Source organism: Selaginella moellendorffii, unplaced genomic scaffold, assembly GCF_000143415.4.
Source record: "Selaginella moellendorffii unplaced genomic scaffold, v1.0 SELMOscaffold_146, whole genome shotgun sequence".
In the NCBI taxonomy this organism is placed as follows: Eukaryota; Viridiplantae; Streptophyta; class Lycopodiopsida; order Selaginellales; family Selaginellaceae; genus Selaginella; species Selaginella moellendorffii.
Window position 1 is genome coordinate 39,142 of NW_003314407.1, and position 119,053 is coordinate 158,194.

Genomic DNA, 119,053 nt, shown 5'->3' on the forward strand with positions numbered 1-119,053 from the left:
TCGATTCAATAAAATGCAACATAAATGCCACACTCCACCGATAGAGATTTACAACACCCAACACCACTAACTTTTGTTCACAACACAGACAAGTTCATACCACTCTCTACTGACCAAACTCAATACTAATCCAACACCAAGCTACTTAAGGAGCAATAACAAGGTTCCCTGGAAAAGAATTGAGCATTGCAACCCAAGTCTTCCAATAGCAAGCCTAGACAAAAAATGTATTGCACTTCACCGCTATCCATCCCACAACTCACCATTGTAAGACCACCATCTCCAACATGCATCAAGATAGGGATTCTTGATTGCATGATGTGAACTAACACCTCGTTGTAGATCATTTCTCTAAGGAGAGAAAATGATTTACGTGTTTGATCCTTCGTCCCTGACAACTCTCTTTCTGGTCTCATCTTTGGCTAAACCACAAGCTTGCATTTGCATTGCCTTCAGTCCAATCCAAGAAAAGTTTATGAGAGAGCATGGCAATGACTACTTGAACCAATAGACTCATCCCTACAGTCTTAGTTGATCCACTTGTAATCATGCCTAGGAAGGATCCACTAGTGCCGTGCTAAACAGCTACGGACCAGCCTATTTGCTACTTATAGCAAACCCAAGGAAGGTTTACTTTCACCTATGGTACATGGAACAACTCACAGAACCATTAGAACAACTCATGGAACCACCGATAGATTAACATTAATCCTACCAACTCGGAGTGTAACCTTGAGTTGCTAATGTGCCTCACTTACGAGCCCAAGCACAAATTTGTGCTAAATGGAACAACTCAATCCCATCCTATGAGCCCAAGAGCAAGCTCACATCATAAAGTACAACGAGGTAACCAAATCCATACCTAAGGAACAATTGTGAAGCCTTTGCACCCAAATGTGTACCCACTTGGATCATCGTTTTCATCTCTGTGTATGCAATGAGACAAGTTGCCCAATCTCGTTGGATAGTACTTACCGAGACTTATTCCCTGATACCAAATGTAGTACACGTGGTTTTGACCCTTTATCCTATGGTGTTTTACCATAGGATAACACTGCGAAGCGAAACCTAAACCCTATTTATGCCATGTGACACATGCCACATGTCATATGCCACGTGTCCAAGGAACGTGGTGCCAAACCCGAGATTCAGGGCCTTGGGCCACTGAACGAAGGAATGGTGCCAAAACCCCCAAGCATGAAGCCAAGGAGTGATGGAATCGAACCACGGAGCAACTCTCGAGCATACAGCCCAAGGAGCGAAGGGATAGGAGCCTGGAGCGACTTGGAACAATTCTGGAGCAATCAGCATCTCAATGCTAGGACCAGTATGCAAAACAAAGCCAAACGGAGTCTAGCGCTATTTCGGCATACCGGTGGCTTAATGCAAGGACATGAGTACTCCCCCAGTTAATATGGAATGGAACTTGGGCTTAGACCCAAGCCGGACGCAGAACAAGGACAAGCACGCAAGCGAGAGCTAGACTATGCCTTAAGTTGGTCGGCCATGCCCGACCTACCCACTATCCCTACTATACATTTAGAACCCCCCACAACCCCCCTTCCCCCCCCCCCCCCCCTGAGGAACACACGCTTTGGGCTTTCACCCCAAGCCTCCCTTAGTATTAGGAGTTAGTCTCTAGGACAAGGCTTGAACACAATGGTGTTCGTCCCATGTCCAAATTCACAATCTAGGGACATTCTATATTTAGTAAGTTTCGATCTCTACATTCCGTAGATATACCAAATGAACAAATCTGGACACTTTCCATAAATAGCATTTGGGACCAAAATGAGACTAATACAAAGGGCATGATAGTGAGGGTGTTTGGCAGACACGGTAAGCTATCATATAGCGAATATTGAGGGATCAATCTCAATATCACAGGGGTTTTTGATACTAGCAAGTGCAAGCCAATGACACAAGTTTATCAAACCAGGCTAAGTATGCTCAGCAAGAAACACATAAAGTTCCTACCTTATGTTTATCCAATCTAAGTGCATGGTCATTGACCAGTTTCTCAATTAGCTCGAAGTCACATTTGCGACATCACTTGTCTATCTGTATTTAATTTAGCCTTGGATTCTTCAATAGTTATATCATCATCTAACACGTGGGTATAGCCTTTCTTGGTCACACTAGCCTTTCTTGGCCAAACTGGCTCTACTAGAGTCTTCCCTCTACTATACTTTTGGAGCTCACCTAGGGTTTGGGAGACAAACACTTTGGGCTTTCACCCTCGAACTCGGACTTCGACTTGGACTCAGACTCAAACTTAGACTCAGATTGGGACTTAGACTCGGACTTGAAATTGGTCTCGGTCTTAGACTCGGGCTTGGTCTCAGTCTCAGACTTAGACTCGGTCTCGATTTCGGTCTCCCCCTCATGTCTATCTCAAACTCCATCTCAAGTCCATCTCGAACTCCATCTCAGGTCTATCATTGACTCGAACTCGGACTCAGACTCGGACTCGGACTCAAACTCGGACTCGGTCTTAGTCTCGGTCCTGGTCTCCCCCTAAGGTCCATCTCAAACTCCATGTGTCATGTGTTTAAAGTGGAGCCAAAAGGGTGCCATATGGTAGTGGCCGAAGTAGAACCCCAAACGAGTATAACATGTTTGGATTAAAAGCTCTAACTTAGATAGTCAAGAGTGGGAGTGGAACTCCTAACAAAGTGCTCAAAAAACAAGCACGAAGCAAGCAGTAAATGAGTCTTTAGAAAAGGGACACAAGAGGACCAGGCTGAGGGATTTGTGTCTCACACCTACAACTCCTTTATGATCTCAAAATCTCTATGTTTCCCATTATTATATTTCCCACTCTTATTAGCCTCTTTTTATCCACCACATTGCATACATGTTCATATACAAACTCAAGTGGAGAGTCATGCCTTCTTGACATGCTACTTCTCAAGGATAGACTCAATCTTGGGACCTTCCGATGCTGATATCAAGTGGTGATATATTTAACCACCAATAAGAGTCAGAATAAAGAACAACTCCGATACCAAGTTGTAAACAACTAAATTTTCCATTATACTTTAGCAACTTAACTATATAATTAACCACTTAGAGCAGAGCCTCCATAAGTCCTATTCTCGACTTCAGGGACATGCTAATCCCATGAATAGCATCTATGCCACTCCGCCCTTGCACTTGGTCTAAGTGCTTTATGTTTCCAATCCTATAATAAACACCCAAAGGTACCATTGATATATTAACCTATTATATTAAAGCTATATCCATTCACTTTTGTTCCATAGGTAGTCCAAGACCACCTGTACCATAGTTTAGTCTCCTAAAGACTGGGCCATCTATCCATGAGTGGACATCCCATGATCACACCTTGGCATTCTTAAGATGCCTAGAGACATAAGGAACACCTTTCCCCAACATCCCTTCTTCGGTCCCTACTAAATCTCTTTCGATCTATGGCCATACTTATGAACACCACCATTGGGTCAAGGGTTGAAGGCCTGACCACTAAGCCCTATTGACCTTTAGGACTTTCTTGCCATGTGACCATATCCTTGGTCACTACACAAAAGGATTGCTCTTCTTCTTTTCCACAATTCAAGACTTTAGAATGATTTATCGAAACACCACAACTTAATGCAAGCTTTATAGGTAATCTCCCCACTTTCCACCTCAGGGTGCTTTAGCCATGTGGCTAAAGCGAGGTTCCAAAGAACCATACTAGATATCCAAGTAGGGAGTGCCACCCACACTTGGATTGGGAGCATCCAACCATTTGATCTCTCAGGGGAGTTAAAATTAGCTCTTGAACACTTTACTAAGTTACCCCACTTGTCCATTTGTGTTTATTCTAGCCTTGAACTCTTTAGTAGTTCTATCATCACTCATCACGTGGGTATAGCCTTCCTTGTTCACATTGAACTTTCCTGCCCAAACTTGTTCCACTAGAGTCCTCCCCCCTACTATATGTAAGCGACTAAATTTTCCATTCCACTTTAGTCATTAACCACACCTCCAACTATTTGGAGGAGCTCACTCACAACCTCCATAAGTCTTATTCCGGACTTAGGGCTTGCTAGCGCCGAGAATGACATCCTTACTACTCAACCTTTGCACTTAGTCCAAGTGCTCCACGTGTTCAATCCCATGACTAACACTCAAAAGTACCACTGACATATCAGCCCATTACGCTAAGGCCATGCTCTATCACCTTTGCCGCACTGGTGGTCCAATACCACATGGATCACAGTCCTATCTCTCCAAGACTAGGCCATTCGTTCATGAGTGGTCATCCCAGATCCACTCCTTAGCATCCTTAGGATGTCCACAAATATGGGGAACAACTTTCCTTAATATCCATTTTTCAGTCCCTACCAAGTCCCTTTCTGTCCATGGTTATATTCGTCAACACTGCCACTAGAACAAGGCCCACAAGCCCGACCTCTAAGTCCCACTATCCTTTGGGACTTCCTCACCATGTGACCATATCCTTAGTCACTGCACTAGAGGACTGCTCCTCTTCCTTTTCATAATCTGGGACTTTGGGACAACATTTCAGAACACCGTGGCCTTATGCGAGCCTCATGGGTACTCTCCCCACCTTCCACATTTTGGTGCTATAGCTATGGGCTTAGAGTGAGGTTCCATTGAGCCATGCTAGGTATCCAAGTAGGTAGTGCCACCCACACTTGAACTAGGAGCATCGGCCATTCAATCTCCTGGGGGAACTAAAGCTAGCTCTTGAACACTTCACTAAGCTACCCCGCTTGTCAATTCATATTCACTCTAGCCTTGGACTTCCCAGTGGTTATCCCATCACCCAACATTTGAGCATAGCCTTCCTGGGCCAAACTGGCCTTTCCTGGCGAAACTGGCTCCATAGAGTCCTCCCCCTACTTCAAAATGTTGAAGAAGTGCAACATTTTTTTCAGAGTTTCACTCTTGCTCTCAACTTTTCAAGTCAAAGATTTTAGTCCAAACATGTTATGTTTGTTGAACTTCTTCAACCACTACCATATAGCATTCTTTTGGCTCCATTTTGGGGCTTAGAAATTCATGTCTCACAATCTCGTGATGCTGGCATTTTCTTGTTTTCTCTAGCAAATCCTAAAGAGATTAATTTTTTTTCAAAGATCATTTATTTGAAGTAGCAATTCATGTTGATGTTAATGTTGAGATTTCTTCATCCACTATTTCTTGTAGTGGAGCTTGACTAAGTGGGCCTTAAAAGTCAAAGCCCTTAGCAATTGCCCCACAAAAGCATTTATGTAAGCTTTTAAGATTGAGTTTAGACTTCTTGAGAAGTCACCCAAACTGGAATTGCTAAATGTCAATCAACATATGGTGCGATTCCCCTAGCCAACCAATAGAGTCAAACTTGAGACCCTCTCTAATACCAAATGTAAACTTATAAGTTTGGACTTCCCGAAATGTCACCCAACCCAATACTATTTAAACCCAAGGACACTTAACCCCAAATATTTCAATACCCTTAACTTACTTTTATTCATAAGCCTTTTTCCTTTATATTTAAATCCCATATAAGCAACCAAAAGGAACAATTTGAAAGATAATCTATAGGGTTCAAATATAGAAGAAAAATGCCTATGAATAATAGTACACCCCCTTTTCCAATCGGTTAAAGGTCTTGAGATATTTTGGGTTAAGTGTCCTTCGGTTTAAATAATACTATGTTAGATGACCTTTCAGGAAGTCTAAATTTAGAAGCTTACATTTGGTATTAAAGAGGGTCTCCAATCTGACTTTATTGGTTGGATAAAGGAATTGCACCATATATTGATTGACATCTGGCAGATCCACTTTGCTTCGGCTAAGCTCGACCCTAGGGGTAGGGTGTCAAGAGAACGGGGCTCTTAGAAGAGTTGTGGCTCTCAACTTTTGTTCATGAGGGTGTGAACTTGCAAGAAAGCATAATGGATTATAAGCAACCAAAGGGAACAACTTGAGAGATGATCCATAGGGTTTAAATATAAACAAAAAGGGCCTATGAATAAGAGTGCACTCTTTTTTTCAATCGATTAAAGGTTTTGGGATATTTAGGGTTAAGTGTCCTTAGATTTGAATAATACTGAGTTGGGTGACCTCCTGGGAAATCTAAATTCAAATTGTTGTCCTCAAGTTGTTCTCTTTAATTCTTTACAATTTTTTGTCACTACATTAATTGTGAATGTTTTCCCCTATCCTTCACATTGGCTTGTAAGAAAAGCTCTAGTCCTTCACTATAGTGTCAAGAGTGACATTGGAATGCCTTCTAGATGGACCATTACCTAGCAAATAAGTGCTGGATTAGCTGCTTGCAGCAAATGCCTAGATAAGGCAATTGTTGTGGACTATGGAGCTTGGCTCACCCAAGTGCTAGAGCAATATAGTGCTTAATATTTGTGTATCCACTATCTCTTGCATACTCTACTGAAATCTCTTAACAAGTTGAGGAAGGGCTAGTACATACCCACACTAGTAACAACTGAGAAAGAAGCACTTTAGCTAGCAAGTGCCCTCTCAATGCCTAAATGATGTGCAAAAGCCATAGAATATTTCCTTATGGGCATAGGAAGATGGTGGAGGAATGACATTATAGCTTGGACTTGGCCTACCACTCAATCTAGTGTGTAACATTTGCCCCATCACAATCTTGCCATTGGGAAATCATGAAGATTTTGGTCCAATAGTAGGGGATAAGGATGGCTAAACCCAGGAAAAGAGGGGGCACTTGGCAGTGGTGACACAGCTATTGGCACTAAAGAAGTGGCACAAATGAGAAATGAGATTGGGCCTATTCCAAGGTAGCATGAAGTTATAGGGCTTTTTGTGTATTAATTGCAAACTTGTTCAAGAAATCTAGTGGTAGAAATCTTGCCAAAGACACTAATTTTTTGTATTTTTTTCTTTAATTAAAAGTGTAGAGATTTAAGCATATTCAAAGCTTAAAGATAACTCTATTTATTAAGCTTGATTTTTCACTTATAAAAAGACCAACTCTCACTACACAAGTAATAGAGTGTTAACCATTTCTTCACAAACTCCCAATTCTTTTTTTGAGTTAAACTAAACTTAAAGTTTGGCTAACCAACTAATCCTTAAAGTTTTTAAGGTATAACAAAACTTGTTCTAAATCCTAAATCTTGGGGTGTATATAATAGTTCAAGACCTCAAAGGGAAACACTATAGTTTAAATATTCGATATAAGTACCCTAACTCCCCACTTCCATCCCAAAGGGAAGGCTTAAGCTTTTAGGAAGGGGCAAGGACCAATGAACCTTATAGGACTCAAGTGGGGCACCATTTTATTTAAGATGAAAGTATTGTAGTCAGTTTCTCTTCCAAGAGTGGGTATTGCTCTTCTCTGACACCCCTTAAATATATGCTCACTCACCTAAAGCTATTAACCCCTAGCCCTAACCTTAACATAATTTAAAAGCACCTCTAAAGAGTTCCTTCAAGAGTGGGTCTTTATCTTCATTCTCCTTCTTATACTTTTGGAACCCTTTGCAATTACTAGACACTTATTCATGCCACAATCACTAAAAAAGGTTTGAATCTTGAGCCAATCCACCAAGAAAGTCTTATTTGGAGTGAGCTTTGAGTGCCTTAACATACCCACATGGTAACTGTCATAATATGCATCTCTTTTTGCATTTCTTGCTAATTTGATTGAGGGTTTGCAGCTTATGAACAACATTATAGATAGTCAAAACCTTTATGACTCTATTGGCAATATTATCGGCACCACCATCGATAATAAGATTCTAATGTTCCTCTTGGTCAACCATCACAATTAACTTCTCTAATACTAATATTACAATCTGGTGATAAAAGATAAAAAAAGTATAGCAACTATGCTACACCTTTTCTTGAAATTCCCCTAACCAAGTTCCTATACTTTAATATATGGTCAAAGATGGTGCTTAATAGGCCACAACTTTGGCAAACAAAAGGGCATTAGGGGTAGCTTGAGCTCTCACATGTGGTGTAATGACAATGGAATAAAATGGAGTCAAGATTTTATACTTGACATAAGGCCTCAATAAATGGCCCTAACCACTCACTTGATTGCATCACTATCATCTACTAGTTAGATTTGGAAGGTACTTTTGTCTCAAAAGAGCAGCACTCTGCCCCTTAGATATAAATTAGCAATATACAAAACTGTTTGGTGTCTATGGTTTCCTTGTTAGTCACATCAGTACTTTAGAGGAATTTATATGTATAAACGTTTCAAAGTTCTTTTTTGTAACTACAGGTATGTTTTGGCATTTTCAATACTTTGCAAATATACTTGCTACCATTAGTGTGGCTGATATGCTGCTATGGGTTTGACAAACATTCTTATATGCAATCTCTAGTGTGGTAGCTAGTAGCAGTGCATTTGCAGGCAAGAGGGCTAGGATTTCCATGGATCAGTTGTCTTGCCACTGCCGCCACAGTTGCCCTATCAAGGAATCTCTCCAGCTCATGATGAGGGAGGAGGGATTGGAGCTCTACGAGGACATGATCCTTGGGCAGATGTATTACAAGAGTAAGATGTTTATATTCATCTAATAATGAACAGGAGGCCATGTCCACAACCGCCGATGGCACAAAATCCTTGTCTAGACAATCCACAGATGCTGGAACAACATGCTTGTCAGAATCATGAGAAGAGAGTGAAGAAGGAAGAAGATCTTGAGAAAGGGTATTAACATCAGCCATAGAACTTCCCGGGGGATGAATAACACTAAAATCATATATCTGAAGTGTAACCAACCAAAGGGAACGATTCGAGAGACGATCCATAGGGGTTCAAATATAGAGGGAAAGGGCCCATGAACAAGAGTGCACCCCCTTTTCCAATCGGTTAAGGGTCTTGGGATACTTGGGGTTAAGCGTCCTTGGGTTTGAATAGTACTGGGCTGGGTGACCTCCTGGGAAGTCCAAACTCAGGAGCTTACAATTTGGTATTGGAGCTGTTCCTTAGTCCGACTTTTATTGGTGCTCAAGTATATCACCATTGATGTTGGCATCGGAAGGTCCTAGGAGTGGGCCTATCCTGGAGGAGTAGCATGTCGAGAGGACATGGCTCTCCACTCAAGTTCATGCGTGAACTTGGGCACAATGTGGTGGATAGAAAAGGGCCAATAATGGAACGACTTTGGGATCTTGGGAACAGTATAAGGTCTCCTCAGAGAGCTGAGGATGTTATCCAAATGAGCGTTGGAAACGGGCTAACGTAGTTGTGATAAACAACTATAGTTGGGATCACGGGAAAGATGTAGACTCCAAAACAATAAAGAAGTCACAAGATTATCCTCATATACTTGAGGTTGGTGCTCATGAATGTGAGACCAGAGGTAATGACCGTGGGAGGTCAAATACGGAAGAGGACTCAAGTCCTTGAAATGGTAGCCGGGGCTACCTTTAATAAATGCTGGAACAACCCAAGGAGTTGGGGGGTGTACTTAGAGATGAGTTGGTATTCTCATCACATGGACAAGTAGTCCTAAGGGGCAAAGGTTGCCCCCAGGGAACAAAATCAAGTGTCAGAGTAACACTTGTGAAAATAGTCCTTTTAAGTAGGACAAGAATGCAGGAAGTGTATTCCAGTGAGCTAGTGCCTCACAAGTAGGACCTTATAGGTCTGTGGATTAACCAAGTCCAAAACTGCTGGATGACTCAAGTAGAGTCAAGGGATGGTCCTAAAAGGACTGATGGAAGCATTTGGACTGCGGTGTGTTGTACCCCACGAAGGATGGGGGGGGGATCATAGGATCCAAGGATGAGAACAGAGGGTATCTCATCGATGGCAAAATGTGCCATGCTAAAGTCGTGGGAAAGGTGTTCCCAAAAAGAAAACAACTTTGACACAAAGTTGTGTGTGACCTCTATGGTGCAGTGCTAACGGATGGTTGGCATGAGAAAGAGTGGTATTGGTCTTGGCAAAGACTTAGACACAAAGAAGAAATGTCATAGAGGTAGGCTCGTGGAGCTGATGGTGTGGAGACACCAAATGTGCCAAGGTGTGATACCTTAAGGCTATGTTGGTGGGTTCATGAGAACCCCTTGCCAATAGAAATGGGAATGGCATAGCCTAAGCTGCAGAGCATGCAATTGGAGTGTGGTGACCCAAATAATGATGGAGGTGTGGAAGCACCAGCAATGAGTTGTAGGACTTAACAACTACGAGGCAACTAAGCAAGAGGTGCAAAATAATTGGTTAAATGGGTAGAAAGTAGCTACCCAAGCCTTCTTAATGGCATAGGGAAGTGGATATACTCTTACGGGGGATAAGTTGCTTATGTTGCGATATAGTAAGTCAATGTCATAAAAGGAAATACTCATTGTCAAGGAAGCCGTCATTTGGACACCCGAACACTTTAGAACACCAGGAGGTGGTGTTTGATGTCGCGAGGGCAGTAGATAAGGCCCAAGGGACTAAGTCCCTAGCGAATGATGGATAGAAGGTGCTATCCAAATGTCCAAGGTGGCGGAGACAGGAGAAGACTATCTACTCGAATTGGACAAAGCCAAAAATGGAATTTTGGCAAGGCTAGCGATGGGCATGCAAAGGCCCGTAAGCAACAACGTAATCCCGTTGTGTGGGATTATAGGGTGAGCATACCTGGATTGAGGAACCACTCCCTAGGCTATCGGGTAGGTTCATCCCTAAGAATACTTGCTAAGGCATGATAGAAAGTGCAAAGCTATCTTCCTGGTCTGGAGGAAAATGACCGAAGGAAAGGTGTGAAGCCAAAAGCAAGGAAGTAAGGGGATAGAACCGAACCATAGGAACCGAAGGGCATAACCAATGTTGGTTATGCTAGCTGGGAGTGGAGAATCAAGTGGGGGCTCGAGGGTGTTGCTGCTAGCAACCGTGATGCCATGGAGAGTCTAAAATATGGAATTGTCCATGTTAGACTGTATGGTAATTGAAAAGCTTGCAAAAAGAGAGGCCTTAGCAAGCTAAGGGATAGAGTTCCTTCAAGGTTCCCAAAGAAGATTCTAGGTAGCTTAGTACCTAGAAAGGCCAAGCATAAATGGTTCAAGGAACGCGCGAAATTAGAGTGGCGCAGCAGAAGTGTGGTCTTGAAGCTTGCCATGAGGCAAGGCTATCAAGGTTAGGGAAGTAGTTCTCGAGTGTTCAAAGAGAGGGCTTTGAACGAAAGTCGATGATCAAGGGCTTTCACGCTTGTGCAGGAACCATGTTACAGTGGTCGGAGGACTTGCCAAAGCGAGATTGGCAAATCAAGGGAACAAATACCCTAGTTGAAGGTGATAACTTCAAAAAGGGTGGGCCATGGGGCCAAGCATGGAGGAGTCCATGCATGATCACAAGCTTGTCAAGTGAGAGGACTTGGCAGTGGGGAGGAATTAGGTTCCTAAGCTGTGATCAATAGCACGCTTTGAGTATAAGTTGGTGCACCGGCGTGGGGAGTCACGCCAGGCATCCTGGGTGATGCCGTCCGTAGATGCATATACGGAGGTTGGGTTCGAGTCCCAACCCTCTAGTGCTTGGGTTCGAGTCCCAAACCACTAGGGCGTGGTGATGATTTGGAATATGAGGACACTCATATTTTGGTGGTCATGGACTCTCAGTGTGGAGACTGGTTTGGGCACACCGCCAAGCGAGGGATGCCTCGGAGTCGTGATGCACGGTTAGATTGCTTAGTGTGAAAGCTCGGCATATCTAACTTGAACGCTTTGGTGCAAGTGGCACCAAGGACGTGGTGAGTGAGATGGGGACACCTAATCTCAGTTGCTATGAACCCTTGGCCGTAAGGGCTGGCTTGGGTGCACCGCCAAGTGTGGGGGATGCCCCCGGGGTTATAGTCAACAATTTGAAGGTCTAGAAGACCAAGTACCTCTTGGCAACTCTGTTAAGGTGCCAAGGTGAGATCACTAGGTGATCGTATGGCCAAATAAGAACAAGGTCCTTGGTTGGCTAAGGAATGAAGTTCTTGGTTCAAAAATGTTGAAATTGAACTGTTTAAGGTGGTGTGGCTTGGTCATGATGACCAAGTGGGAAGAGCACCTAAGTGAAATAAACTATGTTCGTGCGATGGCATAGTGAGTCCAAGGAAAGTAGTCTCTATAAGAGACCCATGGGAGGGTCACGAAGTTGGGCCGTGGATAGAGCCCATAGCAGGAGATGCTAAAGAGACGTACTAGGGGCGAACATCCTCCGGACTTGGCAAAGAAGAGTCTTTGCTATGGAACCGAAAGGATACCTCAAAAATGGAGGTAGCGATCCTATGTTGCTGGGTGTAACAATCAAGGATAGGAGCAAAGGACTAGTGGCCAAATTTGGGCCATGGAATTTAATGGAAGGGATCCAAATGGCAAAGTTAGCCAAGGAACACTAATGTGTTTGATGCTAACGGGATGTGGGAAAGGAAGTGGACTTCCAAGGATGGATTCCTAAGTGCTCCAATTTGGCGAAGTAAAAGCTCATGGTGAGGGAGCGGCAAAGTAGCCAAAAAGATAGGGCCATGGACAACCCTAGCACACAATATAATAACTGGAACTCAGTGCCCAAAGGTGGCATGAAATCGAACAGAGGATGATGGTGCCCTCAAGTGGAGAACTTCCTAGGATGAGGAAGTGGAGTTGCACAATATGTACAATGCAAGGTGTCGGAGACACCTAGGAAATTGATTTCGAGAAGTCAGAATTAAAAGTTCCAAAGTGCAAGGATTATAGCGCTGGAAAGTGAGACCACTTGAGAACGTGTAGTGGGATCGCGTTAGAGAAGGTGTCTCTAACAGGTTTAATGAGAACTAAACCAATAAAAGGAGAGAACCACCACAAGTGGTCAAATGAGCCTCTAAGTTGGAGAGGCTATGCTCCTTAGAGGATGGACAAGGCATGGTGAGCCTTTAGTGTCAAACCATAGACCGATATTGGTTGGGTGCCAAGGATGGAAATGGTAACACATGCGGGTGTTACTTTATGAAAGGGTTTACCGTTCGATGAGGACATCGAACTTTGTCTATGGGTGGTGGAGTTGTGAGACACAAAATCCCTAGGCCCCAAAGTAGAGCCGGAGGGGTGCCACGTGGTAGTGGCTGAAGCGAAAGACAAACGAGCGTAACACGTTTGGACTAAAAGCTCCGCCTTGAAAGGTCGAGAGCGGGAGTGGAACCCCTAACAAAGTGCTTGAGGAATGAGCACAAAGCGAGCCATAAGTGAGGCTCCAAAAAGGGACCCAAAAAGGACTAACACATGACACGTGGAAGTGTCCGAGATGGACCCGAGTTGGAGTCCGAAGTGGAGTCCGAGAAGGACCCCGAGATGGAGTCCGAGGTGGAGTCCGAGGTGGACCCGAGATGGATCCAAGATTGAGTCCGAGACGGACCCGAGATGGAGTCCGAGATGGACCTGAAATGGAGTCCGAGATGGACCCGAGATGGACCCGAGATGGAGTCCGAGATGGACCCGAGATAGACCCGAGATGGAGTCCGAGATGGACCCGAGATGGAGTCTGAGATGGAGTCCAAGATGGACTCGAGATGGAGTCTGAGATGGAGTCCGAGATGGACCCGAGATGGAGTCCGAAGTCGAGACCGAGACCGGGACCAAGACCGGGACCGAGACTGAGACCGAGATTGGGACCGAGACCAAGACCGAGGCCGAGGCCGAGACCGAGCCCGAGTCCGAGTCCGAGTCCGAGTCTGAGTCCGAGTCCGAGTCCGAGTCCGAGTCCGAGTCCGAGTCCGAGTCCGAGTCCGAGTCCGAGTCCGAGTCCGAGTCTGAGAGGGTGAAAGCCCAAAGCGTTCGTCTCCGAGACCCTGGGGGGTTTGGTGAGCTCCAAAAGTATAGTAGGGGGAGGACTGCAGTGGAGCCAGTTTGGCCAGGAAAGGCCAGTTTGGCCCAGGAAGGCCGGACCCAGTGTTGGGTGATGAGCTGCCCACTGGGAAGTCCAAGACTAGAGTGAACACGGACCGACAAACGGGGTAGCTTGGTGAAGTGTTCAAGAGCCGGCTCTAGTTCCCCCGGGAGATCGACTGGCCGATGCTCCCAGTCCAAGTGTGGGTGGCACTACCTACTTGGATACCTGTCGTGGCTCAATGGAACCTCGCTCTAAGCCCATGGCTAGAGCACCTAAAAGCGAAAGGCGGGGAGAGTACCCAGGTGGCTCGCGTAAGGCCATGGTGTTTCGAAATGTTGTCCCAAAGGCCCAGACTGTGGAAAGGAAGAGGAGCAATCCTCTGGGGTAGTGACCAAGGACACAGTCGTGTGGTGAGGAAGTCCCAGAGGACCATGGGACTTAGTGGTCGAGCCTGTGGGCCTCGATCCAGTGGCAGTGTCGGCAAACACGGCCAGGGGCAGAAAGGGACTTAGTGGGGACTGACAGAGGGATATTGGGGAAGGGTATTCCCCTTGTCGGTGGGCATCCTAAGGATGCTAAAGAGTGGATCTGAGATGACCACTCACGGATGGGTTACCTAGTCTTGGAGAGCCAAGACTGGGATGCAAGTGGTATTGGACTACCAGTGTGGCAAAGGTGATTGGGCATGGCCTTAGCGTAACAGGCTGCTATGTCGGTGGTACCTTTGAGTGTCGGTCGTGGGATCGGACACGTGGAGCACTTGGACCAAGTGCAAATGTTGAGTGGCATGGATGCCATTCTCGGGGCTAGCAAGTCCCAAGTCCTGAATTGGACTTATGGAGGTTGTGATTGAGACTCCTCCAAGTGGTCGGAGGTGTGGTTAAGTGACTAAAGTAGAATGGAAAATTTAGTCGCTTACAATTTGGTATCAGAGCCCAGTACTATTCAAACCCAAGGACGCTTAACCCCAAATATCCCAAGACTCTTAACCGATTGGAAAAAGGGGTGCACTCTTGTTCATGGGCCCTTTCCCTCTATATTTGAACCCCATGGATCGTCTTTCAAGTCGTTCCCTTTGGTTCCTTACATGAAGCTTCAAGGCCCACTAAACAGTGCGACCAACCAGGTTCTTCCTCTTTAATAATGAAGTAACGGCAGCATGATCACCTTTTAGTAATGTTTTGAGAACCATGTAAATATGCATGAAGTTTTTAAAAACCCTAGATTGCTACTAAACACTCTTTCTTTATCGTGGAGTAGTTCACCTCCGTTGGTTGTAATGTATAGCTTATATATGCAATAGAATGGCACTAACCTGGGCTCTCTTGCATCAACACTCCTCAAAGACCAATATGAGAAGCATTCACACGCAAAATGAAAGGTCAAGTGTGGTCAAGATATGCCAAAATTGGAGGAGTCATTAATAGCTTTTTGAGATCCAAAAATTCCTATTCATAATTCGGAGACCAGATGAAAGATGATATTGATGACTTCAGCAATGTTTGCAACAGTGTAGTGCAATAAAAAATATGATTCACAAAATGACCGAGATATTGCACCTTACCTAGGAAGCGCTGCACATCATTCACACACTTTAGAGTAGAGAACTTTAAAATACCCACAAGTTTGTCAGGATCAACTTGCAAATCCTCACGAGAAATACGGTACCCAAGATAAGTCATGTTCTTGAACCTAAATATGCACTTCAACTGCTTCAAGTAGAGGGACAAAAAAGTACGGAAGTGAGAGGAATCTATGAAATATAAGGAAGTATGAGACAAGGGGGAGAAGCCTCAAAGTCACATTTCGTATAATTGCACTGCAACCAATCCATACTAAGGATGAAGTCAAAAGCTTGACTCGGCACCACCTGCAATGACTGCAACCCAAGCTCAAGATTGCCTACATGCACAATTAAGTCCACCTCATCCCATGCACATGCATGTGTATGGCCATTGCCATAAAGAATGAAAATTGGCTCTGTTGCAAAATGTAAGTGTAAACAGCCACGTATGGTAATAAGTTGAGCAATAGAAGATAAATCAAGGGCCATCTAAGTCAGTGATGCAATTTGGTGTTTGTTTCCAAAGCCTTTTGCTTTGTGTGGAACTAGATATATCAAAGAGGATCAAGCTAGGAATGTTGTAGCCAGCACTTTGTCAAGATCTTGTTAGACTTGTGCATGTACTTACTCTAGCTACTCTTGACAATGCTCTTTGTTTGGCACAATGTTATGACATGTCGCCTCTCGCTGCACGTCCTTCAGCTCCACTTTTTATGGGTGATGGTTTTATTCTAATGGAGATTGATGCTAGTGCTACTCAAGTCCAAGGACAAAGGCGAGGACGTGGTCATGGCGTGATGTTCACTGCTGGGCATATGATGAAGTTGGTCACACTTATCGGCATTGTCAATGTTTTCCAGATTGGCAGCCTCCATTTCCTGGGTGGAGACCTTGGCGTCAATAATGTCCTATTGGTGCTATTGCAGTGAAAGGTTTGGACACCGAGATGCATTCGGGAAACAAGGAGTCACACAAGTAATTGAGGGACCTTGCGCGAATAAGCCAGTGACCCTTCCATTTTTCTTTCGAGAGTATCATAAAAGGGTTCACTCAGCACCAGTTCATCTAATATTTACTTTTTAAGCTTGTTTTTATAACAAGAAGTCTTCTATTATTCTCTCCATATTGGTTGATATAAATTCGAGTGGAGATGATGCAATTGTTGGAAGGCGTCATCACAATTGTCAACATATCCGAATGTGCGTTTGAAAACGTCTAGGAGAACACTCCAATTCCCACGAATGGTTGCACTTAAACCATTGTACCATTGCAGTGCCATCCCTTGGAGACATACAAGAAACTCACGCTAATGTCGAGCATCATCCCAAGAATGATATGTGGTAATCACCGTGAAGTGATCAAACCAATGGTATACATCATTCCTAGGATTCCCACGAAAGAACTCCAGCTAAACGCAAAAATTGGGCAAGAAGAGCTATACCACATGCCATGAATGTAGCCATCAACTAAGTTTGGTTGTGCAATTGCAAGAACATAGCACCAAACAATTGCATAGCATCAAACAATTGCACCAACTATTACTCTAGAGTCAAAGAAGGAGGAGATTATTGCTCTGCCATGAAGATGAATTGAAAGGAAAGAATAAAAGAAGAGAAATAAAGGAAAGTTAGAAGAAAAGGAAGATTTAGACAATGCAAAAGTTAAATTTAAACCAAAATCTTGAAAGGAAAAAACAAAAAAAAGGAAATGGAAAAAATTAGATCTAAACCAAAATCCCAAATTCAAGCACTCTTCAGGGGTAATCAAAGGTGCCCCTCACCTCCACCAATGTAAGTGCATGGAATATAGAAAGGGAATACAAAAAATGTGAATATCAATTAACCCAAAAACCTTAGCTTATATACAAGAGTGAATGGTCTGGATTGAAACTAATCCGATGCCTACTAAAATCCCACTATGCTAATATTAGTATATGGCATCATAGCCTACACACACACGATATATAGGCAAATGCTTTGCTTCTATAGTCTAGAAAAATTCTCAAATTGATTGTGGACAGAACAAACTATGAAGTTTTATTTACTCTTTTTCACACTGAGCTTTGGCTCCAAATACTTGCACATTGCTGTGTTCTTAACCCATCCAAACATTCTGCATGCATACATCTTTTGATCCTCTTCTAGTTTCCTCATGTCTGCAATAGAATCTAGAGACACATTGACTAGGTCTTTCACTTGTCCAAACCTGGAGTACAAAAGATAACATCAAGTGATTGAAAATGAAACAGCACAAATGTACCTTGAATGGCCACAATGTGTAAAATACTGTTCCCATGACTTGAATACCGGGTGTGATCTATCCCCATCATAGCCTTTTGTCCATCCCTGAAGACCTTAGCATTTTGGATGAGTGCCGTGGAGAGACTTTGCCATGGAATGATTAATACTAAAGATCGCAGTTGGACAGAACATAGATGGAATAGTGCCTAAGGAAACTGTTTGAAGGCAGCTAAGAAAAGCTCTTTGCAATGCATTGACTCACTAGAATGAACAAACCAAGCTAGGGGATCCTGGAAGTGCTACCTTGGAAGGATGCCATCGAGAATTTCCCTAATCCCTCCCTTCTCTCTAATCTCATGAGAGGCTAGCTTTGTCGAGCGAAACTGATGCTGTCCAAGTCCGAGTGTGTGGATCTCATCACTTCCGCAACCAATTCCTTGCAGGCAATCGATGCCCATTCCCAGATTGAGATCACCCAAAAGCAAATGCTGCCTGGCAATTGCTGCTACCTCTCCAATCTCGTTATCATTTGGTATGGCAAGCTGGGCAAGATCCAGCACGCGCGAGCAGTGTTTGACTCCATGGAGCAATGCGATTGCCACTTGTGGGTCATTATGTTCTTGGCACACGCCCAAGAAGGGCATTTCGCCACTACCAAGGATCGAGGCAAGGTTACTGCTGCATGGTGGATTGCTTGGGGCGAGCTGGGTGTGTGGAAGAGGCCGAGGAACTTGTGAGGAGCATGCCTTATAAGCCAGTTTTAGTGGATTGGATGTGCTTGCTGGGAGCAAAGTCTAGAAATTGAGGACAAAGATCTCATGGTGTTGTGCTAGAACAAGCTTTAAGTGTAGATTCTAGGAATTCTACTAGCAAATAGTAGCAATTTTGTTTGAAACTAGCGTGGGTGTAGATTCTGTGTCCTCGTGATTAAAGAGGGTATTCTTTGACAGATTATCATGTATGATTAAAGAGAAAATTCTTTGCTCATTTCCAATGGTCTCTTGGTAGCCAGCTTTTGGACTATATAAATTTAGGGTTCTTGGAGGTCAGTGGCACCCATCCATGGAGGAAGAGGTGCGAGCGGGAGGAGCGGTGGATTCTCTCAGTGATGGCACAGGGCTGCGCGGCAATCTCCAGTGCAGGCGGCCATGGCAGGAGCTCAGCAGCTCGCTGGGCGACCTGGGCACATTCATCCTGATCGTCATGGCTCTAGCTCTCATCAATGGCATGGATCTTGGTACATCTCTCATCGCCACAGGCATCTACAACATTCTCACTAGTGTGCTCTTTGGCGTGCCAATGCCTGTCCAGCCCACAAAATCCATCACAGTGGTGGCCTTCACCAAATCCAAGCATCTCTGTGTGGATGAGATCATGGCCGCGGGGATCACTGTGTCTGCGATCGTGTTTGTGCTTGGAGTCACGGGCTTGATCACAGGTCGTGGCTTGGATCGTGCCATTGCCAGTGGTTTGTGGCATCCAGCTTGTGCATGGGCTCCCTTTCGCGGTCAAGGCTGTCAAGTACGTGATGAAGGATCAAAATCTCTCTAGGGACAAGGCAATGGGTGATCGACCACAGCTGGGCTTGGATGGAATTCTCCTCACAGTGATTTGCTTTGCATTCATCATGCTGGTGAATGTATCCAGTGAGGGCTACGAGTACTTCATGACGAACAGTGAAGGTGATCGTCATCACGATGATCATGAAGAGCACCGTGAAGAACATCAAGCAAGATTGTCAAAGCTTGTGAAGTTTTTCCAGAGGATCCTGACTGCCTTGGCAGTGTTCGTGCTCAGGATCATCCTGGCGTTCATGAGGAGGATCATTCTGGGAGCAAGACAGGAGCATTGGGATCAGTCCCATCTTGTTTTGCACGAGGGTGTCATGTATTAGCTTGATCGTCACTGAGTCTCGCAGCGTTGCTCTCGTGATTGAATGCTGGACTGCTGTCCCTTTGTTCCTTTGAAGCTTGATCACACAATGGAGGGGGTTGTGATCTGAGAAGGAGGTGAAAGCGAGCCATGTTTTAAGGCTTCCACCATCGTGCCGTATGCGAGTTGAGGCATAAATCTAGTCCAGTCTCAACTGGGAGGTCATTGTCTGCCACCTCATAAAGGGGTGAGCATGAGGTGCAAACCCCACTGCATGTTGGAGGTGCATGATCCCTCATGTGTCCATGAGCTGACTTCACTGCTCCCGCTTGCGTAGTTGAATTGTTTCCTGCATTCCCCTACGATCGCAAATGTCCTCAACTATATTGAAGTCTCCTAGGACCAGCCATTCATCTGCTTGCCCTTGGGCAGATTGTGACATGCTCAACTAGAATTCTGCACGTCTTCCTTTCTTAGTTGGTGCATAGACATTAATTATCCCCCCTTCCAAAGTGGAGATGAAGGACAAACAGCTGAGCCTTTCCTGGAACCAGGACAATGAGTAGACCATTTGGTTAAGACTATCACTACTGTGCCACCTCTTGATTTGGGCACTGCTTGCGTGGCCAGGTTCCACCAGAGCCATCCCCTCATACCAAAGGTGTAGTCTAGGGCCTCGGTCATTTTGTGCTCTTGGAGATACATGATGCCGATGCCTCCTTCTAAGTTGATCTCATGGATGTGGGACTTGAGCTGCGCCCTTTTGTTGAGTCGATTGCCGGTCCAGCTGAGTCCTCGATAGTTCCAAGTGACGATTGTGAGTGTTGTCATGGAGCCATATACTTCCAAGAAAGTGAGGTGTTCCGGGGTTTTGCCCTCCATTCTGTGGAGATGGTCGACACCACAGTCATCTCCCCCCTATACTTTGTCCAGAAGAAGCCTCAGATAGTGTATTTCACAAAGCCTATTCACTCAGTGATGGCACTCTCTATGTGTGTCTGGTAGTCGCCAATGGTAACGACCTCTGGGAAGGCTGTGCTCCCATGGCACATCAGCCAGTCTCCCGCCTCAGTGGGACTTAATTCCCATTTAGGCGGAATCCACTTGACCGCCATTCCTACTATTAGAGGGAGGACCGGCTGGAAGCCATCCCCTTTGGCATCTGTGATAGGTCCCTCGAATAGTTGGGGCTATGAGAAAGAACCCAAGAGTGGTGGGTGTAAGCAACCAAAGGGAACGACTCGAGAAACGATCAATGGGGTTCAAATATAGAGGGAAAGGGCCCATGAACAAGAGTGCACCCCCTTTTCCAATCGGTTAAGGGTCTTGGGATAGTTGGGGTTAAGCGTCCTTGGGTTTGAATAGTACTGGGTTGGGTGACCTCCCGGGAAGTCCAAACTCAGGAGCTTACATTTGGTATCAGAGAGGTCTCGGGTCCGACTCTGTTGGTTGGCTAGGCGAATCACACCACATGTTGATTGACATCTGGCTGGTCCAGTTTGCTCCCACTGGGCTCGACCCGAGGGGTAGGGTGTCAAGAGAGCGAGGCTCTCGGGAGAGCTGCGGCTCTCAGCTTCCGTTCACGAGGGCGTGAACTTGCAGGGAAGCGTGGTGGATTGTAAGCAACCAAAGAGAACGACTTGAGAGACGATCCATGGGGTTCAAATATAGAGGGAAAGGGCCCATGAACAAGAGTGCACCCCCTTTTCCAATCGGTTAAGGGTCTTGGGATAGTTGGGGTTAAGCGTCCTTGGGTTTGAATAGTACTGGGTTGGGTGACCTCCCGGGAAGTCCAAACTCAGGAGCTTACATTTGGTATCAGAGAGGTCTCGGGTCCGACTCTGTTGGTTGGCTAGGGGAATCACAAGTAGGACCTTATGGGTCTGTGGATTAACCAAGTCCAAAACTGTTGGATGACTCAAGTAGAGTCAACGGATGGTCCTAAAAGGACTAATGGAAGCATTTGGACTGTGGTGTGTTGTACCCCACAAAGGATGGGGGGGGATCATAGGATCCAAGGATAAGAACAGAGGGTATCTCAAAGAACAGAGGGTATCTCATCGATGGCAAAATGTGCCATGCTAAAGTTATGGGAAAGGTGTTCCCAGAAAAAAACAACTTTGACATAAAGTTGTGTGTGACCTCTATGGTGTAGTGCTAACGGATGGTTGGCATGAGAAAGAGCGGTGTTGGTCTTGGCAAAGACTTAGACACGAAGGGGAAATGTCATAGAGGTAGGCTCGTGGAGCCGATGGTGTGGAGACACCAAATGTGCCAAGGTGTGATACCTTGAGGCTATGTTGGTGGGTTCATGAGAACCCCTTGCCAAAGGAATCCCAATGGAAATGGGAATAGCATAGCCTAAGCTGCAGAGCATGCAGTTGGAGTGTGGTGACCCAGATAATGATGGAGGTGTGAAAGCACCAAGCAATGAGTTGTAGGACTTGACAACTATGAAGCAACTAAGCAAAAGGTGCAAAATAACTGGTTAAACGGGTAGAAGGTAGCTACCCAAGACTTCTTAATAGCATAGGGAAGTTGGATATACCCTTACGGGGGATAAGTTGCTTGTGTTGCGATATAGTAAGTCAATGTCATAAAAGGAAATACTCATTGTCAAAAAAGCCATCATTGGGACACCCGAACACTCTAGAACACCAGAAGATGGTGTTTGATGTCGCGAGGGCAATGGATAAAGCCCAAGGGACTAAGTCCCTAGCGAATGATGGATAGAAGGTGCTATCCAAATGTCCAAGGTTACGGAGACAGGAGTCCGAGGTGGACCCAAGATGGACCCGAAATGGAGTCCGAGATGGAGTCCGAGGTGGACCCGAGATGGACCCGAAATGGAGTCCGAGATGGAGTCCGAGATGGACCCGAGATGGAGTCCGAGATGGAGTCCGAGGTGGACCCGAGATGGACCCGAAATGGAGTCCGAGATGGAGTCCGAGATGGAGTCCGAGATGGACCCGAGATGGACCCGAGATGGAGTCCGAGATGGAGTCCGAGATGGAGTCCGAGATGGAGTCCGAAGTCGAGACCGAGACCGGGACCGAGACCGAGACCGAGACCGAGATCGGGACCGAGACCGAGCTCGAGCCCGAGTCCGAGTCCGAATCCGAGTCCGAGTCCGAGTCCGAGTCCGAGTCCGAGTCCGAGTCCGGAGCCTGAGAGGGTGAAAGCCCAAAGCGTTCGTCTCCCAGACCCTGGGGGGTTTGGTGAGCTCCAAAAGTATAGTAGGGGGAGGACTGCAGTGGAGCCAGTTTGGCCAGGAAAGGCCAGTTTGGCCCAGGAAGGCCGGACCCAGTGTTGGGTGATGAGCTGCCCACTGGGAAGTCCAAGACTAGAGTGAACACAGACCGACAAGCAGGGTAGCTTGGTGAAGTGTTCAAGAGCCGGCTCTAGTTCCCCCGGGAGATCGACTGGCCGATGCTCCCAGTCCAAGTGTGGGTGGCACTACCTACTTGGATACCTGGTGTGGCTCAACGGAACCCGCTCTAAGCCCATGGCTAGAGCACCCAAGGGTAGAAGGCGAGGAGAGTACCCAGGTGGCTCGCGTAAGGCCACGGTGTTCCGAAATGTTGTCCCAAAGGCCCAGACTGTGGAAAGGAAGAGGAGCAGTCCTCTGGGGTAGTGACCAAGGACACAGTCGTGTTGTGAGGAAGTCCCAGAGGACCGTGGGACTTAGTGGTCGGGCCTGTGGGTCTCGATCCAGTGGCAGTGTTGGCAAACACGGCCAGGGGCAGAAAGGGACTTAGTGGGGACTGACAGAGGGATATTGGGGAAGGCTATTCCCCTTGTCGGTGGGCATCCTAAGGATGCTAAGGAGTGGATCTGAGATGACCACTCACGGATGGTTTGCCTAGTCTTGGAGAGCCAAGACGGTGATGCAAGTGGTATTGGACTACCAGTGTGGCAAAGGTGATTGGGCATGGCCTTAGCGTAACGGGCTGCTATGTCGGTGGTACCTTTGAGTGTCGGTCATGGGATCGGACACGTGGTGCACTTGGACCAAGTGCAAATGTTGAGTGGCATGGATGCCATTCTCGGGGCTAGCAAGTCCCAAGTCCTGGATTGGACTTATGGAGGTTGTGAATGAGACTCCTCCAACTGGTCAGAGGTGTGGTTAAGTGACTAAAGTAGAATGGAAAATTTAGTCGCTTACAATTTGGTATCGGAGCTGTTCCTTAGTCCGACTTTTATTGGTGCTCAAGTATATCACCACTAGTGTTGGCATCGGAAGGTCCAAGGAGTGGGCCTATCCTTGAGGAGTAGCAAGTCGGGAAGACATAGCTCTCCATTACAGTTCATGTGTGAACTTGTAGACGAGGTGGTGGATAGAAAAGGGCCAATAATGGAACGACTTTGGGATCTTGGGAACAGTATATGGTTTTCCTCAAAGAGTTGAGGATGTGATCCAGATGAGCGTTTGACTTAGCAAACTGGCTAATGTAGTTGTGGTAAACAACTACAGTTGGGATCACGGGAAAGATAAAGACTCCAAAGCAATAAAGGAGTCACAAGATTTTCCTCATATAGTTGAGGTTGGTGCTCATGAATGTGAGACCAGAAGTAATGACCGTGGGAGGTCAAATACGGAAGAGGACTCAAGTCCTTGAAAAGGTAGCCAGGGCTACCTCTAATAAATGCTGGAACAACCCAAGGAGTTGGGGGTGTATTAAGTGGATGAGTTGGTGTTCTCATCACATGGACAAGTAGTCCTAAGGGGCAAAGGTTGCCCCCAAAGAACAAAATCAGGTGTCGGAGTAACACTTGTGAAAATAGTCCTTTTGAGTAGGACAGGAATGCAAGAAGTGTATTCCAGTGAGCTAGTGCCTCACAAGTAGGACCTTATGGGTCTGTGGATTAACCAAGTCCAAAACTGCTGGATGACTCAAGTAGAGTCAACGGATGGTCCTAAAAGGACTAATGGAAGCATTTGGACTGTGGTGTGTTGTACCCCACAAAGGATGGGGGGGGATCATAGGATCCAAGGATGAGAACAGAGGGTATCTCATCGATGGCAAAATGTGCCATGCTAAAGTTATGGGAAAGGTGTTCCCAGAAGAAAACAACTTTGACATAAAGTTGTGTGTGACCTCTATAGTGCAGTGCTAACGGATGGTTGGCATGAGAAAGAGCAGTGTTGGTCTTGGCAAAGACTTAGACACGAAGGGGAAATGTCATAGAGGTAGGCTCGTGGAGCCGATGGTGTGGAGACACCAAATGTGCCAAGGTGTGATACCTTGAGGCTATGTTGGTGGGTTCATGAGAACCCCTTGCCAAAGGAATCCCAATGGAAATGGGAATAGCATAGCCTAAGCTGCAGAGCATGCAGTTGGAGTGTGGTGACCCAGATAATGATGGAGGTGTGAAAGCACCAAGCAATGAGTTGTAGGACTTGACAACTATGAAGCAACTAAGCAAAAGGTGCAAAATAACTGGTTAAACGGGTAGAAGGTAGCTACCCAAGACTTCTTAATAGCATAGGGAAGTTGGATATACCCTTACGGGGGATAAGTTGCTTGTGTTGCGATATAGTAAGTCAATGTCATAAAAGGAAATACTCATTGTCAAAAAAGCCATCATTGGGACACCCGAACACTCTAGAACACCAGAAGATGGTGTTTGATGTCGCGAGGGCAATGGATAAAGCCCAAGGGACTAAGTCCCTAGCGAATGATGGATAGAAGGTGCTATCCAAATGTCCAAGGTTACGGAGACAGGAGTCCGAGGTGGACCCAAGATGGACCCGAAATGGAGTCCGAGATGGAGTCCGAGGTGGACCCGAGATGGACCCGAAATGGAGTCCGAGATGGAGTCCGAGATGGACCCGAGATGGAGTCCGAGATGGAGTCCGAGGTGGACTCGAGATGGACCCGAAATGGAGTCCGAGATGGAGTCCGAGATGGAGTCCGAGATGGACCCGAGATGGACCCGAGATGGAGTCCGAGATGGAGTCCGAGATGGAGTCCGAGATGGAGTCCGAAGTCGAGACCGAGACCGGGACCGAGACCGAGACCGAGACCGAGATCGGGACCGAGACCGAGCTCGAGCCCGAGTCCGAGTCCGAATCCGAGTCCGAGTCCGAGTCCGAGTCCGAGTCCGAGTCCGAGTCCGGAGCCTGAGAGGGTGAAAGCCCAAAGCGTTCGTCTCCCAGACCCTGGGGGGTTTGGTGAGCTCCAAAAGTATAGTAGGGGGAGGACTGCAGTGGAGCCAGTTTGGCCAGGAAAGGCCAGTTTGGCCCAGGAAGGCCGGACCCAGTGTTGGGTGATGAGCTGCCCACTGGGAAGTCCAAGACTAGAGTGAACACAGACCGACAAGCAGGGTAGCTTGGTGAAGTGTTCAAAAGCCGGCTCTAGTTCCCCCGGGAGATCGACTGGCCGATGCTCCCAGTCCAAGTGTGGGTGGCACTACCTACTTGGATACCTGGTGTGGCTCAACGGAACCCGCTCTAAGCCCATGGCTAGAGCACCCAAGGGTAGAAGGCGAGGAGAGTACCCAGGTGGCTCGCGTAAGGCCACGGTGTTCCGAAATGTTGTCCCAAAGGCCCAGACTGTGGAAAGGAAGAGGAGCAGTCCTCTGGGGTAGTGACCAAGGACACAGTCGTGTTGTGAGGAAGTCCCAGAGGACCGTGGGACTTAGTGGTCGAGCCTGTGGGTCTCGATCCAGTGGCAGTGTTGGCAAACACGGCCAGGGGCAGAAAGGGACTTAGTGGGGACTGACAGAGGGATATTGGGGAAGGCTATTCCCCTTGTCGGTGGGCATCCTAAGGATGCTAAGGAGTGGATCTGAGATGACCACTCACGGATGGTTTGCCTAGTCTTGGAGAGCCAAGACGGTGATGCAAGTGGTATTGGACTACCAGTGTGGCAAAGGTGATTGGGCATGGCCTTAGCGTAACGGGCTGCTATGTCGGTGGTACCTTTGAGTGTCGGTCATGGGATCGGACACGTGGTGCACTTGGACCAAGTGCAAATGTTGAGTGGCATGGATGCCATTCTCGGGGCTAGCAAGTCCCAAGTCCTGGATTGGACTTATGGAGGTTGTGAATGAGACTCCTCCAACTGGTCAGAGGTGTGGTTAAGTGACTAAAGTAGAATGGAAAATTTAGTCGCTTACAGTGGGGTGACTGGGAAGCGAATGTGGGGAGCTTGGTCTAGAGGGCATGCCTTCAAGATCTTCTCCTGCTCTTCCAGTAGCTCAAAAGGCTTATGGGAGGCCAGTCTGTTCCACTTGACTAAGCAGGCCTCCTCTTGATATCTAACATACTGACAAAAGTTGCATCTAGATTCTGGGATCCTGATATAATTGCCTAACACTGCAATCTTTGCCAGGATTTTAGCTGAGGCTAACACAAAAACTTTGAGTCGGATGGTGTAGCGCACGTGGTTTTGACCCTTTATCCTATGGTGATTTACTATAGGATAACACCACGAAGCGAAACCTAAACCCTCTTTATGCCATGTGACACATGCCACGTGTTATATGCCACGTGTCCAAAGGACAGTGGTGCGGAACCCAAGGTTCAAGGCCTTGAGCCATTGAATAAAGTAACAGTGCCAAACTCCCAAGCATGGAGCCAAGGAGTGATAGAACCGAACCACAGAGCAACTCCCGAGCATACAGCCCAAGGAGCGAAGGGATAGGAGCCCGGAGCGGCTTGCAACAGCCCTAAAGTAGCCAGCATCCCAATGCTAGGACCAGCACACAAACTAGAGCCAAACGAAGTTTGGCGCTATTTCGGCATACCGGTGGCTTAATGCAAGGACATGGGTACTCCACCAGCTAGCATGGAATGGAACTTGGGCTTAGACCCAAGCCGGACGCAGAACAAGGACAAGCATGCAAGCAGGAGCTAGACTATGCCTTAAGTTGGTCAGCCATGCCCGACCTACCCACTATCCCTACTATACATTTGGAACCCCCCCCCACCCCCCCTCCCTTGAGGAACACACGCTTTGGGCTTTCATCCCAAGCCTCCCTTAGTATCAGGAGTTAGTCTCTGGGACAAGCTCGAAACTTACTAAATATGAAATGGCACTAGAATGCAAATTTTGACATGGGACGAACACCATTGTGCTCAGAACAATCTCTACATTCCGTTGATATGCCAAATAAGCAAATCTAGACACTTTCCATAAATAGCATTTAGGACCGAAATGAGACTAACACAAAGGGCATGATAGCGAGGGTGTTTGGCAAACATGGTAAGTTATCATTTAGCGAATATTGAGGGACCAAGCTTAATATTGCAAGGGTTCCCAACACTAGCAAGTGCAAGTCAATGAATGAGTTTCTCTAACTAGGTCAAGTATGCTTGACTAAATAGACACTTAGGAATTCCTTCTTTATGCTCATTTGGTCAAGTGCACACGCGAAGACTAGTTTCCCAACTAGCTTAGGCGAAGACTAATAACGGGTCCAGCAATACCGACCTCCTGCCGTCATGGCAATAAGGAAAGAGTGTTCGTAAGGACTGGTTGACAGGTAACTTTCGATACCCGAAGTCACATTTGCGACACTCTCCCCCCCTAGGGAAGATCGACTTCCTTGTTGATGCATACTTGAGTCTAGAATACCGTCAAGGAAACAACTCTAGAAAAAGTTCATGGTAATCACACTATGTGAGAAATGCACCAACTTAAATGAGTTAGGTTAACCTCTTTGTCTAACGCGGATGCACTACCAACTCAGACACCGCTATGTTGCTCCTTGTTTTGCATTTAGCTTGAGTCTAAGGCTAAGCTCCATACTACTCTAGTTGGTGGGTACTTATGAAACACAAATCCTTAATCCCCAAAGTGGAGCCAAAAGTGTGCCACATAGTAGTGGTTAAAGTAGAAATCCAAAAAGTATAACATATTTGGACCAAAAGCTCCAACTAAGTCAAAAGTGGGAGTGGAACTCTTAAAGAAGTGCTTGAGGAATGGGCATGAAACAATTGGTCTAAAAAGGGACACAAGAATGAATGATATATCGCAATTGTTATAACATATAAAAGTGTCAGGATGAGTTTAAGATGGAGTCTGAGAAGGAATCCAAGATGGAGTCAAAGACGGAGTCTGAGAAGGAGTCCGAGATAGGGATCGAGACTAGGACCGAGACCAAGATCAAGTCCGAGTCTGAGTCCAAGTCTGAATCTGAATTCGAATCTAAATCCTAGGGTGAAAGCCCAAACTGACCTTGTTGGACCTGCTAGCTAACCGTTAATTGGAATGGTTGGCACTAGCACGAAAATCTGATTCATTGACAAACCATATTGCTAAAACATGGCTGATATAAGCTTTTAAGTTTGGGCTTCCCAAAAAGTCACTTAACTTAGTACTATTCAAACCCAAAAACACTTAACCTTAAATATCTCAAAACCACCATTAACCAATTAGAAAAGAAGATGCATTTTTATTCATGGGCCCTTTTCCTTTATATTTAAACCCCACAGATCATCTCTTAAGTCATTCTTTTTTTGGCATGAGTGACTAATTAAATTGAGGTGGATAACTAGGCTAAACCAATTGGTTGATTGGGCTGGACAAACTAGTTGGCTGCTAGTAAGCTGGTAGCAAGTCTAGTTTACTAGTGCTACTAACCAAGTAGACTGGGGTTGTTGACCAGGTTTGACTGGGCTAGGTTGCAGTGGAGTGGTGGGCAAGTTTGGTTTGTTGGCAAACCAAACTTACCCAGATATGGTTGGCTAGCTTATACAAGTAACCAAGCTAGACGCATAATGTGAAAGGAGAAGGAAGAAGCAAGTAAAGAAAAAAATGGAATGTAGGAGGAAAATTAAGAAAAAAGGATATTAACTTTTGGTGGAATTGTGGTTCACTTAATTATCAATGGTGATGGTGATGGTGCGAGCTAGGGCACAAGTATGGTGTTGCAATGCTACAAGTGTGATGGCACAATAACACTATGGCATATTGGCACAATTGATCCAGCTTCCACACCAATCAAGGCAGCAAATCTTTTATTTATTGCTAACAAATCTATTTATCAATGTGAGAGCTAGTGAATCTATGACAAAAATAATAGAATTAATCTTGGCATGGAATCTTAACAAGGATTTGGCTAGTTTCATATCATTCTTGTACTCATTCAAAGTTGGTGTTGCATAAGGGTGCTATTTCCTTCATCAATACAGAGGCATATGTGCTTTAGCACTTGGAGCTTCACATTTCAAACTCACCAAACCCTCAAAAATACTCCAAACTTCAGTGGTGAAAATAGATGTTTAACTAGTGAGGAGTGGTTCCATGTTTACATTTGGGAGGTTCTGATGGATATGAAGGCATTTTTGAGGCTACACAGAGTTGTGCATGTTCCATTGCTTCACAACAAGCATAAAGTTCCTCGGTGCTAGGCAATAAGTATCCAGGTCTTCCATTATGAGTATGGCTAGACATTGTGAGCAACAGATGCAAAGCTATGACTTCCCAATGTGGCAACTTACTCTTTTAGCATAGAGGTTGAGGACCACTACCATGATGCAAGACAAGCTCTAGTACATAGTAGAGCATTCACCTTTCTTTAGTGAGGCTTAGGTATGACATAGTATATAAAACAAAATTTTGGCAATAGTTTTGCAGTGATTTATGTGCTAATAGTTTTGTATAGTGTATTATTATATCAATTATAACTATGATCTGTACTACATATTGTCACAACCTGTTCAAGACCTACATACTTTTATTTATTATATGGGCAATCCAGGGAATTTAACAATATACTCCAAGTAAACATTTAGAAAGGTTGTCATATGACACTTGTCCACCCTAAGTGTGAGTGCATGATAAAGCAAAATATCCTTTAGTTTAAATTACAGCCTTCCATATTGATTTAGAATGCTTTGTTCCAGAGGTGTAGTAGCTCCTATAAATTTAAGGAAATCTCTTAGAACACAATTGTGTTTCTTTTGTGAGTATAGGGTTTTGGTAAACTTTATGGTTGTTTAGTGTCATGATATCTTTATCAGTAAGGGGTATATTGCAATAGCATGTATAAAATGTTTGGGTAAACATGCTCATCACCTTAACTTGCATTTGTTGGGTTGGAATAATCTTGCCAAACTATATGTAATCCAGTATCCATGTTTGTTTGTGATAGTGTAGACTATATACAAATTCCATGCACTTATATGTTTTTCAAGCCACAAGAAATCAGCATAAAGGACTATGGATATGCCAAGTATCCTTTATATCAATTAAGTGATACCACTCTATAGTTAGTATTATACTTTTGAAATACCAGGCCACTTTGCATTATATCTCTTTTAAAACATGTTCGATGTGGTGCAAAGTTACTATCATTACTACAATAATACACTATAATTTTTTTTACCTAGTTATGAACTAATGAACCATGTATAAACACTCTCTAACAACCCTCTCATACATTTATCAAGTCCATCTGAATTTTATTATACTCCCCCACCCAATCACCCCATATGTGTTTCAATCACCCAAAATATACAATTGAGTATTCATAATTACTTAATCTGCTTTTTTTTGTTGATACAAGCATGATTGTGACATAGTGGGTCTCTATAAAAACAAAAAAATATCAAAGGAATTATTTGTATGCTATTAAAATTTTTTTTTACTGATATCAATAATTCTATATAAATAGATGTCCCAAGGTTCTAACTTGCAATGCTCAGGCATTGGGGTGGCCAATAGCCCCCCATCTAGCCACTATGGTTATTTGTAGTAGAGTTGCTACCAATTAGTTGCAGTGATAAAATAGCCACCAAATTACCGGTTGAGTTTAGAACCTTGCTAATGTAAACTCCTTGAATTTGGACTTCCCGGGAGGTCACTTAGCCCCAAGTATCCCAACACCCTTAACCAATTGAAAAAGGGGTGTTCATAGGCCCTTTCCTTCTATATTTGAACCCCATGTATCATCTCTCGAGTTGTTCCCTTTGGTTGCTTACAATCCACCACGCTTCCCTGTAAGTTCACGCCCTCGTGAACGGAAGCTAAGAGTCGCAGCTCTCTCGCGAGCCTCGCTCTCTTGACACCCTATCCCTCAAGTCGTGGGCCCTTTCCTTCTATATTTGAACCCCATGGATCATCTCTCGAGTTGTTCCCTTTGGTTGCTTACAATCCACCACGCTTCCCTGCAAGTTCACGCCCTCGTGAATGGAAGCTAAGAGCCGCAGCTCTCTCGCGAGCCTCGCTCTCTTAACACCCTATCCCTCAGGTCGAGCCCAGTGGGAGCAAACTAGACCAGCCAAATGTCAATCAACATATGGTGTGATTCCCCTAGCCAACCAACAGAGACGGACTTGAGACTGCTCTGATACCAAATGTAAGCTCCTTGAATTTGGACTTCCTGGGAGATCACCCAACCCAGTACTATTCAAACCGAAAGACGCTTAACCCCAAGTATCCCAAAACCCTTAACCAATTAGAAAAGGGGGTGCACTCTTGTTCATGGGCCTTTTCCCTTTATATTTGAACCACATGGATTGTCTCTTGAGTCATTCCTTTTGTTTGCTTACAATCCATCACGCTTCCCTACAAGTTCATGCTCTCGTGAACAAAAGCTGAGAGCCGTAGCTCTCCCAAGAGCCCCGCTCTCTTGATATCCTACCCCTCGAGTCAAGCCCAGCAGGAGCAAATTGGACCAGCCAAATATCAATTAACATATGATGTGATTCCCCTAGCAAACCAATAGAGTCGGACTTGAAACCCCTCTGATACCAGTTTAGGGTTTAGGGTTTAGGGTTGTAAGGAACCAACTCCCCGAGGTGTCATAGGCTAAAGGATCCCCAAAAGCATGACTGAAATGACAAAGAGTTCATTGGATGGGACCGAGTCTGAGATGGAGTCCAAAACCAACTCTGAGACCAAGTTCCAGATAGAGTCCGGGATCGAGTCTGAGGCCGACTTAAAGACTGAGTTCAAGACCGAGTTCGAGACTAAGTTCGAGACAGAGTCTGAGATCCAAGATTGGGTCCAAGACTGAGTTCGAGGTTGAGTCCGAAGTCGAGTCCGAGATCGGGTCCGAGATCGAGTCTGAGATTGAGTTCGAGACTGAGTCCAAAATCGGGTCTGAGACTGAGTCTAAGTACTAATAGAGGTCAAGGGGTGAAAGTCCAAAGCATGCATCTCCCGGGGGGGGTTGCAGGGGGTTCCAAAAGTATAGTAGGGATAGTGAGGTCCAGGAATCAGTCTTGAAGGAACTTTCCAGTGGTGCTTCCAAATTGACTTGAGGTTGAGACCGGGGCCGAGGGGCCTTGGGTGGGAGTGAGCATAGACTTGGGTGGTGCCGGAGGGGCCACCCAAGGAAGTGCTCAAGAGCAGCTCCCACTCCCGAAAGGGAAACCGACTACAGTGCTCCCGGCTCATATGGAGTGGTGCCCCACTTGAGTACCTTATGGCTCATTGGTCCTCGCCCTTCCTAGGGGCTTGGGCCTTCCCTCCCTTCGGGATAAAAGTAGGGGGGGGGGGGGGGGGGTAGAGGTACCCATACCGGGCCGGGCCGTTAAGCCATGGTGTTTTGCCCCGGTGTCCCGAAGCAATTATTGCACCCAAGGCTTGGGATTTAGAGTGTCCCATGATCAAGTTTTGTTGTACCAAGGGTTGCTAGGAACCTAGAGGCTTGGTGTGCTTAGCTGCTTGTGCCTGTGGGGAGTGTAGCCAAACCTTAAGTCTAATCTAACCCGGGGAGGGGGATTGGGAGAGATTTGGGAATCCGTGGATGGATGTCTAACGCTTCGTTGCTCATGCAGTGAGTAGCTGAAACTAAGTAGAACCAAGTAGGAGCTGGTATAATAGGCGGGAACCTTGGTGAGGGAACTGAGCAAAAGCCAAGGCAATGTTAGTCAGATAGACAAGGTAAGCTAGCAAATTGGAAAGGAAAAATTTGTGGCTTACAATTTGGTATCAGAGCCTTTTCCTTAGTTCTAGCGAAGGATAGAGACGGATTGCTGGGAGATGGCAAATGCAAGAGTAAACGAACCAAGGCAGAGACAGAACCTCCGCCAGAGCTGGAGCTTCCGGTCGAACAAGAGGCTATGGATGAGGAATCCTTGTATGAGGAGGGCTCCAGTGATTAAACTTCCAAACAGGAGTCCGGTGGCGAGGTTCGGTCGTCCAAGGCTCGATTGGAAGTTCTAGAAGGACAATTGGTACAAACCAATACCCTGCTGGAGACTCTCGTACGCAAGCTAAAGTGTGACTAGAAGCGAAAGAAAAAGCGAAAGACTACGAATGCTGGCAATGCAGAAAGTGTGGACCCTTTGGTAGGGACTGAGGCAAGACCAAACAAGGTCGAATAGACCGAAGTGGAATCAGTCCCTCAGGCAGTTCCCAAGTACAAACCAAAGCCCCCACCGATTTTCAAGGGAGTGAGCAACTATAAGGTGGTGGAGGATTGGTTTTACGATATGGAGGACTACTTCCAAGCGTTACAGTTACCGAGCTCGGAGAAGGTCCCATGTGCAAAACCATACTTGGCAGATAATGCGAAGTCTTGGTGGAGAATGACAGAGGCCAACAAAGGACCGGTGGCCACTTGGGAAATGATGAAGGCGAGGATTCGTGCGACATACGTTCTTCAGAATGCTACTTTGCACCTAAGGGATGAGCTGAGTAGACTGAAGCAGATCGGAACCATTCAAGAGTATGTGAATGGATTTATGGCAAAGAGGATACTGGTCACGGATATGGGTGATATGGATGCGTTCCATGCCTTCATATCATGCTTGCAAACCTGCGCTCACTGCGAGGTGATGCATTGGAACCCAACCAATTACAAAGAAGTGTTGGATGCGGCTATCAAGGTGCATTTTAACGATAACCTGCGAAAGGGGAACACGACGGGGTCGGGGTCCATGTTTAGCAAAAGGGCCAAACCAAGGGGAACATATAGCAAAGGGAAATTCAAGAAGAGCTTCTCTAAGAATGAGTCCTCGGGGTTTCGGAAAGGTAGATCCGATGGCTAGCGAGCGAGTACGTGGGGGAGTCAAGCAAAAAGAGACAAACCCATGGATAAAAAGGGCAAGTTGGTTAGCAGCGTGGGAAACAACGTATGCTACAATTGCAGTAAAGTGGGACACTTCTCGAGGGAATGTCCCTACCCAAAGAAGGCCAATATGGCCATTAAGTCGGGAAATCCAAACTGAGGTACGTGATCCAGTCCCTAACTCAAAGTTACTCATTATATAAACAACTTTGGTACAGAGTCATTCGCAACATCTACTAGCCCTCTGAGGGAAGCTCGGAGGTAGCTTTGTTAAGATCCTTATTGACACGGGTGCTTCAAATAATTTTGTGGCTGCAGACATAATTCGGCAAGCTGGACTAACGGTGCAACGGCTGGGTGCATCAAGGATTATAAAGTTTGTTCAAGGCAGCCAAAGTACCAATGAGGTATTTCGACAAGCGAGAATCGAAGTACGGATATGGAAAGTAGACATGGATTTCATAGTGTTGGACATGGCGGGATTTAACGTAATCTTTGGGATGGATTGGTTCAATCGGTTCGTAGTAGCCCTGCATGGACAAGGTAGGAACCTTGTGGTATTAGCGAATGCCCAAGGAAGAAGATCTAGGGTGGAGGCCCAGGATCTAAAGGTAGGGCAATGCAAGGCCAAAGATTCCTGCCTAAACTTGGTGTCCACGAGAGGACAACTCACTAAAGGAACCAAGGTAGCATTTTTGTGCTTACTCTCGGTGAAGAGTGACAAAAAAATGGGAATGGAAGAAGTACCTTTAGTGATTCAGTGGGTGTTGGACCAATTCTAGGATACCATGCTGGAGGAGCTACCGGCGGGGTTGCCCCCTGCACGACCGATAGAACATAAGATTGAGTTAGTCGAGGGTGCTGAGGTGGTGGTTTGTCCCCCCTATCATTTGAACAAAAAGGAACTCGAGGAGCTCAAGTGCCAACTAAAGGAGTTAGTGGACAAAGGGTATGTTAGGTTGAGCAAGTCGCCATATGGAGCGCCGGTGTTATTTGTGAAAAAAAAAGATGGATCTATGCGCATGTGCATATACTACCGGTTGCTCAACAAATATATAAAGAAGAACAAGTACCCTTTGTCAAGGATTGAGACCTATTCAATAAGTTGGGAAAAACAAAATACTTCTCGAGGATTGACCTAAGGTTAAGATATTACCAGATCAGGGGAGCAAAGGAAGATGTCGAGAAGACAACCTGTCGAACAAGGTATGGGAGCTTTAAGTTTCTGGTGATGCCCTTTCGGCTATACAATGCACCGGCAACATTTTCAGCATTGATGAACCACATCTTTGTACCCTATCTGGATCACTTTGTGGTCATCTATATTGATGATATCCTGAACTATAGCGAAATGCTAAAAGAGCATGCCAAACACTTGACGAAGGTGTTTAAAAAACTAAGGGAACACCAATTGTATGCTAAAGAGAGCAAATGTGACTTTGCTCAACAAGAGGTAAAGTTTCTCGGGTATGTGGTGGGCAAGGATGGGCTCAAAGTGGACCCTGAAAAGGTCCAAGCGATCCAAGATTGAGAGTGGCCATCGAATGTACATGAAATAAGGGCATTCTTAGGGTTATGCAACTACTACCGAAAGTTTATCAGACACTATTTAAGAGTAGCCTTGCCCTTAACAAACCAAACGGGAAAAGGGAAGATGGTATGGACAGCAGAATGCGAGGCAACATTTGTTCACCTCAAAGGGAAGTTGAGGAAGGCTCCCGTGTTGGCATTACCAGACTTTGGTAAGGACTTTGAGGTAGAAACGGAGTCTTCGAACTTTGCGTTGGGCACAGTTTTGAAGCAAGACAACCATCCAGTAACGTTCTTCTTGAAGAAGTTGGACAAGGCTCAAAGGAAGTGGCCTACCCACGAGAAGCAATTGCTTGTGGTGGTCAAGGCGCTCAAGGAGTGGCAACACTACCTTGGGAGACACTTCAAGGTTTACACAGACAATGTGGCAACAAAACACTTCTTATCACAGCCCGACCTGAGAGGGAAACAGGGTCGGTGGGCCAATGCTTTGGCCAAGTTTGATTGCGAGATTCTGTACAGGCCTGGGAAGAGCAACATCGTGGCAAATGCGCTAAGTCGAAAAGCGAACTTGAAGTTAGCAATATCCAGCACAATAGCAACCTTTTGGGATGATGTGCGGACAGCATATGAGAACGATGGTTTAGCACAAGAAGTGTTGCTGAGGAATCTGGAGGCATGGGAAGCTTACCAGAGAAGTGAGCTGCCAATGGAAGAGAAAATGGGCTATGCGAAATGCAATGGACTCATCTATTACAAACAAAAGAGGGTGTATGTTCCAGAAGGGGGACTAATAAAGGTAGCCTTAGAAGAGTGTCATGATGGACCTCTTGCGGGACACGGCGGAGTGCCCAAGACGATGGGCTTACTCAAAAGGAAGTATCATTGGCCAGATATGGCTAAGGACGTCCAAGACTATATAAAGACATGTTCAACATGTTAGCAAGTCAAAGCCGTAACTAAGGCTAGTGGGGGCTTGTTACAAAGCATCCCAATTCCAGATCGTTCGTGGAAATGTCTTACGATCACGAAACTCCCCCCAAGCGAGGGGTTCGATGCGATATTCGTGGAAATGTCTTACGATCACGGGACTCCCCCCAAGCGAGGGGTTCAATGCGATATTCGTGGAAATGTCTTACAATCACGAGACTCCCCCCAAGTGAGGGGTTCGATGCGATATTCGTGGTGGTGGACTGATTTTCAAAGATGGCACATTTCATACCCACCACAACGGAAGTGGATGCGAAAGGTGTGGCGAAGCTGTTCTTCGAACAAATGGTTCGAGTGCAAGGAAGGCCAGAAGAGATTATCTCAAATCGAGATAAGATCTTCACCAGTAGGTTCTGGAGAACTCTCCTAGAACAGTATCACATTAAGTTAAAATTCAGCACAGCTTATCATCCACAGACAGGTATTGGGTATTAAGTCAAGTTTGATGGCACTAACACTGCTTGACAGATGGACAAATGGAAAGGGTGAATAGGCAGCTGGAGGATTATTTGCGATGCTATGTCTCGGGAGACTGTAAGCTCCTGAGTTTGGACTTCCTGGGAGGTCACCCAGCCCAGTACTATTCAAACCCAAGGACGCTTAACCCCAAGTATCCCAAGACCCTTAACCGATTGGAAAAGGGGGTGCACTCTTATTTATGGGCCCTTTCCCTCTATATTTGAACCCCATGGATCGTCTCTTGAGCCGTTCCCTTTGGTTGCTTACAGAGACCAAACGGTTTAGGGTTTGCTAATGGTAAGCTAATTAAAATGGGTTAGCTAGGTCGACCAGGCATAGAGAACTACACCCGACTCCCCACAGGGATGTCGAAACCGTAGACGTATTCTATGAAGGTTAGGTTCGAGTCCCAACCCCCTAGTAAAGCAAGGTTGGGTTCAAGTCCCAACCCCATACTAGGGCATGGTGGTATATTGACACCTATATTCCATTGTCATGGGCTTTTGGCCGGGGAGGCTAACTTAGGCACACTGCTAAGTGGGGGGATGCCCTTGGAGACATGGTCAACAAGTCGTATGATAAAAAGAGACTTTCGATATGGGCATCGAACTTCTTCTATGGGTGGTGGAGTTGCCGAAAGCATGGGAACTTAGCAAAAACCAAGGCAGTTGTAGCGCACGTGGTTTTGACCCTTTATCCTATGGTGATTTACCATAGGATAACACCACGAAGCGGAACCTAAACCCTCTTTGTGCCACGTGACGGATGCCACATGTCACATGCCACGTGTCCATGCCACGTGTCCATAAAAACCCGAGGTTCAGGGCCTTGGGCCACTGAACAAAGGAACGGTGCCAAACTCCCAAGCATGGAGCCAAGGAGTGACGGAACCGAACCACGGAGCAACTCCTAAGCATAAAGCCCAAGGAGCGAAGGGACAGGAGCCTGGAGCGACTTGGAACAGTCCTGGAGCAACCAGCATCCCAATGCCAGGACCAGCACACAAAACGGAGCCAAACGGAGTCTGGCGCTATTTCGGCATACCGGTGGCTTAACGTGAGGATATGGGTACTCCACCAAATAGCATGGAATGGAACTTGGGCTTAGACCCGAGCCGGACGCAGAACAAAGACAGGCACGCAAGCGGGAGCTAGACTATGCCTCAGGTTGGTCGGCCATGCCCGACCTACCCACTATCCCTACTATACATTTGGAACCCCCCACAGCCCCCCCCCCCCCTTGAGGAACACACGCTTTGGGCTTTCACCCCAAGCCTCCCTTAGTATCAGGAGTTAGTCTCTGGGACAAGCTCGAAACTTACTAAATATGGAATGTCCCTAGATTGCGAATTTAGACACAGGACGAACACCATTGTGTTCAGGCCAATCTCTACATTCTGTAGATATGTCAAATGAGCAAATCTGGACACTTTCCATAAATAGCATTTGGGACCGAAATGAGACTAACACAAAGGGCATGATAGCGAGGGTGTTTGGCAGGCACGGTAAGCTATCATGTAGCGATATCGAGGGACCAATCTCAATACGCGAGGGTTCTTGTCAAGCCAATGCAAGACAGAGCAAAAGAGAACTAACAAGCCGGGTCAAGTATGCTCAGCTAAATAGACACTTAGGAATTCCTTCCTTATGCTCATCCGGCCAAGTACAGATGCAAAGTCCAGTTTACTAACACTTGAACAAGAGGGGCTGATAAAGGGAACCAGCAATACCGACCTCCTGCCATCGTGGCAGTAAGGTAAGAGTGTCCATAAGGACTAGTCGACAGGTAACTTTCGATACCCGAAGTCACATTCACGACACTCTCCCCCCCTTGGGAAGATCGACGTCCTCGTCGATGCATACTCGAGTCTAGAATACCGCCAAGGAAACAACTCCAGAAAAAGTTCACGGTACTCACACTATGTGAGAAATGCACCAACTTAAATGAGTTAGGGGGCAACCTCTTTGTCTAACGCGGATGCGCTACCAGCTCAGACACCTTCCGGCTGTCGCCGACAAGGAAATGACCAACGGAGTCAACCACCCTTGCTGCTCTGGGAGTCACCCAGCTTACAAAAGTGTGATACGCCCCTGCCCGCAGGGACATAGAGAGAGAAGCCAGAGGCCCCAACCCTCCTGAGCAAAGAAACCAAACCCGTCGGTAAGGTTTAGATAGACTACTGTAAACAGGCAGTTAGAGTTGTTTACACGGTCACGCCCTTTTAACGGAATAAGGAACATCGACAGAAAGGCGGGTTATGTGACCAGTCGACAGTAGCTACCCCATGACTAAAGATTTCACCATGCACACGAAGTGCCGAAGCCAGTCTGCCTATTACTGGCCCAAACTCAAAGATCAATAGATGGACAATATCAAAGTCATAGACAATGATATCTTAGAGACTCAATTATCAGAGAGGATATCTTAGATTAGAACACAAAAGTATTCCAAGTAAGTTATCATCCGATAAACAAGTAGTATAGTACAAGAACCACCAAGATCATCAAAATTGGTAAACATAGGATTCACCATCAAACAAAATTCAATAGCAAGTATATCATCAAGTAAACTTAACGATAAAGTTTAACTATTAAAGATTGCAGATAGAATGCCAAACAACTTACAAAAGATAACTCAAAGAACACAAAGTATCATCAACTGGCAAGCAAAATACTCGCGAATGTATCACCCGGAGGAAATAACATTCCAATCTATCAGAACTAACTCGAGCAATAATCAATAGAACAGAATGAATGCGGTAAGACCAACAAACACCCATTCATGCTAACTATCACAGAAACCAATCTGAATAGATCCCAACCAACAATACCAAGGAACTCAAGTTGCCTAAGCAAGTGTCAGCAACATCCTACTGATGTCTCAAACCCAAAAGACCAATCCAAAACAAACCACAAAAAACATGTGGTATTGCGAAAAGCCAAAAGCTATCAAAAAGAATAACTAACTATCACGAAAGATCATCAATCATCCCATCAATAAAGAGATGCATAATCATCGTCTAAGAAAGAATCCACTACCCCGAAGAATAGTGAATCATTCTATATCAACAACAATCAAGCAAAACCCTTGACAAGGATAATCCACTATCTTAGATGATAATTAATCATCACCAATGATTGCCAGATGCAAATACTAACTTCATCAAAGCTAACAAGCCAAAATGCCTTCCCCAATGACTTCTAACAAATGGAACAACGAGTATAAAACTCAAAGAACCAAAAGCTCGAAGAAGTCTATAGCTAAGTCTTTCCTAACAATGATCACGAGTCTCACATAAACTAACTTCAATGCCAAGAAGAAATCATGGTGCAACCCACAATATTTTCCTTAACACATCCATAAGCTAAAATTCATAATGCAAAGCTAATAAAGAGCATATGTGCATCAATCCAAAAGCTAAGCATAACGAAGCTATGCTGGACAAGTGATCACCAAACGATCCTCCATGAATCCATCCATAGCAAGACGTAACTCACTTCATAACAAGCACAAAAAGAATCATCAATGATCAATATATTTCAACTAAAATCCCATAAGGATTCAAATATTCCAAGATCGATCACTAACTCTCCCATTTGTAGAGTTAGCATAGTCCATGACTAAATCACTTTTCAAGGAAAAGCCAAAGCTCAACCCCTACTAAATAACCTCATCTAGAACACAACTAACTCAAACTTGCCACTCAATTCATTTGAACGTCAATACAGTTGCTAATTAACAAATGCACCAATGCCAATAACACAAAGCCATAGCCAAATCATCAACACTATTTTTATCGAGACTAATAAAACACTCAATATCAATTCTATGGAGAGATATCTCATTTCACTTGAATATCAACTTCAACAATGTCAATGAAAAGGCATCACTTCAATGTCATCAACACTATAACAAAGCTAGAAGAAAGCAAGAGTGAATCACCACTCAAAACTCTCTAGCAACTAAGCTAACCAAGGTCGAAGATACTTTACTTAATATCCGAAACCAATCCTTCAACAATACTCAGTTACAGATAACACTTCCTCAAGGAGTGCATCACCACATCCAAGACTCAATGAAATCCAACACTATGAACTAAATGCAACCAAATGATATCGACAGAGGTAGAGTCGACATGCCAACATGGAAAACCTCCGCATCCTCCGCAACCCCATTCGGTAAGCAAGCCCATCACTGATAAATCTTCATCGAGTGAAGCAAGTGTCAACAGTCCTTGACAAAGTCTACAAGCAATTACTAGTTGCCAAGCAACTAACCATCACTTTTTCAACTTGCTTTCATGAGACCCAAACACTAAACTCACGTCATTTAGTCATATACTTGTCCAACATGAACGTGATACCTTCGCTATGAGATAAAAGTTCATTGACAAGCACAAACTAAATAACCACCCGAATCCAACTCAATTGCAATAAGCTCACTAATGCATTTAGCCACTAGCTCTGAGCATGCCTTGAAGAGGCTAGCTATGCGTAATCAACACTTAGTCGAAACTAAAGTGAAGACCACGAGATGGATCCATATCGGTACACAACCTCCTCATAGACAAAGCTACAGTATGGGTACTAACATCTCAACTACAAACAACTAAGTTGGACATCACCATCCTCAGCCAAGGCGCAAGACCACCAAGACCAAGTCAAGATCAGTGAGAGCTCACTACTCTCATAGAGTCTAACAAAATGCAGGGTGCAACCTGCCACCAAGCATAACACTACAGAAGAAAGGCACAAGGGTCACCTTTCTTAGAAAAGTGCAACGGCCACTTTTCTACATCAACTCCAGACTCTATCCAACTCAATTGCCTTAGCCCCAAAGGTCAGCATCCCTTTCGGGTCGCATCATACAACTACCTACTAAGGTTTAAGCTAACCGAAGTCAACTCCAACCTCTTCACTAGTTTGTATCGGCTTATGAAAACGGAATGGTTTTCGGACAAAGTGATAACAGATCAGCCATTAGAAAAGTCTGAGAAAATTTGTGGAAAATTTCCATCCTAGAAAAAGAATGACTCTCAGTCCAGGAATACAAACTTTCAAGACTTAACCAACTTCCTCCTACCAACAACTTCACATAGGTTCACCTCAACACAAATTCTCGAGACCCATAATATGCTTAAGCATCGAACATCTTTTTGCCCATTCTTTCGACATCCAACTCTGACATCCATAAAATGCAAATGGAACATCCAAGGCTTGATCACGAAGACTACATCTTTGGATATCCACATTGCACTAACACTTTTCTTCAATCACCTTCAAGATCCAATGTGAAGCCAAAATATTAACAAGAAAAATGACATGGAAAATCAAGCTCTAAGGAAACTTCCTCATCACTTAAAATAACAATGCCACTTTCACTAACACAAGTGCTAGTAATGTCAATGCCTCAACTTCACACCTTCTCTATCCAACAATCTACTCCAAGTGTTAACGGATCAACTAATGAGCTATAGCAACTAAATGCTACAACCCTTTTCCAACACCTTAGTGGGCAAACTCAAGGAAACAAGGAACCAACTTAAGCTTAGCATAATGGACCACTATCGAGAATCCCGTCAAAGCTACTATAATGCTACTTCGTGCAAGTAGACTACCTTCTCCATCAACCACTTTGGGGTTGATTATCGTTTAACCAAGCAACTTCGTAAACACATTGCTCACTATCACATGGATATGATATAAGTATCACAATGACTTGATCATCAATTGAGCAACACCACGAACAATGCCAATGTCATTACTTCAAAGGTTTACATGAATATCAAGTGCCAACTCAACTTGACAGAATGCAACATAAATGCCACACTCTACCGATAGAGATTTACAACACCCAACACCACTAACTTTTTGTTCACAACACAGACAAGCTCATGCCACTCGCTATCCAATCAAACTCAAAACTTAACCCAACACCAAGCTACTCAGGGAACAATAGCTAGGTTCCCCGGAAAAGAATTGAGCATTGTAACCCAAGTCTTCCAATAGCGAGCTTAGACAAAATGGTTTAACGCTTCACCGCTATCCATCCCATAACTCACCACTTGTAAGACTATCATAATCAACATGCATCAAGATAGGGACTCTTGATTGCATAATGTGAATACGAACAATGAGTCAACACCTCGTTGCAAATCATCTCTCCAAGAAGAAAAGATGATTTACATGTTTGACCCTTCGTCCCTGACGACTCTCTTTTCGGTTTCATCTTTGACTAAACCTCAAGCTTGCTTTCGCACTGCCTTCAGTCCAATCCAAGAAAATTTATGAGAGAGCACGGCAATGATTACTTGAATCAATAGACTCATCCCTATAGTCTTAGTTGATCCACTTGTAACCATGCCTAGGAAGGATCCACTAGTGCCGTGCTAAACAGCTACGGACTAGCCTATTTGCCACTCATAGCAAACCCAGGGAAGGTTTACTTTCACCCATGGTACATGGAACAACTCATAGAACCACCAATAGGCTAACATTAATCCTGCCAACTCAAAGCATATCCTTGAGTTGCTAATGCGCCTCACTCACGAGTCCAAGCGTAAACTCGTGCTAATGGAGCATCTCAAATCCATCCTATGAGCCCAAGAGCAAGCTCACATTATTAGGTACAAAAGGTAACCAAAACCATACCCAAGGAACAAATGTGAACCCTTTGCACCAAACGTGTACCCACTCGGATCATCGTTTTCATCTCTGCGTATGCAACGAGACTAGTTGCCCAATCTCATTGTATAGTACTCGCTGAGACTCATCCTTTGATACCAAATGTAGCGCACGTGGTTTTGACCCTTTATCCTATGGTGATTTACCATAGGATAACACCACGAAGCAGAACCTAAACCCTCTTTGTGCCACGTGACGGATGCCACGTGTCACATGCCACGTGTCCATGCCACGTGTCCATAAGAACCCGAGGTTCAGGGCCTTGGGCCACTGAACAAAGGAACGGTGCCAAACTCCCAAGCATGGAGCCAAGGAGTGACGGAACCGAACCACGGAGCAACTCCTGAGCATAAAGCCCAAGGAGCGAAGGGACAGGAGCCCGGAGCGACTTGGAACAGTCCTGGAGCAACCAGCATCCCAATGCCAGGACCAGCACACAAAATGGAGCCAAACGGAGTCTGGCGCTATTTCGGCATACCGGTGGCCTAACGTGAGGATATGGGTACTCCACCAACTAGCATGGAATGGAACTTGGGCTTAGACCCGAGCCGGACGCAAAACAGAGACAGGCACGCAAGCGGGAGCTAGACTATGCCTCAGGTTGGTCGGCCATGCCTGACCTACCCACTATCCCTACTATACATTTGGAACCCCCCACAGCCCCCCCCCCCTTGAGGAACACACGCTTTGGGCTTTCACCCCAAGCCTCCCTTAGTATCAGGAGTTAGTCTCTGGGACAAGCTCGAAACTTACTAAATATGGAATGTCCCTAGATTGCGAATTTAGACACAGGACGAACACCAGGCCAATCTCTACATTCCGTAGATATGCCAAATGAGCAAATCTGGACACTTTCCATAAATAGCATTTGGGACCGAAATGAGACTAACACAAAGGGCATGATAGCGAGGGTGTTTGGCAGGCACGGTAAGCTATCATGTAGCGATATCGAGGGACCAATCTCAATACGTGAGGGTTCTTGTCAAGCCAGTGCAAGACAGAGCAAAAGAGAACTAACAAGCCGGGCCAAGTATGCTCAGCTAAATAGACACTTAGGAATTCCTTCCTTATGCTCATCCGGCCAAGTACAGATGCAAAGTCCAGTTTACTAACACTTGAACAAGAGGGGCTGATAAAGGGAACCAGCAATACCGACCTCCTGCCATCGTGGCAGTAAGGTAAGAGTGTCCATAAGGACTAATCGACAGGTAACTTTCGATACCCGAAGTCACATTCGCGACAGCAGTGTTGGTCGGATAGACGAGGTAAGCTAGCAAATTGGAAAGGAAAAATTTGTGGCTTACAGCTAATAGTGGCTGTCTCACAACAGGGGAGGGTGCTAGGACTATGAATTCAATGTGGTGTAGCAAATTTACTATCAATACACCAGAGTTTTATAAGTGACTCCATATTAAAAAGCCTACGGGGAATTAGCTCTAGGCACCTCTGCAAAACACACTTTGGACAAGTATTACCCAATACAGCTCTTATCACATCTATATTGACTACCACTCCAAACTCACACAAACACCAAATATTATCCCAAAAATGATAGATAATAATCACTATAAAGTGATCAAACCCATAGGACATATCATTCTCAATTTGTCCTTAGCATAAAAAACCCCCCATATCATTTTTTTTTTGAATTGTAGAAGAATCTGCAAAAGAAGCACTTCAACCTCGACAAGAGTCTTCATTGAGTACACAACCTATGTTCTTAAGATAAGGTGCAATGTGCAGCAATCCACACCAATAGATTCAGTGAGATCCTTTATTTTGTAACTTCCAATCAATTTAGCATTTACCCACCTTTGCTGACAAACTACCCTTTCATAGAATGGGGGATCAATTTTGCAATGGAAGAGCTTGTTTTATGCACTATTAATTGCCAGCAGCTTGACATAGTCCCATAGAAAGTACGGAAAAGCCACTAGAGTGTAAAATTGTTGCCATGGTTCTCACTTACAATTCTGTGCATGGCTTGTGCTAATTAAAAGTGTTGCTCACACCATAAAAAACACATTGAAAATAAACTCCTGCATAATGGTGACATGTAAAATAGCTCTTGGTATGAAAAGTATGACCATGCCCAAAAAGATAGTTTCAAAGTTTTACAAAAACAATTATTCATTCTCTGCTAAGCCTACCTAAATTTGGGCTAAGCCCACCTTTGGAAAATCCAGGTTCAGCATACCACATCACTTTTTTGTTGCCATATTTTTTAGTATAAAAATTACTTCAAACTCCCTAATTATATTTATTTTTTACCAAATCTAATAAGAAGGATATCTTTTCAAGGGAAGCTGGATTCTCTACTAGTAATATATTCTTTATACAAAATGAAATATTCATTAAAAATAATTACAGTAGAATTAAGAATATCATGTCAAGCTGGAAATCTTCCTTTGTACTGTACCTCCCCACTCCCCAATGTCCCTGTACTGAAGAAAATTGTGCCCTTTTGAGAGCTTGCTCCGATACTCCCTTTTCAAAGACCTCCCTGCAGTGATCATTTCCAGGAGTTGAAGGCACTCTTTCCTTCGTCCACAAGGGCTTGATCTCAGCCAGAGCACATCAGTAGGACCCCCTAAAGCAGGCCTTTTCCCTAGAGTGTGGGCGGCCATCTCGTTGTAGAGCGCGCTGCTGAGGGACACCGTGAAGGGGTTCCACATCTGCTTCATCTCTGCCTCGACTTCCCTGCTCCTCTCCTTCATATCTGCACCGTTAACCATGAGACAAGCCGTGGAGAAAGCTTGGCGGCTACCCTGTCCAGCAGTAGCATCCTCCTGCCAACGTAGCTGTGTGTCTCTTATGTAATCCTTGATGCCAGGACAGTAATACTCCCATGGCGGTGTCAACCCTTTCATGAAAAACTCAAACGGTTCTTCGTCTCCGAGATCGCCAACCACAGCTACACTCGCTCTACCCTGTATCCCATCCATATCTGGAAAGAATCCTTAGAGCTGGCTAACACCACAACTTTTTCTGCTTCGTGATCACACCAACCACTCTTGAAGTGTCGCCAGATTTTCTTGCTCTTCATGACTAACGCTCCACTTGTGAAGCTTGTTCGCCTCATCACTGCATAAACCCAGTGACATACGCTTTGACCGTCCTGAACAAGGCTTCCAGTCGCTCAAGTAGTCTTGTCATATCGTCCGGACTAGCAGACTTGACAGCCTCTTTCAAAGCTTGTCCAGTATCAGGAATCTCAACACCCTCACTGATGTAATGCACGGCCGATTTGGCCTTGAGCTCCTTGCTGAAGCTAGCTGCAGTGTAACTTTCCCCCCTGCATATTGATGAGGATCGGAAATCACTTGCATCGTTTCCTTAAACTCGGACAGCAAGGCCGACTTGCCAGAGTTCAGAGGTCCCGTAAGCACTAGCAACTCACCGATTCTTATTGTTGCACTTGTCTCAAGACGAAGAAGAATGGGTGCCTCCCACAACGGTTTAAACCTTAAAAGTAAAACCTTTAAACCATACTGGTTTGCCCGGCCCAGCAAGCCAGTGCCACCATACCTAGCTCCTAGCTCAATCCCTCGCTTCCCCTGGATCCTGTTGCGAATCCCACCCTGCCACTCTGCATCCTCCCGACGTGCATCAATCTAATTCAAGCATCATTTAGAGCAGAAATATTTAGTGTGTAGCCCACTGGTGCGAGAAGGAACAAGCCCAGACTTCCAACAACAACAGATTTACGGCCTTTCCTCTGCCATGTTTCTGACAGCCATCTCAAACCGAACAAGATCGTCCATTTGCGTTATCAGCTTGTGCACGAAAATCTTCTTGATAGCCCCGGGTGTAAAGGGGCCGGAATATGCTCATTTCCAAGAGACTCAATCTGGTATACTACTTTGATTTGCCGGGTTAGTGAACCGTACATTCTTTTTGTTTTTGTGCCATGTGGCTCAGTGCGCAGACGCGTACGGCGATGGCGTGATGGACCGAGTTTTTTGTGCTTGTTCCGCGGTGTCGGTCGGTGCTTCTTGAAGGTTTGATCTTCCTTGTTGGTGGCTGGCGGGGAAGGGGGAGGGTCAAGGCGGCGGCAGCAGCAGCGGCAGCGACGGCTGATGCTCGAGGGGGGCTGGGCCCCTTTTCACGCGTAAGTCACCAGATCTATCCGTTTTCGTGAGTGCCGCACACGCAACTCAAGCAAGAACAAGTGATCCGGGGTTCCAAGCCTCTGAGTGAGTGAGTGACAGAAGGAGAGATCCCGGAAGCAAGAAGCGATCACAGGGTTTGTAGGGTGTATTCCTAGAATGTATCTCGAGGAGGGCTTGATCCATCCCGAGCAATGCCTGGATGAGCAACGGCGGCAGCAGGAGGGGCAGGAGGAGGAGGAGGAGGAGTTTGATCACTTTGAGCGGCTGCCCGACTCGTTGCTGCTCACCATCTTCAACAAGATAGCCGAGATCAAGGCGCTGGGCAAGTGCTGCGCCGTGTCCAAGCGCTTCAACAGCGTGGCGTCTCAGGTGGACAATGTGGTGGTGCGAGTCGACTGCGTGCTATCGGGCGAGGACACGAACTGCAGCAGCAAGGCCAGCAAGGGGCTTGTGTCCAGCCTCGTCAAGCTCGTCTATGGCAGCCTCCTCAGGCCCTTCCAGGTACTGCAACAGATGCTCTCCTTCAGCGCTGGCGGGAAGAAGAGCTCAGGCTCCCGGCCGGTCTCCGCCACGGAGGTGTCTCACCACTCTCCGGGCGAGGTGCTGCGCAACTTCAAGGAGATCCAGACGCTACGGATTGAGCTCCCGGGTGGGGAGCTGGGGCTGGAGGAGGACATTGTGTTGAAGTGGAAGGCGGAGTTTGGGAGCACGGTGCAGAGCTGCGTCATGCTGGGTGCTTACAGGGAGAAGGTGGCGGACGTGAAACCGCTTGAAAGCAAGGAGGCGGCCGAGGAAGTCAAAGTTGGCGATTGCGATCAACACGAGGGGGAGCGGGAGCAGCAGCAGCAGCAGCAGCAGGACGACAATGGGAGCATTCCGGAGACGTTCTACACGGATGGAAGCCTAAAGTCGAGAGTGGTGTGGACAATCAGCTCGCTCATCGCGGCGTCGGCCCGGCATTTCTTGCTGCAGCAGATCATAGCGGAGCACCCGACGCTGGAGAGGCTGCTGCTGACGGACGCAGATGGGCAGGGAACGCTGTGCATGAGCAAGGAGCAGCTGTGCGAGTTTCGCGACAGTCCGATCGCCGCCGCCTCCGTCTCTTCCAACCGGACTCAGGTCCCCGCCCTCAACATGAAGCTGTGGTATGCTCCCCTGCTGCCGCTGCCCGACGGCACCTTGCTCCGCGGCGCCACCCTCGTCGCCATCCGGCCCAGCGACACGCCGGCGCCCAAGGACCTCCAAAGCCTCGTCGCCGGCGCGTTCCAGGAGCCGTATGCCAGTGCCGCCAGCCTGCTGGTCAAGCGCCGGACTTATCTCCTGGAGATGAACGCGTTCTAGCGCTTTTTCTAGAAAGCAGGGAATGCCATTGGCTAGGTGTTTGATCGAGCATTGAAAGCTCTACAGTCTCTGCGGACCTCGCCCTGGCTGCCGGTCTTGATGCCGGTGTAGCCCAGCTTCACCATGGCTTGCATGAAGGCGAAGAAGAAGTCTTCCTGGCTGGCGGCCAAGCTGGCCACCACGGGCGACGTCCGCTTGTCCAGGGCCAGCGCCTGATCCGACACGAGCAGGCCCCTGTTGTTTTGCAGGTTGCGGTAGTAGGAGTTGTCAAAGGCGAAGGGCGTGGTGGCGTCGAATCCCCGCACCGTGTTGGGGCTCCCGCCAACTTGCGGGCACGAAGCCTTGAGCGACGCAGCTAGCGTCGGATCCAGCGACGGGTCCGTCTTTGCGGCGCTGCTGAAGTTGTAGAGCCTCTTGGAGAACTGGTTGCAATGGGAGAATCCAATTGTGTGTGCTCCTGCGAGGAACTATATCACTATCTAGTGTCGCTACTTGTGTAATACTATGCACACCTGACAGTACAACCAGATCTTCGATGCTCAAGTTGACAGTGGACAGCAGGGTGACAAGTTGCGACACATTGAAACTGGAGGCCGGGAGGCGGCCCTCGACGCGGGCAGCGCGAGAGATGAGGCCGTCCCGCCGACCTTTGGGGACCGCCCACCTGGGGCCGCCACTCTGTCGTATGAAGCGCAAATATTTGGATCGTGAGAGAGAGCATCAATCGTCACTTACAAACACAACCACGTCCCTGGCGGCCATTGCGAGGATGTCGGCGCACGAGACAACCGCGGGGCATGCAGCCTCCACTGCCTTCTTGGCCTCCACAATTGCGTCGAATCCATTCTGCGGGAAGCTCAAATTGTCGGGCGCGTCTCGCTCCGCGACGTTGGTGGGCGTGGAGGAGATGAGAATGGATGCATCACAGCCCTGCCAGTGCCAACCAAGATCATACAATGTCAAGCTAAGCTACACTGCCAGTGGATGGATCGAATTCATCCATAATGCGCAAGACGGCCTCACGTACTCACCTCCACCAGGCAATCGTGGAAGTAGAGGCGCAACACCGCGGGTGCAACCACATTGTCCCTTTTGGAGAGGGCGAGAGTGACGTTAGCGACGATGGCATCCACATTCGGACAAGAGGTCTTGTAGAAGTCGAAGGTAAGCTGGCCAGTTGCTCCATGTAGTAGACAAGACAATGAGACAATGACGATCCAAGAGACAACGTTAGCATGGATGGGATGAACCATCGCTCGATCGTAAACCGTAGAATCACAATGCAACGCGGGGAAATCGTCGTCTCGTTGTCGCCAGTCGTCGTCGTCGTCGTCGTCGTCGTCCTCGATGGGTGATAGATGAGAGTGGCCGATTCGTGATCGATATCAACCAATCTTCTCCGGCTCTTGGACAACAATCATTCCTGGCGACAAGGTTGTAAAATTCATGGAGGCTTCGTTCGTTCGTAAGACTCATCTCTTTTGAGCCAGCCACTGTCCCGTCTCGTGACTGTACAAGACCACATGTGACTTCGCTGACATCGTAGGGCAACCAGGCGTTCGATTCCAGCGAGGGGCTGCAACAAGGTTTAGGGTTTATAGGCCATGTCGAAGGCGCTGCTGCCGCTGCTGGCATGGGTCGCGATCCTGGTGCTGGCTGCAGCAGCGGCGCATCGACTCCAGAAGAATGTGATCGTGGAGCTCCACGCCAAATGGAGTGGGACGTCGCTGCTCTTGGAAATGGGGTAAGTTGCCTGAGCGCCATACGCTAGAAATTCCACTCTCCCGTGTGTGCTTGCAGTGAGCTTGTGGCCAAGGAGAGGGATGACAATTTCTGGAAATTCATTGACTCGTGGATCGAGCGGGAGGAGAAGGAGAGCCAGTCCTCCTCCAACAGCACCAGCAATTGCCTAGAGCAGATATTATCGCAAGGCTCCGCTTTGTTGGACGGTCACCTCGCGTCCCTCTTAGATTTGTCCCTCTCGCTGCGCAGCGCGTCACCAAAGCTTGTTGTCTACGCACAGCTCGCGCTGGAATCACTGTCAGCCTTCAACCTTCATTCCGAAGGCAGTGATCGGCCACGACCTCCACGGCAAAAGTGCTGCTGGGTGGACGTGGGATCCAGTCTTCTGCTAGAAGAGTCCGAGCTCCTCCACTGGCTGAAATCCTTGTCGGGCGAGTGAGTTACCGTCTCGTTTTTTTTTTTTCTCCTCGCTTCTCACAATGTTTTGAAACAGGCCTTTGCTGGATAAAACTTTGGACTTGTTTGAGTTTGATCACGTCTATCCACAATCCGCATCTTTTGCCTACACTGCCATCCTATACGGCGCACTTGGTACGCCCTGCTTCAAAAGGTTCCACTCAATCCTCAGCGACTCCTCAAAAACTCAGGTACGCGAGGCATACTGCGGAGTGCTTTTAACTGCTGTTTCTTTCAGGACCTTGTGCGGTATGTGGCACGGCCATTCCTTCCAGATGGTTGCGAAGAGTCGTGCTCAGCTTGTAGTAAAGCAGGGGTCGGCGAGCCACTCAACCTTGCGGGCTACGGTGTTGAGCTTGCGCTGAAAAACATGGAGTACAAAGCTATTGACGACAGCGAAGTCAAAGCTGGTACCATGTGTCCGTGTTGTCTTCCCTTACCAAGTTTCCTTTATATGCCTCACCAGGTGGATCATCTGAAGATACCTCTACTGAGGATCCCCTGGCTCAAGAAGTCAGAGGGTTTATCTTCTCGAGGCTTCTTGTACGGACATTGCATTTTCCTTTGTTGTCCTGTTCTTATTGCATGCTCTCAGGAACGTAAGCCTCATCTTGAAGGGGAGCTCATGACGTTCAGAGACCAGTTACTGTCGTCCGAGATATCGGACAGCATGAATGTCTGGGAAGTAAAAGGTAAAGGGGAAAATCATTTACTCTTCTAGGTACTTACTCACGTTTCTAATAGATCTTGGATACCAAGCAGCTCAGAGAATCGTAGGAGCATCTGAACCATTACGGCTGATGCAGGAGTTGAACCAAAACTTTCCAAATCTCGTGTCGTCATTGTCTCGCATGAAGGTAACTATCTTCGTACATTCCTCGTCAGACTGGGCTTGATACACCTTTCTTTTCATTTATTTACCTAGATCAATGAGACCATCAAGCAGGAAATAGTTTCCAATCAGCAAATGATTTCACCAGGAAGAAATCTTCTTGCTATCAATGGGGCTTTAGTCAATCCTGAGAGCCTTGATCTTTTCACGTTAGCCTACTACTCTATGTAGATAACGGTCTGCTACACTGACCTTCTGTTTTTGCAGGTTGATTCATATGGTGCATCAAGAGCTGTCCTTTGCTGATAAGATACTGAAAATGAAGGTCAGTATGACGCTCTGGAGGATAAAAACGTAACTATTTATCTCTACAGGTTCCCTCTAGTTCTGTGTCGAAGCTTTTGAGGCTACCTGAGCCGGTTGAATCAGTTGCAGTGAGAGTGGATTTTCGCTCCAAGGATTTTGTGCACTATCTGAATGATCTTGAAGAAGATAATAAATACAAAAGGTGGAGGACAAATCTGAACGAGGTGCTATCGGGTTCTTCTTTTTCTTTTCCATTGATATCTTGCCTAAATTCTCTGTATACTTTGATGCAGCTATTAATGCCAGCTTTCCCAGGACAGCTTCGCTACATCCGAAAGAACTTATACCATGCAGTCTACGTACTAGACCCGGTTTCCGTGAGAGGACTCAGAGTAAGCCGCTTGTGAGACTCTGAACCTTGCCCACCAATATTGATGTTCGCAGACGGTGGAGATGATTCTGCACTATTATCATAACAACTTGCCAATGCGTTTTGGTCTCATCCTGCTCTCGCCGGCGGATTTGCATTCATTAGACGAAGAAAATGGAGCTGGTGAGAAGGACGATTTATCCAGCTTGGTGAGCCGTTTTATTTTTCTTTCGGTTTCACCTGTTTCAATTTGAAATTCCAGATGATACGTCTTTTTCTTTACGTTAAGAATACGGGAGGAGTTTATAACGCTTTTGAGTTTCTAAAAAACGTGAGAGTTTCGTGGAATTTCCAGTATGATGAGATTTCTTTGCGTTGTAGGTTTTGGACTCTTATTCCGAAGATTCTGAAGAAAACTATACCGAGGCTAGTCATATTGAGGAAGGATTTGTTAAATCACTCGGGTAAGCTTTTCTTTGTTGCTGTCAATTTGAACTTTGATGCTAATGCTTGCAAAATTCATAGGACTATGACGAAAACCAGTGCTATGGAGGTCTTTTCCAAATTGAAGAATGGTGAAGATTATAGAAAGGAAGCATTTGAAAGCAGCCAGTTTGTATACAGGCTTGGTTTATCCGAAGTATATCCATGCCTCCTCATGAACGGTCTCGTTTATGGAGAAAGTCAGGTATACTGTCATTTATCAAATCTTAGGGACATTCCTAACGTGTCACTTGAACTTAGCCACAATTTTCAGTGATGGCGGCCATGAATGAAGAACTCCCTAAAATACAAGAAATGGTCTACTTCGGTCAAATACATTCACGGACAGATGTTTTAGACAAGTTTTTAGCAGAGGAAGGCCTTAAAAGATATAACCCAAAGGTACTAAGTGTGCTCTTGAGCTTTACAATTAACTTGTGCTGCATGCAGATAGCTGGCACTGGGAAAGATTCGAAGTATGTGTCAGTTGCACCGGTGGTTTCTGAGAGCCATCCAGTTGTATGTAGTCTCCAGTATCTGCACACACCTGGAAGTACGTATCCACTATTCACGTGATGTGCTGAAGCGATTGCATGCTTGCAGCCGAAGATGACGTAAAACCTGTAACTCACTGGCTAGTTGTTGACTTGACGAAGGAATCCGGTATACGTCTGTTGACGCAAGGTGTCCGCTACATTGTAAGTTGTACTTGATGAAGCGAAGAGTGTATTATTACCTTTTCTTCAATTTCAGATGGAAGGTACAGACAGAGGGCGTCTTGCTATTCTACATAACATGAAGGATGCGGACAATACTCCAGAATCATCAAAAGAGTTACTGCTTCCCCGACTTGTTAGTCACGTTATGCAGGCATCAAGGTACTAAACACTAAGGTTTTGTTATCACTTTTCTCTTACGGTTTTCTTTTCTTCAGTCGCCGAGCAAAATACCTGCGGTTGTTACATTCTTTTTTAACGCATTACAAGTCAGGCACTTTTGAGGAGGTTCTGCATTTGTATTTGAGTACTGCTAAAGAGATGGGTCTGGACATTGCGAAGGAGGCAATCTTGGAGTCCTCTACATTATCTACTCAGCTTTTACAGTTCCATAAAGTAATGGATTTTGTTTCTATATCGATGCTGACCAATAGTCTACAGGAAAAGAAGTTTGTAGCGGAATTGTTTGGCATCAGGCCAGGTATTAACGCCGTAGCTACAAATGGGAGGGTAAGTTTTTATTTTTCTCGAAACTCATGAGTTACCACCGTCTGTTTAGATTTCTAGTCAAGACTCAAAACCTTTTATTGCGGAAGACCTCATGCTTTTAGAATCACTAATGTATCGGCGAAGGATAAAGGACGTACAGGAAATTATTGAAGATGTGAAGTGGGAAGGTTTAGAACCTGATGACATTACAAGGTATGTCGACCTAATTAATGTGGCTTTCCTCTCTTACTTTGTTGTGCTTAGTGCGTACCTAAGCACCGTCATCATGGCAGTCTCATCCACAATGGCGTCGCGCACTCGGAGCTCCGAGACGGCACAGTTTGAGCTCCTCAAGGCTGATCACAGGTATGTACTTATTTCACCTGCGTTTTCTATTCACGTGTTCTTTCGGTGGAAAGTGCTATTGTCCGGCATGTCGATGGCTCGCCGATTCAAATCGATGCGGTCATCAACCCGCTGAGTGCTCTTGCTCAAAGACTGACTCCTCTTCTGCTGATGCTTGAAGAATGGCTCCATCCAAGTATACGTATAGTCTTGAATCCGATGGTACGCTCGCCTGTGTCAGTTTTTCTTGCTTTTGACGTAAATTTTACAGAGCTCACTTGGGGACGTTCCCCTAAAGAATTTCTACAGATACGTTCTACCGTCAAAAGTAAAACATCTGATTGTGTTGCAGCTGATGCCTGAGAGTTACATGTTGCCAGGAAGAGTTTTTATCAGGTGGTATTGGGCCGCATGCGAGGTTCTCCAACATGCCCCCATCGAAGACGCTAACGCTTAATCTAGATGTACCCGAGCCATGGCTTGTAGAGCCTGTCGTGGCTATGTAAGTTGACGTTTATTCTACTATCCTGTACTGACGTGTATTGACTTGCAGTCATGACCTGGATAATATTGTTTTGGAAAAGCTCGACGATGAAAGAACTTTGCATGCCGTTTTTGAGCTTGAAGCTCTTATGATAACAGGTATTCACAGTTCTATATCGCTCTATCGCATTTCTTGATTCTTTTATTTGCAAGGACACTGTTATGAGCACAATGAGCCGCCTCGTGGACTTCAACTTATCTTAGGAACTAAGCAGCACGCTCATGTGGTCGACACCATTGTCATGGCCAATCTTGGCTATTTTCAACTCAAGGCTGCTCCCGGGGTATGGACTCTTGGTCTAGCCAGAGGCAGATCGAGCGAGCTATACACTTTACAAGGACATAAACAAGGAACGGATGAGGGTCCGATTAGCAAGCAAATCTTAGTTGCTGACATGAGAGGAGAACTAGTACATCTTGAGGTGGTAAAACGAAGAGGGATGGAAGATGAGAAGCTGTTGGTAGTGGATGACGACAACGGGAAGAAAACATCTCTAAGCGTATGTTCCCCATCTTATCACATTGTCACGTTGGCCTTATGCTATATATGCAGGACAAGACGAAAGGTTTCTTTGAATGGGCTGCGAATATTATGGGCACAGGAGAAAAGAAAACTTCAAAACAGAATACCTCGGTGAGGTTCTACTTTACAAGTTTTAGACTCACAGTGAACAGTTTCATTACAGGCTTCAGCGAGGCATGGTGAAACCATCAACATTTTCTCGGTTGCGTCGGGGCATCTGTAAGTCTTAGATGTTTGAATGATCCGACTTTCTCACAGAAGGTTTGCAGATACGAGCGTTTTCTAAAGATTATGATGCTCAGCGTTTTGAAGAATACTAGACGGCCAGTGAAATTTTGGTTTATCAAGAATTATCTTTCTCCACAATTTAAGGTTGGCGGACTTGTAAATCGCGTCTGGCTGACAGGATTTCGTGCAGAATTTGATACCTCATGTGGCTGTCGAGTATGGCTTCGAATACGAGCTTGTAACGTACAAGTGGCCTACCTGGCTTCATAAGCAGACTGAAAAGCAACGAATCATATGGGCCTATAAGATTTTGTTCCTTGACGTGATTTTCCCTCTCTCTCTCAAAAAGGTATGTGCTTAATTGCCTTAATGGCAATCCTCACTCCTTGAAGCAGGTTATCTTCGTGGACGCTGATCAAATAGTGCGTGCTGACATGGGGGAACTATATGACATGGATATAAAGGGCAGACCCCTCGCTTACACGCCTTTCTGCGATAACAACAAAGATATGGATGGTTATCGCTTTTGGAGTCAGGTATTCCTTTTTACTGCCATTGCTTGTTTTGTGTAACTATTATATGTCAGGGATTCTGGAAGGAACATCTGCAAGGAAAGCCTTATCACATCAGGTAAAAATCTTTGGATCAGCTGTTCTTTTTGTTTACTTGCACTGTTGAGTTGCAGTGCGCTCTACGTTGTGGATCTTGATAAATTCCGCCAAACAGCAGCCGGTGACAACCTGCGTGTATTTTATGAAAATCTAAGCAAAGATCCAAACAGCCTTTCCAATCTCGACCAGGTGAGGTTTGAAGTTGAGTTGTTTTTAATTTTTTTTCTCACAATTTGAAGCAGGATCTTCCAAATTATGCTCAACATACGGTACCGATATATTCCCTCCCTCAAGAATGGCTGTGGTGTGAGTCTTGGTGTGGAAATGCCACCAAGGGCCGAGCAAAGACAATCGATTTGTGTAACAATCCCATGACCAAGGAGCCCAAACTACAGGTAAAACCGCAAACTTTCTTGTGTTCTCTGGTAAATTCTCATTGTTCTCCACCGCAGGGCGCCAGAAGAATTGTCCAAGAATGGCCGGCCCTTGACGAAGAAGCGCAACTTTTTACCAAAAGGATCCTCGGCAAAGGCAGGGACGAGGAGAACACAATGCAAGTGCCTAAGGAACCTTCTTCCACAAACGATGCTGACGTGAAAGACGAGTTGTGAGCTCTCAGCAGCATACGAACGAACGGTAAACGAGTCAGAGTTTGATTTATTTTATTGTATTCAAAACGCGTCTGGGACGTGGTTCCATGAATGATTGGTTTAAGCGCTTCTCAGAACGGTGTTGGCGTCAATGGCTCCATTCTCGCGAGATAGTCGGACCGAAGCCCAGAGAAATCTGCCGCATCAGTTTGGAATCTCAACATGGCTGTCGGTACCAGATCCGCTTGGTCTAGACTGAAGTCAGAATCGAAGGCAATCGGCTTTGCCACAGCAACTGGATCCACAAGCTTGAACTCAACTTGGTTCTTGAGGGAGGCCTTGACGAACTGCACACGACAAATCTATAAGCCAAAGCGGAGATGCAAGAGTAGAGACAACCTCGTGGATTGCGGACGTTGGCTCCTTGGGAAGAAACAGGCCCTGCAGCACCACATTGTCGGGGAAGAGTATGCGAATCACCGACACCTTGTACTTCTGACGTGCTGCAAGTACTTGCTTCTCCCTCAGAGACTTTGGAATGAGCAGCTGAGAGTCTTCCAGTTTCTTTCGTTTGATCGCCGCTTGCTTCTTCACCTCGTCCAGCGACAGCTCGTAGAAGTCGGCCGAAAGCTCTGCACGCGACGCAGTACCTTCTGCCGAAACATAAAACACTCGCACCTGCCAACACAGACGTCAGGACAAAATCCAGAGCCTGGACCAAATACCTGTCTGTCAAACGAACTCGCCTCCTCGGTTGTCCTCGCCGCAAGCTGTGGCTGTGAAGGCTGTGCAAGCTGTGCCTCGAGCGCCGCTACAACTTCCTTGATCACTCGCAAGCGCTCAGCTGACGGCTCTTCCATTACGCTCCACAGCTCACCTTGTTCCATGACGGCCTCGAAGCCCAGAAACTCGAGAAACTCGGCACCACCAACGGCCGAGCCAATACTCTCCTGGATCTTGGGATTTCCCATGCGAACCTTCCTGAACTTGTCCGACGCCGGATCTCTAATGATGTTTGTGAGAAGCCGGACGACAACTTGGACAGCTCCGTTGGAGGCGCCGCCAGAGAGAAATGTCGCCACGGCTACCTCCATCTTCTCTGTGTCGTCGGGGGTCATTTCCTGAGAGACATTCGGACTGTTGCTGCTTTTACTGAAGAGACCACCACCACCATCGTTTACGCTTGGATCGGGGAGTAGACGGGACCGTTGGGGCTCTACGCTCACCTCCGCCGATGCCGATTGCCTTGGAGTCAATGACGGCGTCGTCGGCTTGGCGCTTCTCGACTTGGATTTGTCGGCCTTGAGCTGCTCCGCTTCCCACCTTTGCTGCTGATTTCTCCTCCATTCGTCCTGCTGCTGCCGCTGATCGCTACTCTTGGCTGCTATGCGGGGCGACGGCTCTGGCTGCGGCTCGCCCAACCTGTGTCCCTCTCCCTTAAATCTGCTAGAGGAGCTGAAAGGATTCTTGAGCTTCTTCATCAGCCCCTTGGCCTTGTCCTTGACGTCGTCCATATTCGCGCATCAACCCTAGATGGACTGCTCTACCGCCGGGGGTACATCATGACCGTCTGCTTTATAAGGAGCTCCTTTAGCCGCCTTGGGTGTGCCGCATTGGAGACGATGGTTTGTTCCAGCATTTCCCGCAGCGAGGATAGCGGCAGTGGCGGCGAGGCATTCAAGAGCGTCTTGAAAAACTTGTCCCACACATTCGTGTTCCAGTACCTGAGAAAACGAGGGGAAAACGAGGGGAAAACGAGCTTTAGCTACCGTGGGAAGTTGAAGTACCGTTTAAGCGATGCTTTGGGCTTATGGACGCGACCACCGTCCGGGCTTCTCTCCTCTTCGAGCTCCATGTAGCTTCCATGGAGCATACAGTGCACTATACAGCATAAACCGTAGCCGTCAACCTGCAAAAGCACTTTATGAGCATCGAGTAAGAAAGCATTGTCACTCACCTGATAAGTCCATGGCCTTTCTTCCATCATCTCAATGCATCTAAAGGCCGATGTTTTGCTGTCTGCAAGAAACTCGGTCCCTTCTGGAAAGAGTCTCATATCTATGCTTCTTCCCCAGTCGATTAAACATAGTCCCTGCAACGCGAGACATAAGCCTCGAGACAGAAACTAAGAGATATCTTTTACCTGACCCTTCCAACAACCGGGCCTGTTCGGCGCCCAGTTTTCCCAGTTGTCACTGAAACATAATATGCAAGGGCGTAACAAGGCAGAAAAACTTCCAGAACTACCTTTCGTTTCGAATAAGTAGATTGTCGGGCTTAAAATCAGCGTGAATGATGCCAACTCCGTGCAACACCTCAAGCATGCGCAGCATCTCGATCGTGTAATACATGCAGAGGAGCTCGTCCATTTTCAGCGAATGCGCTAGATACGCGTTCACAACGTCCTGGATGCAGTAAGTCATGAGATACTAACAATCAAGTGAAGAAACCCCACATCACCTGTAAGGTTCCATGCTGGCCATAGCCAGCAACCAAGATGCTGCAATCGGAAAATACATACATTTTCCGGGCACTGCCAAAGCTGTCTCTCTGCAAGAATGTACATCATATTAGTTACACAAAAGCTCGGCCAATCTACGTAACCTCTTCAACTGGGATCCTCTTGTCCAGCTGATAATATATGTAGAACTCCCACGGACACGGCGGCTTTTGGATCTACATATCATGTTTGAGACTCAACTGAAAAACTCCAAGGGGCGCTTCTCACCTTCAGTACAACTGGTGATTCATTGTTGCTGTTTTCGTGGGCCTGGTAAACTTGAGCAAAAGCACCTTGTCCTGTACATCCTTTTAGGAAATAAGTCGAGTTTCCTGTCACATAGAAGGAAAATCTTGGTAACCAGCGCAACAAACAGAACCGTACCTAGTTCGACAGTCTTATTGCGTGCGTTCGCTTTGAGAGATGACAATGAGACGCCTCCGCTATATTTTTTGCTGCTGCAATGGAATCCCTACAGGCAGGCAACACTAAGTTCATATAGAGATTATCACCAAAGACCATACCTTGCAAGTTTGCAAGGGTGGCGCCAGTTTCTTCAGCAAGTCCGCAACCAGGGTCTCGTCCCAAGGATCTACGAATTCGATCTTGCGGTCTCGCCGGTCGTCGCAGAAAGCATCGTCAACGAATATATTGAAGTCCATCTTTCCGGCTCCCAGGCTTGGTTTGTCCTGTCCCTGTGGCTTCTTTGCCTGTTCCAAAGGAGCTTCATCTACAAAGACATTTAGCTCCATTGCTCCTGGTAGCTCACGTCGTTGACATGAAGGTGCTTTAGGCTGCTTCACTTGATCCAATGGCAAGGGCTGGTTGAACAAGGAAAGAACGTTGACAAGAGCTTCTCTGGTGTTGATTGTCGGCTCAACCAGACCAATGTGAGTCTCCGCGTTTGCTGCCTCTGGATCAACTCCCAGAACGATAGCCTCCTCCGCGTACTTTTTGATAGCGATTGTCTCATCTCCATGAGGCCGTGCAATATTGGACATGGGATTAACAGCGGCTACAAAGCTTCCTTTCACTTCGGAAGGCCTGCTCGTCTTGAACTTGCGCTTCAAAAAGCTCGCGTGCATTTTCTCCAGTTGCTCCACCGGTTGAGCGTGTCTGGGAGGATGGAGATAAGTACAAAGAGAAAACAGCCAGTGAAAATGGCAGACATACCTCGAGATACCGAGCTCATAAATCTGGTTTGCCTTGGTTATGTCTCCTCGTAGCTCGAGGATCATCGCGTAAGCTTCGTAAAAGAGAGAATGAGTCTGGCCAATACGCTTCGCCTCTAAGAGCTCAAAGATGTGAAGTGGATCCGCGCAGCAGTCTGCCTGAAGCGGTTGCAAAGAAGGAAAGTAAGAATACAGAAGCACCAAGCAGAGGAGGAGACTTACGTAGCGCAACCAGATGCGCAGGTACCTCAGGTCCTCCCGGTATCGGGGATCGTCCAGAAAAGCTTTGGTGCAAAACTCGAGCAATGGACAGAGTTCTGCCCGGACTCCCGGGGCGGAGGAGGAGGTGATGATGCCTTTGGCCCACTTGACACATCTGGGAGGGAAAATCTCGAGTGAGTGAGAGCGAGCGAGGGAAATGCAGGACGAGCACACTTACGCAACCCATGGCTTGAGCGGATCGCTGCCGGCGTAGCTCTGAATGGCGTCAAGAAAGTACCTGGACAAGCAAAGAGAGCACAGATCTGGATGGATGAACGTCTGCTGGAGCTCGATTACCTGCGCTGGGACTGGATGGCATCGCTGGATCCGTTGCTCTTGAGCAAGTCCTGGAGATTGGGCGGGAGATTCTCCTTACCCTTGTGCTGCGCCAATGCCATGGGCGGGAGCACAAGAACCCTAGCGAGAATTTGAAAGCTAGGGTTCTTGAGTGTGATGGCTGCTCGCAACCTGGCGTGTGACCTCATCAACGACCAATTCGGGGAGCTTGTCCAGGTAACGCCATCGCCATCGCCATCGCTCGCAGCGTAGCTCACCATTGCTTCTCTGGGTGGATGATGCTAGAAAGTATGCGACTGCCTTGTGCAGCGTGGAAGCCTGTTGCTGTCCGAGATTGCGCGCTTCACTGGCATCGACGTCGCGCCGCTGGGCGACTGCCTGAAGCAGCTCATCCAGCACAACTGCGTACAAGCTTTTAGAGCTTCGGTGGAGCAAGAACACGATGGCCTGGGTGAGTGCGTGACTTCTTCTTCGAGTTCGCTTAGTTGTTTTCCTTTGCTTGTCTAGGCGCTGGAGGGAGGCCAGCACCAAAGCCCAACACCTTCTACATGCTCATACTGGACAACGTCCTCCACCGGATGCGCTTCCCAAAGTTTATGACGCTCGTCCGCGACGACATTGGCAGCGAGGCGCAAGGCTTGCTCGGCGCCTTACTGCAGCACGGCCGACTGACGCTCGACCAGCTGCTCAAACGCGCAGCGGAATGCGCTCAACCAGGTAGAACTCTCTCGCGCTCTTCCTTCATGGTATTCTCACGCCTCCATTGCCAGGTGACGTTGAGGTCGAAATGAGCGTGAAGAAAGCATTCGTGGAGCTTGTCGAGGCGCATTTCATTGAGCGCTGCCCGTTGCCAGAGCCAACGTTGCCTCTGGCGGAGGAAGAACAGCCCAACAAGGTACCTGTGCTTGTTTGCCTACAACTACAAACAAAAGCTTTTCATTCCTTGCCAAACGAAGCGAGCCAGGATGACGGCTCAGACGCGGGAGCGGCGTGTACTCGATGCGGCAGCACAGTCGGACGCCCTCAGGTTTCGGTTGCCAGCATCGTTGCAACTACAATCCGAGGACTTGGTCACGCTAGATGATTCTCTTATCACGGGTCACAAGGTATCGCTCCTTCACTTTTGTTATACTGAACCTTGACTAAGGATCACTTGGAACCAGCGCAAGGAAATGGATACGACCCTCCTTGACGACAAAGATGTTATTTGGCGAGTCAACTACGAGGAGTTCATACGTCGCCTACGGCATCAGGTAAGTAGGAGTAGTGCTCCCAGCTACCATCGTACGTAATCGTTTTATTTCCAGGCCTGCGTGAGGCTGGTGAGCTCCAAGTGTGACCTTGGGTGTGGAACTGTTTTGGCGTGCATTCTCGACAGAAGCCGCAAGGCAGAGCGGAGCGTCAGACAAAGGCTGTCCAGTAAGCTTTTAGCTCGATGCTTCGCAACTAGCTTACGTTTCGCTGTCAGGCCCTCTTGAAATGGAAGCGATTGTCGAGGCCGTGAGAAAGACAGAGGAGGGACGATGCATGCCCTTGGAAAGGATACGCTGCGCTCTTTTGCAGATGACGGCTGATGGTTTTGTCGTTGATCGAGCTGGTGAAGCGAGTGAACAGTATGCTATCAGTTCGTATTTCCGCCATTTTATTCTAGTCGTGCTCTTATGCCGCTCGGCATGTTTCCAGATATGCGAAAAATCTTAGATGTTGCGAGGCAGGCTGAAGTAAGTGAAGGAGATATCGTTATTCTCATATCTCATCTGCTCTGGCTACTTTGACAGATGGAAGGCATTGTGCTACAAAGATTTGGACGGAAGTGCTGCAGAATCTTTCGGCTCCTGTCAACAAAAGGCCGCCTGGATCACAAGCAGGTGTGCAAGTTTGAACGCTCGACTGTTTTAACGGATTTGTTGTGCATGTAAAGATCTCCGACAAGTCGCTCGTACCTTCAAAGGAGGCATGGGAACTGCTGTCGAAACTTGTCAAGGAGCACTTCATCGAGCTAGAGGCATGGCACTCTTGATTTTGTAACTCAATGCTAGCGTTTGCCCTCGTTTCCTAACAGGAGGATGATCCAAAGCCTATCTCGTGGCGCGTCAATCTCGAAATAGTGGCATGGAACGTGCTCAACCAAATGCATAATGCAGCATGGAGTCTGGGCCGTCGCCTCTCCCAGGAGCTTGAACAGCAGGAGCAGGAGCAAGATCAAGTAAGTAGTATGGTTGCTTGCTCGTGAGACTTATGGATTGGATGTGTGTGATCCACCACAGGCTGGCGCAAGTGTTCCTCTTGACGAGGCGAGCAGCAGACGAAGAAACATCGCCAAGGTGCTCGAGGCATCTGCGACAAGGCTAGACGACGCAATCATGCTGTTCCACGACTTTTAAAGGCTTCAAAAAATTTCGTCTGCCAAGAACTCGTCGTGCAAGCTCTCCGTCAAAAGGATTGCCCCTCCAGTAGAGAGCCAATCTACTACTGCACCTTCTTATCGACGTTACTGCTCGCCTTGCTCCGTGTAAGTGGTCGCCTTCCGGGGAAGAGAGCCCGTAGAAGCCTCTCCCAAACAAAGCAGCCAAGCGACATCATCCCCGCCCACAGCAGCAGCTTCCACCCAAGCGGCTTTGGCAGTGGAACCAGCCTGAGCCAGTCATTCAGGTCTCTCAGCAGGTCGGAGCTGATGGTTGTGAAGAACAGAGCTGCGGCTGTTAAGGCGTAGAAGAACGGCTTGTTCTCTCGGATGCTCTGGTTGAACGGGTGGCCGATGTAGTTCACCGCAAACGTAGCCACCTGTATCATCATGTTGGCCATGTACGAGACCGTGTTCACCAGGTTGGGGGTGAAGTCCGAGTCCGGCTCCACGCACTCCTCGGGCATATACGACTCGGCAGCCCGGACGACGGAAACCAGGAAGCAGAGGTGCATCGCAAACTGTCCTAGCATGGATATGATCACGTAGGCCGAGAAGATGTTGGGGTGCGGCCTCTGAGCGGACAGTGTGCTTAAAGGTCGTGCGTTCGAGATGAAAAGGAAAAATGCCGCCGTGAAGAGACCACTGATTGTTGCCTGCACGTCGCCAAGCTTCACGCCATCCAGGTACATGACACTGAGCACATAGGCCGTTGAGAGGCAATTCAGGCCCAGGATCTTGAACATCTGCAACGTCGTCACCAGAGTGCTCCTGCCTTGACGTATGATATCGGCCGTTGGCTGCACCGATGCGTGCTTGGCAGTAAACGCGGACGCCATGGACGCATCACCAAGTCGCACCACGGGAGCGCTTCTACCGTCGTCCGAATTCATCTCGTCCATCATCTGCTTCAGTTTCTGCTTTTGCTGCTCGGCGCGACTGGCAGCACTGTTCGGACGACTTGTCTGCGAGGATGTCGGAGCCCTTTGTCTCTTCACTGTCACTATAGAGGCTGTTGGACAACGAAGAATATAAAGTGCAATGCCTACCGGTAGAGCTGGAGGCTGATGGCGATTTTCCAGGCACTTCTACAGCATTAAGTAGTGCGACCCCTACGTGCGCCTTTGAAAAACCCAATCAACGGTAGGAAAGACAGTTTATAAAAGAGATTACAGACCTGTTTCAGAGCACCGACGTCGTTTGTACCATCGCCGCACATAAGGGTCGTTCTACCCACATCCTTCAAGGTGATGAGAATGAGCTCCTTGTGATCCGGGGCAACTCTTGCATACACCTGTACTGAAGTAACCTCAGGACCGCACAAGAACATGTTTCGACCCTTACCTTTACGAAAGGTAACACTGGTTCTAGTGCACCTGTACGCTGGAGCATAGCAAGTCCGTCACCAGAAACGCACAGGTCATAGTTGTCCGCCAATATCTGGATCTTCTCTACCCTGGAAACAGCTCCCATGTTCGAAAATATAAGAGAAAAGACACAGAATCTTACTCGTAAGCTATCTTCGTTTCCTCGTCAGGCGAAAGCCAATTAAAACCATCCTGCCCGTTTGATGGAGGAGTCAAGATTAAAACTGGCTGAGAGACAATGTGAACTTGACCAGCAACATGACAAGCCGTAAGAGCTTGATCCCCTGTTATCATCACCTAAGAAACATAAAAAAACAGCGTCAGCGTTACAGCACGAAAATCCAACGTTATGTACCAGATCATGAGACGAATCTTTGAGGTCTTTCAGAACGGAGGCCGAATCCTTCCTGAGAGGACAAGCAAAAACCTACGACCGACGTTAATTCAAGAGAAAAATTTAAAAACTGCATCATACCGCAAAACCACAAAAAACTAAATCGCTTTCAACGCTCTGCCTTTCTAACGATCGAGCCTCGCCCACCTTGTATACAGCACCCGTTAATAGCAACACAAAACTGCAATTATGTCCATAATCACTTACCGGAATGTCTGGAAGGACTTTGTAAGCTAAAGCTAAAACTCGAGCTCCCTGCCGTGTATACGTCTTATATGTGTGGACGTAAGACTCAGGAACGTGAACCAGTCTTTCTTGAATTGTTTCAGGTGCACCCTGGAAGGGCGAGTCGCCAGATACTTAAAGTGAAAACTAAACACTACCTTTGTAAAGGCCAGAAAGTTCTCATCTATACGCACAACGGTGGACATTCGTTTCAAAGAAGAAGAAAAGTGATGCCTCTGTATGATTTGAACGGCTGGCACGCTTCCCCTGTCACAAAGGGCATTAAGTACACGTCTTTACAAGCACGAGCTTCCACAGACCTGCGGGCAACAGCCTTCTCATCGGCTGTGTAAGACCAATCCACACCTTTCAGAGCAGCCTTCTCAAGAGGATCTCCCACCTGGAAGACACTTTCCACGTTAAGCACAGTCAACAAGCAAGGTATTACCAGTTTGTTATCCACGAAAACAAGGGCGTGGCAGGCGGCCAAAATCTGCAGAGTACGATCAAGGAGTTTCGTAGGATCGCTCTCGAGATGAGAGCCTTTCCCCTCCACGTTGCAAACCCCAAGAAATTCCTGTACATCAAACAGTGAGAACTTTCATTTAAACAATATGTGTGAATACCATATCATCGCTCGTGAGAGTCCCAGTTTTATCAAAACAACAAGTATCAACCTGGATGCCACGCCCCGTCAAAGAAATCAACAAAAGACTACAAGCCTACCTTCCCGGCGAAAGGTATTCTAAAAGGTTCAGTGCAATAGATTCCACGTCGTACAAGAGCTATGAGAGAGGTATTCACTGCAATCGAGAGTTCCATCGGCAACTCCGGCGGTATGACAGAAGTTATTATCATAGAGCAATTCAGGAACAGCTTGAATTTGCTGCGCGTTGGGTGCTCTAGCCCCTGAAAGTCGCTATGAATAAATAAGAAACTCCAAGCTTGCACAAAGAGAAACTTTACCTGCTTGAGGACATACCCGGCCGCAACCAGAGCAAAGAAGACAAGGAACAGAATGAAAAGACCACTCTCCCAATTGTTTGCAGTAACCTGCAGAGCATAGTAGTCACAATGGATCGCAATAAATCACGTGCTCACCCTCTCGGTAGAGAAAAGTATAGTCCGCATTAGCTTCCCTTGGCTCGTTTCGAAGCCCGTGCGTAGTACGACAGCCAAACAACCACCGTCCGGAGTTTTCAAGTGACTAGCCTGCAATTTCAAAAGAAGGCGATCCTCAACTCAAGTCGCACACAACTTTGCCTTGCCTTGTCTGGAGTATGCTGAAGTATTTTAGTTCCCCCAAAAAGTACGTGAGCTTTATCCTTTCGGATTGACAGCTTCTCCTCCATATCGCGGCCTACAATGGAAACCTGTCGATACACTAGTAAACGTGCGAGCAGATGAGAATCCGTATGATACCTTCCACTGTGGTGTCGATTCACCCGTCAGAAGAGCTTCATTGGCGATAGCCGTCCCGGCAAGAAGTAGCATATCAGCTGGTACCGTGCGTTCTTCGCTTGTTTGCCCTGTGGCTCGACCGATTGATACAAGATCTCCCGGTAAAAGATCTACTCCTGAGAGTTTTAACCATCTGCAGGAAAGGCAGTCAATGACACAACAGCGGACTTTGAAGTATCAACTTACTTCCCAGTGCGATACACATGAATTGTCTGACTATCCACTCGCACGCGACGCAATTCCGCGAGCGTTTTCAGGCGGGATTTGACGACAGTGGACTCGAAAAGGATCAACATGAAGAGAGTAAATATGCTGTAGTACCAGTACTCGTCAAGGCACCATAGGCCTACACAAAACACCTGGGGAAAGAACATATAAGCCAGGGAACTTTTCGAACGATCAACAAGTACCTGGAAAACGAAGAACGGTTCCATGCAGTGCTCCTTCATTAGCTTCTGAAACGTAGGTTGAGGGAACTCAAAGCTGCATAAAACGAGGTCAGTGGGGAAATCAATGCCAAGGGCAGGGCGGGGCGCGAGATCTTCCTACACGTTCCGGCCCCATTTGCCCAAAGCGGCCTTCTCTTTCGCATCCGTTCCATAGCCGCTACTTCTGCTGTACACGCCAAACGTCTCTTTGGACGGATAGAGAAGCTTGCGAAACGTATCGTCTGAAAAGATAAACTTTTGCTTGCGAAACTCGAAGCTATGCTCTGGCTGAGACGATATCGAATTCTTGGATCCGACTTCCTGATTGACAATGAAGCAATGGTCAGTCCCATGAAATGGATAGAGCGAGCGCATTTCCATACCAGGGTTGTATGCACCAAGGGAACAACTTCTTTGGAGCCAGAGAACTTGGCAGGAACAACTTTGACGACGTCGGCCTCGCGCACACGATTCACCTGCAAAGAAAGCCACGGGCACGATTCAGCGAGAGGGGAGAGAGAGAGAGAGAGAGAAGCGCGTGGAAGGCAAACCTTAGAAGCGTGCATGAAGCAGCGAAAATCCACCGACCAGGCAGTGAAGAGCACGACGAGAATGTGGAGCAAAGCCAGGCCGAGCAAGACGATCACGGCATCCATAAAATCGAGCTGGGGAAGCAGCAGCAATGCCCAGGCAACATAGAGCAGCACAAACGGCCACACATCCAGCTGCCAGGCGACGCCGCGCCATCTGTAGAGCTCCACGCGCTTGATAGTCTTGGCGTCCACATCCAGCTCCATAGCGCTGCTGCTCACGATAAACCCTAACCCTAATCCTCTCTAGGAGAGGGGCGGACGGACTAGCCTATAAGCCGGCCTCGCTCGAATGCGGCGGTGCCCCTCGTTGCACAGCCTGGACGAGGTATGGCGCCGCGCTCATTCCCAGGCTGGATGGCTGCGCAGCGCTCACCAGCGATGGCGGCCCTGCGACCTTGGCTACCTTGTGCGCCATTTGAGCAGGATTGGCACCCTCGAGAGTGTCCACGACCTCGCAGTTCTGTGGAAGCAGCAGTGGGGACTCTGAGAGAGAGAGAGAGAGTGGTTTGATACCTGGATGAAGACGAAGAAGGGCGCCGCAGCATCCACTGGTACTCCAAACTTGTGTGCTATCTCCGCCTGCTCGTCAGCGTTGATCTACAAAGGAGGAAGGGATGATCACATTCGTTCGGGGCATCAAATCGATCACGCAACTCACCCGGAGGAATGTTGCCTGTGGGGTGTCGGCGGAGAGGCGCTTCAGGAGCTCCTCCGCCTCCTCCACGCCCTTGGCTTGGCGCGGAGAGAAATGCAGCACCACCGCTGAGCCCCGCGCCACGATCGCCTCCAGCTCGCGCAGAGATGTCACGCTGCCCAAGCCCATCTCTTCTCTCTTCAGCCCTAGGTAGCGCAACGTGGCAAACAAAGGGGATGGATGGGTATTTTATTTCTCACAGGGCCGAGAGCTCTTGGAGCTCTTGTTATCTTCTCTATAGCTTTTTGAAAGTGGCATATACGCGCAGGATATTCTCTTCCGCAATTCTTTCCCAGCTGGTGGGACGTCTATGTCTTGTCAGCTGGCACAGGGGCTTATCACGAGCCCGATCTGGGGAGACCTTCGTTTCCCAGTGCTAGACTAGCGGAGGACTCACTCACCCTTTGGATCAGATCGATGGAATGGTGGTAAGCAGCGCATAGATCTATCGAGCTAGATCGCAGAGGCAGGGTGTGGAAGTAGCGGGCGCACCTGCATTTGGCACAGGATGAACGATCTTCTGGGCGGTGATGGTGGTGCCGATTTGGAGGCAGGGCAGCAGCGCCAGCCGGAGCATGGGAGTGACAAGCTGCTGGGCCGCTTCTTCGACGAGGTGGGGAAGATCAAGAGCGACATGGAGAGGCTCAAGATGCTGCTGGGCAAGCTACAGGCCGCGCACGAGGAGAGCAAGACGATTCACAAGGCCAAGGCGATGAAAGCTCTCCGGCAGCGCATGGACAAGGACATTGAGGAGGTTCTCGTCAAGGCCAAGCTCGTCAAAGACGAGATCCAGAAGCTGGATAGATCCAACATTGCCAGCCGCCAAGTTGGCGGATGCGAGGAAGGGACGCCCACGGACAGGACGAGAACGGTGATCACGGCTAACCTCAAGAAGAATCTCCAGGACGTGATGGCCGAGTTCCAGAAGCTGCGACACAAGATCACGGGGGAGTACAGAGACACGCTCATCCGGCGCTTCTTCACCGTGACGGGGAAGAAGCCCGACGACGAGACCGTGGACTACATCCTCGAGACTGGAGAGAGCGAGAGCTTCTTGCAGCGGGCGATCCAGGACCAGGGGCGAGGCCAGATTGTGGAGACGATACGAGAGATCCAGGAGAGGCACGACGCGGTGAAGACGATGGAGAAGAACTTGCTGGAGCTCCAGCAGATCTTCCTCGACATCTCGGTGCTGGTGGAGTCGCAGGGAGAGCAGCTAAACAGCATCGAGCACCAAGTCCACCGCGCGGCAGCGTACGTGGAGCAAGGGGCGGGGAGCCTCCGCGGCGCCAGGAAGATCCAGAGGAGCAGCCGCAAGTGTATGTGCATTGCCATCGTTTTACTCCTCGTTGTCATCCTCGTCGTCGCAGCTCCGGTCATCTTTAAGCTCAAGAAGAATTGATCTACGCTCTAGCTGTAGTATCACACATTGTTTCAATCAAGATTGCTTGCTTGGTTGAATATTACAACTATCTGGCTGTGTTCATCCTCTTGAGAGCGACATAAGCCAGGATCCTGTAGCCGACGACCATGAGGAGTAGAGCAAACACGTCCTCCATTGGACCGGCCTCGTTCAGGTCCACGTCAGCCATTACTCGCGCCGAGGCAATACTTTTGCAACCCGTTGCGCTGAGGCAGTCGTAGACCTGGGAGCGACTATACTGCACCTTGATCAACAGCCTAAAGGCGTAGAAAGTGTAGGAAACGTACTTGATCCATTTCACAAATGATGCTAGGCCCTGCTTGGATCATCACGCAACGTTATATCGTGAAAGAGGTTAAAACTTTCAAGGCTTACGTGAGTGAAAAATCCGCCCGTGAGCATGAAAATGAGGAGAAGGATTGATGCCAGAGTTGTTGCATGCTTTGTGTCCATCATCACGGCACCGATGAACAGACCAAGTCCCTGCAAGGACATATAAGATCAATCGCTGTGCTCTTCCAAGTACGTCAAGTTTTCTCACCTCAGCGGCAATGACAATGAGGAAGAGGCTGAGGACTGTAAGCAGGAAAGCCCCCACGGTGAGTTTCAAATGCGCCATGAAGTATGTGATGAGCAAGAAGACCAGCGGCAACACCAGGTTGAGCGGAAGATCACCGAGTGTTCTACTCATGAAATAGGAACTCAGCCTGTACATGTCAGACGCTCTTTCCTTCGCGATCATGGCTCGTTCTTGAGGGAATGTGTAGATGGCCACGAAAATGGGGAAGTAGGCCCAATAAATGGAGATAAAGAAGATCAGCCCAACCTGATGGGTTCATATCCATGAGTTACTTAGTGCATGATATGATATTAGATTGAATTGCTCACCTGGTCTTGTAAGTGTTTTTCCGAGTCGGCGCTTGAGTGCAACCACACGAGGCCGGCTACGACCGCCGAAACAAGAACTTGAAACACCCTCAACCAGCTCAGGTACTCGTGCCGCCTCTCTTTGAATCCGCGGCTCATAAGCACCAAAAACTGCTGCCACCACCCGATGCTCCACTCGCGCCTCGGCGGGAGGATCACGTCCTTTGCATGGGGCGGAGAATCAACACTGCTGTCCCTAAATGCTACTTCGGAGCTGAAGCACTCCACCAGATACTGCAAAGCACAGACCCCCGTGACTTACAAGATCAATGGAAACTCTAATGTGGAAAGCTTACTTCTTGCACTGCAAGCTCGGGAGGCTTTCCTACTTTGCTATCGCCTTTGCTTTGTATAAGCTTAATCTCTAGCTCTGGAGGGATGGACGTGTCACTGATGTTACCATTGGCGAGATCTAACAGGAAGTCCGCTGGATTCATAAGCAGCGATGCGTTGAGGCCGATGGAGCTGAAGTACGGCAGAGCATCCTGCCCTCTTCCGAAGAAGATAGCGTGGCCATTTGAGAGGAGGAGGAGATTGTCAAACATATGGTAAAGCCGGCTAGAGGGCTGATGAATTGTTGTGATGACTGTTCGTCCAGCCTGACAACCGGTGGTTAAACTTTTCCTCGATGAATGAAGGGATCAACTCTACAATACCTGAGCAAGCCCATGTAACAATTGCAGGATCCTTAAAGCAGTTGTAGAGTCGAGGCCAGAAGTTGGCTCATCCAGAAAGATTATGGATGGATCAATCAGAATCTCCTGCCCGATGCAAACCCGTTTTCTTTCACCGCCTGATACACCACGCTCGAAAGGCCCTCCAATTATCGTGTCCTTGCACCTGCATTGCAAATTGCCAGTTAGCAAGGGTTAGCGAGAGAGGGAGAGTAGAACTCTCGCGAGCTAAGATCTTTCTTACTTATCAAGGCCCAGCTCTAGGATGATACTGTCTGCCCGCTGAATCTTTTCTTGCCTCGAGAGTTTCTTGGGCAGCCTGAGCAAAGCTGCATAGCGGAGCGTTTCTTTCACTGTCAAGTGCATGAACAGCACGTCATCCTGTGTCACGAAACCCATTCTGCCCCAAATCAAATGCTTGGTGTTTTCAAACCATAGGCATTACTTTCACTACCTATGGAAAAGAAAATCTAGAGCCTAGGCTTTAGAAAGTTTAGTACCTTCGCTTGAGTGCCTTGGTGTAGCCCATGTCATTGTAGGTGATCGATCCAGAATGTAAATTTGTTTGCGATCTTCCAGCTAAAAGACTGAGCAGTGTGGTTTTACCACTCCCGGAAGGACCCATCATCGCTAGAATCTGACCGGGTCCAACAGCGCCAGATACTCCATGAAGGATTTCCTTTCCAACAATATTGGAGGAACCACGGCACAAGGTTGAAGTCTTGAATCGGATGCTGCATCGAACATCCACAAACTGTGCGAGAGGATCCAACGATTGAATGATCAGATGAGAACAACACGAAATAGACTACCTTCAAATAGATTGGAATCACAACGCTCTTGATGTCCACGGAACAGTGTTGGGGAGCTACTTCCACTTCACACATACATGCAGGATCCTTTGTCTTGATCTTGATCTCACCCAATGAGATTTCTTCATGATCCACACATGATTGCCTGGGAGGAAGAGCCATGCCAATTGTAATGTATCTCCAGAGCTAACTGGAGACATGCACAAGAGCCCTAATTCGGTTTGCAAAGGCAAATATAAACACTGACGGTTGGCCGTCAAATTTCCGCCGCTCAAAAATGAAATCGAACACCTGTACCCGCCTTTCGTTTTCAACGGCCACTCACAAATATTCCAAATTCCAAACTTAGTGGTCGATGGAGGCAATCTAAGATCGATCGCCCAATTCATTCAGTCACACAAAACAGCAGATACTTTCCAGATTCTACATATTTCTTTTGTGCTGTCCCAGCAGCCGCACTCAGGAAGGAGGCATGCCGCCCTTCCTGCAAAATCTCCTTTAGATCATGAAAGTTCCAGAGCTTCTTCCAGATGTTGCTCTTGTGATGACCCCTGTGGTCTCTTTTAATTATTCTAGAGCAATCATGCTTCCAAGTTCATAAAATGTATGCCTTTATTGGGAATCTTGTTCCGTGTGGCATCCTCCAAGCATATTCAGACACCAGGTATCTGCCATATGCCCAAGGATGGCATGGAAATTTGGATATGCCCACAAAGGTCATATTGATGATTTACATCAGGCAAGGAGGCAAGAGGGAGAAACAATGAGAAAAAAAAACTTATCTCATCCCATCTAACAACGTCGCCTGCGCAATCACCTGGTTGATCACGCCCTCCACAATCTCTCTTCTCAGCTCTCCAAAGAGCGCCGCAACTTCCTCATGCAGCAGCTGGAGTGACTCGTCACCACATCCGGCAGCCCGGTAAAGAACGCCCATCTTCGACAGCGTCTCGAAGTTCCCGGGAGCAGTCTCGTGTAGGATTCTCATGTAGTCGCCAGCGCTCGGAAGCTCCGGGTGCTTGAGCACGCAGACCGCAGAGTAACGCTCCACCTGTGCCGCACGGATGCAATCCTTCTCCTCGTCGCTGAAACCCCTCGCAGTCATCCTCTTCTCCAAGTCCAAAACTTCGTCGAGGGTCTTCTGCGCGTCACCTCGACGACGATCATAGAACTTAAAGCTGGCGAGAAGATCCTTGTTCGTCCTCTCCAAGACGCACCGCTTGCAAGAGCACTCAAAGTCGAGGCGCTTGCACTTCACCTCCCGCGCCGGCAACGGAGCCAAGAGCAGTGGTTCCATGCTCCCAGTCGCCTCGAGATAAGAGAGTAGAACCTCGTCACCGGCACTCATGTTCCTGGCAGCCCGGATGAACATCACGCGTCCGAAGCACACCTTGGAGGCATTGGGAGTGCACGAGTGATTGAAAAAGCCGCTCGAGGCCCAGACTCCGGCGATCCAGGCATCTCCGGCCTGAGTGGTGAAGCCGCACCGGTGGCCAACTCGTCTCACTCGCTCGATATCCACCTCCTCAACTTTCGATCCCGGCGGTACCACAACTCTTCCAATGTTGCACTTGAAGCGATCCAAGTCCGGTACCGTCGTCATCTTGCTCGCGTCCGCCATCGCATAGATGTGGTACCGTGGCCTGCTGGAAGTGCTGCAAGATCGTATCAGCTCCACGTACAAATCCCTGTCCGCGTTTTCGATCCTCGGAGTCTTCACGTACGCAGTCGGGTTGCAAACGATGAGCAGCTCCCCCCGCCTTACGTCCCGAGTGAGATACACACCTCTTCCTCGACCGTCCGGAGTCATCCTCAGCTCCAGAGGTCCGAAGTAGTCACTACACTTGGGTTCCACCTTCCGGCCAAGCACGAAGTCCGTGATATCGTACTCACCGTCCCGGCTCTCCCGCAAGTAAGTCCTGGATCTCTCCAAGTCGATCGAGACGTCAGGCGGAGCGTCCGGCAGCGCCACAGCCGACTGGAAGCACGGAAGTGCGAGCTCGTGCTCCTGGAGCGCGGTCAGGCTCTTGCCTTTGCACCACAGGCTCCGTGCATGGTGGCTATCGGACGCCCCCGGGATCTTGGTGGCGGTCTCGGCGTCCACAAAGGCCTCCTCGTACCGTCGCAGCCGGAGCCTCGCCTCGGCTCTCCTGGAGAAGACTTGCTTCTCCAAGACACCGTAAGTTGGAGCTCCGCTCTTGGCTCTCATGTCCAGCAGCTCGGTGTAGTACAGCTCGGCCAGCACGTAGCTCCCTCGACTGAGCAACGCGTTGGCTTCCTTGAGGAGCCTCCCGAGCGGCTTGGCGCTGGCGGCTCTCGCGAGTCCCAGGAACTCCACGGACGCGGGGCTGGAGACTTGCAGCGCGGACGAGAAGCACAGCGGCTCTTTGATGGCAACTCTGGCATTTGGCGGAAACAAGAGCTCGCCATCTTCCTGCCTCGAGGTGGAGGCGACGGCATTGAAGACGTGCAGCAGCGCACAGCCGCGGTCGTTTCCACCGTCCTCCTCCTGCTCCACGAGGCACAGCACCGCATTGGCGGCCGGGAGAGCTGCGGAGGTGCATATCTTAGCATACACTACGCGACCGTGATAGCAAACCTCGCGGCTGAGGCACCGGGTTCCAACGCAGGCGTCCACCATGTCCAGCTTCCTCAGCCCTGGCAGCGGCGCCGATGAGAGCTTGCATCCATCGCTCATCGCCGTGCCGGTGGCATTGGGCACGGCGGCCTTGAACGCGCGCAGCAGCACCTCCTTATCCATTGCACCCAAGCTCTAGGGTTTATGCCACGTCACACGAAAGCATATTCCCAGGATTTTACCTACATTCTTTTCTCAAGGGGTGAATCTCCATCCGCGACCAACGGTCGCAACGGCCACCACGTGTTGTTTGTCTGTTGGCCACAGCAACTAAAGCGTAAGCGTTAATGTGGGTTTTTAGCGCATATTCTGTCGCATTCACACACGCAACACTTGAGCTCCTGCCAAGGGAAAAAGGGAGGGACGCAAACGCCCAACGAGCTCCCAGTTTTTTTAGGTTTGCGCGTTGCCAAGATCGATCCGGCTGCGCCGACGGAGGTGTAAATGGCGCCGATCTGGTCGGCGGCGCTGCCACTGCTGCTTCTTCTTCGTCACACCATAGGTAGGCGCGCGCCGGTGATTCTTTGCTTGTCCTGCATTCCTTGATCTCTTCCATAGTTCCGGGGCATAGCATTCCTGCTGCATTCTCATCTTGTTCCAGACTGGTCACTAACGCCTCCAGGAGAGAGCAGGATATCACGGTGTGGCACTCGATCCGGATCAAGTGGTAGCAGCGCACCGCCGACCTTGGCTGCTTGAGGAAATCGACCAGGGCCACCATCCTCCGGGTGTAGGACATCACCCTCCTGGAGTGGGGCATCATCCTCCGGGCGTTGGACACCATCCTCCCGGTGTTGGACACCATCCTCCCGGCGTTGGACATCATCCTCCTGGTGTCGGTCACCATCTCCCCAAGCGTAAGTCTGCTTAGCTTCTCTTGGCAGCAATGTAGATCCACTCATGCGTGAATTCATGCTCTACAGCCTCGTCGCTAGCTCGGGCATTTGTGGCACTGCAAGCCTGGAAACGCATGATCTTTCGCGACCCGCTAAACATTACCGGGAGCTGGGTGGGCAGCGAAGTATGTAACTACAGAGGTGTCTTTTGCGGGCCTTCTCTCCACGACCCTACACTCCGCGTTGTGAGTGGGATGTACGTGTACATGTAGACCATGCTTGCGCGGTATTTCACTGACCTTTTGATGCGTTGCTTGTTATTCCAGTGATCTGAATCACGCCAATCTTGGTGGTCAACTCCCCAGTGAACTGGGACTTCTGACCGAGCTCGGTATCTTGTGAGTGTGGTAAATTCATCCACCGTCCAAGAGTTCTTGCTTATCTTTTTCTTTTCCTTGTCCAGTCATGTGAACAGCAACGAATTTACAGGGGGGCTACCCGAAAGTCTGAAAAATCTCGTTCTCCTTGGAGAACTGTAAGCATTTGCTGTTTAGCTGTTGGTCTTGACGTTAATATTTTTACAGGGACGTAAGTAACAACAAGCTGTCTGGAGTATTTCCTGCTGTTACTCTGCAATTGCCAAGTCTTATATATCTGTAAGTTGACACTTTTTCTTCGATATGATATGTAAGTTTGGTACTTTTGCAGGGATATAAGATTCAACCGGTTTTATGGAAGCATACCCGCAGAAATCTTTGATAAGAAGCTGGATGCACTGTAAGTTACTATACTGCAATTATCTGAGACAGGACTTGACGTTTGCTGTCTTCAGCTTTGTCAACAACAATAACTTCGGAAATCCTATCCCGGCCAATTTCGGAAACTCTCCAGTTTCTGTTGTGTACGTGTCCTGTTGCACATTTTTTATGCTAAAACAATTTGTTCTGTTGCTGTCATGCTGTAGGGTCCTCGCCAATAACCAGTTCACTGGAAATATTCCGAATAGCTTAGGAAGCATGTCGAGGACATTAAATGAAATGTGAGTGACGACGAAATGTCGACCATACTGCGCCTGATCCTTGGAGTTCTATTGCAGAGTATTTCTCAACAACAGTCTCGCGGGTGCTCTACCATCAGAAATCGGACTTTTGAATCAAGTATCTGTATTGTAAGATGTTTGTTTTTTGTTTCGAAGTTTCTAATACCTGCTCCTGTGTGAAGTGACGTGGGCTTCAACAAACTAAGTAGCGGTTTGCCCGACAGCATCGCGAACATGGTTGAGCTGGTTGAATTCAACGTCGGAAACAATTTCCTCTCCGGAATTCTGACTGACAATGTCTGCAACTTGCCGAAGATAAGAAATCTGTGAGTTTCGCTAAACGGTCTTGTATGTATGTTAGTAAACCTTTTGTGTGTGCAGGACCTTTTCTAACAACTACTTCATTGGGGAGAGTCCCTCGTGCGCGTCTCTATCAAGACGAGGGTATGCATCGCACTCGTTCATGTTGTTTTTTGCGTGACGCAATTTGTTTTTGCAGTGTGACGGTAAGTACGAGCGGGAACTGTTTCTCAAGTCAGAGTGGCCAGAAGTCAGGCAAAGAATGCAGAGATTTCTACGGTAAGCTCGTTAGGAAGTTATGCGGATTGTGCTAACTCTTGTTTTTCTTCTTCTTCTTCTTCTCTCTCAGCTCCACCTCCACCTTCAGCACCAGCTGCTCCACCGGTGGGAACACCCCCACTATCTCCGACACCTCTCCCTCCTAGCCCGATATTTTTTCCACCTCCAACTCCACTGGCACCATTCGGCTCTCCACCTCCACCGTCGCCAATCGGCTCTCCTCCTCCCCCACTATCTCCGACACCTCTCCCTCCTAGTCCGATTTTATTTCCACCTCCACCTCCACCGTCACCAACCGTTTCTCCTCCTCCAGCATCCTGTCCATCGGGATATAGCAGGGGTCAAAATTCGGGACATTGCTTCCAGCTTGTGAAGCAGCATGCAACCTGGAGCAATGCCGAGAAATATTGCGCACAACATGGGGGTCACTTGGCAGCAGTGGCGGATTTTAACGAACTCAAGGACATCGGCGACTTTTGCAGCCAGGCTCCCCCGAATCAAGGTAAGCACGTAGACTGTCTCGTTCGATATTTCTAACAGGAATTATCCTCTTGCAGCATTGGTGGATCCTTATAGTCCTAAAGGTCAAGGATGTTATCTGGGAGGCCAGAAAGCGAACGCCTCCTGGATCTGGCCGAGTTCTCCATGCATCAACTTCAACAGCAGTTACTGGAACTTCTTGGAGCCGAATAACTTGTATGGAAACGAAAACTGCGTGTCCATAAAGTATGAGCCCCCAATCTTGCGAGCCTCGGCTTCTTCACTGGCATACATGCTCAACGATCTATTCTGCGAACACGAGCTTCCGTTCGTATGCGCACCAACAAGATGCTGAGCCCGAGACTAAAAAGTTACGTTTTATATAAAATACAACCCGGCCAAGTCCTCCCAGGTAAACAGAAAGAACACAATCGAAGCGTTTTAACTGCTTTCATCTTTTGCAGCATTAGCAGCAACATCACCACCACCAGCAGCAGCACGCAGCGCTTTTCTCAAGCCGAGCACTATAAACAGATTCGTGACTGTAAGGAGCGATTCGGCACCGCCGTGAAGCCAATCAACGTTCGAGAGAGATGTGCCGTAGTGAAGTTTGGCTGCATGCAACACACAGAGTTCAAATCGTCATCAAATCGTGGATATAAGGCTTTCGCATTTGCGAGCGTACCATAGATGCCAGCAGGAACTGTGGTAGCACAGAAGCGGTTCCAAAGACGTACATATGTTGCAAGTTAGATCCACAACCAAAACAAGACGAGAAGACTTACTTGTAGCTGCGACGAATGCGAGTAGAAAGTAGAAGCCAAAGAGGGTGAGCTGGGGCGCAGTCTTGGACTTGGTAAGGTGATAGAGGAAGCCGAGATACGGGAAGAGCGATGCAGCAAACAGCTGAGACGCCAGGCTCTGTGAATTGACGCCACCGGGAGACCAAGGATCCACCACAGTCGCAGCAGTAGCAGCGACACTAGAGGCCGCGAGCTCCACCAATTCAGTAGCACCTGTTGCTGCTGTCAATCTTCCGGGCCTGCGATTGCGAAGACGGCCATTGGGATGCAAACCCGTTGTCGCTGGAGGAGGAGCTCCCGTGAATGCTATCACCACCATCGTCCTAAACGAGATAGGTAAGTAGAGACTGACTGTCTCCCCTCTACACCACTTCCAAAGAATGACCGCCCTTGTGCTCCGGGATCGGCATTGCTTCCAGGGCCAAGGATTTCTTCACGTCCATATCCGACATGCTCTTTTGCCTGCGCTGCACGTCCAGGCCACAGCTGGTCTTGGACGCCTGAACCTCCTTGAACTGAAACTCGGACGATCCAAAACTCTGGCGCTTGTCACCTCGGTCGTCGCACATTGCGAGCTCTTCGAGTGATGGCCGGCCACAGAAGCGCATACCGGGCTTCTGCTTGTATCTGTCTCTCAGCTCCAGCACTGCCTGCTCGTGCTGTCTCCGGAGTTGCCTCAGCTCCTGCTCTTGCTTGTGTGCCAGCACCGCCATCTCCCACTCAAGTGGATCGTCAATCCCAGCACTAGAGCCTTCTTCCTCGCATGACGACCCCTCTGGAACAGCACTGGCATGCTCGGGTCTCTTGTCTGGAACTGGCGTCGAATGGAAGTCCCACAACTTTGCTGTTTCCTGATTCTCTCTCGGAGTCGCGTGAGATCTCATTGGCAACGACTGATACGTAAACTCCTCGAATCGTCCGTGCATTGTTCCCTCCAAGTTCTGTGGTGAAAGGCTCTCGACTTCGGAGTTTCTGGAAGATACTGTCTCGCAAGTGTCGATATCGTCGGTATCGTGAAGGGTGGTGTCTTCTCTGTGTTCTTCAAACGAAGCCCCGGGTCTCCAGTGAGGGACCAGCAGCACTATCTCCGCATCGATCATATCAGCGATGGTCGTGACATCCTGGTCGGAGAGGTCTAGCTCGGCTACCATTTCACTTGCCACGCATAGTGCAGTGTCAGCTTCTACGTCGAAGGGGAAATGAATGTTTCGAATGCAGCCTGCGATGGAAAGATTAAAGAAGCCACTTTGAGCAGAAAAGCATACCTTCCTGGTCCGCAATCCGGAGTTTTAAAAAGATTGTGTCGTCGTTTCTTCGTCTGACTCTTACTCTGAAGTCTCTGCTGCGCCGTGTCAACTCGTGGTGATTGTGATGTGCACCTCTAGGTGCCAGGTCATAAGCCATAGCTCCAGCGTGAATAGTGGACAGCGAGTCGTCGCCATTCTCCTCGAGAATTACTTCCAGCTCGTCCATGCTGTCGTGAGGCTCGTGAACGACCCCCCTTTCGGCTGTATGGCACTGAAGAAATGGATCCATGAGCAGCTCTCTTGCTGGAAGCCTCCTACATGCTTTGGCTAGGCACTGCTCCACAAAAGCCCGCATTTGAGGATCCTGAACTTTGTTCAGCGCAGCTGGCTTCTTTCCCTGTCACAAGGAGTCACAAAGGAATAAGTAACCGGTCGGGAAACTCTAAGATTGGGCTCACCGATGTAACCTTCTTGTAGATTTGGGCAGCATTCATGCACTCGCTATAAGGATACTCGAAGGTGACCATCTCCAGGAGGCACATACCAAACGAGTAGATGTCGACAAGTTCATTGTAATCCTCCTCGTACAGCTCAGGAGCCATGAACTCCGGCGTTCCTACACAGTGCATGCTCTGTGAATATCTCAAAATTCCAGCAACCTCTTCTTGTGCTGCTTGAGCTTACCAATCACGCTATGAGCACCGTGTGCTTGCCGCAAAATCCCAGCAAGTCCAAGGTCTCCAATCTTCACTTCGCCGTGGTTTCCATTCACAAAGATGTTGTCACACTTGAGGTCGCGGTGTATGATCGGTGGATCATGGCTGTGCAGATAGAGAAGCCCCCGCAGAATCTGCCTTGCCCAGTGCTTGACAGCCTTCAAATCAACATGCTTGTGTTTCCTACGGTACCTGCTCTGAGAAAAAGAAAAAATGATCAAGCATCACACTTGTCTCGAGCACAGAGAAGAAACAAAACTTACTGCCTCAAGTTCCCCGACGTGAATATCTCGGTGATGAAATTCACGTTGTTGCTCGTGGTATCCACCCACGAGTTGTAAAACTTGATGATGTTCTTGTGCTTGAGCGATTTGAGCAAGTGTACCTCCGAGTATAGGCGCTCCAAATCCTCGGGACTCCTGAGCACATCGTGGAGCTTCACTTGATTCCAGGCAACTTCGATCCCATCGATCTCATCGAAAGCCTTGTATCTGTCACGAGTGACAAGTTAAAGCCAAGGAAGCGCAAGAGAAGACGACTTACACAGTCTTGAAAGCCCCCTTGCCGAGTAGCTCCTTGTACTGCGCGGGCATGAAGCGTTAGATTACTCTTTTATCATCATCGCATCGCTAAAGCAAGCACATACCCGGCCATAGCGACCAGTTGGATCGACTTCCACGAATTCTGCCTCATCCTCACTGCCTAGATCCAGCTGAGAGCTCATTCTAGAAGCAAGAAATCTGGATCTCGATCGATTCTCACACTGATGGAGCTGCGCCTCCGCCTGGCAGCCGTCGCCGGTGCGCATTGGATGGATCTGTGGAGCTAGAAGATCACGCTACCCTCCATTGCCCGACTACTTAGGTCGAGGAGCTAGCTAGGTTTACCCACCCAACACACACCCAACCCACACACACTCTCCACACATCACACACACACGAGTTACTCTTAATTAAAATTCTATTAACACAAAAAGGGTTTAACTAACGCCGTGGATCTGGGTTAAGCTTGAAAAGCATCTTTCCGCCATACAGCGCCAAGGAGCTAGCTAGTGAAATGGTGGAGGGCGAGAGTGCTAGGGCAGGGGCTGGGAATGGAGGCTCTGGCGCCGCGGGCGCTGCTGCTAGCCGCCGCTCCCCGATCCAATGCCAGAATCTCCATCGCCTCCCGGCGGCCGTGCCACAGGAGGATCGTGTGCTGCAGCCACAAGCGGGTGAATTCCGCCACGGTGAGCCTGGAATGGCTGACATCGCTGGTTTCTGGAAGAGGGCGCGGCGAGAGTGCTATTCCGACTGCCCAGGTGAGGCTCGAGGACTTGACCAAGCTGCTCCAAGGCTCGCTCTTCTTGCTGCTGTTCAAGTGGATGGGAGAATGCGGCCCTGTGTATCGACTCACTGGAGGGCCGATTAACTTCATCGTGCTCAGCGATCCCGCCGCTGCCAAGTACGTGCTAAAGAACTACGGGAAGTACGCCAAAGGCCTTGTTTCCGAGGTGGCCGAGTTTCTTTTTGGCTCTGGATTCGCGACTGCTGAGGGTCAGATATGGATGGTGAGTTTTTTCTTAGTGACTAGCCAACTTCTACTAGAAGTGCTCATGATCGTTCTCTACTTGCAGACTCGCCGCAGAGCGGTGGTTCCATCTCTTCATCGTAACTTCTTATCCACAATGGTGGATGGGGTCTTTTGCAAGTGCTCCGAGCGTCTTATTGACAAGCTTGACAAGGTAGCGCAGACAGGCGAGGCAGTGAACATGGAGGCTCAATTCTCTCAGTTGACACTGGACGTGATTGGCTTGTCGGTCTTTAACTACGATTTTGATGCGCTAACGACCGATAGCCCTGTGATCCAGGCTGTTTACACGGCTCTCAAGGAAACGGAATCTCGTGCTACAGACTTTGTTCAGTACTGGAAGGTACTCGGTGTAGAAAGATGTCGTGCACTCTTACCATTTGCGTGCAATGCAGGTGCCTTTGCTTTGTCAAATTGATCCGAGACAACGAAAGGCCGCCAAGGCGGTTTCTCTCATTCGAAACACTGTTGAGGATTTAGTTGAAAAGTGCAAGAAGATTGTTGACGCTGAAGGGGAGTGTTTGGAGGGCGAGGAGTACGTGAACAAGTCCGATCCAAGTGTTCTTCGGTTTCTCTTGGCAAGTCGTGAAGAGGTACGTCACGCAACGGTTTTCTTCACAAAAAAAATACTCTTCCCTTCTGATGTAGGTGTCAAGCCAGCAGTTAAGAGACGATCTTCTGTCAATGCTAGTTGCGGGACATGAAACCACAGGTTCCGTTCTAACTTGGACAGTATATCTCCTAAGTAAAGTGAGCAAGTAGCCTCTTCTATCGTCATTAAGTGTGGATTTTCTTATTTTCTTTTTTTTTTGCTAGAATCCTTTGGTGCTTGCCAAAGTGCAAGAGGAGCTGGACGCTGTCTTGAACGGTCGTAAGCCCACAGTCGCAGACACGAGAGAGCTCAAATACCTTACACGTTGTATCAACGAGTCCATGCGTTTGTATCCTCATCCTCCTGTATGTCTGCGTAGTAGACACGGTCTTGTTACTAATTTTCTTCTTGCGCAGGTGCTCATTAGAAGAGCTCAAGAACAGGATACACTGCCTGGCGGATATAAACTGGAACGCGGCCAGAATGTCATGATATCTGTGTATAACATACATCATTCACCAGCTGTAAGCTTCAAATCGCATGTTGAATGTTTCCTGATATTACAGATATCCATAATCACACGCAGCTCTGGGAGCGAGCAGAAGATTTTGTTCCAGAAAGGTTCGATCCAGATGGTCCCATCCCGAACGAATCGAACACAGACTTCAGGTGCGGCTAGTAATTTTATTATGGAACTCTGCTCACTTCGAAAGTTACTCGATTGGCAGATACATTCCATTCAGCGGAGGGGCTCGAAAGTGTGTTGGAGACCAGTTTGCAATGCTGGAAGCACTTGTCACACTAGCAATGCTGCTCCAACGTTTTGAGCTCGAGCTGGTTCCTGGTCAAGATATTGGGATGACGACGGGTGCAACAATACATACGACTAAGGTAAGAGTACGTATACATTGGAGGGGACCATTGACAGGTCTTTGTTGTGCGTTGTAGGGTCTCTTCATGACGGTAAAGCGACGATGAGAGTAACAGTTTTCTAGAAACGAAGAAATTTAATCCGCGGATACAATAAAATTCAACGATGAGAGTCATGGCCGCTCCTTTCAAGGTGGGCTTGTTCTCATCTCGAGCCGTATGTTTCTTCAAGTGCTGTTTCCGTAGAGCTAGGAAGGAATCTTCTATTTCCTGTAAGGACAAAGGTGGAAAAGCTGGCAGTCTGGACAAACGGCCAGCTGAAGAGGCGAAGTGACGGACAAGTATACCATCTTTGCTAGAATCGCCATGAACTAGAGGCCTCAATTCAAGAATCTCTCCGCCTCTCCATCAGAGAATGAAATGCCTGTGGGAACTCAGGAAGAAGGCGTCCTTTTCTTAGGGGGGTAGCCATCTGCTGGCATAAGTATGGTATGAAGTAGCAGAAGCAAGTATCATCGAGCGCAAGCAGCAGGCTTCATGGCTCGTCAGGAGCACAACGGATTACACCGCCACGATCAGCCGACCCTGCAAAACTTACTGGGAAGTGCGACGCCATATAGCCATGCTGGTAGTGAGTACAGCGAGAAGAACGACAAGCTCTACGGCCCGGGCCTGGTATTTGAAGATCTCTTGTACAGTGTGAGCAAGAAAGTGAAGAAAGAAGGCAAGTCGGTGGTGACTTCAGTGGATTTGCTGCATAACATCTCGGGCGAGGCACTCAAAGGCCATGTCACTGCTGTTCTCGGGCCGAGTGGAGCTGGGAAGTCGACTTTCCTGGACGCTCTAGCAGGCAGGATTTGCAAAGGAAGCCTGCGAGGCCGAGTGACGGTGGATGGCAGGGCAGTGAGTACAAGCATGATGAAGAGAATATCTTCATACGTGATGCAGGACGATCAGCTGTTTCCCATGCTCACAGTGTACGAGACGTTTCTTTTTGCGGCTAACGTTCGGCTTCCCAGTGCGTTCACTCCGGAGGAGAAGAAAGCGCGTGTCGAAGAACTGATCACGCAACTTGGCTTGGAGGTGAGTTGTTTAAGCTAAAAGTGTACGCTTAGACTTACATGTGATTGTTTTCTCCTGTAGCATGCAGCTGATACGTACATAGGCAACGAAGGAGTGAGGGGTGTCTCCGGCGGAGAAAGAAGGAGAGTGTCAATTGGCGTGGATATCATCCACGGGCCATCTCTCCTCTTCCTTGACGAGCCAACTTCGGGATTGGATTCCACGAGTGCATTCGTTGTGGTGGAACGTCTGAGGGACATTGCGCAGCGGGGAAGCACAGTTATTCTGACCATTCACCAGCCGTCCTACCGCATTCAGCAGTTGCTCAATCGGCTCATTGTTCTTGCGAGGTAGTCATGTTTAAACTCTAGCTAGCTCTTATTACAGCTTTGAGTGGATCTGCTTCTCAGGGGGAAACTGATCTACTTAGGAAAGCCTGATGCGCTCGAGGACCACCTTGCAGACCTTGGACGGCCTGTTCCCGACGGGGAGAATGCACTGGAGAACCTCCTGGACGTTATCAAAGAGTATGACGAGTCGGACTTGGGTTTGGAACCTCTGGTGCAGTTCCAGAGGGATGGCGTTCGACCGGATGGGCTTGGAGCAGAAGCGACGCCACTGCCATCCAAGAACAGGAACAGGAATTACTACCAAGTCGACGCCGAAGATGACAATGACTTCGACCGCTCCCTTCCAAAGAGCATGGCCATGACTCCCTTGCACAACGATCCCAGGCTTGCGGCTCAGTTTTACAGGGAGTTCTCCGCGTGGCTGTACAACGAAGCCATTGACACGTTAAGACGGACTCCGGCGAGGACACCGGCAAGAGCTTTACGGGTGCCAGCACTCTCTGCATGGAGGACGCCTATAGTGGCACCCGAGAAGCAACAGCGGCAGCAGCAGCAGCCAGTGGACGTTTCGGTGTCTTGCACCGTTGCTCTGGATGACCGCTTCCAGCCGTCCCACGCGCCATACTCGGATTTCAGCACCGATGACGAGGAGGAGTCGGAGGAGTGGAGGCACAAGTTTGCAAACCCATGGTCGAGAGAGCTGGTGGTTCTCATGTGGAGGAACTACAAGAACGTGTACAGGACACCCGAGCTCTTCCTCTCCCGGGAGCTGGTGATTGTGGTGATGAGCGCAATGCTGGCGACACTCTTCAAGCGGCCAAAGGACACTCTGGACGGCGTGAACGAGCTCATGAACTTCTACATCTTCGCGGTGTGCCTGCTCTTCTTCTCCTCCAACGATGCCGTGCCCACCTTCATCCAGGAGCGATTCATCTTCATCCGGGAGGCGTCGCACAACGCGTACAGGGCCTCCTCGTACGTGATCGCCAACCTCATCGTCAACCTCCCCTTCCTGGCCATCCAGGCGCTCACGTTCGTGGTGATCACCTGGTGGACTCTCCGCCTCCACGGCAGCGTCTTCACCATCTGGCTCATCCTCTTCGCGTCGCTCATCACAACAAACTCGTTCGTCATGTTCGTCAGCGCCGTGGTTCCAAACTACATCATGGGCTACGCGGTCGTCATCGCCATCACCGCGCTCTTCTTCCTCAACTGCGGCTACTTCCTCAAGCGCTCCCAGATCCCCGGGGTGTGGCTGCCGCTGCACTACATCTCCACCATCAAGTATCCCTTCGAGGCGCTGCTCGTCAACCAGTTTGACAATGGCTACCACGCGTGCTACGCGAATGGACCCGTGTTTGAGAAGCCGGGGCCGCTGGGCAAGGTTCACACAAGCGTAACGTCCAACTCGTCGTGCACGGTGGATGGAACCGACGTCCTCAAGACCATGGACATGGGTGGCGCGCGAATCGGGGTGGACGTTTTGGTCCTGCTGGCCTGGGGAGTGTTCTACAGGCTGCTCTTCTACGTCATCATCAGGTTCTACTCCAAGAACCAGCGACATTAAATCTCTTCTCTATGATATTTCGATAAAGCTCTAGCGATCATAAGATCACTAATAAGTACTAGCGCAATAAAGACTAAGTTTCGGATCATCCTACGTGGCGGCTTCCTGGCGTGTGATTCGTGCTTGGCCTATCCGCGTTCTATCCACACCATCCCTGGGCTTGGAGTTGAATCCACACACACCATCACTCGCTAGTGCTCTTGAGTTTCAAGAGCGCGATTGCTAGCACAGCAAAGATGCAGGCTCTGGCAGCAATGCAGGCGTCTCCAATGTCGAGCGTGCGCTCCACCATCAGCAGCATCACCAGCAGCAGTGCTAGCAGTGGGAGCAGCAGCTTCTTCCAAGGTCAGTCCAAGATGGCTGTCTCCATGGCGGGTGCGCGAGTGAGCATGATGGCGACGGCGGACAAGGCAGCAGCACCAGCGCCGGCGGGATTCACCCCGCCAGAGCTCAAGCCCGACACTCCATCACCGATCTTCGGCGGCAGCACGGGCGGGCTGCTGCGCAAGGCACAGGTGGAGGAGTTTTATGTGATCACCTGGGAATCGGGCAAGGAGCAGATCTTCGAGATGCCCACGGGCGGCGCCGCCATCATGAGATCCGGGCCCAATCTCCTCAAGCTCGCGCGCAAGGAGCAGTGCCTGGCGCTGGGCACGCAGCTGCGCTCCAAGTTCAAGATCAACTACCAGTTCTACAGGGTGTTTCCAAACGGCGAGGTGCAGTACTTGCATCCCAAGGACGGAGTGTACCCCGAGAAGGTGAACCCCGGGCGGAAGGGCGTGGGCGTCAATCTCAGGTCCATTGGCAAGAACTGCAACCCGGTGGATCTCAAGTTCACTGGCAAGGCCGCCTACGACGTCTAAGATCTCATTTCTAGTTCTCCGTGTAAACCATGAAACTTTAAAAGCAGTCCACTCGTCGAACATGGGCCTTGCATCTCTCACCTCTGAGTAAATGGATCTCGATCGAGCTGTGTAAATCTATCTTCTCTTCGTTCCATCTTTTCTTCATTTTTTAAGTAATGTTTATGATAACAAAGAACGCAAGTTTGAAAAGCTTGTACTGCATGTGGTGGTGTTCTCAGGTATGAAAAGTTTGTTCACCTCAGTATCTACTGCAGCTAGGTAGACCCTTCAGTCTTGCCTTTGTCCATTGCCTTTGAACCTACATATAAACATACACTTTAAATCATATTGAAAACTATATATTGATTAGTGTATGACTCTTCATAGCCTTTCATCTCTTCTTGTACAAGATTCTTGTGTAGAATCACATATATTACATATGAAACTTTTAAAATCATGAATTACCTTTATGTTGCTAACATAGGAAATAAATGGGGAAAATCACTGCCACAAACATGGACACAAGGAAAACCATATGGTATGTATATGTTGTAACTGAGAACGTATGTTTACAACAACCAAGAAAAAAACAACACAAAGAATGTCCTTATACAAAATCTACTACAGCAGAGCTTTTGGAAGATTTACACCTCCCTTTCCCCATTAACCTCAAAATATTAGAGACGGGGATCCCACAATTTTGTTACCTTATGGTTACTAAAAGAAATTATATTTTGAACATCAAAGACAGATAAACGTTTTTATGAAGTAGAAGAAGCTGGGCTATGGATTAACACTCACATGTTGTTAGGCCTCAAGTGTTCATGAAAAAGGTAAAGAAGGGGTCACGTCTCAGGTCCAAAGTCTGGGGAAGAAGTTGACGAGCGTTTCATCTCCTTGATATATATACGCTAGACCTGACGTGGCAGCAGTCTTGTTTCGACGTGGCAGATTGGCTGGCAGTTTAGGGCAGCGCAGAATGAAGCGCAGGAGGGAGGAGGAGAATGGAGGAGGTGAGATCGACGAGGCGCTCCTGGCGGCACTCGAGTCGTCCTCGAGCGGCGCGGGCGCAGGAGGAGGAGGTGGGGCGGCGGTGGAGCTGCTGGATGTCAAGGGCGTCAAGAAGATGGTGCTGGCGTTTGAGCGCAAGCTGCGGGACAACATCGAGGCCCGGATGAAGTACGTGGATCAGCCCGACAGGTTTGTGGAGTCGGAGGTGGATCTGGACGAGGAGCTCAAGAAGATGCACGCATTGGCAGCCAGCCCCGATTTGTATCCGGAGCTCGTCCGGCTCAAGGTAGTGGGATCCATCGTGAGCCTCCTCGGCCACGAAAACACCGATATCTCCACCGACGTTGTCAATCTCCTCAACGAGCTCACGGACGGGGACGTGATCGGCGACAACGAGCCGGCGGGCCTCCTCGTGGACGAGCTCGTCTCCAGCAATGCGCTGGAGCTGCTCGTCCAGAACTTGTCGCGGCTGGACGAGGCCGACCCGGACGAAGCGGCCGCAGTGTTTAACTCGCTCTCCATCGTCGAGAACCTGATCGAGGTGAGGCCGGCGGTGGTGGAGCTCGTGTGCGAGAGGAGCAAGCTCCTCAAGTGGCTCCTCACCAGGATCAAGGTGAAGGAGTTTGACAGCAACAAGCTCTACGCGAGCGAGATCCTGGCTATACTGCTGCAGTCGAGCGCCGCCAACCAGCTCCGGCTGGGACAACTCAACGGTGTGGACACTTTGCTCCAGAGTGTGGCGCTCTACAAGTCGAGGGATCCCAAGAGCAGCGAGGAGGAGGAGATGCTGGAGAACCTGTACGATTGCCTGTGTAGCGTTGTGATGCATCCGGACAACAAGGACAAGTTTGTCAAGGCCGAGGGTGTGGAGCTCATGATCATTATCATGAAGCAGAAGAAGAAGCTGGCCTACGGATCAGCGCTCAAGGCTCTCGACTTCTCACTCACCAAGTGCTCCGATGCCTGCGAGAGGTTTGTGGACGTGTTGGGCCTCAAGAGCTTGTTCCCGGCATTCATGGGAAAGGTAAAAAAGTGGCTACGATTACAAGGTAACAATTCGGTCTTGCGTTTCAGGTCCCAAAGAAGTCTGGGGAAGAAGTGGATGAGCGTTTGATATCCTTGATATACTCCTTGTTCGGTAAAACGTCTTTCATTTTGTTGCCTTTTTATAAGTTTGTGTTTTTGTTGCAGCTGGGCTGACCAAGGACGCCAGCAAGGAACGGCTGCTGAGCAAGTTCGAAGAGAATGAATACGAGAAGATCGATCGGCTCATGGAATTCTTTGTCAAGTTAGCAGCAGCAGTCATGGTGTAGATTCTTCTAACTTTAGCTCTGTTTTGCAGGTACCACAACCGGGTGAAGGCGGAGTCGAAGAAGCTAGATGCGGAGAGCTTTGAGGAGGTACTTCTCTTGTTTCTTCACTGATACTGATTTTCCTGCGGGATCTGCAGCTGGACGAGGACGACAAGTACTTGAAAAGACTAGACGCCGGGCTTTTCACGCTGCAGGTACACGTGACTCTAGAAAACCTGACAACACTTTGTGTATTGCTTGCAGCTACTTGCGTTGATTCTCGCGCACATATGGCTCTCCAAGTACGTAGATTTTTGTTCTTCTCAACTGTTGATCTCCTTCCTTTGTTTGTAGGCTCCCGGGCGTGCAAAGTCGTATCGACCTTTTACTGAAGCAGCAGCGGCTGTCTAGAGAAGACGTCAAATCCATATTGCAGGTAGAGTCCACTGCTATTTTATGTGTCACTGACGTCTAGGCAATTACAGGAGTATCGTGACAATGTGGACGATGAAGGGGGTAAGGCTAGTGTCGAAGCCTTTATAAGTGCAATGTGATCGGGAAAAGACCCTTTTCGGGGATGACCATCTTGGACAGGGGCCATGCTCTCGACAGCATTGAAGAAGATATGATCAGCAGCTATGGAAGATAACTCTCTACTCCCTCCTTGTGTCGACCCATGATGAACTGTTTTGCGACAAATTTTTGTGTTCGCTGCTAAAGGTTTCTTTGCAATCTCACTCGCTTCAAGTTGCAAAGCACCAGAAGTGGCGTGTGGCTTCAGATCTGGTGAGGCTCCATATTTGCCTACTGAGATTACAAAGGCTTCAATATATTATGTTTTAAATCTTGTCATGCCCAACTAAGAAGAATAAGATTGAACCCAGCACATCAAAGAGAAGAGCCTTGTGTCTAACAGGTAAAGCACGATGGTCCTCTATCAGTGTTTGATTATGCTGCTCTTTGTTTGTGGAGTACTCAGTTTGTCGCCTTTCCAGCATCAAGTTCTACAGGGGATTGGTCCCACTTGTCTTCAATGCCTTCGGAAGTTTTGCAGGAAAAAGACTTTTGTTGTATAGACATTCTGGACTAGAGGAAGATGAATACTGGGATGTTATTCTCAAGAAGTTTGACAAGACCAGTTGCTGCAGTGAGAAGAATGCTCAGGAATGCAGATTGGACATGCATAGATGGCACATATGCAAGACAACTGCTTACAAATAATTACTTGATCAGTTAGTCTTCTTTGAGCTGATGTGAAATTTTAAGTGGGTTCAAATTAGACAAATGTGAAAATGAACTTGAGATTCCCATGGTTTCTGAATGTGTATGATTTTATTCATAGTATATTCTCTTGAATTTGCATGATTTCAGATTTAATATTAAGTTCAAAATCCAATAGGTTTTAATTTTTGTGTGTAATATACAAAAATGGATAGAGACAGTCTATGTACTAAAATTAGGGTATTTATTCTCTCCCTCTTTTTCTCTCTCTCTCTATATATGTGTGAGTATGGGATCCAAGTGTACAATTATAATCCCGTATTAGCATAATGGAGCCATTAAAATTTTCAATTCAAACCACTTATTTTTTATATAAATAGGGTTTCTTTAATGCATATTTCTATATTCAATACACTTATATAATGGAGATGAGGGGCAACTCTAATTATCTCTGTAAATTTATGATTTTAGTTTTGATTTAACTTTTACATTGTCTAAATATCTTTTATATTTATAACTTTTCCCATTTATTCTCTTTTGTTTTTCTTCTTTTAGTTCATCTTCAAAAGAAATAAAGTGTCCTACACTAACCAAAAATACCATTTCTCTTCCTTTTCACCATTACATTCTTTAGGATGGGCCAACACAAGCCTCAAGGTACTCTCCCCACCTTTTGCAACTATGGTGCCCCAACCATATAAATGGGGTGAGGTTTTGATGAGATCACATTAGTCCTTTGAAATCTTTCCCTTATTATCCTATAAAGATTTATAAAACTTTTTAAAGTCTGAGAAATGATTGGTTTGGGCTTTCACCCCTTAAACTTGGACTTGGTCTCAAACTTGAACTCGGACTTAGTTTTGGTCTTAGTTTTGCTCTTGAACTCAACATTTATCATATACTAATCCTTCTTTTGTCCTTTTCTAAAGATTTATTTATCAACCACTTTATGTTCATTCCTTAAGCACTTCTTTGGAAGTTCTTTTCCCACTCTCAGCTTTCCATGTAAAAACTTTGGTCCAAATGTATTATGTTTGTTCAACTTTCACTTTAGCCACTATTATATGGCACACCTTTAGCTCTATTTTAGGACATAGAGATTTATATCTTATAAAGAACAAGAAAAAGAAAAAAGAAATAAAAGTAATTAAACCAACTAAACCTAAGAAATTAGAACTATTTTGCAATATAACCAAATTTTATATTAGAGCAAACTTATTAGCAAGAGAAGCTTGCTAATATAGATAGATTTGATATCATTAGTTTATCTTGCCCTAGCTGCTTAAAATGCATAAAAATAACTCTTTTGTTCCCCTTTAATCTAATTAAAAAAGGGGTAATTGTTTGATAAAAGAGCTCTTAATAGCTATTTTATCCCTATTTATCCCTTAAAATTTAAAAAATCCACAGTGATAGTATATTCAATTTTCATCCCATGATTACATATGCTACATTTGATAACCAAAGGTGTCTCATGACAAAGAAATCTTAAGAAGTCAATAGGACTTAGTAGATAAGCCTTTAAACCCCAACCCAATAACAATGCTAACAAGCACTACTGTGAATAAATAGGGATTTGGTAGAGATCAAATAAAAGATTACCAACTAACACATCCAAGTTAGATATAGATGTAACCTCTTAAATTTGGACTTCTTGATAGGTCATTCAGCTTAAAAACCCTAAATATCCCAAAACCCTTAACCCATTGGAAAAATGAATGCATTTTTATATATGGGCTTTTTCTTTTTGTATTTGAACTCTTATCGACACAATCTTTTTGGTTACTTACAATAGAAAAAAAGTGATACAATTTAGTAGAAGCAAAACTAATATCTTAGGTGGTTGATTATATTTTTAACCACTACCTTTACTATATAATGTAGATTATTTAGTTGAAAATATAAAATGAGCTTTTATATGGGGCAAGGGGTAGGTTATAAGAGGTTCCAAATACTTTGGTAGATTTAGGCATATTCTATAAATAATTCTATAAACAGCTTACCCTACCTATGAACTAATTTATTTTCTGGGGCAAAAGATGCTGCAAGTGAAGGCTACAAGAGAATACAAGTTTATAGGTATATGAAATTTAAAATTTAAAGTCTTCAAATAAATTTCATATGTTCTAATAGATGCTTATAAGAAGCTGTTGGTTTTACTTCCTTTTTCTACAGAAATGGATAAGGACTAAAGACAAACTGAGACTAGGTTTCTGAATTCACCAAAACGTACTGATACTCCAGTGAAGAACAGGTGGCATTGACATTTAGTTTTGTGTAAACCAGGAGTGTTGCACTCAATTATTGTGCTGTTTTGCAAACGGTTACATAAACAAACCTATAGGCAGTGGATATATTTAGAATATTGTTGAATATTTTAGGATATTCTACCATCTAACTGTTATTAATGTTTATAACTCTCTTAAACACTTTCTGATATTCAATAAGATTAATCTTGTATTTATATGTTATAAACTTCCATTTGATTAATTAGATGCATGCAACGCACAGAAAAAAAAAATTATTATTATTATTCTGGTCACTCATCAATCTTTGATACTGCGTGGACCACTGCTCTTATGAACAGTTAGGTAAGAAGCTGGAACGCACTCGTGTAGATACTTTGCATACATATAATTGCATAACCGTAGTACCAGTTGGCTACCTTGGAATGATTATATGAATCTGTTAGAACAAAAATCATGAAAATGATATAATGGCTGCCGGGCTTGGTGTCAATGAATTCTTTGCTCATAAGTTCTCGCAGCTTGTCTACCTTTGGGGATCCCTCGTTCTGCTTGGGGCCAATGCCAACGATCTTCCAGTTGAGCAGCTCTTTTTGTCAGTCGCTCTGCTTGTGATTAGGTACTTTAGAATACATGTTCTTCCGAAGCCCTCTCCAGAAGACTTGTGAAGCTACAGTATCCTCGCAGTATTCGGCTTGATACTTGACGTGTTTAGTATGGCGGTGGGTTGCTCCGGCCTTGCTTTGATATCAAATGAGTTGAGTCACTGTCGTCGCCTCCCGATCTTTCTACTGGTGTTCTACTCTCTCTCCTTGCTCAAGACGTTTAGGGTTTAGGCGAGGGGTATCTTGTTTTGCACGATAGTATTCTATCTGAGGAAACTTCACAAGCTCTACAAGCTCTTGCATGAACAGCAGGTAAGCAACGAGCAAGATGCTGAGAATCAGGAATGCAATGGTAATGGCCCAGCAACAGTGCCAGTTCATGACAAGTTCAATGTTCAGCTCCTGAATGCTGTTGCCTTCCTTGAGATTTACAGCATGCACGATGAGAAGCCCGCTTACTATGATGCTTTGGACAAAGAACAAGTGTGCGTTCGCAACATTATGGCTTCATCAGAGGGTGGCAAGAAGCGCTGGTCCTTGCCAGCATTTAGTGGATCTTCCACTCTACTGATTCGGAAGGGGCATTCTGCACAATGTGGACTTGGACGATGTCCTTGAGTTCATCTACAAACGCTACAACGACCCTGCTACTTGGCTACAGAATCTGAAGTACCGCTGCACAAAGTATGAAGTACCTGCACACAAGATTGAGGAGAATCCTACAACTTCAATTTCTTTCACAGGTCCTTGTGGTTTCTGTGTTCGTCACTGTGAACATTCTCTTTCTTCTCCACTGGATGATGAGTATGAAGAACGTATAAGTTATGTTTCACACAACAAGCCTCTGATCAAGTGGATCTTCAATGAGCTCCTCACCTGGGAAAGCAGCCTTGACATCCAACAGTCTGCGGTGGCACTCTTGCTTTGCATCTGCGAAAACAAGGAGGTTGCTTCCATGGTATCTCAAGCTGCTAAATTGGATGACCAATGACTCCAAGCGCTTCGAAACGCCTTGCCTCCCAGTCCGGATAACGAGCTTAACAGGCTGCTGAAAATGATCTCGCAAGGGTGAGACTCTGGACCTGAAGAACAAGGTCACAGAAACAAAAGAAAAGTACATGATATAGATATGTGTATACATACGTGGCTTTTCTATTTCATTGTGAGATATGCCATTAAGAAGGAAGATAAAAGAAACCATAAATCCATATATATATATATATATATATATATATATATATATATATATATATATATATAATGCTTCTTATTAATGTCTTCCTAGTTCTAACTAGTAAATGCATAGTTTATTATATTTTTATTCTAAACCTAATTTTTAAAATGAATTTATCTATAAATAAATTAACAGTTAAAAATGAAGTTTTAATTGAATGAGATACTATAATTAACATATTTTCTTTGCAGCATATGCCACACTTATATTTAAATCCTATACCACAAAATGTTTGAAGCTTGGTTGCTCAAAGAGTGTAGCCAAACTTTAAATTTAATTTAATATAAGAGGGGGATTAAAAGAAGTTTAGGAAATCTGTGAAGTGATGGATAACACTTTGCTACTCATGTAATAAATAACTAAACTTAAGTAAAACCAAGTAAAAATTAATACAATAGATAGGAATTTTGGCAAAGGAATTTAGCTAATCTGAAGGCAAAGGTGGTTGAATAAATGAGATGAACTGGAAAATTGGAAAAGGAAAATTTATAAGTTATAAATAATATCTATTTAACACTCAATATAATCCCTTTGTAAGCTTTTAAATTTAATTTTCTTAAAATGTCACTTAGCCCAATATTACTCAAACCCAAGAATACATAATATATGAGTTCACATATAATAAAATCCCATGGTTAAAGAACCTTATGCCATATGAATTCTTTTTATATTGAAGAAGATTAAATTTAGTTTTTTTTCTACTAGAATTTATAGTAGTATTATACAATTTTCTCTTTGACTTAATTTCTTATTGAACTTATGTTATTTAAGTTCTTGTTGGATTTAGGATATGTTTTAACTTTTGAATAAAATTGTTAATTGAACCTAAACTAATAATTTCAACACCAACTTTTATATTTAATGGATTATGTTAACTTCTATTGACTCAAGCTTAGCTCTTGAGATGAGCTCAAAAACCACCTAACCCTTTGTTTTTCCAACAACAAAATTTGTGAGTGTAAGTTTTGCAAAGATAGAGGATAAAGTTGGTCCCTCTTCAAATCATGATCATACTGGGATGATCAGAAGTTCAGGTAAGGATTTTAATATGTTTTACTATCATGGTTATAATACTTCCTTTTTTGCAGATGATGAAGATAAACTCCTCTTATCTTTGTCTAAGGATCCAAAAGCTGGTAAAGCTCTATCACTATTAATATTGACCACTTTCAAGAATTGTAACATAACTAGTTATGTAGCTTTCAATATTTTCATAGGTGTTGGGCAGCAAGAGTTAGAGGTGTTTAAGCTTACTCCAGCCAAATAATTAAAAAAAACAATATATTCAGTGTGTGAATATGGTAGTATATGTTCTAGAAAACATGCGTGCCATGTCTGTGGGAATACATGTTTTGAAGAACATATAGAAGCCATGTAGGATGATAATGGTTTGGCAGTAACATTCTCATAAATAACAAATCTCAATCCAATGGCACGGCCGGATCACCTTAATGGGCAAGAGAGTTCAAGTAGGCACCACTCGCCCAGGAAACCGTCAGGAAGGCGAAAAACATTCCTCGCCAAGCTGGCGTCACTATCATAAGATTTCATAGTGGATCGCCACCCCATGTGTAACTGTTAGTCACAGTCTACTCACATGTAAGAGATGGTTTCTCATTAATACATACGAAGAGCCGCGGTTTGGATCCATTTCATTTGCTGCTGACTGCCATCGCTTGGTGTCGTGGTGAATCTTGCAAGCATTTGCAAATGCCACCCATATCTGTGTCTCGGCCTGGAAAGGCATGGCGTCAAGAACATCCCAAGCGCACTCTAGATGCCCCGCGCGTCCAAAGCTGTCAACCACGCAGCAGTAGTGCTCTTGCCCGGGAAGAATCCCATAGTCCTGCTGCATGGATCTCAAGTAGTGGCAAACTCGCCAGAGTCCACCAAGCTGACTACATGCCGTGAGCAAGCTCACAAACGAGACCCCTCGCGGACAGAGGCCCTCGAGCTCCATGGATTGGAAGAGTGTAATTGTTTGTCCGGCAAGCCCCGCGTTGGCCAGAGCCGTGAGCATCGCGTTCCAGGACCACTCGTCTCGTTTCGGCATTATATCGAATAAAAGCCGGGCTTGGCGGACGCTGCTCTGTGCGTGCACTGCAATCAGCGTGTTCCAGGACACCACATTCGTCTCGGGCATGCTCTCAAACGCGGCCACTGCCTCGTCGACATGCCCTTGGTTAGCATTCACTGCGATCATGGAGTTCCAGGAGAGAGTGCTCCACTTTGGCATTCGATCAAAGACTTTCTTGGCTTGTTCTGTATGGCCATTGAGGCCAAAGGCTGCCACCATTGCATCGCACGACACAAGATCTCGATTGGGCATGGAGCAAAACATTTGTGTGGCGCGGTCGAGTGTCCCTGGGGATTGGGCGTAGCAAATCATCATCGACGTCCAAGTAACTGGATCCCATACGGGGATTTGAGAGAAGAGGTTCTCTACCTCTTGCGTCCCTCCGGCATGAGCGTAAGCCGTGATTACCGTGTTCCATGACACTCGGTCTCTTACAGGCATCGACTCAAACAGGCTCTTGGATCTTGCGAGGTTACCACTGCGAGCTGCCGCGGCGATGAGGGAGTTCCATGACACAACGTCCGGCTCTGGGATGGCCTGGAACAGATCCATGGCTGCCTGGAGCTGCCCTCTTTGAGCATATCCAGCAAGCATCGTGTTCCAGGAGTTCACAATAGTTTCTGACATCCTGCTCAACACCTCGAGGGCGTTATCTATCATTCCAAGCTGGGTGTATGCAGTGATCATCGCGTTCCAAGACACCACATTTCTCTCCGGCATGCTTGTAAAGATTTGGCTCGCATCTTGGACATGCCCGTCTTGGGCATATGCGCAAAGAAGAGACGTCCAAGAGATTACATTGGTCTCTGGCATTTTCCCCAGAAAATACTCTGCAGCATCTATATCCCCAGATTGTGCCAAGACCCCAACGATCATTGTCCAGGAAATCTCGCTGCGACATGGCATTACTTGAAACAGTGACTTTGCTAGCAAAACGTTCCCGCAATGGGCATATGCAGAAATAATCAGGTTCCAGGAGACAGCATTAGGCTTGTGAATCGAATTAAAGACGCGACGGGCCTCCTCCAGGCTCCCACATCGAGAATACATCTGGATCAAAAGATTGGAGAGATAAGTATGCTGGTGTGGGTTAACGAGATGCCGCTGGATGCAAGCGTGAATGGCGCGCGCCTCGCTCAGATCCTTCGCCGATCTCACTAGTGTCACGTAAAACGTGCTCTTACAAGACCCTGTCATCCATTACACTGGAGCAAACCCAGGAAACTTTGGCAGAGAATACCCGGAGTGGGCATCTGGAAACGCAAGCGTCCAGTTAAGAGCTGGTTTATCTTTGAAGATATTGGCTTACGTGGCATCCGGCGGGCCAATGGCAATGAGCCCCTTATCCACAAGGGATCCAATTGGTGGCGGGAGAAAGAGAGGGCTTTCTCCAATCGATCCATCCATCCGAGAGCAATGGCGGCCACAGCGGCAATGGTGTCCTCGGCGGCGGCATTGGCATCGTCGCGGAGCGGCGTCCATGGCGCCAGCCTCGTCTCGGCCAAGGCGCCCCTCCCCAAGGCGGTGGCGGCGAGGCAAAGCCTGAGCTGCAGCTGCTCCATGGCGGACGAGGAGGAGCAAGGAGTGTCGAGGAGACTGGCCTTGGCGCTGGCGGCCGGAGCTCTTGTGGCCACCGGCAAGGTGTCCACTGCGAGTGCGGCTTATGGCGAGGCGGGTAAGCCATTCTCCTCTTCCTTGCCATGGTTTTAGCTAGCAAGCTAATCCAATTGTCTCCTCGCTTTGCTCGAGCAGCCAATGTGTTTGGCTCGCCAAAGCAACAGTCGGGCTTCACCACCTTGACCGGCGATGGCTTCAAGCTGGACGTGCCCTCCAAGTGGAATCCCAGCAAAGAACTCGAGTTCCCTGGCACACTGCTGCGATACGAGGACAACTTCGACCAAAAATCCAACCTTGCAGTCATGGTCATCCCCACGGACAAGAAATCCATCACCGACTACGGATCGCCCGAGGAGTTTCTCAGTGCTGTAAGTATCAATCATCTCATGTCGATTCACTTGATTTCTTGCTTTCTTTTGCAGTATAGCTATCTCCTCGGCAAGCAGGCCTATGCTGGCAAGACCGTCTCAGAGGTATAGTTCATCTCATCCATGTCCATGAATCGAGCTCAAAGTTTTTCCGTGAATCCTGGCTGGCAGGGAGGATTTGATCCCAACGCCGTGGCCACTGCCGCGGTGCTACAATCCAAGACAAAAGACATCAATGGGAAGAAGTACTACGATCTGGATGTACTGACCAGAACAGCCGACGGTGACGAGGGTGGCACGCACCAGCTGATCGTTGCGTCCATCAACAATGGCAAGCTCTACTTGCTCAAGGCACAAGCGGGCGACAAGAGGTGGTTCAAGGGCGCGCAGAAGTTCGTCAAGGGTGTTGCCGAATCCTTCAGCTTGGCTTAGATATATATACCTTATAGCAAGCTCCACCACAAAGCTCTAAAACGTGAAAGAAAGCGAACCTTAAATTCATCGCTGATCGCTCTCGCTCTCGATAGAGGTGTACATTTTCTACGATGCTTGCGTGAATTTTATTCAAGGAACATCAGAAGAATTTAGTTTGGCGCGAACGATTACTCTCGAGAACTTTGTTGATCAAGTCTTTGATCTTCCGAGGCGATACGTTGAAAGCAGCGCGAGCGGCCTCTTTCACCTGGGCACCCTTCCTCCTCAAACACTCGCTCTCGTCAATGACCGCTCGAAAAGCTTGCTCGAAAGCAATTCTCGTGATCAAACCATCTTTTCCATCTTTCGCCAGCCCCACGCCAATCCCCAAGTGCTCCACGATAATCCGTGCGTTCCCTCGCTGCTCTCCATAAAATGGCATCGTGATCATCGGAACGCCCCGGCTTAAGCTCTCCATCGTTGAGTTCCATCCGCAGTGGGTCATGAAACCACCCACGGCCCTGTGCGACAGAACCAAGAGCTGTGGTGCCCATTTCCTCACCGCCATTCCTGTCTTGTTCGTCGTCGCCCGTTCCAGGAATCCTTCCGGAAGTAACTCCTCGGCACCATTGTTCAAAACCCACAGAAATCTCTTCTCGCTTGCTTCCAATCCAAGCGCAAGCTCTTCGATTTGTTTCCGGTTAGCGCGAGCGAAGCTTCCAAACGAGATGTACACGACGGACGCGGTGGGCTGCTCGTCCAGCCATGCCAAGCACTCGACTTTGTCATAGTCTTCACAAGCATTGTCCTCCGCGAAGTAAGAGTCTGGAAGCAAAGGCCCGATATCCACGAAAGGAACCTTGTTGGGATTTATCTGGGGGTTCTCGCTCACAGCGATGCATGCCTCCTCCTCGATCGCAGCAAACGTGTTGCACATCACTCCAGCTGCCTCGTGAGCTCGAACAGCGTTTGTCACGTAGAAATCCCGCATGACTTTGGGGACTGTCTCTAAGATCAAGTCGATAACTTGGTCGCTCGAGAGTGGCGAGAGTCCAGCCGAATCTATCCCGGGTATTCGCACCAGCTCTTGAACTCGTACAGGAAGCTTGTTCTGGTGTAGCATATTCTTGACGTAGAAATGGAAGGCTAGTGCCATTCCCGGCGATGGGTAGAAGATAATCCTGGGAATGTTGAGCTCGTCTGCTACGTCTTGGGCCCAGGAAGCAAGCAAGTTGTCCGTGATGATGCAACTTATAGGAGGATTGGCAGCACTAATGAGCTCCTTAAGTTCTACTCCATCTTCGGGATGGAATCCAAAGGCCCAGCCCATGAGCTCCATCGAGTCGTGCCCTGAGCTCGATTCCTGCTGCTCTTTGGAAGGGAAGTTCTTCTTGAGCGTCTGGAACTTGATGTGTGGGTTGCATGCTCGTGCTTTGGCCTCTCTCTTCACTTGTTCAAGCCTAAAATCATGACAAACGTAGCTTACCTCGAAACCAAGGCCGGCTAGCCTGCTCGCGAGCACCAAAGCTGGGATCATATGCCCTTGAGCTGAATAAGGAACCACCATCAAGCGAGGGACCTCCTCCTCCATTATTGATCACTCTCCTTGGTACCCTGGACTTCCTTCTAGACAGGCCTTGAAACAAATGGTGCCAAAATGATCACTGTTGTTCCTGCAAAAATGAAGCAGCATAGCTCGCTCGTAGCATCGACAAACACGCTAAAACGAATCTTAAGACAGAGCATAAAAAACAAAACAAATACTATTGGTGAGGATTGGCTTGTTAGCTTATGCCAGTTGTCCATCATACTCGATACTGATAACCACTTCTAACTCGTCATTGTTACACGACACACCTCACCACATAGACATTAGGGTTTTCCTGTTGTGTCTGTTAGTGCAGTGCGCTTTGATCCCGATTTGTCTCATGGTATCACAGCTAGGATAGCATTATGGAAGGAAAGCCATCCATCCACAAGTTTGATGGAGAAGGGTTTGAACGATTCAAGATCCATTTTGAATCCTACCTCTTGTTTCATGGTTTGTTGGGGATTGGAGATGGGACAGAGCCATCACCGGCTCCAGGCTTTAGTGCTGTTGAGGTGCGTGGTTAGAACCTTTTGGGATTCCAAGGCTAGAGGGAGTATTGTGATGTGCTTGTCCTTGAATGTTCTCTTTGCTACTCCATCAATTCGGAAGTCCACTGTGGTAGTGCTCTAGACATGGTTGAGCAACACCTACAACACCAAGAGTGAAATGGATGTTTTCAACTTCCATTCACAAATGGATTCCTTGAGGCTAGAGGAAAATGGCAATATCCAGACTCACACTGCCAAGCTCCAAGTCTTCTTCACACAATTTGCGGCTGCTGGGGCAAAGCACTATCTCACGGATGAGCAGCAGAGGCTACAGCTCTATAGGTCCTTGCCAGCTAATTGGAAGAATGCAGTTGAGAGCCTACTTCTCCAACCAAGGATGACTTGGGCAGATGCCATAAGGAGTTTTCACAACATTGAGGCCATGTGAAGTGAGAGAGTAGAAATACCATAAACTATGTATGCTTTGCAAGCTTCTGGTGATGCCAAGGTGGCAAAATTGCATACAGCTGCAAATGCCAGGAACCAATGCACTTGCTGTTTGGAGATGGGCCATTGGGCTCAAGATTGCACTACTACAAAGCCTGTCAAGTGACTAGCTATAATGGCAAAAAGCCAATTTGCTCGAGGGTGATAGAATTAGTACAACAAATGAGGCTATTGAGGAGCTCTACAATGTAGAGGCAGTTGCAGCACCAAGTAAGTGGCTTTTAGACTCTGGTTGTACTAATCTTATGGGCAATAAGAAGAGTCTTTTTAAGTGTTATCAATTGAGCATTGGAAAATGTGGTGTTCATTTAAATGATAATTCACTATCCCCGTGGAAGGCATTGGGCAATTTTGGCGACCATAGCATTTAATGGTGCTATGCATATCTCCACCTTGCGATGAAATTTAATATCCATTGCCAAGATATGTGATCAAAATGCAATGGTAGTCTTTGATGTAAAGGGAGTCTCTTTTGTTGACTCTAGCAACTTTCACATGCTTGGTACACAGTTGCTTTGTGGGTCACATATTAGGGACTTGTATGAAATCATTGCTGTTGACCAAGTTTAAACCTTTCAAACTGTGGAGGCAAATTCTTGTGTAGAGCTTTGGCACAAGAGACTTGGTCATGTCTATTACCAATCTCTTCAACGGATGAAATCCTAAGATATTGTTACTAAATTTGATTTTCAACATATCCCATTTACATTTTGTGAAGCTTACATTTTAAGCAAGCATCACTGCACAATTGGACTTTTGGACTTGGTCCATTCTGATCTTTGTGGCCCTATAGATGTGCCAAGCCACGATGGTACAAGATATTTCATTACAATCATTAATGACTATAGCTGTTGGATATGCATCCACTTCTTGATGCATAAGAGTGATGTAGTTGCTGCATTTCAAATGTACAAAACTTATATTGAAAATTTCCTTGGTCGAAAGATAAAAGTTTTTTAAGTTGTTGGTGGTGGTGAATACCTTAACAATGAGCTTTAGGGCATCTGTCATGATATAAGCATACAATTGCAAGCCACAATCTGCTACACCCCCCAGTAAAATGGTGTTGCAAAAAGGAAGAATCACACTTTTGTCAATGTTACTTACACCTTGTTGTTTGATGCATATCTTGACAAGATGTTTTGGCAAAAGGCTATAGCTATAGCAATGCATATCCAAAATTGCCTTGCCACAATTGCTTTGGATGGAAAAACCCTTAATGCATTTTGGATGGGTTCTACTCCTGATGTATCCCACTTTTAGGTCTTTAGTTGTGTAGTATATGTGCTACCCATGATTTACTTTAAAAAAGCTAGATCCCAATAGTAAAAAATTTATCTTCATAGGATATACACAAGACTACACCATTGGGAGAAAAGCTTACAAGTTGTGGGATCTTGCATCTCACAAAGCCCTTGTAAGCATAGATGTCATGTTCAACGAGGATAACTTTCCCATGCGTATAAAGGCTCTTCAAGATCCTTCTTTCATTGCTAAGACTTGGCTCATTCCTTTGATCTCATTTATGGGATATGGTCCACTCTTGCCTCTGCCTTTAGATCTTATTCATGAGTTACCATTAGAGATTCCACTCGGGAATCCTCCACTTCTAGACATGCTTGAACTAGCTGATGCTCCTCTAGTCAAGGACAGGCCTTCGACACCTCCACCACCTTGTCGACGTTGTGGCATGCTTGACCCAATACTAGTTCTTGATCACCCCCAAGAATGTTGGCCCTTATTGAAAGTCCAAGAAAATGCTAAAGCAAATGGTGTAGAGCTTGATGACTTTTATAGTTGACATTGGCATCCCCATGACCTATGATGAGGCCGTCTCAAGATTTGAGGCTCCATCTTGGATGGAAGCCATTGCGGAAGAAGTTGCTTCCATTTAGGTTAATGAAACTTATGTTCCAATTGATTCAACACCACCAGAATGACATATTTTGGATCCAAAATGGATTTTTTCCAAAAAGTATAGGAAAGATGGTCAAATTGTACATTATAAGGCACAGTTGGTTGTTCATGGATTTTGCCAAGTCTATGGCCTTGACTACGATAAAACATTCTCACTGGTTGTAAAAATGGCCAACCTCCATACCCTTTTTGCACTTGTGGCTGCTCCCAAATGGTAAGTCCACCATATAGATGCCAAAAGAGCATTTTTGAATGGGGATTTGCAAGAGGACATCTACATGCATATACTTCTTGGTTTTGAGGATGATATTGCCCATGGCTCTATATGGCAATTGTGGAAAGCTTTATATGGCCTCAAACAAAGTTCCTATATTTGGTATCAAAAATTTTATGCCACCCTTCCGTGCTCAGGGCTTTTGTCGCTACCACAATGTGTATGTGAATGGTCATGCTTATTGTGGCCCTCTATATTGATGATTTGCTCATCATGGGTGATGACACTAATGTCATTGCTGCTCTAAAAGCTGCTCTCAACCAGCAATTCCAGATGAAGGACTTTGGCCAAGTCTTCTACTTTCTTGGCTTTGAGGTCACACACAATCTTGAGTCTGGTGGCTACATGCTTAACCAACAACGTAAGATCAAATTTTTGCTAGATTGGTTTGGTATGTGTGATGTCAAGACCCTGATGGTTGTTAATGCTATCAACCTCACAGTTGAGTAGTCTAGTGAGCCTCTACCCACTAGGACTCCCTATCGCCATCTCATCAGTTGCTTTATATATTTGGCCTTGATGACTTGCCCCAACATCACATATGTGACTATTGCCTTGAGTCAGTACAACACATCACCAACCACTATACATTGGCAAGCTGCCAAGCATATCATGCAATACCTCTGGGGCACTATAAACTATGGCATTTCTTATTCAGGGGGTGATGCATCATTGACATGCTACACAGACACTAGCTTTGCCAACAACAAAGGCCATCACTTGACTTTTGGCATTTGCCTTTCCTTCTCAAGAGGTGCCATCGCATGGGCCTCCAAGCAACAATCTATGGTGGCACTTTCTAGTGCAGAAGTGGAGTACATTGCACTCACTACTGGTAGCAGGGACGTAGTCTGGGCTTGGAGGTTACTTGCTAAGCTAGGATGTGCACACACTGGCCCTACTACGTCTTGGTGTGACAACTGAAGCAGCATTGCCATGTCCAAGAACCCCGTCCACCATGCTTGCTTGAAGCACATTAAAGTCCAATTTCACTATGTGCGTGAGTTGGTTGAGGGCAGCACCCTGGCTGTCCAACATCTCGGGACATAGGACATGCCAGCTGACTTTCTCACCAAGCAGTTGGGGCCACACCAGTTTCAGCTCCTATGTGACAGATTTGGTTTGGTGAGTGGCTTTGGTTTGGGGGGGAGTGTTACACACACCTCACCACATAGACATTAGGGTTTTCCTGTTCTGTCCGCTAGCAGTGCGCTTTGATCCCGATTTGTTTCAGTCATACACTTTCTGGAGCCTGAGCACCAAAGGAACTCATGTCACGATTCCCTCTCCATGAGGCAAACTTATGCCGGCAAGGGACTTGAGCACATTGATCACCAACAACATGGCAGCTCGATGCCTTCTTCCATGACATCCATGGACCTCAGCTTGTCCACCACGTCAAGCAAAGGTGGGAACTGAATGTTGAATGAAGCATGGATAGATGATCGAGCAAAAGTGCAAACAGAAAATCTACCTGGAGAGAAGCTCTGCGAAACACAAGCCACCATTGCACATAAATCTAAGGCGCACATATATACAGAGTGAGTTGTCCGTTGATCTTCAAACATCAAGAACAAAAGCCAACAGTCAGCACATTGAATGCTCGCCACCTTCATTCGAAGCCTGTGGAGGAAAAAAGTAAAAGAGTATGCACAATTTAGAAAAACAACGAACCTTGGGTAGAGGTCAATCGACTATTGCCGCTCAATCCACTTCTTCCCATGCACTCACAGCCTCGAAAAGCACACTCTTCACATGTTTCGCAGCTAGGCTGTTGAGAGTAGCCCTGTGCCACGTGGGTAGGAGAGTCACGAGTCTTCATCGGTTCACCATATCACACATTCCATTCCATACATACTATGACAGATCTTGAGCACTATCACACAGTTTCACCTTTTTTTTAGATAGGCCACATCCAAAACACACGTTTGAAAATCCAACATACTGAGCAGCACTATCGGAGTCCCACTTGGGAACAGGCCTTGCAACTCGCAAGCCCGTGTCGGCATCCCCGTGAACTTGGCATGCCGCAAGTGGGATGCTGCTGGCGAATATGTCCACCATGCACACGACATGCTTTTCGCCGGGTTGTATCCCATAGTCGTGTAACATCGAGCTGTAGAAGAGGAATGCTTCGTTAGCTTGACTGCACCCCTAGAAAACACTGGTAGATGTGATCGTGTTGGGCTTGAATTCTGCCGCAGCATTCTCGGATGCTGTCACTGCTTTAAGCATTAGCTCCTACCATCACGGACAAGGAAACTACATCATGTGGCCAAAGATGATTCACACAGCCAAGCTGTCCATACATTTTCACAAGAGCTGTAAACACCCTGTTGTTGGACGAGCTTTCGTCGAGGGCTGATGTAAGTCTGGCATAAATTTCTCGTCCCCAAACAAGTGCTCATATTCCAGCACCGCAACAGAACTTACCACCATTTTTGGAAGACATCCAGAGCCAGCATTAGCTCACCGTTTTGGACGTAACTAATGATCATAGTGGTCCAGGACAACATCATTGGCACGCATTCGATCGAAAACCTCTCTTGCTTCCATACATGTTGATAAGTGCGCTAGCAGCTGGAACGAGCTCCTCAAATTTCGGCTAGCTCGTGAAACTCTTTGCCTTGGTCGATGTTTTCGATCACTGCACAATCATCGATGATCACATCAAACGCACGTATTCGAGAAAAGCCCGCCCTAGCAGCATTTTCTGGACAACATCAATAGCCTTCCTGTAATGCCGGTTTTGGGCATATGCCGTATTTCCTACATACTCGAAGAGTACGTGGCTAGAACCCATTGCGCCGTGGATCATCCTTCCCTCAGAAATGCTGCCAGCGCTATGCCAAGCGTGTAGAACGATGCTGAGCGTAAATTCTTTTTTGGGCGCCCTTCATCGTGGTCCAGATTTAATTGCCACCGGATCTCGCAGAGCAAATCCAGGTGCCTGTCTGGAATCCGTTCCGTCAAGCACTATGGGACTCGCTCTTCTCCTTCGTCCCCCCCCCCCCCCCCCCCCCCCCCACGCAATGCTGAAGGGGAGAGAAGCCACGGGCGCTGCCGAGAATGAGAGATGGGAGGCCAAGACGTGGAGCAGGAACTGAGAACCTCTGTGCCCCCTGCTTCCGCCCCACCTGGTATACACAAAATGAGAGAAGGGGCATGGGCTTATATGCTCTATTTCAGGGGCTTGTCACCGCCATGGAGAGTTTGTGAGAAGGGAAGGGAGAGAGACTAGATCGGAAGAGGAAATTGATTAAAATGTGGAGGTGTCACCAAAGCAATGTTTGAAATTTATGTAACCTTTATTGAGCTTAGAATTCTTCCTCTCACATCGTTCGACTTGGCTTCCTATTCGATTTATTTATCAAACAATGAATGAACCATACCACAGCAAATGTGTCACACAGATTTTCCAATTTTGCGGCAGCCACAATCTGTCATGGCCATTTAGTCTCGGCCGAAATGGGCTGGTCAGCGTGGTCAACGAGCCGCGCTCAACGTGTGAGCGAAGATTCAGCTTTAGCTTTGGCCAGAGGTGTACATTTTTCTACGTGAAATGATTACCTAGAGAGATTATTCAAGGAAGAACATGCTCTGCCTAGAAGAATTTGAAAACATGGCACTTTGTGGATCAAACCTTGGAAGTAAGTGATCTTTTAGTTGTCTAGCTTGAAATCATCACATTCCTCTTAAAACTTTCTCCAAGCTTGGATCTCTGGACTCCCGGGAGGAGATGGTAGATTTTTCCCGTGACGGACTACAGTCTCCTGCTGGAGTTTCGCGGGGTGGCCAAGCTGGAGAAGGAGATCATCGCGCAGACAAACGTGGAGAAGGGCTTTGTCGCGCAGTCCACTTGATGTCCGCCGGTGGCGCTGCCGAGGAGCCGAGTGTGGGCTTTAGGGACTGTACAAATAACAGGGTGAATGTCACTAATAAGAGCTATATCAGTTGTGTTAATTATGACGGAGTTGCACTTGATGTAAGATTTGAAATCTGGAAGTTTGTGTGCAATACAGTAAAATTTCTTTAAGTTGCATAGCTAAATCAAGAGTTACAAAGTTATAAATGAATTTTGGAGTGAGGAAACAAATATTAAAGAGGTACACTTGAATTCCACCATATTGATGTTTGTCAACTAGAATTGGAATTCGAATTTTGGATGTAATAGAGATCTCTATACGGTAGTTTCCTCTTCAAACTTAATGGCCTCTCAAAATAAAGATTACCAACATTGTCCAAAACAACTCATGTACCTAATCAATGGATATGCAAAGTTCACAACATAGTATTTTTCCACACCTGAAACATTTTTATGGAGAAGTCATATGTCAATACAATGACAAATTCAATATTGTCAACTAAACATAGATGACTTTGAGTATTTGCTGCGACTTTTGATGATTATCAAGTACTTGGGTGGCTAAGTACAAACACATTGGGGCCCTCCCCATCCTTGCGAGGCAAAGATGGACAGTGCCACCAGCAGCCCTCCACAGATGTATTTCCAAATGTTTGGCCACTGCTCCTCTAAATAGCTTCCAAAGTCTTTGGAGAACTCTGTGTCGGAGAGGCTGGGTAACTTGCCCTCAAAATCTGTGTCGAGGCTGGGTATCTCCTCAGAAGCTGTGTCGCCTACCTTGGGCTTGGACGACGGATCATAGCTTGGCTCGGTTAGAAGGCCAGAATTAGATTTTGCCACACCTTTCTCGTCTTCCGTCTTGCAAGTAGCCACAAAGCCCATACGCTCGGCCAGGCTTACTGGCCTGTGATCTTCGATCACAAAGTCAAGAAAGGAGGTGATGTTCGAGTACTTGCTATGTAGAGCCTCGTCCTTGACAAAGACCTGGAGCTTGGTCTCGTACCAGAAGGTTCGGCGGATCGCGCTAGCAAGCCATGAGAACTCCCAGGATAACCATGTAGCTGCCACACGTTCCTGCCAAACTTCAAACAGCATGGCACCAGCACCGTGGGGCACTGGGGACTAGGCAGTGGATAGACAAAAGCTCCTCCAGTGTCCTGCATAGACGAGAATCAGAGGAAGTATAGCACTACTGATTAGATCTTACACGTCATATAGCAAGGATAGAGCTTCCTTCCTCTGCATGCTCTCGACAAAAGACGGGACACGCTCCAAGTATCCCAAGGGTGATTGAAGAACCTGTGAGGCAACCAAACGAGAATGAGACAATGAAACAGCAACCATAACGCTTACCACTTCTTCTGCAGCTTCAATGAGATGGATCTTCCACTTCTTCTGCTTCGATATCTGGATCTTCCACTTCTTTTGCTTCCATATCTGCTTCCATGTTGGGATCTTCCACTTCTGCTTCGAAAATAGTCCCATCCCTTGCGAGACAGTCATCTGCAATGAGGAGTTAGATGTCTAAAGAAAAACAAGGTTAAACTGTGCACGCACAGCTAATGTTTCGGAACGCTGCGAATGGAAACGTAGGGCTCCTCTCCAGCCACAGCCTGGCGTGCGTAACACAGAAGTAGACCGCGAGGCGGTGGGAGAGAAAGACGGAGTGAGGTGGCCGACGCGTCACCAGGTGCAAAGCGGACAGAAGCTCCTTGAATTCGATGTTTGTGACGTGACGCCGCCGCCATGCGCGAGGCTCTCGCTCCCCGTCCGCTTCCAAGTCCTCGGTCCGGTCTACCCCGGTATAGCCAAGGACGGCGCCGAGGCTGCTCCGATAAACCTTTTCCCAATCCGCTGCCTCAGGAACGTAGCCTTCTTTGTAGAGTTTGGTCACCTCGCATTCCACAGCCTCTAGACGATCGGCCTCGTCACCTCTGGCTCTGGCCTCCTTGATCCTGCTCCGGAGAGTGGCCAGCGAGGTGGCACAGCTCGGCCCATCCGCGTCACGTCTCGGTGGCGAGAGGAAGTACGTGCTTCGAACAACTTTGGCTACGATGGTGCGAAGCTTGCCATGCTGCGGGTGCTCCCTGAAAGAAAAAACCAAGAGAAATTTATTAGAAGCCCTCGGAGTCGGCGTACATCTCACCTTTGCTAATCTTCTTCGACTGCATCCAGGGCGAGCATGGTGCCATCGTTGCTCAGTGCTCCCGTGGGGAGGGGCTGGAGGATTGACGAGAAAAAGTTGACAAGAGCGGAGAGGGCTTCCTCCGTGACGCCTGCGGAGGATGGGCAGGTACGGAGCTCGGCAACGTTGCCCTTGAGCAGCGACGACAGATAAAGCAGCGCCACCAACCTGAAGAGATGGGGATCAGACCTCGGGAAGCCAGTTGTCACAACCCCAGATATACACCTGGAGCTCGTGGAAGCACTCGGCATCGCGCAGGTCTTGCTGTGCGCACTACCAGTTTCTTGTTGAGATCCTTGAGGAACTGATAGACATCCCACTCAGCCCTGGATCCGGGATATAAGGCAGCGCGGACAACACCCTCCATCCTTACTCCACTCTTTATAAGCCGGGATAAAGGCCCGCACCTTGAGAGAAGTCTCTTGCAAAATCGTTTGCTTCTCCAGCAACATACGGCACCCCAACACTTGCAATGCATGGTAAGTAGGAGACGGCAACTCTGGACAGCGGCCTCTTGTAACAGATGCTTCCAGGGAGGACGTGGAGCAGGAGGTTGGCAAACCTGCAAGTACTCAGATCCCGACGTCTCGTTCCCGGTCGCAGAATGCGGCTCCCAAGAGCTCGCAGCAAAGATGCAAGTGCTGTGAGGACGTGTCTGCTGATCTCTCCCCGTATGATCAACATTGATTCGCTGATTTTCGGTAATACAGGTCGATCATAAGCAGCAGTTCGATGCTCCCAAAGAACTGCAAAAGACGAAAAGCCACAGAGCATTGTTCTGAGAATGCGATGACAAACCTATAACCGCGAGGACTGTATTGATTCACAACCAGAAAACCAATAGCAAAGCACCGCCTCTGCCAAAATCTACAGCGCACAGAAAACTCTCTCAAACATATTTGTTTACTGGTTATGAAATCGAGGAACAAGCGGGATTGAAAATGATCGAGCTCCACGTGCTGTAACTGTAAGTCTGAAGTCATCTGAAATGTATATGTAACCGTTTTGATGCATGTTTTCTTTGTCTGTAGCTTGTGAAAAAGCTACTAGGCCTATAGACGTTTGATCACTCGTCTTTGATACAGCTTAGTTCGTTATCAAACTAAGTTCAGTTGAACATTTAACATGCTGTAAGAGTTTCCAAAAACTATGGCGGAACGGAAAGCTTATTGAATCAGGCTGTGGAATAGACACTTCCAATAACATATCACGTACGCTTAAAGGAATTGGAAAGAGCAGGACATTCAGATCTGCACAAGCGCGATGAAGGAGACCGACTGTTGTGCTGTTTTGTGGACTTCAAAAATGTGTTCGACGCCGTTCGATGGCACGCAATCAGAGCACCACCCGACATCGTGAACACAATCCGCCACCTCTACACATGCATTCAAGCCGCGCTGGCTGTCCCATGCGATGCAGGGTCAAGCAGGGATACCCGATTTTAGCTTGGTCTAATTTTCAACATGAAGAGATTATTCAAGGAAGAACATGTCAACAAGAACATGCTTTGTGTAAATTCAAGGAAGAATTTGAAATAACAAACAAAACAAACTTACATACCATCGATAGATGGAACTCGGAGGAACAGCTTGTGACCGCTGCTGTTAACTTGTGCCACCACCGTAGCGCACTTGTGCAATTTGTCCATGCTCTGTGTCAACTAGTCAGCTCGGGATCCTCTCCCTCATATCCACCTTGAGTCCTGCCTCATCTTCTAGATCTTCCAGCAGAGCCTTCTCTAGGTTGTAAGTGAGTATCTCGTCCGAGAGACGAGCTAGCTCCACTTTCCAGTATACTCACAATCATCTCCACAACTTGTTGGTCTGCCGTATCGAACGTGGTGTCTGGGATTCCAGGAATTGACACTGAAGTCGCCTGGGGTTTACTTCGTCGGCTCGAGACTGAGATAGTTCTTCTCCTTTCTGAGCTTGCGCTTGACGAACTCCTCGCACTTGGCCAAGCACCGACCAAAGACGATCTCAACTTTCTCGCCATAGAGAACTGAAAAAGCTGGGCCATCCTAGGCCTGAAGTGTGGCTCAACACCAAGTTTGCGGCCGTGTCCTGGACATAGTCGTGAGCAGAGGTAACAGCCTGGAAACATATTTCTTCCATCTTGCTGGCCACAAGCACCAACGATGGAAGAAAGTTTGGCAGTTCCACTCCCTTGGACTCGACCAGGAAACCAGCAACAGTGTCAAGATTCTCGCAGCTTGAAAAGTCGGGATAGCTGGCCGAGAGTTCCCTCTGAAAATCCTTGTATAGGCGAACAGTGTAGTGCATCTGCTTATCACTTCCAGACTTGATATACTTTCCTGTCACAAGCTGCTCCAGCTGCTTCTGTACCTTGCAAACACCCTTGTAGTGTTCAAACGAAGGATCTGCCACACCATGTCTTGGACAGGTGCTTGTTCTCTTCAAACAGATATTTCTCCTGTGCTCTAGCTTCTTTGTGGGAGCTCTCATTATCCGTCTTGTTTCCGGACACAAACGTAGCCCGGCCCAACCTTGACCATGTTGGTGACAACTTTGTTGTAGAGACCTTTGGGAGCACAGTCTACTTTCCAGCGTCCTGCTCGTCAACTTGCTTGTCAATGACATGCAGGTCAAAAAGTCTGTTGGCTGGCTAATTATCAAGCTGGCAAGGGACTTGACTTCTCACTAGATTGATCACCAATGGTTGGCAGCTTGAGGCCTTTTTTAAACATTTGGGTGTAAGTTAAAGTTTTTTCCTTTCCAATTTGTTAATTTACCTTGTCTATTTAACTATCACGGCTTTGGCTTTAATTAAGTTCCTTTGCCAAGGTTCTTGTTTATTATACCAACTCCTATTTGGTTTTACTTGGTTTCAATTACTCACTGCATGAGCAACGGAACATTAACTATCCATCCATGGATTCCCAAATCTCTCTCAATCCCCCTCCCCGAGTTAAATAGGACTTAAGGTTCAGCTACACTCCTACAGGCACAAGCAGCCAAACACACTAAGCCATTAGGTTTTTAACATCCCTTGGTATAACAAAACTTGATCATATGACATTTTAAATCCCAAACATTAAGTGCAACATTTGTTTTGGGACGCCAGGGGAAAACATTGTGGCCTAACGGCTTAGTATAGGTACCCTTACTCCCCAAAGGGAAGGCCTAAACCCCTCGGAAGAGTAAGGACCAATAAGCCATAAAGTACTCAAGTGGGGCACCACTCCACATAAGTCGAGAGCACTATAGTCAGTTTCCTTTCCAGGAGTGGGAGTTATTCTTGAGCACTTCTTTGGGTGGCCCTTCCAACATCACCTAAGTCCATGCTCACTCCTTAACCCCAGTTTCAACCTCAAGTCAGTTTAAAAGCACCACTAGAGAGTTCCTTCAAAATTGGTTTTTGGACCTCACTATCCCTACTATACTTTTGAAACTCTTTGCAGACCGCCCCCCCCGGGAGACGCACGCTTTGGGCTTTTACCCCTTGATCTGTATTAGTACTCTGACTTGGTCTCAGACTCGATCTCGGACTCAATCTTGGATCCAACCTCGGACTCAGTCTCATACTCGATTTTAGACTTGGTTTTGTACTCAATCTCGGACTCAACCTCAGACTCGATCTCGGACTTAACCTCGGACTCAACCTCAGACTCAGTTTCGGACCCGATCTCGGATCTCAGACTCTATCTCAAACTCGGTCTTGGAGTCAAGGACTCAATCTCGCACTTTGTCTCGAACTCAATTTCAGAGTTGGTCTTGGACTCAATTTTAGGTTTGGTCCTATCTGATGAACTCTTTATCATTTCGGTTGTGTTTTTGTGGATCCTTTAGCTTACGACACCTCGGGGAGTTGGTTTCTTACACTAGGCCATGTATAAGTAGGATAACAATAGCATTATCATTGTTCACATATGGAGTACAAAGTGGATGATCTGATGTTAGTTTATTTTCCTAATCTTACGATATTGTAGGCGACTAATTTTTCCATCTCACTTTAGTCACTTAACCACACCTCCGACCACTTGGAGGAGTCTCATTCACAACCTCCATAAGTCCAACTCAGGACCTGGGGCTTGCCAGCCCCGAGAATGGCATCCATGCCACTCAACATTTGCACTTGGTCCAAGTGCTCCACGTGTCCGATCCCATGACCGACACTCAAAGGTACCACCGACATAGCAGCCCGTTACGCTAAGGCCATGCCCAATCACCTTTGCCACACTGGTAGTCCAATACCACTTGCATCACCGTCTTGGCTCTCCAAGACTAGGCAAACCCTCTGTGAGTGGTCATCTCAAATCCACTCCTTAGCATCCTTAGGATGCCCACCGACAAGGGGAATAGCCTTCCCCAATATCCCTCTGTCAGTTCCCACTAAGTCCCTTTCTGCCCCTGGCTGTGTTTGCCAACACTGCCACTGGATCGAGACCCACAGGCCCGACCACTAAGTCCCACAGTCCTCTGGGACTTCCTCCCCACACGACTGTGTCCTTGGTCACTACCCCAGAGGACTGCTCCTCTTCCTTTCCACAGTCTGGGCCTTTGGGACAACATTTCGGAACACCGTGGCCTTACGCGAGCCACCTGGGTACTCTCCTCGCCTTCTGTCCTTGGGTGCTCTAGCCATGGGCTTAGAGCGGGTTCCATTGAGCCACGACAGGTATCCAAGTAGGTAGTGCCACCCACACTTGGACTGGGAGCATCGGCCAGTCGATCTCCCGGGGGAACTAGAGCCGGCTCTTGAACACTTCACCAAGCTACCCCGCTTGTCGGTCCATGTTCACTCTAGTCTTGGACTTCCCAGTGGGCAGCTCATCACCCAACACTGGGTCCGGCCTTCCTAGGCCAAACTGGCCTTTCCTGGCCAAACTGGCTCCACTGCAGTCCTCCCCCTACTATACTTTTGGAGCTCACCAAACCCCCCAGGGTCTGGGAGACGAACGCTTTGGGCTTTCACCCTCTCAGGCTCCGGACTCGGACTCGGACTCGGACTCGGACTCGGACTCGGACTCGGACTCGGACTCGGACTCGGACTCGGACTCGGCCTCGGTCTCGGTCTCGGTCCCGATCTCGGTCTCGGTCTCGGTCTCGGTCTCGGTCCCGGTCTCGGTCTCGACTTCGGACTCCATCTCGGACTCCATCTCGGACTCCATCTTGGACTCCATCTCGGGTCCATCTCGGACTCCATTTCGGGTCCATCTCGGACTCCATCTCGGACTCCATCTCGGGTCCATCTCGGACTCCATCTCGGACTCCATTTCGGGTCCATCTCGGGTCCACCTCGGACTCCATCTCGGACTCCATCTCGGACTCCATCTCGGGTCCATCTCGGACTCCATCTCGGACTCCATCTCAGGTCCATCTCGGACTCCATTTCGGACTCCATTTCGGGTCCATCTCGGACTCCAATTCGGACTCCAACTCGGGTCCATCTCGGACTCCACTTCGGACTCCAACTCGGGTCCATCTCGGACTCCACTTCGGACTCCAACTCGGGTCCGTCTCGGACTCCACTTCGGACTCCAACTCGGGTCCTTCTCGGCCTCCCACGTGTCATGTGTTGGCCCTTTTGGGTCCCTTTTTGGAGCCTCGCCTTTTGCTCGCTTCGTGCTCGTTCCTCGAGCACTTCGTTGGGAGTTCCACTCCCGCTCTTGACTTTTCAAGTCGTAGCTTTTGGTCCAAACGTGTTACGCTCGTTTGGCTCTCGCTTCGGCCACTACCATGTGGCGCCCTTCCAGCTCCACTTTGGGGCCTAGGGATTTTGTGTCTCACAGATATGTGATTTATCTAAGGGGCTCTTTATTTAGTAGAAAGGACTATATCAGATGTTATGGAAAGTTGGACTATAAATTTATGAAGTTTGGCATGATATTCAGCAAGTTATCAAAACATTAAAACGTTAATAATATGAAGTTTGGCATGATATTCAGCAAGTTATCAAAACATTAAAACGTTAATAATCTTCCATCATTTCAATGATGTGAGGTCCAAGTATATGGCTACTATATTGTATATTAATATTAACATAGTGGGATTTTAGTATAAATTAGGGTTTTTGGGCTAATTGATATGCACATTTCTATATTGCATTTCCATATTCTATACACTTACACCTTTTAAAATATAATCTATTTAAAATCTAAATTAATGATCTTTTTTTATTGGATCAAGTCTTAGTTGGGAGAACCACCTTCTATGATCTTTCTACTGCGACAAGAGCTATGCAATCCCAATGCAGGCAACACTCTTGGTCATGTCACCTTTAGGATTTATCATGCACCACCCCCACTGCAAGCACTGGATGTCGCTACATTCAGCAATTCAATTTGGGGCTTCTTGCACACATCACAATTTTTCCTGTTGTGAAGGGCATTAGGGACCTAATGAGCACTTTTCAAACTAAAAAAATGAGACTAAATGGTTCATTGTCATTGTCAATCCTCCTCTCTCACAGGTGTTTTGATTTATAACATGCCTTTTTATTGAGGTGAGGAGGTTTGACAGAATGCAATAAAACAATGTAGTGTGGGAATGGCAAAGAATCTCGTGCTCTGGAAGCCTTCTCATGGATGGAAAGCCACCTCCATCAAGGCTTGCTCAGTTCTAGTTGTGGGAAGATGATCTAGAGCTAGAGATTCAAATTTATCAAATCATTCGACCTATGCTTCAACTTGATAATGTGAAAGGGATAAATATATTAAAATCTTATTTACATCAAATGCACGGATTTCGAGAAAAAACCCGCTCTAGAAGCATTTTCTGGACAACATCAATAGCCTTCCTGTAATGCCCATTTTGGGCATTTGCTGTACTTCCAGTACGTGGCTAGAATCCATTGCGCCGTGGATCATCCTTCCCTCAGAAATGCTGCCAGCGCTAGAGCAAGCGTGTAGAACGATGCTGAGCGTAGATTCGTTTGGGCACACTCCATCGTGGTGCATTCTCCGGAAGAGCTGCAGTCGATGCAGCCACACTTCCCATACATGTCCACCAGGAGATTCCCAAGCACCAGCTCGCGATCCATGCCCGTTGTTGTGATTTTCTGGTGGAGTCTGCCAGGGATTGCGAGGCGGTGCAGTGCCGCACCAGTCGCGACCACGCAAATGCCTCTGCGAGATTTGGGGTGGTGGAGACGAAGGAGAAGAGCAAGTCCCATGGTACTTGTAGGGATAGAATTAACAATTTTGCGCTTGATGATTTCACTCCTGTCTTCCACCTTGCGGTCGCGCAATCACTTCCATCGCTATCAACTTCTCTGGATATTAAGCAACGTCTTGGGCAGTAGTTTCACACCGGCAACCCAACGCTTGTGGATCTTGCGCAAACACTCCATCGCCTGCTTCAGAGTCTCGCCCCCTCAGTGATAATGAGCTTCGAAGGATTGGAGCACTGCTCCCTGATACCACCATCGCTCATCGTAACGACGATTAAGACAGTAGAAGGTCCATGTTTTGGCTTTGTTTGCTTTCAACTGCGGGGGAGTTCGCAGTGAGTCCCCGGCCCGCAACTGGTGGAGAGGCCGTGAATGCAAGCAACACCACCCG

At 47.3% G+C, this 119,053-nt stretch overlaps 19 protein-coding genes across 21 annotated transcripts; 10 read left to right on the top strand and 9 right to left on the bottom strand.

The window, feature by feature from the left end:
* Nucleotides 1-48,013: 48,013 nt before the first annotated feature.
* LOC9652112 (F-box protein At5g46170) lies at nt 48,014-49,610 on the top strand. Its single transcript, XM_024666693.1, has one exon. It carries the CDS (start codon nt 48,375-48,377, stop codon nt 49,557-49,559), a length of 1,185 nt encoding a protein of 394 aa, XP_024522461.1. The 5' UTR covers nt 48,014-48,374; the 3' UTR covers nt 49,560-49,610.
* Nucleotides 49,592-50,835, bottom strand: LOC9652087 (peroxidase 55). Its single transcript, XM_002992949.2, has 4 exons — nt 50,591-50,835; nt 50,295-50,489; nt 50,072-50,237; nt 49,592-50,016 (listed from the first exon to the last, which is right to left on the bottom strand). The coding sequence occupies exons 1-4, from the start codon at nt 50,810-50,812 to the stop codon at nt 49,592-49,594; spliced, it is 1,008 nt and encodes a 335-aa protein (XP_002992995.1). The 5' UTR covers nt 50,813-50,835.
* A 275-nt stretch (nt 50,836-51,110) lies between these two features.
* Nucleotides 51,111-57,923, top strand: LOC112343364 (UDP-glucose:glycoprotein glucosyltransferase-like). Of its 2 annotated transcripts, XM_024666683.1 has the most exons (37): nt 51,111-51,303; nt 51,360-51,737; nt 51,796-51,949; nt 51,997-52,168; nt 52,225-52,301; nt 52,354-52,450; nt 52,503-52,615; nt 52,684-52,799; nt 52,858-52,915; nt 52,965-53,120; nt 53,190-53,288; nt 53,341-53,475; nt 53,529-53,597; nt 53,648-53,730; nt 53,792-53,954; nt 54,011-54,151; nt 54,200-54,302; nt 54,353-54,447; nt 54,503-54,627; nt 54,684-54,861; nt 54,907-54,975; nt 55,025-55,167; nt 55,219-55,320; nt 55,374-55,521; nt 55,571-55,627; nt 55,680-55,801; nt 55,853-55,941; nt 55,996-56,342; nt 56,396-56,476; nt 56,529-56,584; nt 56,635-56,737; nt 56,784-56,942; nt 56,989-57,129; nt 57,180-57,223; nt 57,279-57,393; nt 57,447-57,599; nt 57,657-57,923. In XM_024666683.1, the coding sequence occupies exons 1-37, from the start codon at nt 51,164-51,166 to the stop codon at nt 57,813-57,815; spliced, it is 4,740 nt and encodes a 1,579-aa protein (XP_024522451.1). In that variant the 5' UTR covers nt 51,111-51,163; the 3' UTR covers nt 57,816-57,923. The 2 variants fall into 2 exon arrangements, with proteins under 2 accessions (XP_024522451.1, XP_024522450.1); XM_024666682.1 differs by having other exon boundaries at nt 55,025-55,320.
* LOC9652113 (plant UBX domain-containing protein 2) lies at nt 57,844-59,411 on the bottom strand. The gene is made up of 3 exons (XM_002992950.2): nt 58,520-59,411; nt 58,194-58,472; nt 57,844-58,141 (listed from the first exon to the last, which is right to left on the bottom strand). Exons 1-3 carry the CDS (start codon nt 59,306-59,308, stop codon nt 57,926-57,928), a joined length of 1,284 nt encoding a protein of 427 aa, XP_002992996.2. The 5' UTR covers nt 59,309-59,411; the 3' UTR covers nt 57,844-57,925.
* On the bottom strand, nt 59,315-62,234 carry LOC9652114 (mitotic checkpoint serine/threonine-protein kinase BUB1). The gene is made up of 14 exons (XM_024666687.1): nt 62,025-62,234; nt 61,906-61,965; nt 61,689-61,842; nt 61,468-61,625; nt 60,819-61,410; nt 60,679-60,766; nt 60,523-60,626; nt 60,399-60,470; nt 60,255-60,344; nt 60,042-60,199; nt 59,938-59,989; nt 59,752-59,886; nt 59,582-59,703; nt 59,315-59,518 (listed from the first exon to the last, which is right to left on the bottom strand). The coding sequence occupies exons 1-14, from the start codon at nt 62,210-62,212 to the stop codon at nt 59,338-59,340; spliced, it is 2,154 nt and encodes a 717-aa protein (XP_024522455.1). The 5' UTR covers nt 62,213-62,234; the 3' UTR covers nt 59,315-59,337.
* On the top strand, nt 62,156-64,437 carry LOC9652115 (DNA-directed RNA polymerase III subunit rpc3). The gene is made up of 13 exons (XM_024666690.1): nt 62,156-62,240; nt 62,310-62,475; nt 62,532-62,741; nt 62,795-62,919; nt 62,981-63,130; nt 63,188-63,277; nt 63,332-63,443; nt 63,493-63,648; nt 63,708-63,745; nt 63,803-63,892; nt 63,946-64,029; nt 64,087-64,230; nt 64,292-64,437. Exons 1-13 carry the CDS (start codon nt 62,181-62,183, stop codon nt 64,406-64,408), a joined length of 1,542 nt encoding a protein of 513 aa, XP_024522458.1. The 5' UTR covers nt 62,156-62,180; the 3' UTR covers nt 64,409-64,437.
* Nucleotides 64,389-69,715, bottom strand: LOC9652088 (probable manganese-transporting ATPase PDR2). Of its 2 annotated transcripts, none has more exons than XM_024666685.1 (24): nt 69,555-69,715; nt 69,410-69,493; nt 68,855-69,356; nt 68,687-68,779; nt 68,425-68,624; nt 68,286-68,358; nt 68,062-68,234; nt 67,837-68,008; nt 67,683-67,787; nt 67,516-67,626; nt 67,381-67,467; nt 67,141-67,323; nt 67,041-67,091; nt 66,863-66,991; nt 66,735-66,814; nt 66,573-66,681; nt 66,397-66,525; nt 66,271-66,336; nt 66,151-66,222; nt 65,938-66,092; nt 65,773-65,884; nt 65,606-65,722; nt 65,478-65,550; nt 64,389-65,425 (listed from the first exon to the last, which is right to left on the bottom strand). In XM_024666685.1, exons 3-24 carry the CDS (start codon nt 69,098-69,100, stop codon nt 64,494-64,496), a joined length of 3,468 nt encoding a protein of 1,155 aa, XP_024522453.1. In that variant the 5' UTR covers nt 69,101-69,356; nt 69,410-69,493; nt 69,555-69,715; the 3' UTR covers nt 64,389-64,493. The 2 variants fall into 2 exon arrangements, with proteins under 2 accessions (XP_024522453.1, XP_024522452.1); XM_024666684.1 differs by having other exon boundaries at nt 64,389-65,431; nt 69,555-69,710.
* Nucleotides 69,716-69,938: 223 nt separating this feature from the next.
* LOC9652116 (syntaxin-132) lies at nt 69,939-71,079 on the top strand. The gene has a single exon (XM_002992924.2). The coding sequence runs from the start codon at nt 70,099-70,101 to the stop codon at nt 70,990-70,992; it is 894 nt and encodes a 297-aa protein (XP_002992970.2). The 5' UTR covers nt 69,939-70,098; the 3' UTR covers nt 70,993-71,079.
* LOC9652089 (ABC transporter G family member 22) lies at nt 71,044-73,929 on the bottom strand. Its single transcript, XM_002992953.2, has 9 exons — nt 73,427-73,929; nt 73,115-73,368; nt 72,859-73,014; nt 72,597-72,780; nt 72,237-72,539; nt 71,902-72,174; nt 71,555-71,839; nt 71,389-71,496; nt 71,044-71,329 (listed from the first exon to the last, which is right to left on the bottom strand). Exons 1-9 carry the CDS (start codon nt 73,586-73,588, stop codon nt 71,060-71,062), a joined length of 1,995 nt encoding a protein of 664 aa, XP_002992999.2. The 5' UTR covers nt 73,589-73,929; the 3' UTR covers nt 71,044-71,059.
* Nucleotides 73,930-74,129: 200 nt separating this feature from the next.
* Nucleotides 74,130-76,204, bottom strand: LOC112343365. Its single transcript, XM_024666689.1, has 2 exons — nt 76,026-76,204; nt 74,130-75,976 (listed from the first exon to the last, which is right to left on the bottom strand). Exons 1-2 carry the CDS (start codon nt 76,111-76,113, stop codon nt 74,205-74,207), a joined length of 1,860 nt encoding a protein of 619 aa, XP_024522457.1. The 5' UTR covers nt 76,114-76,204; the 3' UTR covers nt 74,130-74,204.
* A 170-nt stretch (nt 76,205-76,374) lies between these two features.
* LOC9652117 (leucine-rich repeat extensin-like protein 6) lies at nt 76,375-79,776 on the top strand. Its single transcript, XM_002992925.2, has 16 exons — nt 76,375-76,566; nt 76,697-76,921; nt 76,988-77,156; nt 77,227-77,298; nt 77,364-77,435; nt 77,485-77,556; nt 77,609-77,677; nt 77,733-77,801; nt 77,865-77,939; nt 77,997-78,068; nt 78,122-78,265; nt 78,321-78,383; nt 78,439-78,518; nt 78,589-79,020; nt 79,076-79,410; nt 79,463-79,776. The coding sequence occupies exons 1-15, from the start codon at nt 76,509-76,511 to the stop codon at nt 79,351-79,353; spliced, it is 1,950 nt and encodes a 649-aa protein (XP_002992971.2). The 5' UTR covers nt 76,375-76,508; the 3' UTR covers nt 79,354-79,410; nt 79,463-79,776.
* On the bottom strand, nt 79,363-82,675 carry LOC9652090 (probable serine/threonine-protein kinase WNK3). The gene is made up of 9 exons (XM_024666688.1): nt 82,411-82,675; nt 82,308-82,345; nt 82,028-82,255; nt 81,733-81,956; nt 81,507-81,664; nt 81,067-81,445; nt 79,784-81,020; nt 79,684-79,701; nt 79,363-79,612 (listed from the first exon to the last, which is right to left on the bottom strand). The coding sequence occupies exons 1-7, from the start codon at nt 82,570-82,572 to the stop codon at nt 80,164-80,166; spliced, it is 2,046 nt and encodes a 681-aa protein (XP_024522456.1). The 5' UTR covers nt 82,573-82,675; the 3' UTR covers nt 79,363-79,612; nt 79,684-79,701; nt 79,784-80,163.
* Nucleotides 82,676-82,821: 146 nt separating this feature from the next.
* Nucleotides 82,822-85,026, top strand: LOC9652118 (carotene epsilon-monooxygenase, chloroplastic). The gene is made up of 9 exons (XM_002992926.2): nt 82,822-83,313; nt 83,380-83,676; nt 83,729-83,926; nt 83,982-84,083; nt 84,150-84,290; nt 84,342-84,449; nt 84,512-84,594; nt 84,654-84,816; nt 84,874-85,026. The coding sequence occupies exons 1-9, from the start codon at nt 82,858-82,860 to the stop codon at nt 84,901-84,903; spliced, it is 1,578 nt and encodes a 525-aa protein (XP_002992972.1). The 5' UTR covers nt 82,822-82,857; the 3' UTR covers nt 84,904-85,026.
* Nucleotides 85,027-85,122: 96 nt separating this feature from the next.
* Nucleotides 85,123-87,862, top strand: LOC9652091 (ABC transporter G family member 17). Its single transcript, XM_024666686.1, has 3 exons — nt 85,123-85,878; nt 85,939-86,207; nt 86,268-87,862. Exons 1-3 carry the CDS (start codon nt 85,333-85,335, stop codon nt 87,772-87,774), a joined length of 2,322 nt encoding a protein of 773 aa, XP_024522454.1. The 5' UTR covers nt 85,123-85,332; the 3' UTR covers nt 87,775-87,862.
* Nucleotides 87,863-87,886: 24 nt separating this feature from the next.
* Nucleotides 87,887-88,773, top strand: LOC112343366 (photosystem I reaction center subunit II, chloroplastic-like). Its single transcript, XM_024666694.1, has one exon. The coding sequence runs from the start codon at nt 88,011-88,013 to the stop codon at nt 88,635-88,637; it is 627 nt and encodes a 208-aa protein (XP_024522462.1). The 5' UTR covers nt 87,887-88,010; the 3' UTR covers nt 88,638-88,773.
* An 825-nt stretch (nt 88,774-89,598) lies between these two features.
* On the top strand, nt 89,599-91,769 carry LOC9652092 (beta-catenin-like protein 1). Its single transcript, XM_024666691.1, has 8 exons — nt 89,599-90,654; nt 90,705-90,768; nt 90,822-90,918; nt 90,973-91,030; nt 91,081-91,137; nt 91,187-91,224; nt 91,277-91,358; nt 91,408-91,769. Exons 1-8 carry the CDS (start codon nt 89,599-89,601, stop codon nt 91,474-91,476), a joined length of 1,521 nt encoding a protein of 506 aa, XP_024522459.1. The 3' UTR covers nt 91,477-91,769.
* Nucleotides 91,770-95,627: 3,858 nt separating this feature from the next.
* Nucleotides 95,628-99,502, bottom strand: LOC112343358 (pentatricopeptide repeat-containing protein At4g02750-like). Its single transcript, XM_024666673.1, has 3 exons — nt 97,857-99,502; nt 95,871-96,076; nt 95,628-95,689 (listed from the first exon to the last, which is right to left on the bottom strand). The coding sequence occupies exons 1-3, from the start codon at nt 99,500-99,502 to the stop codon at nt 95,628-95,630; spliced, it is 1,914 nt and encodes a 637-aa protein (XP_024522441.1).
* Nucleotides 99,503-99,662: 160 nt separating this feature from the next.
* Nucleotides 99,663-100,873, top strand: LOC9652119 (oxygen-evolving enhancer protein 2, chloroplastic). The gene is made up of 4 exons (XM_002992930.2): nt 99,663-99,980; nt 100,058-100,290; nt 100,345-100,395; nt 100,462-100,873. The coding sequence occupies exons 1-4, from the start codon at nt 99,722-99,724 to the stop codon at nt 100,720-100,722; spliced, it is 804 nt and encodes a 267-aa protein (XP_002992976.2). The 5' UTR covers nt 99,663-99,721; the 3' UTR covers nt 100,723-100,873.
* On the bottom strand, nt 100,865-102,295 carry LOC9652095 (UDP-glycosyltransferase 13). Its single transcript, XM_002992956.2, has one exon. It carries the CDS (start codon nt 102,293-102,295, stop codon nt 100,865-100,867), a length of 1,431 nt encoding a protein of 476 aa, XP_002993002.2.
* Between the last annotated feature and the right edge of the window lie 16,758 nt (nt 102,296-119,053).

Bases quoted from the DNA above. Each gene is read 5' to 3' on its own strand.
- LOC9652112 (XM_024666693.1), top strand. From the start codon at position 48,375: ATGTATCTCGAGGAGGGCTTGATCCATCCCGAGCAATGCCTGGATGAG.
- LOC9652087 (XM_002992949.2), bottom strand. From the start codon at position 50,812: ATGGTTCATCCCATCCATGCTAACGTTGTCTCTTGGATCGTCATTGTC. The intron at 50,238-50,294 runs GTAAGTGACGAT...TTCATACGACAG, and splicing joins CCAGGGACGTGGTTGTGTTT to AGTGGCGGCCCCAGGTGGGC. The intron at 50,017-50,071 runs GTGTGCATAGTA...AGTTCCTCGCAG, and splicing joins AGATCTGGTTGTACTGTCAG to GAGCACACACAATTGGATTC.
- LOC112343364 (XM_024666682.1), top strand. From the start codon at position 51,164: ATGTCGAAGGCGCTGCTGCCGCTGCTGGCATGGGTCGCGATCCTGGTG. The intron at 54,976-55,024 runs GTAAGTTTTTAT...CCGTCTGTTTAG, and splicing joins CCGTAGCTACAAATGGGAGG to ATTTCTAGTCAAGACTCAAA. The intron at 57,394-57,446 runs GTGAGGTTTGAA...AATTTGAAGCAG, and splicing joins GCCTTTCCAATCTCGACCAG to GATCTTCCAAATTATGCTCA.
- LOC9652113 (XM_002992950.2), bottom strand. From the start codon at position 59,308: ATGGACGACGTCAAGGACAAGGCCAAGGGGCTGATGAAGAAGCTCAAG. The intron at 58,473-58,519 runs GTATTTGGTCCA...CTGTGTTGGCAG, and splicing joins CGAGTTCGTTTGACAGACAG to GTGCGAGTGTTTTATGTTTC. The intron at 58,142-58,193 runs GTTGTCTCTACT...TGTCGTGTGCAG, and splicing joins CAACGTCCGCAATCCACGAG to TTCGTCAAGGCCTCCCTCAA.
- LOC9652115 (XM_024666690.1), top strand. From the start codon at position 62,181: ATGGCTGCTCGCAACCTGGCGTGTGACCTCATCAACGACCAATTCGGG. The intron at 63,131-63,187 runs GTATCGCTCCTT...ACTTGGAACCAG, and splicing joins CTCTTATCACGGGTCACAAG to CGCAAGGAAATGGATACGAC. The intron at 63,746-63,802 runs GTAAGTGAAGGA...CTACTTTGACAG, and splicing joins ATGTTGCGAGGCAGGCTGAA to ATGGAAGGCATTGTGCTACA.
- LOC9652114 (XM_024666687.1), bottom strand. From the start codon at position 62,212: ATGAGGTCACACGCCAGGTTGCGAGCAGCCATCACACTCAAGAACCCT. The intron at 61,966-62,024 runs GTAATCGAGCTC...TTGCTTGTCCAG, and splicing joins GCCATCCAGTCCCAGCGCAG to GTACTTTCTTGACGCCATTC. The intron at 59,519-59,581 runs GTACTTCAACTT...TCGTTTTCTCAG, and splicing joins CCCAAAGCATCGCTTAAACG to GTACTGGAACACGAATGTGT.
- LOC9652088 (XM_024666684.1), bottom strand. From the start codon at position 69,100: ATGGAGCTGGATGTGGACGCCAAGACTATCAAGCGCGTGGAGCTCTAC. The intron at 66,992-67,040 runs GTATTCACACAT...TTTGATGTACAG, and splicing joins CTCTCACGAGCGATGATATG to GAATTTCTTGGGGTTTGCAA. The intron at 66,093-66,150 runs GTACATAACGTT...TATGTTTCTTAG, and splicing joins AAGATTCGTCTCATGATCTG to GTGATGATAACAGGGGATCA.
- LOC9652116 (XM_002992924.2), top strand. From the start codon at position 70,099: ATGAACGATCTTCTGGGCGGTGATGGTGGTGCCGATTTGGAGGCAGGG.
- LOC9652089 (XM_002992953.2), bottom strand. From the start codon at position 73,588: ATGGCTCTTCCTCCCAGGCAATCATGTGTGGATCATGAAGAAATCTCA. The intron at 73,369-73,426 runs GTAGTCTATTTC...CCTCTCGCACAG, and splicing joins TGATTCCAATCTATTTGAAG to TTTGTGGATGTTCGATGCAG. The intron at 72,781-72,858 runs GTAAGAAAGATC...TTTGCAATGCAG, and splicing joins CTAGAGCTGGGCCTTGATAA to GTGCAAGGACACGATAATTG.
- LOC112343365 (XM_024666689.1), bottom strand. From the start codon at position 76,113: ATGCAAGCTCTCATCGGCGCCGCTGCCAGGGCTGAGGAAGCTGGACAT. The intron at 75,977-76,025 runs GTTTGCTATCAC...GCACCTCCGCAG, and splicing joins CCCGGTGCCTCAGCCGCGAG to CTCTCCCGGCCGCCAATGCG.
- LOC9652117 (XM_002992925.2), top strand. From the start codon at position 76,509: ATGGCGCCGATCTGGTCGGCGGCGCTGCCACTGCTGCTTCTTCTTCGT. The intron at 77,557-77,608 runs GTAAGTTGACAC...GTACTTTTGCAG, and splicing joins TTGCCAAGTCTTATATATCT to GGATATAAGATTCAACCGGT. The intron at 78,266-78,320 runs GTGAGTTTCGCT...TTGTGTGTGCAG, and splicing joins TTGCCGAAGATAAGAAATCT to GACCTTTTCTAACAACTACT.
- LOC9652090 (XM_024666688.1), bottom strand. From the start codon at position 82,572: ATGCGCACCGGCGACGGCTGCCAGGCGGAGGCGCAGCTCCATCAGTGT. The intron at 81,957-82,027 runs GTAAGTTTTGTT...TTCTCAGAGCAG, and splicing joins ACGTCGGGGAACTTGAGGCA to GTACCGTAGGAAACACAAGC. The intron at 81,021-81,066 runs GTATGCTTTTCT...TTTCCATCGCAG, and splicing joins CCGGATTGCGGACCAGGAAG to GCTGCATTCGAAACATTCAT.
- LOC9652118 (XM_002992926.2), top strand. From the start codon at position 82,858: ATGGAGGCTCTGGCGCCGCGGGCGCTGCTGCTAGCCGCCGCTCCCCGA. The intron at 83,677-83,728 runs GTACTCGGTGTA...CGTGCAATGCAG, and splicing joins ACTTTGTTCAGTACTGGAAG to GTGCCTTTGCTTTGTCAAAT. The intron at 84,291-84,341 runs GTATGTCTGCGT...CTTCTTGCGCAG, and splicing joins GTTTGTATCCTCATCCTCCT to GTGCTCATTAGAAGAGCTCA.
- LOC9652091 (XM_024666686.1), top strand. From the start codon at position 85,333: ATGGCTCGTCAGGAGCACAACGGATTACACCGCCACGATCAGCCGACC. The intron at 85,879-85,938 runs GTGAGTTGTTTA...TTTCTCCTGTAG, and splicing joins TCACGCAACTTGGCTTGGAG to CATGCAGCTGATACGTACAT. The intron at 86,208-86,267 runs GTAGTCATGTTT...TCTGCTTCTCAG, and splicing joins CGGCTCATTGTTCTTGCGAG to GGGGAAACTGATCTACTTAG.
- LOC112343366 (XM_024666694.1), top strand. From the start codon at position 88,011: ATGCAGGCTCTGGCAGCAATGCAGGCGTCTCCAATGTCGAGCGTGCGC.
- LOC9652092 (XM_024666691.1), top strand. From the start codon at position 89,599: ATGAAGCGCAGGAGGGAGGAGGAGAATGGAGGAGGTGAGATCGACGAG. The intron at 90,769-90,821 runs GTAAAACGTCTT...TTTTTGTTGCAG, and splicing joins CTTGATATACTCCTTGTTCG to CTGGGCTGACCAAGGACGCC. The intron at 91,359-91,407 runs GTAGAGTCCACT...AGGCAATTACAG, and splicing joins ACGTCAAATCCATATTGCAG to GAGTATCGTGACAATGTGGA.
- LOC112343358 (XM_024666673.1), bottom strand. From the start codon at position 99,502: ATGACAGGGTCTTGTAAGAGCACGTTTTACGTGACACTAGTGAGATCG. The intron at 96,077-97,856 runs GTATGTATTAAT...CTTGTTCTTCAG, and splicing joins GATCCAAACCGCGGCTCTTC to GTCCAGAGTCTCACCCTTGC. The intron at 95,690-95,870 runs GTGAGGAGCTCA...TCTTGTGTGCAG, and splicing joins TGTCAAGGCTGCTTTCCCAG to GTACTTCATACTTTGTGCAG.
- LOC9652119 (XM_002992930.2), top strand. From the start codon at position 99,722: ATGGCGGCCACAGCGGCAATGGTGTCCTCGGCGGCGGCATTGGCATCG. The intron at 99,981-100,057 runs GTAAGCCATTCT...TTGCTCGAGCAG, and splicing joins TGCGGCTTATGGCGAGGCGG to CCAATGTGTTTGGCTCGCCA. The intron at 100,291-100,344 runs GTAAGTATCAAT...TTTCTTTTGCAG, and splicing joins CCGAGGAGTTTCTCAGTGCT to TATAGCTATCTCCTCGGCAA.
- LOC9652095 (XM_002992956.2), bottom strand. From the start codon at position 102,295: ATGGAGGAGGAGGTCCCTCGCTTGATGGTGGTTCCTTATTCAGCTCAA.